Here is a 144179-nt window from a genome sequence, read left to right as displayed (position 1 = left end):
AGCTATTCGTTCTCTCCTAGACAATCTCCGGTATAAGGCAATCGATATTCGACAAAGGGAGAGAGAAAGAGAGAACAAGAGACAGACAGACAGAGAGAGAAAGAGAAAGAGAGAAGTCTCTCTCGACGTCGACGACCGACGACGATTCTCGCGACGATTCCGTCCGATTTTTCCGAAGGCTCGTTGGCGCGCGAGCGAGCGAGCGAGCGAGCGAGCGAGCGCCACCCCGCTTAAGAGTTCTCGAGCCGCCCACGTGTTTCTCCAATTCCCCCTCGTCGCTCTCGACGCGGGAAAACCGGTACGATACGTAGATAGGTACACCGTGTGTACACACGTGCACGCCTCCTCGAAGGCTCGTAAGTGTCGCGTAAATATTAAAACACTTCAAGTCGAGCGTAACAAATATCGCGCTAGAATTTTAATTTTCAATATTGCCCCGGAATTTCTGATGCACCGGTTGCCTCTTTCTCTCCCCCTCTCTCTCTCTCTCACTCTCGTTCTCTCCGCCCACAAGCTCCACCCATCCGTCCCCCTCCCACCCGCCCGTTCCCCGCTACACATCATATCTCCACGCGCATGTTTATGCATTTTTTTATTTGCATCCGACTCCGCGACTCAGGCATACAATTCCCCGGTCCCGTATGCGATTACTCCCGGTCCCGGAGCACGGAAGTTCTGATTGCGATCAATCAGCTTTTGCTGCTTCAGATCTTCGCCGCGAGGAACAATAAAGCTGACGTTCGCCAAATGCGTCTCTGACCTCCTTTTGTACTTTCGTCATTGTTTACCGCCCGGGAAACACCCGGGAAGTACGTATACACGTATCTCGTCGTGTGTATCGCTCCCGGGACGAGGGAACACGTGATCGTTAGCTGAATCTTATGCCATTTCCTACGTTTATGGATCACAGAGAGAGAATGAGAGAGTAAGAGAGAGAAAGAGAGAGAGAGAGAAAAAGAGTTGATTATCATCGAGCAGGATACCACGACCCGGATCCTATTTTTCCAAATCAACCGTTAATTTTTATTGACTCCCCAGAGGCGGCGCCGCCGTCGGGGGTGTTCCCACGGAACGAAGGGACGATGGAAATTCAATTTGATTCGATTAGCGAGGCACAGGAGGGGTAGAGGGAGGGGTGGGGGAGAACAATTGCGGCCGTGTCACGAATTCTCGAGCGACCCCCGGTCGTCTCGATGATCACGAGCCGAGATTTCGACGATCATTTGATACCCGTCATTCGAACGGGGCCAGAACGCTCGTCGTTCGCGCGACAAACACCGAGAGACCGCTGGCTATTTCACGGGAACGGAGAACCGCGAATAGACCCGGTGAATAATCGAGGATTGGACACCGATAAGATTTTACGATAATATTATTATCGTTCGACGACATCCGTGAGTTTATCAACCTTTATTGAGAATAATCTTACCCCGTGATATCGTTGGGATAACGTTGCACGTGGGAGTAAGAGAAATAAAATATCGGATGAGCAGACAGCGATAATTGTTTCATAGGTGGATAATAATTTGTTTCCTCTTCAAAGTCACTGGATAAAGTACCTTTTTTAGAAACTTGTTACACTTGGTTTTGTTAAAGTATATTTTATATATATATATATATATATATATATATATATATATATATATATTTCGTACAAGGACTACGATATTACCTCGTTAACCGACCGAACGCGCGCCTCGGTAAATGAACCGTAGTCATCCCCACCACTGATCGTCGGATTTCGTTCGATCGCTCTCCGTATCGAACGGTACGATACAAAAGATCGATTCTTGAAAAGAGCCCGCTTGTGAATTGCATAGAAACAGATTTTATTTACCATTCTTTTTAACGAGGTGCATTCGCGCTCGTCATCGATCGCTTAATCGAGTTAAAATCTTCGAACGAAGTTTTCTTCCTGCCCTTCGTTGTCTTCGCGACGATTTTTAAACACTCATCTTTCTCCCGTGTAATCTATTATCGACAGTTTGTATTTCCATACATTCGGAACACTTCCCGTTCGAGTTCGCTTACAGCTTCAACTTTCGCGTTCGAGCTTATCGAGATATATAGAGCGCGCGATATAAAATACTAAAAATATATATATATATATTAATATCGTGGCTTTATTAGAGACGTCGCGATCGAACATCCGACGCATCGTCCGCCACGTTCGTTCATTTATAACCGTCAAGCGATGGGTTTGCAGCGCCGTACACTCCACTTGCATCATCATTTGACGTTACTCTCTTTCATATCTGTATTTTCGTATTTCAAGTTTTTTGTATACACGCCAGGTTCCTCTCAAATTACGAAAAAAAAACAAACAAACAAACAAACAAACCATACACGATGGTATGATACATTTCCATTAGAATAAAAAAAAAGAAAAAAAGAAAAAAATTAATCTTCATATCCACTGAAAGGTACAAGGTACTCGAAAATCCCTTGTACGCTCGAAAAATAGTCGAACATATTTCCCCGAATGGGAACGAAGGCGCGTGAATTTCGTTGAAAAAGTCCCGTTGCGCGACATAATGCGCACAAAGGACGGTTATCGATATTCGACGATTATGTTATCACGAGAACGGCGCTCTCGTTCGGAAAGCAACGTCTACACCGACAATGTACCAAAGATTCTCCGATACTTTGACGCGCGAAACGGATTTATCGATTCAAAAATAATTTTAATTCCGTTAACCCCGCGTCGCGTCGCGTCGCGTCTCGTTTCGTCTCGTCTCGTTTCGTCTCGTCTCGTTTCGTCTCGTCTCGTCGCGCCATCCGTTAAACGACGAAGTTTCGAGCGACGGCGCGACATTACTTTGACAAAGCCAATTAAAATTGTTTCTACGAAGAACGCGCTGCTCGATATTCGTCTCGCACCGGGAAGTTCCCGCGCGGTGCTCTTCGGTAACGTTCAATTTTATCAAATTACAGGTTACTTTGAGCGTAAAGACGGGCGGTCGCTAGTTACTGTTTAACTTCTATTTAAACACGACGAACGGGTCCACCACCGTGGACTTCCGTCTACTAACACCCCACACCCCCACCCCCATACACTCACCCCTCATTACCGAGCCGCGTAGGTATCCTTTTAATAATCCAACGTGTGTGTAGTTCGCCAACGATATCCCCGCCCTACCTGGCCGTAGTTAAGGCAAATATCAGATCGGTCGGGAATAAGGCCACTAAATATTTCGCGCGACGCTTATTTGCCGGAAACAAATGCTTTCCGGCTGAATAATTGGACCGACCCAGTTCAAAAGGGTTACTCATTACAGTAAAGATGTTATCTCGTTTGCACGCGGCCAAGTAAATATAATACGCGGGTTCATCTCCTTCGGCCTTGTAAAGGCTTATCTTTTGCGCGAAAGTTTCACGACCGGCGTACAGGGTGTCCCAAGAGACTGGAGCGAAATTTGTACGGTGTAAGTGAATCGTCTCGGGTCGGTGAAAAATTAAATTTCGTTGGATTCGATGCGAGATGGATCCTCGACGTTGACCATTGTCGTTATCGTCGTCGACGATACTAGAACGAGAATACTTTCGGTGACGGTGGGGTGAAAATTTCACGCGCCAACGAGAAAGGTACGAGTGTAAACGAGCGGACGCAGTTACGGGTGAAATTACGCATAGATTTGTTTGACGAGTTTCGAAAGGGAATTAACGACCGAGAAAATTCGAGACTCGACAATCCAGTTCCGCATACGGTCCACGTGGTTGTTTTCACCGATTTTTGCGATGCGCGGATCGCAGCGAAGGAGAGAAGTTTTCCAAGTGTCCTCGGTGGAGCAACGAGTTCGAAAAGTTCCAAGATTTCAGGCCAGTCGTACCGACTACTAAAAACTTTGAATACGAACCTCGAGTCGAGGCTGGAGCTACGCGCTGCCATGATATAAACAGTCTGTTCTTTTATCCGCGCGTGCAAAATAATGTCGATCGTAATAAATATCGATACCTTCTCGCTTATGATGGATCGAGGTAACGGAAGGTAGCACGCTGCTGCGATGCAAGCAGTCAGCTGCGCTGCTAATAAGCGTAATCTATCGTAATGGTGCGGAGCGACGAGAGACGAGGAGAACGAGATTAATTGAAATGAAATTTTGTAAAAATCAATAATAACACCGAAGTCTACACTATTCTTACAGATCCCACGAACGAGTCGTTGCAACTGAAAAGAAAGTTACCGCGAGTTACCATCGTGTACTGTTCGGAGCTGAGAAAATTACCTCTGAAAGAAATTACCTATCGTATTAAACGAAACGTTCTGATCAGCCTTCGAACACCTGCGACTGATCGAAAACTGTTCGATACTGTCTACGATTCCCTCACACGCGTCACTAAATTCTCCTCCCTCCGAGAGTCATCTTTTCAACTTGTAACAGTACATCAGAATTCTCCCTCTCTAAAAGATACCGCGCATCCACTCGAACCAACGTCTACTTCCGAGTGGTCAGAGATCAATTAAATTCTCATACCTGTTTCCACGTTAGTTACAAAATCGAAAATAATTCCTCTGACGCGCATCACTGAAAAATCGTGACAAAGTTTGCAGAACCGTGCGCTCCCGCGAACTTTTTACACCGACCCGATCTCGGAGCACGAATCCGGCCCCGACGTTTCTGGCAAGCCTGTATACTTACACGTATATTTTGTTTAATAACGTTTTCATAACCTTTTCAAAACCCAGCTCGGGCGAAGCCCCGGCATCCGCCCCAATTCCCGTGACTCGCGCGCGCGCCGAGCCCATATAAATAGACCGTCTTTCTAACGAGTGTACACGGGACGTTATCTCGCGAACAGGACGAGCAAAGTATCAATTGCGTTTAATTAAACTTCATTTTTCGGACGAACGAGAAACGGTGCTTCCTCTCTCGTCGGTCCTCCTGTTTGCACAGACCAGGACCAAAAAGGTCGTCTTCTCTCTCGACGATGACCGAACGACGACGACGACCAGAAGGGATTAATTGACCCGGCCACGGAAACCGCGACGAGCCTCCCTGTTCCCTGTTTCCGGAAATCGAACGAACCACGCGCCGTATTAATCGTCGTTTCTTTTTTCACGCGGCACGATCAGTTTCCATCAATCGGTCCCGGGGATTAAATGGAACGTCGATCGCAAATCACATCCGAGAGCGCGGCGCGACGCTGCCCGCGATGCATTACGCATTTCCGTTTCGACGAGTCCACGATGGACAGTGCCACCTACCATCTGGAAAGGGCCCTCCCACTCAGCGTAGCCGGGAAAGTAAGTGGGTGGAGTATCGTGCGGTGGAGTGGGAGAAGTAACGGGTGTTCTTACTGTATTGCAGTTACGTATACCGTTGTATCTTATATCCTGTGTACGGATACGATAGGTGCATCAGAAGTAGCTAACCAGAAAAGTAAACCGAATACAATGTATAAGTGGGGAAGTAACGGGTGTTTTATTCTATTGTAGATAGGTATACCGTCATACTTTACATCTGGTCTAGTAATATGATAATTACAGGTAGCCAAAAAATAAGGCGAATATTATATGTAAAGAGTAGGGGAGTACCTTGCAGTGAAGTGGGAGAAGTAACGGGTGTTCGTATTGTATTGCAGTTACGTATACCGTTATATCTTATATCCTGTGTACGGATACAATAGGTGCATCAGAAGTAGGTAACCAGAAAGTAAACCGAATTCCATGTGTAAGTGGGGAAGCATTGTGCGGTGGAGTGGGAGAAGTAACGGGTGTTTCTATTCTATTATAGATACGTATACCGTCATACTTTACATTCGGTATAGTGGTATGATAATTACAGGTAGCCAGAAAAATAAAGCGAATATTATATATAAAGAGTAGGGGAGCACCGTGCAGAGGAATGGAAGAAGTAACGGGTGTACCTATTGTATCGATGTACCAGGTATAAAGTATAATGGTATACATATCTACAATAGAATAGAAACACCCGTTACTTCTACAACGGTATACCTATCCGCAATAGAGTAGAAACACCCGTTACTTCTCCCACTCCTTACACATGTCACTGATCACGAACAACGATTACCGGTGCCGGTATTAAATCTCCATTGTCCGATGCCACCACACTGTCGATAGTTCTGCATTACGCTCGACGCTCGTGTGTATTCGCACGTCGGCTCGGTACAATTTGTAGAGCATAAATTTACTTTGATCCGTGGGGGCCGACACGTACCCCCACTCCTCGGTATCGTCGAACGGCCCCTCTCTTGTGAGTCGAGAGAGCTTTCTCTCTCCCCCCACCCCTTCACAGTTTCGCTACGGGCCGATAGCGCAATACGACCAATCACGAGAGGGACGGAGCAATTCGTTCGGCAAATTAGGTTAAATCTGAATCTTGGTGGTCTCGTTTCAGCCGCGGGCACTCGCCCATCGATTATCCACGCGCGCACACAAGCTTCCCTACGGGAAGCATCGAAAGAAAAGGGACAAAGGGAGGAACGGGAATGAATGGGAGCGGCGCGTGTCCGGCTGAAACGAAAAAGGAAAGACGGATGGCGGGATATGAAAAATTATTAGGCGTGTGCATGAGTGACGTAATGATTTTCTTATGAGCCTGAAAAATCGTTTCGTTGTACCGCGCGGGCTTCGATCTGACCCCGAATTTTTCTGTTTACTTCGTAACACGATTATCTAGTTATTTTTTTGTACTTGGGAACGCGAAATATATATACGAATATACAACAGAGTGTACATACGTGTAAAATTCACGATAGGTGAGGAACGGTGGAATTATTATTGAAATTCAATCTCCAAGTACCGAGACTTTTTTAATGAATTACGACCATCGAACCGGCGAACCTGAGAACGAGCTCCTGGGTGCTTGTGGCGAAGACAAGCACCGATTAAACATTATTTTTATTTAACAAAATTCTCCTAACCATTTTTTTGTAACAACTGCGATTTTGGAGTAGCTTTTGGAGTAGAATCGAAAAATTTGAACGAATATGAGAGTTCCGTTCGTTCTATTCTTAATGGAGAAATTTTTCAAAATACAAACACTTCGACCGATCGTTGTATCGACAATTCTCAAGTCAATTTTCAATTCTGTTTTCTAAGAACATTTTCAAACGACTTTCTACGAAGCTGCTGTTTAAATTTCTGTAACGTTTCACCGTATAAATTTCCGTCAATGTACGCTCGCCAGTGTCTCGCACGACATCCTTCGGAGTTTCTCTTTACAAATTCTATTAACTCTCCGCTGATCAATCTCGTAAAAGCCTGCTCGGTAATAGATTCCGTTTCCACGTACGTTCGTTGTAAACTAAAGTCACTGCACGTTGCGAACCCGGGGCAATTGGATTCGTAACAAAGTGTTTTTTAATCCCCCGTACCGCATTTTTTTAATTCTCAACATTTTCACCGGGAAGGAAGCGTTTCCGTGGTTTACAGTGCGTGAAAATCCGACGGCGCAATATCGGAGAGAAAACGTAGAGAGTGTGGCATATGTTCCGCAGCACGGATCTTTAGTTTCGGTTTGAAAGACACTTGCGTCGTCCTGATGGAGAATGACGCCTCTTCAGCTCACAAGTGCGCGTCTCTTTTCAATTAAAGCTTGCTGCAAACGATCTGTTGTCTGCAGTGAAGCTCCGTCGTAATCGTCTGGCGAGAATTGAGTAATTCGAAGTGGTTTATTCTCGTGTCCCATCAGAGTTAACGACACCGTTTTCAAACGGACTTCTGTGTTGAAATTAACGCTTCGTTTGGAACCAGCCATTGTGTTTTTCTTTGAACATTAAAGTACACGATCCGTGCTTACGCCCGCGGTCACAAGTCCGGAAAAAGAACGATTTTCTTTCTTTCTTTCTTTTTCTTTTTTTTTTTTTTTCGAGAAGAGCAATTTCAAATGCTCGAAGAACTCGTTATTTTCTTCGTCGGTGGGGGTACACGTTGCTCAAATATCGTCTCTAATTTGTCTTCCATTCACTCGAGATTCGTCACGGTAATCGAGAACGATGTTTTAAAATTGACAACCGATCCTTCGATGGTTTCTCTCGGTTCTGTCCGAGAAATTCAGATCGTCCTCCACTTTCGTCTCACAGCGAGAAGTTAAAATTATCTCCCTTGATCTTAAACCGACATTGATGTCTTTTGAAGCTCGACAGATTTCCATAAACTCCGTTTATACCTTTCGTTTATGACTCTCGTGCTCCCGTTAAACGCAAGAAGGCGTTGTAAGATGCACCACCGCGGGTTTCCCACGGAGGGATTCGCGCCAAGTAAATTGCGTCTATTGATTCCACGGAGGATTTCAAGTCTATTTATTCGCAAAATGTTGTTTACGCGGAGCACGGTTGCACGCGTACAATTAAGTTTTCTCCAAGTTCCGCCCGACGATCCCGAGCGATACCAGATCCTTTTACTCGGAAGTCACGGAAGATAGGTTTATATTCCGGACACAGAGTTCCGGGATGAACTTCGAAAATGTACAATTTTGAAGCACATACAGAGTATACGTTGTCCTGGATTTTTGACGTACGCGAAGTCGTAAACTGCCATCCTCGGACGACGTATCGAACGACACCGGTGATCTACTTTGGAGTTTTTCATTCGCAAATTTCCGAAATCCCCGTAACTCTTGCGTCCAAATGATGAAAATTGTACCGTCGAGCCAAAAACGGAAGTTGGAAACGCCCCTCCCTTCCTCCCTCCTCACTACCGATCGTTCAGGAAGAACCGAATCGCGACACCGGTATAACGCGATCGGTTCGGTCTAGAAATTCCTCGTAGAAAGATAACAGTGCGAAATCCATTCCGATAGAAAAATTCCAAAGTCTAACTTTGTTAACCACCGTCTCCGGAATTACGTCTTAACGTATATAATTTACGATTAAACCGCGAACAGTCTCGTGACTCGTATTCCCGTAAAACTTCCGGCTCTGTTGTATTAAGTTGGAACAGGGGTAGTGCATTCGTGCCGCATCGGTGATGCGCTAGAATATCGAATAAATTTACGACTCGTCACTCTAACGACACGCTCAACACCAATCACCGATGGTTTCAATCAACCAACAGTCAGTTTCATCGTAGCTGTCAGATTTAATAGATCTGGCACGCACGCCACCAGCTGCCTTTGTAACGTTCCGTTTCTCTCTTTTCCCGTATTAACCGTGTATCCAGCACTCGAGCCACTTCACCGTGGAAATTGTTAACAGAGTTCAATTTTCATTTATTCATCGCCCCGGACCGGAACGTCTTCAATTCGCGGACATTTCGAACACAGATAGTCCGACACGGTCCTCTTAAATTTTTCATACTCGAGATCGTTTTAATCGCATTATTGCGGATCGTTGAAGTCCTCCACGGACCCTCCGCAAGACCGCGAGGAACACCGCGTTCCAATTTAAAAGAGAACGAAGTTAACCTCTGAAATCTACCTTTAAGATCAATCGGTAAAAGAATTTCCTTTCAACGTCTCGCCGGGTTTTACGAAATCGAATTTGAAACGATTCGTTTTTCGAAACAGAATATTTACGATCGCGATACGTGTACGTCACCACGGTTCTTGAATCAACGGAACCGTGGCACTTGTTTAAACGAAACTTCGTTTCCCTGTCGCGTTAGGGTATCAAAGTGTGCACGCGAGGCTAACTTTCAAACAGTTGAAAACCCGTCGTCCGTGGCCGACTCGTAACCTCAAAAAACCGTAGTAAGCACGATTTCGAGTAATTTTTCATTTCAACTAAAGAAGAAAATGCCGCCGAGACTAAGATTCATTGGATCGGAAAGTTCTCCCTGGTGCAGCTTATTTACAAGACCTAGCCCCCTTTCGACTACCATTTGTTTCGATCGCTTCGACATCATTTAACGGATACGCGCTTCAAAACGCCCCGAAAGATTAATAAAAGCATTCGCCGAGAAATCGTCACAATTTTTCACCGAGAGATCTTTCGATCGACTGCTCGACGAATCTTCGGAAACTTATAGAGAGACCTAGGTAGATTGTATCCAAGATCGAGTAATTGAATTATTCCTGAAGAAATATCTATCGCGATATACGGAGCACTCTGTACGGTTCATCCGAAGCCTCGTATATAACGGTAACCTGCTCGATGAAGTTCAACTCCGCCAATCAACTCGAGACCGTTGTTTTCCCCGGGACGGAATCGTTGACCCGTTTCACCTCAACAGTCTAAATACATACTTTCATTACCGACGATCAATCTTCTTACCCATCCTCCGTCTCCCACTGTTCGCTCGATACCTCTTCGCGGGGTGCTAATGATAAAAGTAAAAAGCAACCGCAATGGGTGGAGGGGTGAGTGGTGGGAACTGAAAACGTTGTCAACGCTCCCGGGAAAAAGGACCATCGTCTTGGTACGTGGGTTCCAAAGCAGGGGAGACGTGGCCCGGTGACTCCGTCCGAGCCAAAAGAAAAGAAACGGGTGCACGTACTCGGGGAGAAGAAGTGGCGTTCCCCATTTATCGGGACGATTTACTGTCCACCCATCCCCACCACGACCGACACGGCATCCCCCACCCCGACTACGAACCGTCCGCCACTGTCCGTGAATTCGAACGGTTATATCACCGGAATTTCATTTCTGTCCGACCGCGGAACATTACCGTCCGTTCGTTCTGTCGCACGAGTTGTGAGAGATTTTCCTCCCGGCTCACCGCCGCCCTCATAATTCCCCCCCGTCCCCTCGTTTTCATGGACCACCGCGAAATTCCCCGGGAACGACGTACTCAATAGCCCGCCCAAAAGACCACCCGTATATTTGTCGGAAATACCGGAACCCGCGCGAGAAAACCACGGGACCCTGTTTTCGCGACGTAATCCCGGCATCGTTGTACACGGTACAAGAAACAACCGCAGAGCCCAACCGGAAGTTTACCCACGTTCCCCGGTATCGCGCGGAGCTGGATTTCCACGGCGGAGGAAAATGGAAAATTTCACGAATAACGAGCAACGTTCCCCGGTTTCGAGTTTTACCGTAACGTTTATTAGCAGAACCGGAACGAAATCAACTGGTTGCTCAAGGACACTTCTCCAGTCGGGAATCACGCCCGGTAGAATTGCTACTTTCGTATTCCGTCAGCTCGATTCTTCGTTCGAGAGACAGGGAGCGTGTGCTCGAATGGTTGAGCGAACGGGGCAGAGATGGCGCGTTGTGGAAACGTATCGAGTGGTGGGGGTAAACTCGCGGTGGCCTTGAGCGGCCGATTGATTCGGCTTGGAGATTACGCGCTGATAAATCTCGCGAGATTCGAATACACGGGGAATGTTGCGGTGAAATCGCGTTCGGTAATTGTATTTTAACCGATCTGGGACACAACTGTTCTTTCAAGGTAATTTTTCGATCGTTTTATCGTAACCAATTGGGAACGAGTACCGTTCGCAATTCTGTGTCCCCATTGTGCTAGCTTTTCTCCTCGGAGTAAAACGAAAATTATCCACGTAGAAAGGAACGATTCTTAGTTTCGTTACGATCGTAGTCGAGCATCTGTTAACATTTAGCGTCAGGACGAAATTAATTGGTTACTCGAGAACACTTCTCTCGCTGGGAATCACGGCTGACAGAATTGCTACTTTCGTATTCCGTCAGCTCGGTTCTCCGTTCGAGAGACAGGGAGCGTGTGCTTCGAAAGTTGTGCGAGGAGTATAGAGATGGCGCGACCGGGTAGTCGAGCGATGTGGTGGGGTTAGGCTCGCGGTGGCCTTGAGCGATCGGTTAATTTGGTTCGGACGTACGCTGATGAATCTCGCGAGATTCAAACCCTTCAACGCGCGCTGTGAAAAATTGTATTTTAACCGTTGAAAGATCACGATGCGCGTATACTTGTGAAATGTTTCAACGCGCGAAACGCGATCGTTCTCGTGGTACAATTTTTCCACCGTTTCGTTGCATCCAATGCGAAACAAGCGATATTCGCAATTCCGTAAGTCTTTCTTTTGCGTTAACCTTTCTCCTTTGAGTGAAACGAAAATGGTCCAAACGGAAAGAAATTGTTCTGTAGCGGGTTCGTCGTTTCGATTCGGTAAAAGTCGAGCATCCGTTAGCGTTGATCATCGAAACGAAATCAACCGGTCGTTCAAAGATACTTCTCCCGCTGGGAATCACGCCTGGCAGACTTTCTACTTTCACACTCTGTCAACTTGCTTCTTTGTCCGGGAGACGCGGGACATGTGCTCGAATGGTTGAACGAAGGGACGAGAGATGGCGCGACGGTGTAGATAAACGACCGGGATACGAACACTGGCCTTGAACGGCCAGTTGATTTTGATCGCACGGATCTTGTAAAATTAGAACGTTTAGCATACGCTGCCGTGCGAAAATTTCGTGCTCGCGTTTCGCGATCGTATCTTAAACGTTGAAATGCCACGACTTGTATTTGTTAAAATTTCTTTACGAGCCCCAACGGCATAATTTTTTTTCTTTTTCTTTTTGCACCGTTTTGCGTCGCACTCGTTACAAAACACGCGACACGTTCCACGCCGATTTTAACGAAAGTTCGCGTACTTTTCGAGACGAGGAAATTAATGCTGTTACAGCAGCTATGGAAACTCGAATTCGAGGACCGAAAACACCTTTCAAAGTTTCGCCCTTCTGCTGCTATTTTGGAAACTCTTGAAGTCTCTTAATTTTGCTTGCGCCGCAAACACGCGAGGTTTCATCAAAATCAGAGCGAGACACTTCGTGAATATTCCCCGCGAGTGGGAAGTTTCGACGCAGGTAATTTCATCCTGGTATCGCGTCAGACCGAAAGTCCCTCTGTACTTTCGATAATATTTCGTAATGTTACAAGATAAAATTATCACTTCTCGTTCGTTCGTATGAAAGGAGTAATCTTTGTAAAATTGAACTTTTAACGGTGACGCGTCTCGTTTCATTCTCATTGTTAAGAATTCTTTTGCTTCGACGTTCGAAATGATTTCTCAAGTCGTGGTAACCGTGATAATTTTATCGCGACTTTATAGTTTATTAATCTCGTCGAACAACTCCGTGCTGATAATTTTACGAAGAGCTTTCGGAAAGTTTTCAGAACTTACAAGAACCGTTCCACTGTTAAGATCGGAAATCCAATACGAACCACATCTGCGCCATATACAAGTTCGAAATGTTTCTCTTCGCTTACAACTAGCATTGTAGTTTCCTTCAAAACGACAAGCGCGGATGCGTTTTATCTACCATGCGAAGTACCCGAACGTAGAGAACGCCATAAAATCTTACCTTTTCCCTCGATCCGTCATTTTCTTTTCACAGGAAGGTGACACGACATCGGGCTCTATTCAACGTTTCCAGGAGGCTTCTGGCCGGAGACAAAGTATCGTCCAGCTCGTATAATTGTTCGACGAAAAGGTGACAGAACGAGTCTCTAAAATGAAAAGCACAGCAAGTGGTTAATTCAAGTTTCCAACAAGTTTCCACGAAGAAGATATTATATAAGGAAATAATAGTGGGAGCAACGAAAGCATCGACTTGGAAAACCACCCGCCACTTCTCCTGCCAAAGGAAACTTCACTTTTCTTAACGGATGGCTCTATATATAATTAATTAATATAATTTCCATCTAGGTGTGTTTCCAGAGTCAGATACGATAATAAAGTAATTTGCTTTCTGCTTCGTTGAATTTGGTTCTTTGGCTAATTTTCTATTATACGTTGCCTTTCCACTTATTCCCCCCTTTTTACCAGCGTCTACTTTTCTATCCACGTGTAATGAAAGAGTATCACTGTTATTTCTTGTATTTGTTAATTCGTTGACTTGAATAACGACGATGCAACTGAGAACGTTGTTTGACAACTATGAATTCGTAAAGTTTTTCGACTACTTCGCTACAAGTGTCCGGGACAATAGACGTAAAGTAGACAATAGGGATTCTTTTTCCCCTAGGAAGGTCGTTTCTTTCGTTAACTACACCATAGTTGTAAGAATGTGTATTAATGAACGAAAATAGTCATTTCTTGCATCGACTTTGCTCTCGACTTATGTATTATAATAACGTAGAAATCAGGTGTATTTGTTTTCGGTTTTCAAAGCAATCTTTGCAGTAGTAACATTTTTTTTTGTTAATTCAACGTTTTGCCTACTGTGCCCATTTTGGGAACAAAAATTACGAGTTTATAGAAACATTAAAAAAAAAAGAAACTTAATGTATAAAAGTGAAAATGTATAGAAGTAAATTTACCTCGATGAAGAATAGAATAAAATAATATAGAATAAGGTACAGAGAAGGGACCAAAGTGGAAACCAAACCTTATCCGTTGCAAGAGAAAGCAAAAATTTACATATTTTAAATATATAATACATATAGTAGAGAGGGTTACCGGACGAGTGGTACCAGTGAAAGTGTGCAAATTGTAAGTTCGGTGCTACACGTTCGGTAACATCCGGTATATTTTATTATTCTATTAAGTTATTCGGAAAGTCATTTAGTTTTCTTTGGAAACCATGAAACACGATTTTTTTAAAGCGTATAAGCACTTTATTAAATCATATATTCTCCATTTTGGAATGAAATGACTTTTCGAACAACCGGATATTTACACTTTCAAACATACGCTACGTTTCGACCACCGTTGTACTTACATATCAATGTATTCATATGTATATTAACGAACGAAAATAGTAATTTCTTGCATCGACTTTGCTCTCGACTTATGTATTATAATAACGTAGAAATCAATAAAAAAAAAAAAATGCAAAGAAAAGGAATACAAAGTTACCATCGGTACACGTTTAGCAAGGAATGCGGTCGCCGTGCGCTCGAAGAGGTTACAGGTTGGCCGTAGCGTTGCATTAATAAAAAAAGTTGTTACCACTCGAGAGATCGCTGACGAGAACAAACAGAAAAATACTACACCCGATTCCAACACCGCAGCGATAATAACGGTGGAACCGCAACGATTGATACACGTGTAAAGTAATTACTCGCCAAGTCCCAGAATTTCGTTCATACATATGTACGTGTACCTGGAACATTGTGCACGGATCATTACGGTATACGTACAGGTGGCGTGATATTGTATCGTGACAAAATTAAATTCCTGGCTCTATTTGCTGTCTGAAATTGCAGGTGGGCTGGCTACTTTCGATCCCCAGCCGTCGCCGCGTATCGCTTCAAACAGGCGACGTATTGCCTAGCGTACCGGCTTATCATAGTGACTAATTAATTCGGGAGATCGGCCGCCAATCGCAGCCTGTCAATGGGCTCGGCGTTAATTAACGATCAACCCGTAATGGACGCGAAAGCGTAGGCGAATCGCGTGACGCTCACGTTTGTGGACCTTGTGTAAAACCGGCTTTACCAAATATTTTCGAGAAATATTATTACGTTAACACGACGATAACCGGTCGCTTTGTTCCGGCCGAGTTCTTCGTTAACAGGTCCGCTCCAATTATCACGTGTATGCGCACGACGTCCGTATATACCCCACCATCGCCCCCTCCCCTCTCACCACCGTTTTCACGAGAGAGGTCAACGTCGAACGCACGTAACAGTAATAACATTGCAGTCTATGACGATCTGGATTACAGCGGCAATATAGTGCGCAGGAACCAGTTCACGGGGAAACTCGACGTGGTTGTAACGCGTGCTACGTATACGAGTACCACTTCGGCCTGGATCGTAAAGGATAACGCGACTTCGAGGAACCGGTTTCAATTTCTCCTATGTTTTCTTTCACTAACGTCAACGAAAATTGTCACGAACCGTTCCACGGTACGCGGAATCGAGCTTACACCGCGGATACTTCGTCATTTCCGAGATTACGTTCCACGCGTTTCCGCCCCGGCATTTTTCATCCGCGATGCGAACATTTCTATTCCATTTCGGCGTTTCTCGTTTCGCGTCGCGAATGCGTTGCGTCGACGATGAATTCAGATTCGCGAAAATAATAGAAAAGAAAAAAAAAAAAAAAAGAAAAAAAGACAAACAAAAACTGGCGTATAAACAGTTGTCCAATCCGACCTTGTTTCTGAGTTATAACCATTTTTACTGTTTCGAGAGTTCGGGATAAAACGTACCGGGTTTGGCAACCGAAGGACGGAAACGTTTTGTTTTTGAATTGTTGCTCGCGTAGCACCGATTACAAGATTCCGTTTCACGTGCATATTACGCGGATACCGATAACGGTTAGCTGTTCGAATAACATTGAAACTTTTAATAATTCTCGTTTTAAATTGATAACGGATCGTTAAGTTAATTCTATTTAATATCTCGTATCCGATTTAAATTATAATGAATATAGAAACAAGCTCGGTTTCAATCATATATTATGTTTAAACGGTTACGCGCTAATAATTTAAATCCTACGAGGATAATGCGATACGATATATTCGTGTATACCTAACCGAGACCTAACTCCGAATGAAAAATACCAACTCTTTCGATGTAAGAACTGACGGAGAGTAGAATTATAAATAGGGACAAACGTTGCCAGAAAAGACAATATTCTCAAGTGGCTCTCGATGTTGAAATTAATTAGTCGAATGTTCAGAAACCGGTTCGTTCGGTACGAGTGTAAAAATTAATATACACATTTCTGTACGATTTGTCGGTATTTTTCTAAAATGAAATTTCTAATTTCAAGCAGCACCTTTGACCATGGAATAGAAACAATTAACACGATACGAACACAAGAACCGAGAAACAAGGTTTTCTAGGGCAAACGTGAATTTTAAAAATAACTTTCATATGCTAAATTCGCTCTTAAAGTTATGCGCACAATTTAAGAAGCACTCTGTGTACTTACATGGTCCGGGAAAATTAAAATTCTAATTAGAACTCAAATTTTATTCCAGCTTCTCAATATCGACGTCATCGTAATCCTACGTGAATATCCGGTAGTAGAATTTGCGGGCTGGTTTCTCCAAAATTAGGGTGATGCTGCCAAATGCAGCGAAGGTTTGCCGAGCGTATGCAAAATTTAGGAAACCGCTCAAAAATCTCCATTAGCTCCGATTGCATTCCAGCTATATCCACAATCCTCCGCGAACGTCTTCAAGGGAGAACACGCCACTTTACTTTAGAAATTACAATTAGCGTTAAGATTACACCGACTCGAGATTCACTGGAACTTAGTAACCGAACGAATTACAGATCCATGGAAAATAGAACTTGGTAAACTTTACGAAATTCTGTAACATCGAATTTAGATACCATCGTGATAACAAACATGAACGTTTACACACGTATTTGTAAACGTATTCCGATGGTGAACTTTGTTACAATTTGATCTCGTTGGAAGAATGTTTATACAACGAACAATTTACACTTGCGCGGTAGCCTGAAATGTTTGTAGCCGGGTAATTTTATGCGTGCCGCTCTTTGGCCTAAAGTTTTTAATTTTTAATTTCCTGAGAACGTATACGCGTTTGTATATGTGTGTGTGTATGTGTGTTTGCCTGCGAGGGAATGAAAAAGTGTATGCACGAGGTTAGGTTTTAATGAAAGCATTTTAGCTGAACCCCGCCACTTAGGTATTTACGTATTTCTTGTTTTATTTCGTATTCATGTATTTGTACCTATGCATTCGCGTAATAAAGACGTTGAATAAAAAAATAAAATATGGCACGAAAGGTAGTCGAGCGTACGATGAAAAGAGAAACGTCTTCATTTGAATACCATTGAATAATTTTTCACATTTTCAAATTCTTCCAAGACCGAGAAAGTACGATACGTTTTTTTTTTTTCTTTGTTTCATTTGATAAACGGAATGGAGGGTATGTCGTTATTATTTGGCCTATCTTCGCCAACGTATTGCACCACTTCCGGTATTACAATACACTCGTGGTTATATAAATGCATTCGTGACGCGTTTAAATCGCACGTTAAAGGAGAATGGTCGAAGTAGCCATTTTGAACAAAGGTAGAAACCTCGCATACTTGTCTAGCTATTTTCAAACACGTTAAAAAATTACTGTTTCGAACCGTAAAATAATATTATAAAATATAAAATAATATAAAATAATATTAATGGTAATTCACTCGGAGAAAATAATCTGTTTCGTACACCGGCAAGTGGAAAAATCTAAAGAAGCACGACCAATGGAGTGATTTTCTACCAATTTAATGTTTTATCGTCTCCGCGGCTGCGCTACTTTCAAAGTTTGTAATTCGAAAGGAAACTCATTGTTATTGCAGAGGGAAGGAAAGAACAATCTCGAATTAAGGAGAATGTGGTACTACGCGTAAGTAGAATGTGGACAGAGTCGTGGCTGACTATAACGTCTGACCCAATACGCTCCGCACGGAAGGTCTTTATTTCTCCACAGAATACGAACTCATATTGTTACGATCGGTGAACCACGCTCGTGAAAAATTAACTAAATTGTTCGGAAACACCCTGTGCACCGCCAAACCCGTAACCGAGATATAAATGTAAATACGAGACATCTCGTGTCCACGACACGTGTTATTTGTCCACTTGACCCGAAATTCGAGCTCCTTTTATTTTCAAGAATCTCGTAAATTGGATGCTTTCCGCTGTACGTACCGTTAACACGTTTGCATACGGAACGTCCACGAGAATCCACGAATTCGAATTAATTATATTTACCACGGGACGGTATAATAAAGTAGACGTTTCGCGGATGCGTCATTGCAGTCATGGAGAATGTGGGCTAGCTAGGAGATCGGACCTCCTTCAGCCGTCCAAGAGTTTTCTTTCGCCATTTTTTTTACCCCCTATCCGCAACCAGAAATGGGAGACGACGTGTTCCAGTTACGTGACTCGTCCTGTACAGTCATCGGTGTAAGTAGATGGCGACCGTTTTCGAAAATTAGGGCAATGCATACCGTTGACGGCCCGGATTGCTCAATTGGTAGAACAATCGACCGGCAAACGAATGATTCGGGTTCTAATCCAGGCCCGGTAGCAAATCCGTATCGACCAATCCGCAGCGCTCCCTAGATGTATTTAAATATTCACCGAAGCTTCCCCGACATCCCGCATTTGCATTCGAACAACGTCGCCGCTATATCTTTGTTCGTTGTTATTATCCTCTAACACTTTAAGCCTTGACCTGCAGATTCGTGCACGCCTGTGTCTGACGTGGACACGCAAGATACCGTTGATCGTCAATGCTGTGATTACTCCATATCTCAAAGCGGACCAAGCGTTAAACGGTACGCTTCTCCCTCGAGCGGTGTACTTTGTATCTCCGTTATTCGAACTAATGGGGATGAACCCGACTATTCGGACAACGGAATACTTTTTCAAGTTTGCTCTTCAACGTTTCGAGAAACGTAACAAAAATATCGATATAAGAATAATGGTGATAAGCTTGACCAAATTTTTCGGTGACGATACAGACGCAAAGATCCGACGAGAAACGATCGAGTGTTTCGACTCGGGTGGGGTCCTCTTCCAAAATTAAACGAAAAATATTCAACGGAGGTTCTTCTTCGCCAGCTACACCTGTAAATGCACATTAATGGATAAACAATTCCGATGATCGATTTTTGTAAAAGGAAAAAAATGTTTAATGGATTCGATGTTCGAGCGAACGATAAACCGTAACTTTAATCCGGCAAATATCATCCGAGTGGAACGCGTGCATTATTTACGCGTATTCTCAGCGTAATTGACAACACGAACGCAGAGAGACTTGTAATGCAATTTGAAGATTGTTTCGTCTTATTTCGGCATGCAGAATCGTTTTTCAATGTTTCGAGCACCTGTTGCCGAACACTCTGCACGCGACTCGTTCTTCAACCGCTCGAAAATAACCAGACGAACGAGGAAGCATCTGTAAGGATCAAACGAGACGAGAATTTTAGGTATAAGGTAGATACTTATTATTTACTGTCAGGTATGCTGTACATAATATTTCTTTTGCCTTACAAATATTATATAAAATTACAGTCGATCACGGAGAGTAACCACGCACACCGTCTTGCGAACGCACTGATATCCACGCAGACAAGCGCGCACACACGCGCACGGCACGCATACACACGCGAAAAATCTCGCTCGCTCACACCAGTAAACGTTATTACAGAATTCGCGGATGAAATCGGTAAACCTTCTTCTAACTCGAACACACAGATACGTAGACATTACAGTTAGCGATGCTCGTTACAGTGAACGCGCGTGTTTTCCACGTTCTCCTCCCCTCCCTCGATCTCTTTCTTTCTCTCGGTCGTCGGTTCGGTTCACGGTTAACTCCTCCTCGTCTATCGAATTTTCTTCAATTCGATCGGGGACCGGCAAGGCGAACAAATTTCTCGTTTCCTTCTAATTTAAACTTTCCCGACAAAATAAAGAAGGCGATAAACCGATTAGAAGCAGCCGTGCCGAGACTCGCGTCCAATCACGCGTAACGCACGACAGATTGTAGTACAGGTCAATTAAGTTCTATCGGTTACAGTCGATTGGACACGTCTACGCCCGCCCGCCGAAACAAATTGAAAGTAAACGAAAAATTTGAACTGTTACGAGACCGTGTATATCGATACGACAGGAATCATTTTTGTAAACTTTGAACGTATCTATTACATCAGAATATATACTTTTGTAACATTGTATCTAGTCATTGTCATGTTTCTTTGAGAACTTGTTCAAGTATTGCTATTGCGTGTTGTGAAAATATTTTTGAAATCAATAAAATTGCGAATTTGTAACGTGTACGGAGTTCCGTCGTCGACTGTAACCACTTCCGTCTGTACGATGATGGATCGACAAAAAATACGTAGTTTTGTATTTAACTTTAATTCGTATTAACCGTTTAGGTGATAGTTACGGTTTCGGGAATTAGGTGTAACAGATTAATAAAAGCAACTGTACGCTTCTTCGGTCTTTCGATTAGTAATTGGAGCGTCCACCTCGTTACATCGATCGATTTCAAGATGGCGGAACGAAACTCGAAAGGGAAAGTCACGGAGAATTATCTGTTCGCGTTGTTAACAAATTTGATGAAATATACAGGAATACGGAAATACGGAGCGATAAAAGAAGTCATTCGTCGCTTTCGCGAGATGACTACTCGACAACCAGGTTACGTAGTGCGGTGAAATAAACGCGTAAATAAAATCTACGATAGCCGATAAATGTAAGAGGTGTAACTACAATTTAGCGCATACCGCATGATCGTCGATAACCTACTTCCCGAGCAATAAATTTTACAACGTGTTCAATGATGTTTGGATCACCCTGTACATTGCCGGGACAAGATTAGAGAGAAAAATCGGAGTGTAAGAACGAGGATTAATGGTCCCGGGCCCTTTGACGCGGAAGAAATTTCTTTTCCGCTTCTTAAGTTCGTCGATGCTACGATTGGAACGCCCCGGCGCGGAAATCCCCGTATTTGCGTTTGTTAACCATCACCGCACCCGTCGCCGTTGGTTCACTGAACGCTTACGAGCGCCCGAAAGGGTTAACTTATTTTCTCATTCCGAGCGTCGCTTAACAGCCTCGCGTCAACTCCGTAAAAAAGACAAGCACGCCGCGTCGTTGCTCATGGACCGCCGTTCCATCATCTCGTAATTCCAGCGAGGGAAAAAAATTCGAAAAAAAGAAGGAGAAAAGGAAAGAAAAAAGAAAAACCGTGAACCGAGAAAGAGAGAGGGAGAACGAAACGCATTTGCGTCGTTCAAGCACGACGTTGTCCCACTATCTGGACGTCGCACACAGCAGCGTACACGCGCAACGGAAGACCGTATATCTGAAGCGAGTACTCCCGACGCGCCTCGAATTCTCGTCCGCGTTTATTGCCCGTACCGTCGCTTTACGAGCAGGAGAAATACGTCGGGGTGAAATAGGAAACAAGGTGTCCGTGCGTTACGCGTCACCGTCGTGTTCGCGATCGTTCGTCGTTGCCCGTGTCCTCCCCGCGGTTAAACGGGCGGGCGGGCGTTCGCTCGCCCGTACGGGCTCGGTTTCGATTCGGGCTCGGCACGGCACGGATCGGCGGCTCGTTTCACGGTGCTCTCGCTCGTTGGATCCACGCCGCGATTAGGGCGCGCGAACACGCGCGGTCGAGCGTGAACAGGAGGGGGAAACAAACAGGAGCCAACTCCGTGCGGTCGAGTCGCGAGAAGAGTCGAGATTATCCGGCGGTGACCGAAACGAGGAGAAAAACGAACGTAGAGGGAGGTACGAGGAGCAAAAAGTCGCAGGACCGAAAGTCCCGGGGTTCCGCTCGGTTTGCAATTACGTGCACGCGCGACCAGAGGGAACGTCTGCTCTTAATACGCGCCCGAAGAAGATTTCCATCGAATTCGCCGAAACAGCGCCGCATACCATCCCAGCGTGTGCTGGGATACGGAGTTCCACGTGCTCGGAACGACTATTACCGGGCGGAAGTTTTCAGTTCGAAGTTAAACTGCACTGTCTGTTTCGAGTTACGCGGCGAGCAACCCGGCGTAGCCTAGAAGGAAGAAACACACGCCGTCGTTACGTTACGATGCGACGTATCCCCGGCCCGCGATCTAACGGCGTCGTAACAATAAGACGCACGATCGCGCGATTCGTTCGTTCGGTGCAACCGTTGCCTCGCGAGGCGACGCTTACGATTCTTTCGCGGAACTTCCGGGAACCTCGGACCACCGATACACCCTCTGACAAACGTCGTCCCGTTTCCGTGAACCCCGATCGACGTTTGCTCCCGACGACAACGCGCACGCACTGTACAAACTCTTGTATATACTCTCGGCACAGCAGAGGAGACACGCACGCAGTGTACACACTCGGCCACAGAGACGGCCACGCGCAAACAGCTAGAGACGAACACGCTCGCGACGTGTAAAATCAGCGCCGGAAGTTACAAGCCGAGTGTACAAGGTATATCGAGAAGCAAGGGTTTCCCGTAACGAGAAAATTGCCTCGTCGCGTGGAGAAATTGGAAAAGTCCTTTCGTCGTTTCGCGATCCCACGATCTTCGGGTTTTCCGAGTGCACGAGCAATCGGATGTGTTCACGCGTGTTTCCCTCGTGTGTAGGTGCGTGTGGGTGTGCAACTTGCGCGATCAGCTGTGCGAGATGTAAATTATCGCGTGCTCTGGGAGTCACAGCGGTGAACCACGATTGCCGAAACGTCTCGAAAAACGTAAGCCTCGTATCGCGAAACGACGAAGGACTTCACGAGCTCTCCTCGCAACGAGAAATTTGCATGTTACGAGTTCGCCGGAAATACCCTGTACGACTGCGAGGAATCACGGAGACAGCTCGGGCTCGTACAAGTGGACGCGAAAGGGAGACCTCGATAGAGGAAAGAAAACAGCGAGCGTGGCCAGGAGGATCGTGAAATCGTTGAGAAAATCGGAGTCCCGCGGGAATTGTCGAGAAGTCGAAGAGAACGGAGGGCGAACGGTGGAAAAACTCGAAGTCGAGAGGAAGCTACGTCCCCCTACCCCTCCCGACCCCGCAGACGGAAGGCTCCCCCGTTCTTCTCGTCCCTTCGCGTGCCTTGTATGTTTTTATGTAGATGTACGCGTTATATACACCTCTCTCGCTGCAGGGACGGCGCTTTTTGTTCGGCCCTCGACGCATTTTCCGACAAGCACGTGATCTCGCTCGCGCCACGCGAATACACGCTACTCTCGGCTCGCGCTGTCTCGATCGAACGACGAAGGAACCAGTCACCCGTTCGAGATCCTTTATGTATGCGCGATTTCTGCACTATTTACGTGTGTACGTGTGTACGTACATGTATATGTATAAGGTGTCGCGTAGTTCGAGATACGATCGAAAGGAGGTTCTCGGTTCGGACGTAAATTGGAAAAGTGGAATAAAATTTATCGTACGAACCTTCCGTTTTGGGACTATCGGGTCCGAAACTGTACGAAATACATACTAGGCGCGATAAAGTCTCGTGACGGGCACCTATCGTGGCCGTACACGATGTAATTAGGTGTCACAAATTTTACAGTCGCGTAGGGAAATAACCCTAATAAACACGGATCCTCGAGATACGATCGCTTTCAGTTACACAGCGAGTAATACGCGCGTGGCCGATAATAGCGGCCATCTTGGAACATCCACTACGGAGGAGAGTTTAACTAAAAGTGACTGTATCTCGGAGAGAGATGATTCAGAAATTCGTGTTTCGTAAAACTTGTTTCTTAGTTCGAGACCCGGAATACGACTGCAAATTTTATGACGTCCATTCGGACTCGTTCTGTAAAGCACTCGAGAAACTTTGTTGTATACTAATATTTTAGAAAGATGTAGTCTTTGGTAGATTCATACAGTTTGCGCGCGACGATATAGTTACATCGCCCGTATAAAACTCGAATAAATGATTTTCATCGTGCGATAATGCGTACAAAAAATGTGCGACGAAGAACACTTATAAAAATTAAAATAATACACATAATAATAGGAGCGCGGCGAGCCCCGAATAAAAGCAATTAAATATACCGAGCTACATTTTATTGAACACCAACCTTAATCTTTACGTAATTCGTGTATAGGCAAAGTGTACCTTTGAAGTCGATCGTCTCGAAAACGAAGATTCGTACGGGCTTTATATGTCAGCGCTCTCGATTTCATTTCCTCGGAGAAACCAGCACCGTTCGGCTGGCGCAGCGTATTTTCGGACACCCTGTGCATTTATATCGTCCGTAACACGTCCCAACTCTCGCCACGACGCATCGCAATGCCATTTCTCAGACTCGTTCTGTATTACCCATACGCACACGCTCACATTTTGTTCGAAGAAAAATAACAGCTATGTATGTATATATAGATATATAGATATATAGATGCATATATATATATTTATATATGTATGTATAAATACAACGAACCGGAGAGTCCATGCTCGTCGTATCGACCGTCGAAAGTGCGCATTAGGCAAACTTTTCCTTCGTAGGGAGGCTACGAAACACGTTCCACGTTTTTATACTCTCCAAACGAGGCAACGATCTCCTCGGAGGAACGAATATCTCTGGACGATCGAACGGACGGTGGAGTCTCTTTCTCTCTCTCCCTCTCTCTCTCTCTCTCTGTCTCTCTTCGAACGCAGAAAGTAAGCAATCGAAACGGAGGTTAAGAACCCCGGTCACGATCGTGCTTAGATTTTACGCCACAAGACACAAACGGAAAGAGGCGTTCGACGTCGCGACGATCGTTCGAACGATCGGACGATAATTCCGTTACCTCGTTTCTCCTTCGATCGATACCGGTAGTGGCACCTGCACACACCTCGAGCCACGGAATTTCAAGGACCCTGCGTCGACCTTTCTCGACGTTGCGTCGCCGCGTACGCAGAAACGAGAGACGTCGCGCGCACGATGGAACGAAAGGAGCTGCGCGCGCACCGCGCGTATCGCCGGGGAGAAAGGGAGATCGGTAATCGGACCAATGGGAACGCGGACAAGTGTCGCGCGAATTTCGTTTTGGCGCCGTGCCTCACGAGAGCGTTGCGATCGCTTTCGTAACCAATCTTTCTTTCTCGGAGAACGATATCGCCGAGCGAAATCGGCGCGGCGATGAACAATGTAGGCTTCCTTGAGGACAGCGAGCGACGCTGTTGTATCTATAACTGTAATAAGCGTATTTCAAGAATTCGGCCAAAGTGGAACATTTTTTCCGTCGCTCCTCCGTGCGCGACGTTCCCCTTCGGGTGTTCGCGCTCCATTCGGGATTCCCCGTGTCTCGAGGGTGAGCGAGGCCGACGAACGCGCGCATACGATCGGTTCGGGCGGGAAACATTTCCGCGATACGTCGTGTACCAAGAAATCGCGATGAGAAAAATATAGAATGGAATTGCGAAGATCATCGTCGTCGTTGCCACGCGACGAACGCTACTAAATTGGGACATTCTCAAGGGGGACGATATTGTCATGAAGAGTTTTCCCTTTATTTTTTTTTTTTTGTTTGTTTCTTTTTTTCTTTTTCTTATTTTCGCGCTACTAGTTTCTCTACGTATCTCGTCGCCTATTTACACGTACCGTGTCCAAACGGCGTATCGGGAGAACGCCGAGAATCTCAAACGACTCGCCGACGATCTCTTTGCCCCCGGCTCGATAATACAATTCGATTCCGTTGATTCCTGGGTTCTGTGCTCGTCTCGTCGCGCGATATCGATCGTGAATCGAAGAGCGAGCGAATAACGTCGACGATGCGTCGATCTTCGGAGAAGCGTTGTACACGTTCGCGAATCGTTTCGTTCTTTTTTTTTTTTTCTTTTTTTCTTTTCGCGTAATCGCGGGCCCTCGAAATGTTGGGTGAAGTATTCCCTTTGTCTACGGGACGAAAGGTCGTCGAAGAAACACATTCTTTTTACTTTTCGTTTTGCTTTCTCCCCTTCACGATCGAGATGGACGCGTGTACAAGTTTTCGTTACCTTTGTGCGCTCGATATCCGCGCGCGAAGCACCTTGCACGATAGAAGCGTAATGCGTTTGCGTAAAACGATAATTTACAGATTAACGATTAGCGTCTTATTCGTTACACGGGAAGGTAAAACTATCATCACCTCCCACAACCGCGCCATGGGCGAGTCTCTAAACGATTATCAAGATCTAACCGACCGTGGCTGCCTCGCTCTAATAAATTTTTTTTTTTTTTTTCTCGAGAAAAAACAGAAACGTGGTGCGTCACGGGCGACGTGAAAGTGTCGTAGATTCAATAACCGATATCTCGATGAATAACCGAGAACAAACCAGTCGTAACGAAAATCAACCTTTTTAGTCAACCTTTATCGTCCGACGGAACGCCAGACGAAACAACAAACGGACTCGGCCGAAACCTTTGCAAGACACTTTGTACACTGAAAATCAACAGTCAACACTTTCAGTTATAAAGAACGTTTAACGTTAATCAATGATGTCACTTCGCGCGCATGCTTGAACATCGAAAGTTTGGGTACACCCGCCCATTTCGCGGATCGCTTCGTAATTTTGAACCATAGTCAGACAAGTCACAGCCATATATGGTGTGGAAAATTAGAGTAGACTACGAATCCCTCGCGTTTATAGAAACAACTTTTCTAGCGTTCAATACAGCCGTGGTAAGTATTTGTATGTACACTTCCGTGATATTGTATTGCACGTGTATCGATGTTTACCTGTACCTGAGTTTAATAAATGATTACTTTCTCAAAATACCACCGATTTTAATTGACAATTGATTCATTACCGGCTGGAGTATCGAAAATCGTATTTCGTATAATATTGCAAATTTACAAGGCCCGTATAGATTTGCTACAGTGGCAAAAGTAGCTATGAAAATTGTGGTTCGGTGATCGTACTACGTTCTTCGTACCGTGTTTAAATAGCAGATTGATTTTATTCGTTAATTCGATCCGTTACAATTAAAAATTGAATATTGTTTCGATTCGTTGATATTTCTGAAGGAACGTTAAAAATATTTGATTATCGTTCGAATAAAAATAGAATAATTTTCAATTGAACGAAAATATTAATCGAAATATTAAACGACCAAGTGAATTACAAACGAAGTGCTCGTCTCTCTTATTAACACACGTATAAAAATTAACGAATTTCTGTCCGATCGATAAACGTACCCAAACTTTCAAAACGAGAACGTATGCGCGCGTATACTTTCTGGCATCGAGACTCTCGAGAAATCAAGAGTACAGTGTTATGTATAGTGAACGAAGAACCTTCCCGACATCGTTCGAACGATCGCACGCGATGACGTGGTTTCGATTCCGACAAAATGGAGTAACAATTCAACGTTTAAAAAACACCACTACGATCCGGGCCGGCGTAGTTTCGAACAGAACGTCACAACTACCTACACACTATCCTAATCTCTGTAAAAATCGATCAACCGTAAAATGAAGAATCTCAACCCGCTTCGCGCATCGAAGGCTGTCCCGTATGACCGAAGTCGACGAGCTTAAAAAGAAAACGACACACGAAACACGAGAACGGACATTTAAAACAGTCGTTAATCGATCATTCTAAAACGAACGTAACACGAGAGCACAGAGTATCCTATTTTGATCGAACCGCGCGAGCAACGTCGAAATTCGCGGCAACATCGAAACGTATTTCGAACGAGGGTCGAGGGATATCGTCGACAACGTTATATCGGCTAGTCTAAACAAAAAAAAAAAAAAAAATGCGAAATTGAAACTTTGACGGATCATGGTATTCGGAAGAGCGAACAAAAAATATTCTATTAAGGATTCGCGAATCAATACCAGCGGCGGAGGTGAAACGAGACTTGTCAGAATTTGATTTTCAACTGAATTTTATCAAGTGAATTTTTACAGGGAATGTTGAAATTTAAAAAGCACCATTGTTTCAACCGGAGTCAGTCTTTTTTTTTTTAAAAAAAGCTTCTGGAATGAGAAAAACATTGAACTGTATCAGGTAGTACCGTTCGAGATCGTTTTGCAGATCGATAAATACGTTGGAAGGATTCATTTTTTATATCGACTTTAAGAGTCCGTTCGATGTACAGAGCGGTTCGTGAAACGAGAAACAATTTCGTAGGTGAATTCGATGCACGAAAAAAGCGAATGAAAAGTTCGCGCAACCTTGTTTGCTCTGCGTAAACTCATTTCCGAATTACGGTCGTTTTAACGTCGCGATTGTTGCGCACCTGTCGTTAGACAAAGGTTAGAAAATTTCAATACGAGCTGCTCGAAACAAGAGATCCGATCGAAATGTTCCAAATATTAAAAACGACCACTATACGGGAACAGGCGTTCGTGCAAATTATTTCCGATCATTCTTCGCGTTCGATTCGCTTCCAAAATCGTGTCCACGTTTTACAAAACCGTGTGTAATGTTTTCTATCGGGGTACATAAATATACGTGTTACGAAAAAAGTGTAGTTGATTGAAAAACAAAAAATCTTCGACGGACTAAAACTCTATCAACTTCGAAAGCCCTCGACTTTCGTTCGAATGTTTTCTACCACCGTTCGCAATTCCGGCGTTATTTCCGCGAACGATTGAAAATGGGACACCCTGTACGTAGACTTCGCGAGTCGATAGGAGAAGAATAGAACGCTTTGGAAGAACGTGCCGCGCGCCTTTTTCCGAATTTTCCCGACTTAAAGCTAAGTTACTTGGGTAAAAGTCACGCGCGACCCAGTCACGTAATTCAACGCGAAAGGAATTCGATTCGATCGTTCGAATTGTTCGATTACGCGCTGGTAAAAGAAATTTGTACAGCTTGGGGTGGAAAGGGGGTTGGGGGGGGGTAAGGGACGGAGGGAGCGTGGCGCGAAGATTCCCCCCCTTTTTCCGCTTCGCGGAGAGATCTCCGCCCTTCGCGGTCCGTCGCGTTCGATGAAACTCGAAGTTCCCGTGCACCGCGACGGGACGAAATCGAGCGACCACACGGTGAAATAAAATAAAAAAATTTTTTTTAAAAAACAGAAGAGAGAAAAATGCGACGGGGGGGGGGAAGAGAAGGAGAGATAGAAAAAATAGGAAAAAGGGAAGGAGAGAAATTTCGGTCGAAACGCGCGCGCTCGCGAGACTTAATTAAGCGCTTTTTCGCCGCGCAAAGGTCATTAACGACGAACGAACGTACATTGAAAATTATCTACCCGGAAGAGGCAACTTCCGGCGGTATTGAAGAAATAAAAGTGTAAAGCTCTTTTAAATTACGCGCTCGCGAGTTACGAAATTGCCGGGGAAATTGAAATAATTTACGGTCGAGTCAAAATTAAAGCAACGCGATTCGAATAAAATAGCACAGGGGGATTTTCGTTCTCGTATTCGACCGCGTCGAGAATTATATTAAACGCAACTGTGGCCGCGAGATAAAAATACGGTTAAAAATCTGCGGAGAGGGACGAGACGGGAGGAAAAAGAGCAGGAGGAGGAGGAGGAAGTGGCGGTGGCGATAGTATATTTTTTTTTTTCTTCCTTTCTTGCGCGCGAAAACGTTCACTTCGCGATTCGCGAGATTTCTGATCCCGATGTTTCGCTCGAATCTCTCCCCGTACTACCTTCGCGATTGTTAAACTGTTCCGTGGGGTTGCTGGCGCGAAAGAAGAAACGAGAACAACCGTACGCTGACCGAGCGTATTAAAAAAAAGGGAAAGGCACGGGTAGGGGACGGGGCGGAAGAATTGGGCGAACGTAAAACAATAGTGGAAACTAAAAAAAAAAAAGGCGCTGGACGACAGGGAAACTAAAACGAAATTGCGATAAATCTCAAGTAAAAAAAAATGAAGAGAGAGAGAGAGAAAATGAGAGAAAAAAAAAGAAAAATCGTCTGCTCAGTCCTGTGCGCACAAAATCTCTGTATATACATAAGTACTCGTATATAAACGTCATCCGTGTACACGCTTCACACGCGTCCGTTCGCGGACGCGTTTTTTTGCTTTTTTTTATATATATATATATATATATATATATATATATATATATATATATATATTTATATGTATATATGTATAAAGGAGTCTCTGCATGAACGGAAGTTAGCCTAAGTATTAAAAAAAAAAAAAGAAAAAAAAAATTGATTCGGGAGAAATTGGCAGGCCCTGTGTGTTTATGTGTGTGTTTTTCGTGTACTGTGTAAGCCCTACGGCGACGACGAACATCGACGGTAGAAATATAATCTTGGTAACGTCTCTCGTAAAGTTAACAATAATAACAAATTTATTACGAGATGCTCATTAATGTATCGTATAATATGTACAAAGCTACTATTTTGGTTTCCTCTTTTCCCCGCTCTTTTCGCGCGTGACACGGATTCCCGGACGTTGAGCCGGCGATTCGATAACCACCCATAGAACCGCACGCGCCCGAGTATCCTATAAAAGGATCAACGAAATATGCCTGACGAACAGAAACAAAATAAAAAAAAAAAGAAAAAAAAAAGAAACAAAATTGAAACTCGACATACAAGTGTGCGGCTTCGTTATCTTACACGGCTGTTCGATTGATCGACACTTGTGTCTATGCGTTTCTGGACTCTGTGATTGTTGGAAAATAATAAAAAAAAAAAATAAAGAGACCGTAGACTCGCGCTCCCGTTATCACCGTTAAGGAAAAGAGTTGTTTCGTGTTGTAGTACGTGTACGTGTCTATCTGTATACTTACGTGTGTTTGTTTCGTATGATTCACGCAACAGTCTATAAAATCTATGAAAGAGTGGAGTCTCGGAACAATCGGGGGAATCGTTTCGCGAAAAACGAACCAATGATAAAAAAAAAAAAAAAGAAAACGAGAAACGGGGAGGAAAGAAGAAAAAGAGAGAGAAAAAAAACAGAAGAAGTAGAGGAAGAAGAACCACGAATAAGACGAGAATTTAAACGCGACTAAAAACTCGTAACCGTAACGGATAAATGTTCCCTCTCTCGTAAAAGATAACCACGATCCCGTACTTACGTAGTGTGTACTTCCGTCCACCCTTCGCGTCGATCGTGGCGGATTAAAGAATGATGAAGCGCGACAGAAACCGAAAACGCGGGTTTATTCTACCGCTGGAATACCATGGCGACGCGTAATAATAAAAGTCTCCGCTTCGTTAGATCGTCTCACCTAAACACCTAGCCTGATTGACAGTCTTCGATAAAGAGGAATGCATTCCGGGAGAAAAATAGATTATAAAATGAATATTTAGTACATTTTCACGTGAAGCTGTATGCTCGCGTAATTTGTCAATCGTTCTTTAGAAACCTCTGAAAGCTTTGCGACAGAGTGAAAAAAAAAATATATATAATATATGTACATACATGTTATATATATATATATATATATATGTGTGTATGTATGTATATATAACATGTATATGTATATGTATGTACGTTTGATCGGATTATCAGCTTAACTTCGCGTGGAACAAATTACTAGACCTACCTAATGTCGTGTTTTACTACTTATTTAAATTACTAGCGGCTTGCCGATGAGACCAGAAGTAAGACTCGTCGATTCGCTGCCGTCAGTCGACGCTTCACAGCGCGTGTCATGTTGCTACACATATCGATCATCCGTCGCGGTAACGTTTTCCCTCTATGGTCATACCATTACCATGTCCTCGTCGCTGATGATCGTAGGAAATGCATTGTCCGCGGAACTTTGCCTCTGAATCGGTTTCTTTCTCACGAGCCCGTCTGCGAACAAACGCGAAAACGAAACACTTTCAGAAATGATCCATCGTTTTCGATCGATCGTTTGTTTTGCGTCAACAACGATTATTCGAGTTGGGATCCCGTGGGCCATCCAGCCCGTACATTTCGTAACTATTCGTTTGCATCTTTGTCGAGTTTGTCGGAACGGTGTTGGGCCTTTTTGTAATCGACAGCGCGCAAAGGAAACAACGAAAACAATTCTGATTTCGATCCTTTATAATTGAAAGAAAACACCGCTGCGTTAAGATGGAGTTCCCGAACGAGCGTTAGAATGTATTTGATCATCATTAAAGCAGAAATAGTGAATCAAGCACATCCAGACCCGAGTGAAATATAGCACGGAAGCGTTCAAAATACTAATTGGAACATTAAACGGCGAAATGAATTACAAATAAAGTACTATTCAAATATAACATACCTCCGTGGAACGTAAATCAAATTTCGAAGCTGTTACTCGTTATATAAAATATTATTTCGCGCGCATTTACTTTGACGTTTAACGTTCACCGTTGATATTTTTCGTAATTCTAATTTGTCCACGAAATTCGTTCTAAAATCAATTACGCGGAATATTAGAAGAGTTTCTTCGTGACACGGTTGATCAATCATCGACGCGAAATTATGAAAAATTTCTTCTGCTCGTTCCAGATACTTTTGAAGTAAATCGATGTTTTCGTATACTCGGGACACGGAAACTTAAAACGTTAAAATTCAGACGTTGGTAAATGAACAGCGCAAAAGTTATCGTGTATTTTCCGAACGATGTACGTCATTATATAAACGATCAAACGTTACTTGTTTATTTTCTTTTGTCACTACGGACGGTACTCATTTTAGAATAATAAACGAAGAGAGCGAGGTCTGGTTTAGAAATAACTGTGCACATCTATTGCACGTATTTAGTGACTTCTTTTAAGGTCAAAGACTATTCAAAATCCGTTTAAAATTTCAGGAACCCGCGGGGGCTATGTGACAAAACTGACGCTTTTCCCGACATCTTTCCTAAACACTTACAAAGTTGCTAGAACCCTCTGGGAGACAAACCCACTCGCAAAGATCGTCCAAATATAGTTTAACCCTTTGGGTGCTGCGGACGTTTATGAACGTTCGGTCGGTCGATCCACTGCGTGCGGTGAACGCCGATAGGCGTTCGACGAACACGCGTAACAAACGTGACTACGAGAATTCCGCACACGGTGCGTGCCCAGTTTTCGATTCTCGGCACCGAAAGGATTAAACTGCGTACAATTGCCCGAGTAAAACGTATCCATTTGTAATGGAAAGAATCTGTCGACGACGTTGCAAATCTGGAAAGTTTCATTTCACGAGAATGAGAAATTATTTAAATTGTACTTTAAAGATGAAATAACCGTTAAACGAAATGGTACATTATTTTAAATATTTAAATATTTGCGAAGAAGGCAACGGTTCGAATCAATTCTCAAGATTCACAATTAATTTTCGATTACAAAGGCGAACTGAATCTTCTTCGATGGAAAGCTAGTGGTGCTCGAAGCAATTAGTGAATTACGTTCCCGGGCAAATTAATACGGTAAATAAACGTTAAAATAAAATAAATACTGCGTATTTCAACGCGCATCGATCGATTCGTGTTAATGTACGTGTGTGTGTGTTTTCTGGTAATAAAAGTATTTTCCATTTCAATTTAGGTAATATCGTTACGTATTATCAATATCGGAGAATGTATCGTCATTTATTATCAAATAATTCATCTTCCGGTTATCGCTTAAATAAAAAAATGCGCGTACGATATGGAAGTACATAGAACGATTTTTATCGATACGTTACCGACCGATAAAATTATTTTCATATACCCTCTTATCGTTTTAAATAATAACACTTACGGTGACGCGAAATCAGGACTGAAAGAAACAATGAGACATGGCTCACTGATTAGACAACGTGGAATCTTGATCGTTGATTCTTAATCGTGTGTTACCGATACGATCGTTCGTTCTTAATACTGTTACCGAATCTTTATCGTCGATCGTTTTCGAATGATACAAACGAAATTACAAAAATTGAGATCACCTTCGTAATTTGAAATTAATTCCAAATTTTGATAATCGATGCACCATTGTATTCCTCTTTATTCCTCGCTTCCTACCAGTTACTTATAACGTGCTTATAAACTTTCTTTGAATTTTTTTTAACTTTTTCTCGTACCATCGATAATTTCGGCCATATTTGTCCAAGCAAAATGCCAAACATTGCGATCGCGAGCAGTGTATTTATAACGTTTCTGACTTTTTGGTCCGAGTCGTCGGTAAAATAAATTAATATGCGAAGAGGATATTTGTCACACGATGAAAAAAATATGTTGAATAAAATACATTTAATATTAATATATATTTTCAATTACCGATACTAGATGTCCCCGTGTGTATTTCAATTTTCGAATTATTACCTCGACTCTATTATCGTCGTTTCCTCTGTTAAATAATCTTTAAGCGATCCGTCTGAATCCCACGTGTCTAAAACGTTTCTCTTTACGTCAATTCGATAAGATCTTCTCGTGCTGCGAGATGAAAAATCCGTAATTCGATGAACGTCGACCTGTACCGGGTCAAGAAAGATATAAATAACACCGTTACGATCGCAATATGCATTCATTGTCTCAACCGAGCGAGCATCACTATCGATTTGAATCTGTCGTTCTGTGATCGTATCTAACGATAGGAAAATAATTTACCGGCAGAGGATGGAAGAAGATCGTCGAGAGAGCCATCGTCCAGGTCGGTGGCGGATAGAAGTAGGTCGTCGTCCGAGGATGCTCTCGTTAGGCTTGGTAGGGTCGAAGTAAGCAAGGCCTTCTCCTTTTGGATCTCTTGTATATGATCGACGAGAAGGGCCTCCTCGTCGCCTCGGTCTCGATCACGGTCCACGGTCCCGCCCCTCGCAGCGACGTTCGAGGCCGCAGCGTTCAATTCCTCCGGGCTGAATATCTTCGATGATCGCAGACTGGACAAACGATGAGTCGCCGTGTGACAAGCGGACTCGAGAGTATTTATGTCGGCCAGAGTCGCGCGCACCACCCGAAGTTTCTCCTGCACGATCGTCTCGACGCAACATGTCTGCCTGCCGACGTCCTGCAAGGAATCCTGAGCGGGTAGTGTCCTGTTCGTTCGCAGGATGCACGGCGCGAAGACTATCGCGAGGGCTGACGGGGACATTCGGTTGTCGACCTCGTGGAGCGCCACCCTGGCCAGGTGAACGATCAACCGTTCCATCAGGTCGAAGTTCGGTTTGGGTAGCTTCTTCAGGATCGCGAACAGAGTGCTGATACGATCCCGCGGATCCGTCAGATTGGCCGCGTGAAGAAAATCGTCGTAATACTCGAAGGTCAACAACGGCTCGGGCATGTCCCGAAAGAAACTCTTCAGTACGGCAGCTAGCACGTGCACCTGATAGTTCTCGAAGTCCACCTTCTCCAGATCGCCCTCGTCCATCTTCAGTTTCAATTCCTTCACCTTGGAACTGACCCCGCTCTTTCGATATATACCCTCCGTGTAGAGACCGTGCATCTCTATGGTGGTGATCAACCGATCCACCACCAACGGGACCTTCCCGTCACCGCAGTCCAGTTTGTACAACGGTACCCCGAAAACGTTCCGCGAGTTCGTTTCGTGCATCGAAGCTTCCTTCCCGCATTCCGCCGACGCCTTCATGTAGCATTTCTTGTGACACGTTAGCTTGCAGTCTGAACAAAGGGACAACGGCACGTGAACACGTATGAAAGAACGAGGACGAAATTGCGGGTGTGATTTCTCTCGCCAGTGGACTCAAAGACAACGAGATTAACGCATAGGTGATAATCCTGTGCACACCTTGTTCTCAGTTCCGGTATGAGTCTCGTTTCTAGTTCCCGTGTTTGTATAGACGTATAAATGTCTTTGGTGCGTCATTGGCTGGTCAACGACGACTACTACTACTACTACAGCGGAGAGTATTTGCAACGCCTACGAAGCGATACAAATTAGACTCGCAGAATTATCGTTGCTTGAAGGCACTGTCTTTGAGCCCGCCGACGAGAGAATCGTTCCGTAGATAAATAGGGAATCGGGTAAAGGATACTTACTCTGACAGACGAGTCCACGCTCGATAGGCCACATAAAGAAAGACGAGCATACCTCGCAGACCGTGGGTATGTTTATGATGGTCAACTGGAACATATGATTCCCGTGTCGTGTCGGTTCCTCCTGTTTCCGTTTCTTCTCCTTCTTGCGTTTGCTTTTACTCTGCTTCTCCGGTCCCTCGGTTTTGACTAGCGTCATGAACTCGTTCATGAATCCCCGGAACGCGTTCACGCCCATTGTCACGGGGAAATCCTCCCGGGTGTTCTCCTGTTTGCACACGGTTTCCATTACGTGCAAGAAGTTCGCTATAAGATCGGTGTACTTGATGTTGCCCTCGACGCCCTGCTGTATGGCGACGCTGTATGTGATCACCAGATCGTCTTTGAATTTACGCAGCGCCTGCTTGAACACGCGGTCCACCTCGCTGGGCTTCCTGCCCTCCTCTTGTCCCTCCATTATGTATATCTTCTTCGTAATGAAGTCCTGCATCAGCGCCAGTTCCTTGGCGTCGGATATAATCTTGTCCGTGCTGTCCGAGAACGCCGAGGTCCCGGTCAGACTGAATTTCGATGCGACCACTTGCTTCGAGGCGTCGTAGGGGGTTCGCGGTGGCTTCCGGTTTTTTCGTCTGCCCGGTGTGTTCGCCAGTATACACGGCATCTTAAGTACACCACCGTTTTGTATACACTTCACGTGGTACAATTGTTTGCAGTCGACGCACTTGTAGCCTTGCGTTACGAACGCGTCCATTTTCTCGTGGCAGCAAACGCACACGTCGTCTTTGGCGAACCTCGCCACCTTTCTGAAACGGTGGCCAGCCAAGGTGAAAAGATTGCCCTTCCATTCCAGAAGGTTCATACCGGGCGCGGGTTTCAGATCATTGGGACTCGTGTCGGTTCCCGGCTTGTCCTCGCTCAATCCCGATATTTTCGTCGCCGGATCCGAGTTCCTTCTTCTCAGCTCGAGTGTCGTTATAGCGTTCGATCTCGTACGTTTGCCGAGTTGTTGGGTCTTGGATGCGGATTCGGTTTTGTTCACGGGCCAATCCGTGACCGATCTCGACGGTGTTTCGTGGGGACCGTCTTTCCGAGTCCACACGTTCGTGGACTTGTTCAAGTCGCTCTCTTTGATCGTTCCGAGGAAGAGACTCTTCGTTTCCCCGCCGCCCGTATCCGATACGCTCTCGCCCATGGATCTGCAATGAAATTCTCGGGACGGACGATTTCGTCTCGCGCTCCTGACGGGCACATCGGGTTCGCATTTCTCCTTTGGTCTCAAGTTCTTCTCCTTGGGCGACGATCCTTTCGGCAGAGGGCTCTTCAGAGCGTTCTCGTCGTTCACGGCGTCCAACTTCATAGATGTATCACCCTCCGAGTTTTGCCTTCTCAAGTAGCTGAAATCTTTCATTTCTTTGTGACCGTATCCCTGATCGCGTCTGATAGGCGAAGCTGGAACGCTTTCCATTTGATCGCTGGACACGCTATTGTCGCTTAGTCTACGTTGTTCCCTGCCCGAAGAACTCTCCATGTGTACGAAACGTTCGTTTGAATCCAGTTTCACGTTAAAATTCGATGCTTCGTTCGGTTTATCGTGTTGCGCTTGCTCGAATATATTATCCGCTGTATTCTTGTACTGGGTGACATTCGGGGACCGAGTTAACGTTGTCTTTTGAGGACCAGACATTACGTAACCGCTGTAATTAATGGACGTAAAGTCTGCTCGACGTCGCCAAATGTCGGAATTTGGACTATGGGTTAAGTTTATGTTAGACTGATGATATTTAATGTCTCGTGGGCTCGGGAATGGCGGAGCGGTGTTAAAGATAGGCGGAGCACTTTGTACAGCACTCGGAGTTTCTGTGTCAGTTTCTCCATCGCTGTACCCTGTCGATGAACTGTCTGCTCGTTTACCGATAGACGACAGTAGACTGGATGCGTTTACCAAGTTCGTATTTACCGTGACTCCGGGGGAATGATCGCCACGTTTTGTTCTGATGCTTGGTACAGGTTTGCAGCAGGAATTTTCTTGAGACTCGGAGCTGTTAACGCTAACTTGAGATTCGTAACTCCTTAAACTAGTCAAGCTTTCCAAGCTGCTTTTACGTTCGTTAAATTCTTCGGAAGAGTAGGGTTCTATGTTTTTCAAAATCGTACTGGGTTCGTTCAATATTCTTGTATTCAGTCCAAGTCTGCGCTTAGAATACGTCATGCTAGAGTCAACTGTGTTGTCCCGAAGTACATTATCCGCTCTGCGAATCAATATGTTGCGGTAATTACGTATATAAAAGAAAAAAAAGAAGAATGTAAATTAAATATAAAACGAATATTTATTTACCTCGCTGGCGTAGGACGATTTTGAGATTCTATTTTACGAACCGTGCTGTAATCTAGCAACGTATGATCCTCTGTGAGCGACCTAAATATTAAACAGAAGTATTAGTAACGAATTTGTAACTACTTACGATAAATGTTTGCACAAAAAATATTGCTCACTCTTCGCTATCCCTGAGCCCGGAATATTTCTTGCTGTTATCGTACCCAAGTTCCCTGTGATCTTGAGTTTCTTTATATTCCCCGATTTTACCAGGGAGCAACTTTTTTCGCTTTTTAAGTTCTGCGAAAGACTTCCTTGCATTATTACCTCTAACGTGAGCTTGAAAGGTAATCACACACGATTTGAATTTTTTGTACCAAGTGTACTGTTTATGTGCTCTCCAAGCAGACTGGATATGAACAGCAGCTTCGATTCTAGCGCGTAAAGATTGCGCGAGTCGTTGAGCAATGATCATTCTCCAGAAAGATTGTATTTGCACAACAGCATTTTTCAATCTAAGGAACTTTCTCCTCTCTAGACAAGCACGGAACCATTTCTGTATAGTTGTGATACTTGTGATGATTTGTTGGTGCAATTCTCTATCCAATTTGATTTTTTCTGATTCTCTAAGAAACACTTTAGTTGTCCCAAGTTGATAATTGTCTCTATTAAGATTCAGCGTCAGCAAAAAATCTCGAACGTCTGATTGCGAACTTAACAAACCCTTGGGTAGCAACATTCTGTACAGTTGAATAAATTCTTCGTACGTTAATCTGACATTAAATCCAGCTTGCCTTATTCTAACTGTTTCTAACATTCCTGTGTATCTTAATTGCCGTTGCACAGTTTCCTCGTCAAACTCATTCGGTACCTTGTTGGCATTGCTTTTAATGCATCTGATGAAGAAAGGATTTGCTTGATTTAAAGTATCCATAAGACTGTGCAAACTTTGTTGAAATTGCGCAGATACTGTCATGGGCTGTTTTCTTGCTTTCCCAGGTCCTGTGCCATAACTCTGTGTTCTTCCAGCAAGTGTTTTTACAGTTTGAAGATTTTTCAAACCTTTCTTACCACGTTCTCTCGGTCGAAATGATTTGTTTTTCCTGTAAAAGTGTTAAAATTTAACGTATTAATATCGAGCGACAGCTTAGCGGCTCCTTTTCCTATTTCTTAAATTCATATTAAAAAATACATAAATTGCAATTAAAAATCGCAAAGAAAATAATGTATGCCTTCTTGTAATTACTTACATGTTTTATTACAATTTCTATTGATCGATTCAATGTTTGTCTAGTATTATTATTCGATGCAATAGGAAAACAGGAAAAGGAGAATACACATTTCTTACAATGACATGTATGGCATTGCAAATATATTTAACAAACGTACTATAAAATATAAGTAGCAAACATTTAGCAGAATGTTTTTATGGTTGTGCCAACCATATGATTTAATTATGGTAGCAAATGTCAAAAGCATGTGATAATATGATTAACTGTGTATAGAGATAATCATTAGCAAATTCTAAAATATTCTTAATAGTATGAGAATAATGTAATTTGCTTGTAACTTTAAATAAACAATTAATATAAAGTATTAATATTAATAACAAGCATTTTGCACACTTCATGAACTACTAACATCCGAAGTTAATTTCTTTATTAATAAATAAATGAAAAATTTCATTAAATTTTATTTATTAAATTATTTTTAAAAAATTTTACATTGTGCAAGTAATTGCAGTTAGTTGCTAGTAAAAGAGCACAAATTTATAACACGAAGTGTTAAGTAACATACGATTTGTTCGTATGTCGTGACTTTTTTAAAAAATTTATTCACTGCTGTGAGCAGCATATAATACAAATTAACCCATCACCGCTTGTATACATTAATAAAATATAGGTGCATAATTTCAGATGATTATTAATCTCTACAAATGTAAGTGCGTGTATGTATGTCATGAATGGGCTAATTTGTATAATTTTTATTTAAAAAGTGAGAAAACTACTATTGTGAAATCAACATGCACCAGTTACAGCTAAAATTATGACAGAAAATCATTAAAACTTCACGACTAAAACATTACAAGGGATAATGATTATGAATATTATGATATATCCAAAAGAAATGATCACTATAATGTATTTCTGAAAAACATGAGAAATTCGAAAGTAATAAATATTTGTGGAAAGCGGTGATATTATATGACTTTGCATGGGAAGACCATTAATATCCTACTAAGATGCCATTACCTATGAAAAGAAATCCTTCACCCAGAATCACTATAGAGCACACACTACCTTTATTGTAGAGCAGTGAGTTTTTGTAGCTTAAAGTACAATGTTATTGAATATTATATAGCTGCTGTTTACATACATGACTATTTGATTAGCGCGTTCCATGACGTTTGCTTCGTCTTTTGGAAGCACCCTCTCTAGTGGTGTATGAGTATCTCGTCTGAGTTTATTATTACTATGAGGCTGGTCTTCCCTGCCCCTTATTAAGTAACCCTTCATCATCGTTACATTGGACGGGTGTTGCGTTTGATTAATGTTTCGAAATTGTGGCCACGACAATCGGTTGTTGTTTACATTGTCGTTGTTTTCGAGTTGTATAGAAGATAATGTGGTAGTGGGTATAGTTGATGGTATACAGACACTGCGTTGCTTCTGATAACTTGGTGGACGATTATGTTTGTGCGAACTGAAAAAGTCTCTCATGCTTAGTTTTTTGATAGTTTCTTATGTAACTACGTAGTAATTACATTATTAAAGATGAATACTTAGTTTGGACAACCTTTAATTTTATCAGTGACTGTGGAAAAAAAGATATCTCATGAGTGACTCCTATGGAATAATGTGAATTTCAATGATCGATATGAATTGTACAAATAAAAAGTTATCATTGATTTGTTAATCATGCTCAAGAACAATAGCAAGTAAGGTAGTATATTATTAAATGACAATGTAACTGTAGTAATTAGCGAAAGTTATGAAGATTCCATCTAATCACACTTAATACAAAAGGTGCATACATACAATTCTAAACAATATCTTGAACACACAAGACTTGAAAACATTATATGGATTTACAAGTTCAGGTGGTTTCTTATACTCGCAAATCATTGAAATTAAGATTTTACGTGTTATTAATTTAATTCTGATACGCTATTGAAGATAGACATTGTAAATCCATAAAACAGCTTAGCCTAAAAGAATAATATAACGTTTGCCAAAATGACACATACAGTGGATCCAAAAGACCACTTACGCGATTCGGTTAATAGTTAGATTGACGGTCGACAACGTCACAAGATGGCTACAGGGACAAAAGACATGTGGCCAATGTAAATATAATTAACGTTTGCTTTAATTGTAAACACATAGGAACTTCTCCAGCTCGATGCAAATATTATTAACGCACAACGTAGATTTATACTTTGTAGGGTGAGATAATATGCAGATCAAACATATTCAAAAACAAGCGCAACAACATTGGCATTTGTTTATCACGATCATTATTATTCAACTAACAAATGTTGCTCTATTATGAGTATACAAGCACTTGACTTTTTTTGAGTCACCCTTTTATGAAAGTAAAAATAATATAAGATTAAACAGAAAAATAATGTATACCTTATCAAATTCTCGTTCGGTGTCCTATACCTGTTTTGTACAGATGTTTTTGTACCGTCGGCTGAAATAAAATTTGTGAACAATTATTCGTACAAAATTGAACGTACGTGAGAAAAATTATATTTTATCATAATGTAAAAACTATAATACTCTACCTCGACCATGTCTATGAGCTCGACCTGCTTCTTGAAAAGCAAAATGAGCTCGAAAAAATGCTCGAAGAATCGCCCATCTAAATACTGCAACTGGATCTGCTCCTACTAATTCTCGAACAAAAGCGAGGGAAGAATTTTTCAATACACCAACCACACCGTCTGGTCGCATTAAATCTAGATTCTTTTCTCTCATATTAGAAGCTTGATATTTAACAGCTCCTGCATAATGACGTACAACAAAGGCTGCTTCTCGTCGTTGTGGTGCTTCATAAAATGGATTGTCTTTATGTACTGAATTAAATTTTTGTAGCAGTGTCTCATTCGTTGCGCCCGGAAAACTATTACGGATATTTTGGGTATTTAATGAAACATAATACAGTGATGAACTTGCTTAAACTAGACAAACTTAAATACTAACTTGCACTGATCATCTAGAAGACAGAGAAGGCCATTTGGTTTTCCTTCTATTAAATTTAAGCAGCCTGAATTATCACTGTATCCTATATCTGTCCATCTAATTCCCTGTTTTCTGTACTCTCCTTGTTCATATTGAAAAACATGTTGGTTGAAGTAGTGTTGTAGTTGTTCGTTTGCATAATTTATACATAACTGTTCAAAGCTATTACACGTTTTAAAGTCTTCAAAACCAAAAATATCTAGTACACCTATACTGTTGCCTTGATGATCTCTGAGGGTATCTTTCTTTGAAAGTAAAGCATGATTCACCTAAAGAAGAAAACATTTCATTTTATTTTCATACAATTTTACAATGCATGTTTTAAAGTAAAGGAAATGATATCTTGCCTGAAGCACAATCCAATCAAATAGAGCTCCATACAGACATTTGGCCATGGCGTCTCTTGCCGCAACTGCTTCTGGAAGCCTATAGTTAATGACTAAAGTTTCTCCAGAAGCCCTTGCGCGTTTGGCAGTAAGAGCAGCCAAAAGAGTTTCTTGTTTTACTCTAAGAAGTTCAGATATCAATGCAACTACATCAGGATTTTTGACTCCTACAGCTTCATCGTGATGATGATAAGATTTTCTAGGTTGAAACTCCACATTACCTGAAATAATTAAATATGATTAGTTTACTATAAAAATTATTGAGATAATTTGCTAATCACCGAGTAGAAGAACAGCTGACAGAACTGCAAATAATCGTCTCTGTTTCTCTGGCGTAAATCCAACCATTTCCATAGATTGTTTCAGTCTTGAGAATTCATGTCGTTCGTCAATATTTTCAAGTCCATAACAGCCACTTTTATTTAAATAATTATAACGATCACAATTTTCTAAATGCAGAAGTTGCTTTTCTTGTTCACTTGCCCCAGCCAAGAGATAATAAAATACATGGTAATTTCTTTCATTTCTTCCTTGGGAGACTATTCTGGACTTTTCCAAAAGATACTTTTGTACAACAGCCCTAAAAATTATACAATAGATTCCGTAATTTATCAGAAAATGTGCAAAGTGTTCATTTCTACATCTTGTATGTAAAATTCATACCCATGCACCATTCCATTTTCTTTGTAATTCACTTGTATGAATTTGCCAAAACGACTACTATTGTTGTTGTGTGCAGTTTTTGCATTCCCAAATGCTTCTAACACTGGACCAGCACTGAGTATTGTCTGTTCAACACCACTACCATGTGAACCTTTTTGACTAAGTGCCGTCAAATGATGCAGTAGAAAATTTGTTGATTCTGTTTTACCCGATCCACTCTCACCACTAATAACAATACATTGATTTCTTTTTTCTTTAAGCATACAATGATACGCTGCATCAGCTATGGCAAATATGTGTGGAGGTATATCTGGCCCCAATCTTCTGTTTTGATAGAGTTTTACATATTTTGGATTATAGATAGGGTAAAATTTAAATGGATTCAATGCAATTAATATGCTGCCAACATAGGTATATATGTTTCCAGCTAAAAACCTAGCCCGAAGGTTGTCCAACAGAGTTTGTTCATTAAGGTCTGGAAGCTGACATAGATCTGGATATTCCTTATCACGTGGTTGATATAGGAATCTATTAAAATAGTCTTTTAGGAGTTGTGGATCCATTGGAAATCTACTATCCGCCCATAAATCTGGTTGTTTCTTTCGCAAATAAAACCTAAAACAAAGAAGATCATAAGACATAAATACCATTATTATAATTTCTTTTCGATACCAATACTTTTGTCAATGTAGCAAATTGTCTTCCCCTATTTATTATACTTTTAATCAATATTATCACTTACCTGTAATATTCTTGTTGCGCTGCATTTTTTGGCCATAGTAACATAAGTGCTACAGGGCACTCGGTTGGGCCAAGTCTTCTTTCTTTACATTCTTGTCCAACAGAGTTTCCTACCACTTCCGCTAATTCGTAACCACTTGAAACAGAAGCATCGTTTAACCCAAGTCTTTCAATAATACATTCTACTATTTCAGCCGATGAAGTTTGTTTCGTAGCTTTAATCGAAAGTGCTTCATATTCTGGGCTCCATTCACCCACAAACACTTGCACTACTCCTGAGCAACAGCTATCCATTTTTTTAACCCTATGAAATTAAAAGTACATAAAAAATAAAAGAATTCTGGCAGAATCAATATACATATAGTTATATTTATTATTAATTTGATATATATTTAATATATTATTTTTATAAATTTCTTTACCTTGTTTTTAATAGGGTTAACAAATTTGTCCTCTGTCATCCATACAGAATTTCAAATGTATAGTTTCTCCTTTCTGTTTCTCAATTATATACAGCCACTGATGCAAATGTTTAAAATAACTTTTATACATTTTGTTTTTACCAATTAATGGACTTATTTACAGGTATTGTTTACATTAATTTATTTAATTCAATGTTGTCAAGTGCACTCAAAAAATTATCCAATATTCATAAATTAAAAGATCATATTTATATATGTATATATGTATATATACCACGTCAAGCCTTAGATACGAATTGGTTCAACAAAATAAAAATTTGTGAATATTAATTTTCTTTCATCGCAACACATAGTATATAGAAATAGTAAAGTATTTCCAAATTTTTGTTAAAGCATTCCTTTAAATTCATTATTTAATTTAATGAATAGGACAAAATACCGTGGAGTATTGTGATCGTCGGTTAATATATCTTTTTTATTATAATAAAATAGAGTCATTAAAGTTATTTTCCTCTTCTTTAAATTTATATATTCAGTCAATTTTGTAGATCCATGTTGATTTTGTTCTTCAGTTGTTAGAGTATTTTGAATTTATAAAACAATATGTTTAATTCAGGTATCGTGTACTTAATACTGGAGATCCAGTAAAACCTTTTCAACAACCATTATATTTTATCATGACATTCACTATGTACTTGAAAAGAGTGTAGGTATGCTATTATTGGCAGGCATTAACTCAGTTTCCTCACTGAGACAACAATCCAAAGTTTGCAATGGTTTATAAACATTCTCGTGCTTCTTGAGTATTTTAGTACAGTTATTGCAAAAGATTACAGATGTATTTGCATTTGTACTTATTATAAAACTTTTGTGCGTTAAGGAAGTATCTTATCTGAAAAAGAAAGATGTATGACACATCGCTGTTTTGAGTCAACTATTTGTCATGTTACAGTACAGTAACATAGTTTGTACACTTTCTGTTACGTAAACCTATTTGCCACATATAAATATTAAATTCTTGTTTCAAATACAATACAAGAATATATTTTTTTTTTTCTTCATTGGAAACTTCATTGTTCCTTATGCTAATATTTCAAATGCTCTGAATGTTATTTGCTTTCGCAAAGACTTAACTTTACACTTAAATCGATCAATCTTATAAGCACAAACAAATTATCTGTCAAATGGTGTCAAACCAATCTAACTAGATAACAACTTATATTAAGTAATAATTCTAACCTTAAAATGAAAAACTTCACAATTTACACGTGCCTTTGTTACTTTAAAAACTCTTTCTTTCTTTTTCTGACTTTTCCTCAACTGATATATAGTGATCGAATTTAAAAATATCCCTCGACATCTCTACGTCTTTACCGGTAATTTTCTCTATTAAAAAATCCCAAATCTATCGTTTCAGAAAAATAAGAAATAATGCAAATTGATATTCCGAATAATGTCTTGCGAACTGTAATCGTAACACATCGATCACTCGCTGGATACACAAAGGATTGCGAAAAACGACATACGTTCCCCATATACCGATTGCCTCGGACCTGACGGCTGACATTCGCAGGAAAACCGTCTTCTGACGCCGATTGGCGGGTCATGGACCATACCACCAATCAGCGGCGATCTGCGAGTGTGAACGTCAACAGAGTAAACCGGGCTTAAAGTCATCAGGAATTTCTCGTCCAGGCATGACACTTACTAGTCGTTACGTATCATCGTTGAAGAATGTAATGAAAACATGTAGGCCTATTCGCAGTATACGATTTCTCTATTACCTTCTTCGCTGATAACAAGATGCTCGATGTGACACATTCTTACGGATCACCAAAGCACTCGCATACTTGGACATGCTTCCGCGGGCTTAAAGTTTCACTGTAAACGCACTGCCGTCTGTTCACGATCCCTAATTTTCTTCCCTCCTAATCGTTTGCTTAAAACTTATTTTCTCTTATTCGCGCACTGTTATCGAAACGCAACTATCAAGACAATGGTACGTACAACTGTAGTTCTCGTGCACTCGAAACACACCGTCCCTCTGTTTTGTCGCATCTAGAGAACACACGTACAATACGGGCGGATTGACACTTCAGTAAACAAGAGACACTGTCACCGATACTTCTGCGCCGGCTCTGTAGTTGCCGGTCCTGCTTGAAATCACAACGATATTGGCGGTTAATCGTGTTCCTGAATTGATAATAACGATGACACGGATGATGGGCCCTTGCCCACTTTATCGTCCTTCGTCTCCTCTCGGGATCCTGCGTCCCGATACGTCCACCATTTCGATTTTTCCGATCACGTGGTATGGGAGGTCGATCCGGATTGGCTCGTTCCGTGTAACCACGTGACAAAACGAACTTCCATTGAGAGGAAGATTGCATTCGGCGCTCTCTATTAACAATTTTAAGAAACATTACGTACATAAAGAAAGACGCGCATTTTGATATTCTCGTATAACGTAAGGGGAGATATAGAATAATCCTAATATCAACGAGATATAGAAGAAGCAAGCATTCGATGAAATTTTATATCACGGACGAGATATAAAATAAACGATTCGTCTTGCAAAACTTGATGTCACGCGAATTGAAATACCGACTTCGTAAAATATCAGTGGCCTCGAAGCGGCCTCTACGGTGATTTTAGAAACTACGCTTAATAGAAATCATTGAAGATGGTAAATTAATTGAATTGTGATTGCAAATTAATGTATACGCATTTTTCAAAATTTAACGTTTTTTAGGGACGTGCGAGAACTCGAAATATCAAAATATTAGTTGGGAAGAAGAAAGATACTCGAAAATTTCGAGATCCTTAAATTTATCGAGATTATCGAAAGAATCGAAATTATCGATATAGGAGGGATTCTCGAAAGAATCGGGATTCCCGAAAGAGTCGGGGCTCTTTCTTCTCAAGATACTGCTCAATACCGTATACAATTTTCAAGTACTAAGCACGTAGTCGCACGTTTGTTTATATCAGGTTACACGATTCTTAGAATCCGTGTTTTCAATAACTTCACGAAAGCTGGCAGAAGAAATTGAAAGAATGTTGTCTATCGCGAATTCTTTTTAAGAGAGGTTCTCAATATTTTCAGGTTCTCGCACACCTCTAATGCCTTTTTATGTATTGTAAATTATTAATTAATCCATATAAATGAATTTGGATGTGAAAAATGATTACCGAATGGTTTCGTAAATAAGTGAAAGTCTGACACAGATAAGGTAGATGTCGCTGGCATTGCATTCGCAAACGAGGTCTAAAGTATACCTACAGGCAATGTGTGACACGAATTGGAGGTTCGGAAAAGACACGCATTTAACATTTCCTGTTACAGTTGGTATCGCTTGATTTGCAATACCAATCGAAAAGAATAAGAATATCATTGGAACGACTACTTTGTTCAAGAACGGTGACACCGGAAACTATATTCACAAATCATCTAAGTCGGTAAAGGAGGTAAACTTCAAAAATTGTACTTACTGATTATTTGATAATTTTCTATGATTTTTCAGTTAGATGTATCATCGTAAGAGAAATATTTACGAGTTATGTCATTTCTACTGAATATTCTTTAATGCAAATTTCGTGGGTGATAAGTTCATTAAAATATAGGTGTCTTCTCTACCTATAAACGTTACCCTTCATTTATATTACCGATTGTACCATCTATTCTACTACGAAGTTCCGTGTTTTGTCGCAGTTGGAATGGCAGCACTATTTAAACGTATATCGGTTTTATTCGATACGAAGAATGAATATTTGCAAGCTGTTAAAAAATATTATCCAAGCGTGTTTTAAGAATATTTATAACGTAGAATTGAAATGTTTTCACTGAATCTAGATTCACTAATTCTCTAATCGGTTTAACGTCTCGTCAAGTCAGATATTTTAAGTAGAGAATACTCAATATTAAATTTATGTCTATTTCGTATAAAACTATTATTACTATAATCGTAAAAGCGTATCAAAAATTCTATGAAATGAAGTTACAAGTGAATCAATTTCGTTTCTCTCGAAGTCACGAAGAGATACAGTTAACGTGACAAAAATAGTCGTGCTAGGAAACGTTTATATTATTAAACGTCGGAAATTTAAATTTCCTTTTTTCGTTTCGATACTTTTCGAAATAGAATTTTATTGACTCTCCGGTCGACCAATTTTCGGAAATAAAATATTCCTCTCGTTGCTCGTACTCCATTGCTAAACAATCTCATTCGAAAGTATTTCATCAGAAACGAAATTATTGGTTCGTTCGGAAATTCGTTTCGTTCTCCAAAATGGAGAATATATTATATAATTTCATGAAACGTTTATACACTCTGAAAGAATCGTGTTTCATTTCCACCAAAAAAAAAAAAGAATAAAAAAAACGAAACAACTTTCCTAGCAACCCGATAGATACCTCCAAGCTAAACGATTCAAATGTTTCATAAATAGTGCTCGTTGGTACGAAGTGAGTTCCGCGAATGGAACTAAAGTCCGAGTTTAGTTACCGAGCACGCGCGACAATACGTGTCGTTAAAGAAACGAACGTCTACGGGTAAAATTGTTCGGTATCGTACAAAGGGAAACGATCATTGTTAATTCAGTTGGAAACGATTCGAGCGCCGGAGCTATATTTACAGAAACTATAGTATACGTTGCGCCGTAGCCCAACGAAGACTCGTGGTCTCGAATCGATACGGCGATTCCAAGAAAGAACAGGAACGCCTTGACACGCAGTGTTTTCTCCATTTAAATATTTAACATCGCTCGATCGTTATCGTTCGTTGTCTTTCATTCGACAGATTCGCCACGCTTGAACGATCCAACTTGTCGTGACGACGAACGTTTTCACCGAACGTTTTACCATCCACACGAGCCTCGACCACTAGGTTCGAAAAACAGGGATCTCGCGTAGCGGTTGATGGATGTTTCGTCGTGCCGGAACCCGTAATGGTTACTTCTGGTTTCACCTCGGTGTTTCGTCTCGCAAGGAGAAATGGAAACCACCGATCGAATCACCACACTGCTCGTTTAACCCTTTAATGCGTGTGGTTGCGCAACTGCAACGCGCGCTAGTTTTTCCAGCCGTGTTCAAATTATTTATATTACAGGGCGTGATCCAAACCTCGCGTTGCATTTCTGAAACATCGTTTCCCGCACTTTTACAAACTTTCGCGTATCGTTGCTCGGTCTATCGTTTCAAACATCACGTTTCATACTCGCGAGTTAAATGGTTCTATCGTGTGTTCATTTGTCGCGATTGAATATTAGGGCACAATTGGCAATGAAAGAGCTTTTGTGATACGTCGTCGATTAAAATAATAAATTCACCGAATTTATGTTATAAAATATGTAAAGAAATATTTGTTCGATTATGTTCGAATTGATAGAGATTTGAACATCTGGTGGTTGTGGCGGAGCGAGGGATCTCGAATCTACGTAGACGATAGAAATATTTATCGATAAATGTGGTTCAATCGAAATGAAAACAATGCTTCGTTTTCATTTTCTGGATCGTATACTACCGTTTGCTCTTTATTAATTGCTCGTATATTCGATTCTCAGACATTCGTGACTTGCGCACGCGCAAACTGTACGTGGCGCTAGTCGCGCGACTGGTGTACTTATTTAAATATTCGAATGCCTAGGATGGTGAATTATGTACACGGATACGGATTAGAAACGTTGAATGTAGTGTCTTTGAAAAATAGTCGAAACTTTGGAACGAGATAATATCTCTAATCTTCTAGGCCTTTTAGGATTCTAATCTTTGGAATACATTTATCGACTAATCGTTTAACAAGAAACGTATTCAGGTTCGAATATCGAATTAAGAAAGCACCAAGCAGCCCATAAGTATCTTCTTGCAGCTAGATCTTTCAAAATTGAACACTTTAACAGTTACAAATGTTACGAGTGTATTTTTTAGTGTAACATTCATAAATTCAAATATCCAAATCCATATTCTCGTTCACTCAAATCGATCGAAACCGAAGATATCGACAAAAATTAATTTTCGTTCTTTTTGGAGTAAAGAATTAAAACGAACAGATACGAAGATTATTTCACAGGATGGGTATTACTCAAACTGAAATTTGAATGTTCGTTCGACATAGTTGCTCGATTATCGACAGAAGTTTGCCGTATACAAGGTCTGAATTTTCCTCTTTCAGCTTCGCGGACATAGTTCGCAAGTTCCTGTGCAAGCAGCCGATACATATTTATTTACAGGACGCGTAGCGTCTGAATAGAACGATCGATCTTTCCCCCGAGATACTTTTGATGCTGTTACGGTCGGCTCTTAATGCCTTATAACCGAATCGATACACACGTACACACGTGAAAGGAGTTTCATATCGTTGGAATGTTACTTCCGCGTCTGTACAGCGAATTCTTACAGATAATGTTCGATCTCCTTCCAGGAAACGAAATTATTCCCCGGTTATACGTAACAGCGAGTCAACTGTGTTACGATTCGGTTAAAGAAACGAAATTTTGAACAAAAGAGGTTCGCGTGCGATATATACGTCGCGAATTCGATAACGTTATACTCGTGAAAATTTTAATTCGGCCGGTGGACCGGTTTCGCGTTATCGAATTGGAATATTTATTCGAGAACGTTCCAATTTCAAACGGTGAACCATTATTTAGTTTTCAGACTTCGTAGCAACTATTACGTTTCCAGTTCTTACGTTCTCCGAAATGAAACTTTCGAGTTTCCAAGCTGAATTTTACAGAGGATTTTCACCGGTAAAAATAGTGACCGAAACTGTTTTTCGAGCTGAAGCAAGACACCGAACTATTAATGAAAAATAATTAGGAACTACTGTCATGCGAGGTCGATCTTCCTGGAATTACATTTATATCCGATACACGTCAGATATCTTTTTTCGCTTGTCCTCAATGTTCGATCGTGTCAAATTTCAAGTATCAATGACAAACGATAGGAATAATTGAACAGTTATGGAACCACGTTCGTACGAGACACAGCGTCAAAAGTAGGTCTTTAATTTTTAACGCGTACCGAGAGAAGCGAAAATTCTAAAACTTACAAAGCGTTCAACTTCATCGATGTTTGAACGAAAAGAAGTAACCGTGTTCCGTAGAATCGAGAAAATTATAAAAGCTTTGAAATGTTTAATTAAATTTGTTAAAATTTCACTTAACTCCCGTTTCATCGATCCACGATGGAATACTCTCAACGTTGTATCCCTCGAAAGATGATTACGTTCGGTATGTAAATAATATCGTAGAATTTTTCAAGCTGCATCCGACTGGAAATATTTTATTTAATTTCGCTATTTATTATTTTATACTTACGTATTATCTTGACTGTTTGCTATTTAGGAACTATTCGCGAGACAGAAGAGTTACCTCGTTTTGCATTAATTCCTCTTTCCTACGAGCGGGGAACACGCAATGACTATATCCCGGGCCAGGAGTTTCGATGCTATTTAGAACTCCATGAGAACGAGACGAAAACTTCCATTAGGTCCGTCGCAATGCTGGAGTTTCCCGTGAACTTACATATTGTAGAGCTGGCACGGAACTATCTGTATAATGTATATTCCTGTTAAGCTATGCACGGCTCTTAACAGCTTGTCACTTGACCTAAACATCACCTATCATTTCAAATCCTTGTAGCTGCGCGATGAACAATCGTAACGCGCGCTCGTCGCGTTGTTTTAAACGAATTAATTGCTAGAAAGACCGAAGAAAACGATCACGTTTCATTTTCGGTGAATGTTTCATTTTCATTAAACGTTTTATATGGTGAAAAGAATGTACGAAGTGTAACTGAAATAGGTGACCAAAGAATCGTACTTTGCTCGACCGAACAATGGAAAAAAATTTCGTTTGCTTGTTTTGTTAAAGAAAACATTGAAAACGATTTCCTTCTGCTTTTGAACAACTAAGTGTTCAACGAATTGTCGTGTATATGTACGTACAGAGAGAACGTTAACAAGGACGTTTCGTATCAGATTCTCCTTGTTAACAAGTACAGAATTATATGATGCACAATTAGTTAGCTCGTTAGTCGAATCCTGTTTCGAATCAATTATTTCCGAGGGGATAACGAATTTCCATTTTTCCGTTCTATTACCAACCAATGGTAGTCGGTGTACCGTTTCTAGACTGCATTGAACGCTTTAATAATTTTAATATCGCGAGCAACGTGTCCAATTTGTCGAATGGAATCATTAACGCGTTGTTACGCGTCGTTATAAACAAACGATACAATGATAAATAGAAGCGGGTAATGAGAGCTAATTGGTTATCGATCGATTCCATGAATGCGTAATATTTTCACTATTTAACGACCGGTGAACACACGTAAAATTAAATACACTTCGCGTTGCGTTGCGATCGGAGTTCGTCTCGGTTATGCTCGACCATATTCCGATCGATAAATATTATAAATACGATGAAACGGTGATCGGCGAGAGTTTTGTCGAGAATTTGATCGTTTCGACCGTATTCGCGAATATGCTCGATCGTGTTCCTGAATCGATAAATATTATTTTCGGTAAAATAGTAATTGTCGAGATTTTTGTCGAGAATTTGATCGTTTCAATCGTATTCGCGAATTATCGAACTTCGAACAGCTCTCCGTTAAAGGACGCGACGACTACGTTGGATTTCCATCGAATGCTTCGTAGTCGCTCTTCGAAGCTTTCGTTCGTCGCGTCGTAGCTTCGGGACATTGAAAAAAAAATGGTGGAACACTTAAAAATTACAAACGCGGTACCGTGTTCCGTCTCGTCGTTCCCGATAGCTGGCCACACGGTTGGCTAGGAGCGAACGAGAAAGGCAAACGATTCGCCCAGATGACGCGTTCGCGCGTTCGTAAAATTAACCCGGTGTCGCGCGATCGGCCCTGACACACGCTTTTTTTTTTTTTTTTGCCCCTTCCACCCTCGAATCGTGAAAAAGAGCACGAGAGGTGGGTGGGGAAGGGGGACGTGGACCTCCGTTTCCATGGCCGGGTCGATAGGAATAAATACATTTCCGATATTCCGAGCCGGTCCCGTGCCCGACGTTATTAAGAGCGGCCATTTAATAACTACTCGATGAAAACTTGAGAGGACTTCCTTCCACGGATTGTCGAGATTAATAACCGGCCCGATATATGTATCCGGATTCCCGAAGGAAGCGCGCCGGGGGGACAAGCGTGGACCGAAGAAGAATGGAGGCGGAGAGGAGAGGAGCAAAACGGAGTCAGAGAAGCCACTCAGAAAGTAATTTGCTCGATGCTTGGCCGAACAGGGGAGACTCGTGTAGAAGCCGTCGGGATACGTTCATAGATGAAGAAGGAGGACTGCGTGACGAGAGGGGTAAGAAAGATTCTTAGAGGGAGAGGGACAGGTCGAGGGAAAGAAGCAGAGGGAAATGGAGAGGTTCGGAGAGAGAGAGAAGGGAGAGACAGGGATAGACAGGGATAGTTAGGAAGAGAAATAGGATAGGGAGAGGTTCGGAAAGAGATGCGGAGAGAGTGGAAGAGAGAGAAATGGAGGAAAACGGTGAGGTTCTGAGAGTGGGGAAAGACACAGGGTGAGAGAGCGAGAGAGAAAGAAGTCGAAGGAAAAGGAGCGGTTCGGAAAAAGAGGCGGAGAGACAGGGAGAGCCAGGGAGAGCCAGGGAGAGCCAGGGAGAGCCAGGGAGAGCCAGGGAGAGCCAGGGGGAGCCAGGGAGAGACTGAAAGCGTAGAATCTGTGTGTACGCGAACGGGTAGGTGAAGTCAGCGACCGGTGGCGCGCATCTGCCGAGGAGGAAAATGCAAAATGGCTTTATAGGGCGTTCCAATAAAATACCACTCCCAGGGTGTGCTCCCTTTCGCGCCTGTTCCCGGCAACGTCTTCGTTTCCAAAGTAAATGAGGACGGGGTAGCAGCCTCCGTTGAATGCGCCGCTGTGAAAATATAAACAGGCCGGGATCGCGATAAAAAGGAAAAACAAACCGCCGGTTGGTAGACGCCGGGGCAAGGGGGTAGGCGGCCGCCGACGAGCGGATGCCGACGAGGAGGGCTGAAAAAGCTCGTCTTCCTTCCCTCTTTGCGCGATGATGCCGCGTGTCCCCGTGGCACGACGGCCCGTCGAGTGGAACGCGATGACAAAACGGCGACAGAGGGGTTCTAGTCCGGCACTTCAGACACTTTTCTACTTTTGTATCGGTTCGTGTTTCGTTTTATTGAATCGGGAACGATGCGCTTTAAAAGCCCGTATCCAACCGGCCGAGAATACGCGTTCTCGCGTTGCGGAGGGTGGGGGAGAAGGAAGAGGAGGAGCGGAGAGACGTCGCTTTTGATTCACCCCCTTGGCCCGTGAGCTCGTTACGCTTTTCTTTTCTTTAATAGCCTATTAAAAGTTCGCATCCGGTATCTTTTTCGTTCTTGCCCTTATCGCGTCGTGCGACAATGACACCGTGCATTGTTTCAACCAGGGGTGGCTTTTCTCCGGTTTTTCTTCTCGCTTCGAGAAATCGATTCCTTTCTTCTCCTTACCGACGCAACAGTTTCATAATTTGGTTGCTTGAATTTTGGATCGTGTCGTTTCATACCGCGTAGGATCGATTTTAATTACACATCGATTGCAAGTACCTCTTCTCGCATTTGAATCAACGTACGATTCGGTTCTTTTCGTACCAGATTGAATTTTTCCGGATGCAAATTAATATACTGGTTATATACCAATTACATACTAAATTATACGATCAGAGTCGAAGTATTCTCTATCAGTCAAGTATTTTCTACTTGAAATTAAGTTTCACCCAAATGTTTATGATTAATCTTAATCACGGTACCGATATCTGCGCATTGTTAAAAGTTGAAAAAATGTTCGTCTCGTCGGTCTACGTAAATCCGGAGCGGTATGTAATTCTCGTGGTAAGTGAAAAATTCTCGTGGTTCGGGGTTAATTTCTGAAAAGTTGTTTGATGCAGTCCTTCCATCTGCTGTACGGTTTATTCTAACCGGAATGAAAGAGTTGTGAAAAAAGTAGAAGTAAACGGACAAAACTAAACGACGACCAACAGAAAAGGTAGACGCGAAAGAAGCGAGAATAAGTGAAAAGGAACCCCGAGAGATAAGGATGCTTGAGGAAAATAATACGAGGAGAATTACAATTGCCGAATAAAGGGCCAAAGAAAATGCATTTAAAGTGAGGCTGGAGGGCAACGGCGAAAAAACAAGTGAAAAGAAGCGAAAAAGGAACGAGTGAAATTGTAAGCATACTGCAAGAAGAATTTGTTCGCCGCACCTGTTAATATTTTTACCGCGCGTCATATTGTCACGCGGCAACCCTTTTTCCACTGAATATTAACCGTAAAAGTTACTCGTGAAGTTCACCAGGATTTCGCTTCGGTCTACGGTAGCGCAACGTGCGTTGACATGCCAGCGAACAGAATAATCTCATTACGAAACTGAAACTTCAGGTCTGGAATAATAAGGGGATATAAATGCAAATGAAAATTATGAAAATGAGCGATTAAACAGCCATTTCGGTTACAAAATTACCGAATGGGGTTGAAAGTTACGATCGACTTCTTCAATAATGCTGCACGATGCGGTAAATGCAGAGGAGCTTGCGAACTTTCCACGGATGCTTAATTACGTACACGAGTGTACACACGGTGCATAGAAGTGGAACCTCTCGAACAATGATTTTCTATCATTCTTTTTCGTCCCACGAATCGTTTTCCGCGAAGTTATCGAGATCTTCGATGCAAATTGAACGCAAACGATGTTCTAACGCGAACGCGTACTTTCGTTCTTCGAGCATCGCGGCTGACATTAAAATTTCGTTAACGAAACATCCGAAAGTGTTTTCGGGCTTGCAAAATTTAGGATCGTGTAATCGACTAATTTCGTGTAAAATAGCTTCTCTCGAACCGGCAGCTTTTTTTTGCAAGCTTTTCGTTACGAACGCCCGCAGTTTTATGAATCTTTTTAATCGGGTCGGAATTCATTGAAGGAGATAGATGGCTGCGGACAGAAAATCAATCTCTCCACATTCGGAGACCTCTTTTCGAATACTGTCGACTTTCTACAATAAACGAGAACGACGTGAATTTTTATTTTTATTTAAGTAGTGCACGGTGAAACGTTCCCGTGCAAACCGATCGATTACCAGAAGTACACCATTTAGACAGACAATCGCTCACCGACACAAAATGTGTAATGATAAACGCGTCATTGTTAAACATATCTACGCATTATCGTCGCAATCGTCTTCATCGGATATGTAAAATATGTTTCCCTGAACCATCGATCTTAAAATTACCGATTACACCTACAAATTCGCTATCGCGACTCATCCGTAATTCATCCGTAAAGAAACGATATTCAATTTGTCGCGAAAAGTAACATAACTGTATTTCTTCCGCGATCATATCTACCGCGAGAAAAGAAATTTCAAACAAGAGATGGACTATCGAAATCGAATCTAAGACTATCGAGAAAAGAAACTTTTCAATTCTGAAAGGAAGAAAAATTAAAACTATCGATTTCTCTACCCTTGTAACGATTCCCTTCGCGTAACAAGGTTCCGCGTAAGAAGCTTTCTTTCACGGAAAGATCGATATCGCGATTCACCGATTCGACTAGACGAAACTGACCAACGTTGCTCTTCCCGCGAAACGAGTATCGGATCTTAGAAACGGATCGTGAAACGAAAAAATCGCGGGAACATGGAAGGGTAATTAAAATTACGGTCGATGGTCGTTTGTTATCGTTCGTGATAAATTCTTCGCCGTGTAAACGGAACGCGGAACGAAAAGCTCGGCTCGTGCAGTCTTCCCGCGATTACTGTCACTCACTTTTACCGCGCAATCAGGGACGGTTTTATCGCCCGCGTATCACAGACGTACAACCGCAGAACACCATCGTGGCTGAGAGGTTCTGTCAAGTGTTCGACAAATACGCGACGTGTTTGCCGTCATCTCGCGTTAAAATTTGATTACTCGTCCCCCGTTCCCCCCGTACGTTGTCTGTCGTTTGGCCGGGTTGACGTAAATCTTCCACGGCTCGTCCCTTTGCTCGTAATACGACAACTTATGAAAAGTCTTCGCGTTTACCGCGGCTTTATCCGTAATCTCTTTCGCCGCTATCCAACGGCGGAGTGAAACGCAACGTGACGGTGACACGTGGAGGACGATCGACTCTTCTCGACCCTCGTGGAGTGTCGATTTTTTTTTTTTTTTTATCCCGAAACGTTCGAAACTGATGCAACACGACGGGAGGAGAAACTTCGACGAACCTTCTTCCACGTTGTGGATAAAAATGTCACGTGGAAGGAGCAAGACTTTTGGAACGGGACGAGTAATTTGTGGAGCTTTTCGAGTATCCGAGGGGAGACTTTACGACCAGTTTGGATACTTCTTCTTGGGATTTTAGATTTAGTGGGTAATTCTTTTGGCATCTCCAAGGTCGGACCAGTTCCCTCCGTCTTCACGGTTAAACGTTCCTCGTATTTCCCGTGATTAATATCTTCCATCGAACGGATCCTTTGGGATAATATTGTTCTTCGGTTGCTCGGTACCGAGTCAATATTTACGGTATTATCTACGGTCTGTGTAATAATTTTATGCGAAAGATTGTTTGTAACATTGAGTTTAGTTTCTGTCTCTGTCTACTATGCTTACTCGATGGACCAAGAGGAGCGTAAACGGATTGATATAAATTGACGATAGGTGAGATTCTTTGAAGAATCGTCGAAATATTAGTGAAATATTTCCGGGAAGTATTCGACGAATGTTCCAGTCGATAATGAACAATACGTTGGACAACGCCCAGTTTCATTGAAACGATATGTAGTAATTTTCAGAATGAACGAAGGATACACACTTACGCGACAGTGTGTACACCCTTCAACGTTATAGTAGAAATTCTGTCTCATGCATTATTTAAACCCGAGAAGTTCGTTTCATGCGTGCGGTGCGCTCGGGAGAGGTCGATTCTTCGTGTCTACGTTTTCTTTTGTTTCCAGCCGCGAGCATGTGCAACGACAGTGATATACGCACGCGTGCACCGCTAATGCACCTGTAGATTCTTCATCCAGAGGTGCAAGAACTTGGATTCTCGAAGGAAGAATATTCCGTTGGCGGTTCGATTAAAATACGAAGATCTGGTCACCGATAATCGATCTCTTTTCTACATTTTTGTTAACTTTCGTCGAATCGAACAATGACCAAACGATCGAAAGAACAGGTGAGATCGAAGCTAGGAATCGTACACGCTACGAAAGTTTAAAAGAAAAGAAAGTGCATTCACTCGTCGAAACAGCAGACAATAAAAACTGAAATAATTTTTATTTGTATAACTTCGTTGTTTTTGGCTTCGACGTGTTTGGTAACGTTTCAAGGAAACAATCAGACAAGCAGAGTCGGTTAATGTTGTACAATGGACTCGAGGCGAAAATAATTCACTCGATTCTAAAAATATTCTGTGCACGTACAAAGGTACCGAATATTCGGAGAAACTTTTGGAAACTATGAAGATCCAATAGAAGCGCGAAGTTTGAAAGTGGCAGAATGATACATCGCGAACTTTGTACCTACGTATAATACTGTATACGTATACAATTAAAGTACACGCAAGATTAATTACCGTATTTAATATATCAGCGTAGAACTTTATACTCGATTAAGTTCAAAGGCACAGTTATTAGAAAAGTTTCCGTCTTCGTGCACTTTGTCACAGAGATTCCCAGACGTATAGCTATCGGTAAACATATTTAGAAAGTATTTAGTTTTCAAATTGGAATAGTTTGGGTTGGGAATGAATTTCTTCTCGCAAGTGTACGTACAATCTTACTGCAAAAATTGGTATAGTATCTCGAATTCGCCGAGCATTTTACCGGAGTATTTCACCGAACGAATTACGTATCAATATTGTGGAATAATGTATTAAATTATAAATCATCAGTACTTCGACAATAATTACATAATAATAAATAACGTGACCATGATACAACTCTCTACAACGCTTCATAACTCTTGGCTCAACCCTCTCGGTTCAACGCTCTCGTCTCAACACTCTCGACTCAACACCACAACGCTTTACGACTCGTCAACAGTTTTTTCGTTAAGCCTGCTCCTATTTTCTCTTTCATCACCTTCTTCCAGTCACGATCCCTGGAACCATGTTCTCCTAAGCTACGCTACGTCCTCCCAAACTCACGTTGCGCTAAAATTACGATACTACAATATTAATAGTAATCGTGTAACTCGGAGCAAGCAGTTCCAGCGTGAGTTTAAAGCACACGGTCATTTCGCGACTCACCCTCGTTTCTCGTACCCGGTTGCGTGCGAGAAGTAACTGCGCGACGTGTTCGCATTCGAATTTGCCACACCCAGCCGTGTGGCATTTGTCAAGATTTCTTGCACGTATTTCGTCAGGAATTCAGCTCGCTAATATTCAACGCCGAATACCGGTGGCGCTTTTTATGCAAAGCGTCAAATTCTTCCACGGCGAAGTGGAATCGCGGAAGGGTGGGTGACGCGCACCCCCGAATCCAACCACGTACGAATGTTATATGAAATAAACATCGAGCAACCGTCTTCTCGCGCGTGTACGTCTTTTTCTTTTTTTTCTCACTTTTCTCTTACCATTTTCTTTTCTTTTCTTTTTTTACCATCGAGATTTTAGTTCACGGGGAACTTTGCACGCTCCCCTTCGGCACACGCGCAGTGTTTTATCGTTGTTGCGTAATTTAACGGGGTTAATGGCGAGAGGTGCGATGCGGTTTATAAAAGCAACATTTTCGTAAACAGAATACGAGACGTCTACCCACCACCTCTCGTATTTATACCCGGCCTTTTTACGGCGAAAATTTATATAGGTATAAATTATCCGTGTATCTTTTTAGTTCCCGCGGTTACGCGAATGGAAAGGATACTTCGGGTTTATATGTGGATAAGAAAGAGGAGAGAACAAGGAAGTGCACTTAACGGATAACGGCCAGCGTTCCTATATGTTTTCGCATGGAAATAATTTATTCGTGCATGTGTACGCCGAGAGGCTGTCCGCGTGACCGGTCTCAAGTAGAAAACCTTGACGAGGTATTTTCATTTTAGATCGGACCGCGCGTTGCCGTTAAACGAATAGCAAAATATCAGGAAAATGTTCACGGATAATCCTCCCGGACGATTCTTTCCTATTGTTAGATCAATTGATCGATGTCTCTTCGATGTCACCGGTCAGTTTATCTTCAAAAACTGATTCAATTTCGGTGTATCGATATCGTTGAATACTTCCATCCAAAAGTTGTTTCGACTTTGAAACAAACACTACCGTAAATCACGTCGAAATCCATAACTGTTCTTTCGAAAAATTGAAAAACAGAATGTGCTCGATACGAATTTCCTTCTCGTTTTATTTTTCTTTTAGAAATATCGTTCGACTTGCGCAAATTCATTTCAACGAATGAACGTACATCAGCGATGGATGTACGGGTCAGAAGTTTACATAATTAATTCACATCGGGACAAAAGTTGCCACGATTGACTACGCAGAGGCGTATGAAACGAGCTAACAGGTACTTTGCGGGTCACTGTTACAATTATTGTCGAAATACATTGTAATCCTACAAAACAATTCAATTTCCACGCTTCTTGTCCGGAACTAGTAAAACATTGTCCACTTATTACCCACATAACGCGGTGAATTAAAATCGATAAACGACACTAGTACCTCTATATGGAATTAATAAACACGCGATGTCAAATACTGGAAACGTTACAAATGCTGATTATACACAATTTGGCAACAATCACCGAGCCCTTCCTATTACGGGGTTATTGTTTGCGAATTTCCATTAAAATTTACGCGTTTTGAACTATCCGTAATTTTGGCGCGTAAAATCGAAAACTGCTGCACGATTCTTCTTTTCGTTGCAAATAGATCCGCAAACTATCCATTAGAATTTATTTATGTGCACGGAGTGTGTTACGCATTGGCGCGAAATTTGAACCAGCCGTAGACGATCGACAAGAGTTCAAAGCTCGTCGAATGCTCGACAAAGTCGACAAACAGTGGCGATTCGATTCGAGACGAGATTCTATTCGATTCTCGAACGATCCGCTCGTTGGTTCGTTTTATTGGAGACGCGTCGCGTTGCGTCGTGATCTTCAAAATCCAAAATGTAAATTTCAACTTGTAGACGATAAACGAGATTGGATGCAGAGAGACGCGCGCACTTTCGTTTCACCGGTTCGTAGACTGCACAATCGAATTCTCGTTTCGTGTGCACGATCGAATCGCGGTAACGTCTCCGCTAATGAACGTCTGCCACCCACCATGGGGGATGAGTTTAATACGTGTTGGTGGTTTTAATTGTCCCTGCAGTGCAAACACAGGTGTCTCGGGTTTTGTTACGATGGTTCAATGACACTCCGACACGATTGCGTCCCCTGAATTTTTTTAAACAGTTTTTCTAACAATTTTTCTAAGGTTTTTCGGTTTCTTCTCGAGAGAACGAAACTTGGATCGAGTTTGTTCAATCGTGTAATAGACAAGGATCCTTCGTACGAAGGAATTTATAAAAACGTCGAGGCAAAAGTTTGTTCCTTTTTTCCATACTTTGGGTAACAATTTCGTTCGAAACGTTTATTTATCGAGTTCGATGAAACGATTATTTGTAGATGAAACGGATGTCGTTCAGACGCAATGGAAATCACCGCGACATAAATTAGTCATCTTATGGAACGAAATATTAACTATTACCCTACGACTGGTGGCGTATGGGTAAATGCTAGCGTCGAAAGCTAATATTAGAAATTGAGCGAGAAATGTGTGTCACCGCGAATAAATGTAAATTCGAAATGGTATGAATAGAATTATATCACGAATGGAAACGTAAATACCTAATTAAATGATGTTTAAAGCACGCGTAGGATCTGCGAGGCGATCAATATGGTCACAACATGTATTAACTCGGGTATACATTTCAGCGATAGGATCAGCGTGATTTCCGTTTGCATTTCATATTCTGGATTCGAAAAGAGGTTTCGTTCGAAATACACGCGTCGCTGGATGAATTTTTCACCGTTTGGAATTAAAGCATCGCGTGGAATATTATTGGGTTGTCCGGTAAGTCATTTCGTTTCCCAAAATGGGGAATATATAATTTAATAAAATGTTTGAGCACTCTAAAAAAAATCGTGTTTCATTCTCGTATAGAAAAAAACGAAATGACTTTTCGAACAACCCAATATTTTTCAATCAAACAGAACCGAGCCCATTAACGATTGAACGTGTCGATCGAAGATCGACAAGATTATCCTTCTAGATTAAATATTAGATTCGATGTGAATCCCTATTATGCGTTACGTTTTTATCGATGAGACGATACGATCAAATTTTATTGGTGTCAGATGAAAGTATTCGATTTCGTGTTTACAATTGGTGAATTACGAAGATTGGAGTAATCAGTTTCTTTCATTGTCTATTTATGATAAAAATTTCTCTATATTTTGCGTCAACAGTGTCCTCAAAAATATACATTTCCAAACGTTTCAAAGATCGCGTCAAAGATCGTAAAAGAAGGAAGATTTTTCTCCTTTCGTTGAACACGAACAATACGATCGATTTCTAAACATTGCGTTCAATTCCCTCGTCGCTTTCCCCAATTTTCCAATAATATCTATTATCGATTCTTGTACGAGCTCGTGAAAAATTCTACGCTTTGCTCGAGCCGACAAATTTATAAATTTGTCGCGTCAACTTCGCGAATTCGCTCCGATCGGTTCGTTCGTCTCGTAAAAATTGTTCAAGCGATTTGTCGATTCGTTATTGGTTCGTGGATCGAGATTCGTGGTGTCGTGAATGCACTCGGTTCGTTCTTTTCGATAGCCGGCGTGTGTGAAAGATAGAAAGATAGAAAAGTGAGAAAAGATCGAACGGAATCGTTTTAATCTGTGGGCAGAAGCAAGGGTAACTGCCACCCTATCTGTCCCTTGTATCGGTCTCTGTTACAGCCGCGACTATAACTCGAAGCTCACGGTGAAACTCGCGATCGATAGTTCTTTGTTCCTGAGGAGAGATCCCGGAGGATTCTCGGTCCAGCGGGACTCGGTTTCTTTGTTGTTCGTGGTGCTTCGCAATATCGTAGAAAAATAAAGTATCGACATCTTTCTTGATATAATCTCCCGTGCTTTTGAAAGGAGAAGAGTTTTCCACTTCTATTCCCATCAGTGTACACTTACTGACTTCTCGGAAACTTAAAACGAATCCAACCCGACCCGGAACAGGAGCGTCTAGAACACGTTTGAACTCGTTTGAACGTATTCGCATCCATTGAACGTATACTTACGAAGGTCCTCTCCTTTCTGCATTTCAATGAATCTCGTTTCAACGTTACAAAGGAGCGTCGATTGAGCTTTAATTTGCGAAATACCTAACAGCGTGTAAAGCGCGTCTACGTTGAACCCGCCTTCGTTTTTTCCCCCGTCGCAAGATGTACAGCGAATCGAAAGCACGGGAAGACTGGGTTCAATAACATCGTTGTCCGGGCAAATGGATCCAAAAGGGACTTTAACGCCGGCCCTCTGGTGCATCCGACATTGATCGTTTTATGCGAAACCTGTGGTTAGTCTGTCCGCATTTTTACCAAAATTTCACCTGTTTCGAAAACGCATCTCGTTTCGAAAACCTTCTTACCTGTTTATATTCCGAATATCGATCTATCGATATTATGGTTAGGCGAACTAGAGATGGAAGTGTACAACGACAAACTGAGTATCTACGTTAAAAATATTAGTAAAAAAAAACACTTCTTAAGAACGCGATCCTATTATTATCTCAAAACGGACATTACATTCCAAACGACCCTCGTTTCGATTATTTCTCAAAACTCCCATCGATCTTTCCTCGAAGTACACAGTCACGATTCGAAACTGTTCAAAATTCTTTGAAACGTTCGCCAAAATCCATCAAATCCGAGTACTCCGTATCACTCTGAAGTTTCTGGAAAATATTGAAACGTTGTCGGTCTTGTCGACTTTCCGTTCACTGTTTCGCCCCTGTTCCGTGGCAACATCGAAACCACGTATTCGTCGAACGCAAACCGGCACGTTTCGCCGGTACTCTCGGCCCGGAGGACGAACGACGCGAACGCGGGAATATCGTGGACGGGGGATCCCTGTCACCGTCCAGATTGTCAGAACGATTCGAAAGGTGTTCTCGAATCCAACCAGGAACAATGCTTAAGTGGCTGTTATCGCGTTCGAACACAAGCTGCCGGCGTTCCTGACCCATTCCCGGTAAGGTCCTGCGGGATGCAATAATACCATTCCCCGCGCGAGCACGTACCACGGATACCCTCGGCAAATGGTACCGGTAGCAGCAGCAGCAACGGTGCAACGAGAATTACATTGTGCATTATCGTAAACGCCTCGCGTCGCGTCGCGTTGCGTCGACCCCTCTCTCTCTCTCTCGCGACGTCTCCTCCCTGATAATTGTCACGTTGGACGAAGGGCGGGTTCAAAGGGATCGGTGATCGCGCCACGGGACAATGGGTTTTGTTTCCCGATTGATTTTTGCGATTGGCCGCAATCGTTGACCCGTGTTTCGCGGTCGGTTTTCATACCCGGCGGTAACAACGTTTGACGCGTTTCTACGTTTCCAGGCCGCGTAGACGAACCGGGACGTTTTAAAATTGAAATTCGTTCGTTTTATCCCCGCCAGGTACACGTTGCTCGCGCGCCCGCGCAGAGTGCATCCAGCGATTCGATTATACGCGTACGTTTCAAAGCTTTCGCGATACGCGTTCGCCGTAGCGCGTCACGCGCGAAACGATCTCTTTACGGGATTGGGATTAATTGTTCCTTTCTCGCGTTACGTATCGTATCATTTTTCTTTTTTTTTCACCTTACTTGGATACGGGGACATTTGAGAGAACTGTAGGGAAATCGAAGAGACGAATTTTTCAATCGACGAACGAAAGAAGGTGGACATCGAGGAGCGATAATTCGTAGAGATTCGACGATGTTGATGAGATTCTCTCACGTGATGAGAGATGTTGTAAGAAGAGATTGGATATCGAGGTTTTGGGATCTGGTGATACGTTTCGAACGGATGAAACAAGAAGGATCGATAACGGGTACACTAAAGCTATTCGCAGTATTAAATTCATTAGATGCACGTACAGATTTTCAGTTTACTTTGGAAGAGTTACCCACTTTTTAGAAATAAACGCGCTGCTCCCTTCTGCACCGTGCCGAACACTTCACACTCGATTTTTTACCTAGAATAATTTTATTACCCGACAATAACAAAAAAAATGTATTATCTACAAATTTTCAAACTCGGTTACTAAGTATTATCTAATGATAACAAACGTATTATTTGCACACTTTCAAACTACATTTCCTCGTGAACGAAGCTTCGAATGGAGAACGTTATTCTTTCTTTTCGGCTTATTCTCGCACGTAATATTATCACCTGTCCGATGGTACCAACCGTTTGGTAACACTCTGTATAGTTATATTCGTCATATTTGCAATTTCTGTCGAAGAAGAATATTGGTTCTAATGAACGCTGGTAAGAAGTTGATATGAAAGAAAGCTGATATTTTCGAGCAGAAAATATAGTGCAGAACTTTACAAACGAATACGATATCGTTATACTTCTTTCAAGAGGCAACAGATTTCTTCGTAAGGTTTTGGTATAATTCTTGAATAAAAATTCGGTAACACCCTGTATAGTTATATTTGTCGTATGCAGGTAAGAAGTTGATATGAAAGAAAGCTGATATTTAGCAGAACTTTTTTCTTTGCAGAACTTTACAAACGAATACGATATCGTTATACTTCTTTCAAGGAGCAACAGATTTCTTCGTAAGGTTTTGGTATGATTCTTGAATAAGAATATATTCAGCCACGTACGATTCGGTTGCAGTATCGGTGGGTCGAGGAGCCAGGTCGGTAATCTCGCGTACGAATCGCCAGAATCACCTGTTTGCAAGGGAACTTCCTAATAGCTTTGGCTCGGAATTTCCTCGGAAGCTCCAAGGGAAGTGTAAAATGAGTTTCGAGGTCGTTAACATGAGGAACCGCGGGGGATTGGCAAAAGTGTCGTTCCTTCTCACCGAGAGGACAACAGGGATATTACGTTCAGCCATTTAACAACGACGCTTTCTTTCAACGGAGCTTCGTGGACAACAAAGCCCCGCAGGAGCGAACTGACCCTTTTATTCACGCTTCGCGATTTATTAATATTTGCCGGGCGGAAGTAATGCCGGAAATATATAACGCTTTATAAAGCGGCACGGAAGTACCGTTCGCAACGATAACCGTGATCTTCGTTCGTCCCAGACATTTACACGATCGATCCACGGGATGTAAATTGAAAAGAAGCAATGTCCAGATCGCGGACAAGAATTTCAATCCAATTTCCCGACATTCGAATATTTCATCGATGTTCCTTCGATTTTCTTTGTTTCGTTCTTACGCTCGGATAATAATTCTGTCTACTCTCGAAGTATTCGTGGAACCCGGAATCGATCATTGTAGATTCTTAAACGAAACGTACGATTGTCATCGTATCGTTGTTGCAATAATTGTACGTATCTTAATGAAAATTTTGTCGTTAAACTCGATCTCCAATGGGAACTTTTACCTGGTAGTATCCGCGCGAAGTTGAAACGGTTTCTAGTTTAATCGGAATAACGATAAAGACTCCCGTTCGTGGGAGCACGAGTGGAACATATCGATAAGTATTGCGCAGAGGTTACAGATTTGAAATAAAACGTAATTATTTGTCTAGGGTCCGTTTAAATTGCAAATTCACTTGCCAGACGTTGGCAAAAGTTTTGCTTATTTTAATACCGATTTAAACGTTACGGAATTCCGTGTGTTCGATTTAATTCCATAACAAGTTGTACAACGTAATATCGAGCGGTGTAATTGCGAATAAAACTGGTACAATAATGATTCTGCGGGGATCGTATACGCGATACAGCGATAATGACTGAAATTTCAATAGCGGCCCCACATAGTCGGCATTAGGAACGCTACCGGTATCATCTAGGGATACTCGAATACCGGGAATATTAAATTTTACCGCTCACGGGCTTGTATCAGAAGCCAGCGGCCGGAAGTCGCTCCGGACCAACTTTCGTGCACCGTGGAAACTGATAAAGTGATTTAATTCGATTCCCTTCGTGAATTTCTTTTTTTCAAAAATACCATCCCGCGACGCGAGAATGAAAAGTTTTCACGCTCGTTTACAAACAGAAAACGGGAATAAAAGTTCCGCCGCGATCGAACGATCCTTTTATACGTTTTTTTTTTTTTTTTTTCTATGCACTATCGACATTCAGCACTTCAATAGCACGTTACAGAGGCGTACGTTAAAATTCATTCGTTGCACGAGTTACAAGTACCTACTTACTATACTAGGTTTCTGGATAAATTTTATCGTTCGATAAGAAAACTTATTAAACAACCCAGTAAGCGTGTTGGAAGAATTGTTGGAAAATTCGAGACGGTTTAGATCGATATTCGTAATTTTAATACGACGAACGAATCGTACCTCGATTATTCGCACGTTTGAACAGTGTTGTGGTTGTTGAGCTTTAATCACTAATGCGGTCATACACTCCGGTAATACGTTCGATTTACATAATATAATACACGAATTCGAGACCATTTATGAAACTGCTACCGGTATGGTAAACACACACCACCGATACTATTACATTTTGACTTTTCATTTTGGGAATAGGTAGAGGTAATAGTAACTTTCCAAGAAATCTAAAAACACCTTCGCTGTTTTCTTATCCGAGATACGAGCAATTAAAACGCAGGAGTCCCAGTTTTGGGCCACGCCATTTAAATCCCAGGCGGTTCAACCAACAGCTGCACACATACGTAGATGTACAGTTGGCGGTATTGTTTCGACTGCACCGTGGACGAAAAGTATGTTTGCACCGATTTTAATAATTCTTCAGCTAGCGAAACTACACCTTCCTACTTTTACGACTCGAAACAGAGTAAGTTTCAACTACGGTAGAAAAGAATCTTTTGTTTCGCGTAACGTGGTGCTAAATAAATTATACCAGACGATCTACGGTTGTGATATCTATTTAATTTAATATTATAACAACTTGACATAAAGCTTTTAAATATACGCCGTAATCAAGCGTCGATATTAAAATTTTCTATTCGCTTCGAATATTTCTCTGCACATTTACTTATCAATCCCTCTAAGAATTCTTCTATTCTATAACGAAGTGAAAAATTTTCTTTACCTTCAGATTACTTTCCAAATTTATTACAACAATACCGTGAAACCCTCACCGAATTGTTCGATTCACTAAACGTGCCTCGCTTTTGTAATATATAATATTCAGTTTGGTATTCGCATTCTTTCTGCGATTTTATAATCCCATTCGCGTGATTATTCACCGAGCTTGCAAATCGTCAAGCAGGAAAAAGAAGACACAAGCGCGGGAAAGTTTTTCGTCGGTGAAAACCAACGCGAAACAAAACGGGATTTCGATTGCAACGCGGTTGTTCTTATTTTCCGCTGGTCCCATCGATCATCAATAATTCATCGCTTGTAATCAAATTCCCATTGGGAGTCGCAGCTTTTTCGTTTGGTCCGCGTGTGGGTACACACGAATTCGCGAAGCGAGAAGAAATCGACCGGAAGCGGGACCGGTGACGCGAGACAAGCACCGTTAAGAATTCCTCGTGGGTGCTGTAATGCCGTGACCGGATATCCCGACTTCCGGTTACCCTTTGTGACCGACCACCATCGACGAATCGGCGGTCCGAACGCGTGAAAGACTCGCCTCTTTGTCGCGGAGCTTTTCTACCTCTTCACGATGGAGAAACGACTTTTGGTGCGAAGTCAACGTTTCCACGAACGGTCACGGAAAACATTTTTTTCACCTTGAAAATCTCCTTGACGTGCGCTGGAAACCGGCCGACTACGGAAAATAATATTAAGCGACCGAACGTGTTCTCAGCCGTGAAGCTGAAAGATAGAAGCTTGGATACACGTTTATCGTAAAAAAACGTTCTCTTGCTTTTTCTCGAGAAAGAGATCTTTGGGATCGATGATCCTTTGTAGGAAAAAAAAAACACGTCGAGATATATGGTAGAGTGAACGACGAAAGTATTTGAATTCACTAGTTTGTCGATTTGTGAAAGAAACTCGTCCCTGTTTTCCACGAGGGATTGTTAAATCGTGAACGTAGAATTTGAATCGTTTACGAATGTTACGGTGTGACGAATATTGTGCAAAGTATCCGAATATACAGTAGAAATGTTCTTCACGGAAGGACGATCACTTTGTTTTAAAAATATATCGCGAGATACTTAGGGATGATTTTGGCAAAGGTTGCAGAGTTCAGTTGTAATTTTCAAGCAACGCGAATTCTTATCTTTAGTATTAATTTTTGTTGCTTCGAGTACTTTTTGCGATGGTTTGTCAAATCTTCCGAAATTCTTCGTGCACTCCCTCGAAGTGATTTTAAAACTCGAACCGAGAACCATGGTCGTTCGAGCGATACACCGATCGTTCGAGCAATCGAGTTACTCACATTTCTATAATTACGGATATTGTCGACCGTGTTGTGTTCACCTAGCACGGTGAATTACTTTTCCGTAACATTTTACAACGAAAGCCACGTTTCAGACCGTTCACGGAAATTCAATCGATAGCGAAGCTGGAAAGCAATATCAACTATGGTGGCAATAACGACAAACGTTTCATTAAACCGAGCACAGTGCTCCGAACGTTGTAGCGTTAAATTTATTAACACGGTGCGCGCAGATCTATGGTACACGTCGTCTATTTGGAATTCTCATATTGCAGACCGACATTAAACAAGTACCGACATCGTGGATAAAAATCCTAATAATAGAGCGGATACGCGAAACCTACTAACCAACGATACGATTTGCGACAAACACTTTATTGGCTAAATAACAAAGCAAACTTTCCATCGGGACGAGTACTTTTTCAACAGAATCGAACTCGAATTACAAGAAGAAATAACTCTGGATAAACTACCAAACGTTAAAAACTTGACCACCCAATTTGATGAAAAATGAAGCTTTGAAGATTAAAACGGAAATGATCGAGTCGATTCTTTTTTTTAAGCTAACAACAGGTGGTCATTCTAAATTATCCCTAGCGCGATAGTTTCGTATCGATTGTACCAACGTGTAACGATAGACAAACGAAACAATTCATTAATGGCGTGAAACCGGAAACAGATTTTCCCAAGTAATCGTACAGACGGTTAAAGTATCGCGAGACCGAATCTCTTGAAACGAACAGTCGATTTATCCGGTGCGACTACGAACGATTCCTTTGATACGCAACTCTCTTTTCGCGGTAAGCTTCTCGTCTCCGGACGTCTTCAGAGACGCTTTACAAAATGGTAATCCGTAACAGGCATCAATGCTTCCATTTGCGATATCCCTGCACAAACCGCGGAATGGCAAACCGCGCGATCCAAGATTATTCCAGTCGACGCTATGGGGTGAGCAACGCGACTTCGTGACTCGAAACTTCATCCTCGATAACTACCGCCGCGAACTTCGATGGAATTTTACCAACGTTGGATTAAATTTTCCTTTCATCCGTGAAAGGTTATGGTTAATCTAGAATTACTTAATCGTTGAATTATCGATTAGTTTTTAGCGAACGAGAATTTTATTACGAGCGGACGAAAGATCGTCGTGCTATTAAATTAAACGTAATCGTTGTTTTTTGCTTTTTTTTCTTACGATATTTCCCTCGTTAGTAAGAAGGTGTAATATTTTTCGGTAGTAAGAGCAATGTTACTTTATCGGAACAGGTGGAAAATAATTGTTGCAGAAACCTCTGGTTGCTTGAAAATTAACGCAATATTGAAAGAGGATCAAACATTTTTACGGTAATCTATGCAAAAGGATCTTTCGAAACGTTCATTTTTTATCAAAACACTTCTCCTTTGATTCTTATATTTTCAGAAATATTTATGTAACAACTGGTAGTCACCAAGTCGATGCAATGTTTGTAATAGATGTTTCAAAGTAGCGTGTAACGAAGTACAATTTGTAAGACTCGTTACGTTGAATTCCACTTAATTTATTCTGCGATAAAAATGTTAACGGCCCAACACGAGATGAAAGTTTTTATGAATTCAAGTTTCGGTTAATTACATTTCGTGGAGACTTATGACCAGGCCACGAAATGATAAAACGAAAAACGAACCGAAGCGCAGTGATTCGTTTACTCGGTGATATTTTGCTACGAATATTTTAATATTGTGTCATCAAAGGAATATTTTTCAAACGAATAAGAAATACCCAAAGAAGAATTCCGCGGAATGTGATAATTTGAATAACTTACTCAAAGTAAAAGGAACGCGAAAGTTACAGCAGTTCGTTTAATTACACGTCTCGAAATTAATTACACATTCCGGGCAAATTATTTCAGATGCTTTACACCACGATAAAACACTTTTTGTTGTTCCCTGCGCCTTGATGATCCGATGATACGCAACACCACGGCTTCCGCAAACTTCGAGGGAGAAGAACTCGAACTCTGCAACGTCTCAGACACCTTTAAGGAGACTTCCACTTCGTCGGTGACTTCCGAAGTACAGCCTCTCCTGTTGTAATTAGAAGTGCCAAACATGGTAGACGCGTCTCTTGCATAATCACTTTGTCAGCTGGCTGGTAAGCTGAGATTTTAAAACAGGGGAATTAGAAGCACCGAAATCTCAAACTTAGATATTCATGGTTTAATATAAATTATTCGATATGTATTTTACACATTTTTCTACCACGGTAGAAATAATCTAAAGAGAACATCTTTTACGATTATTTCTCCTGTATTTCATCAAAAGTGGCAGTACCCTCTTTCGATTATTATTTGTAATACTTGCAAACGTTTTGTTTTCACAAATAAAAATATCGAAGAATCACTTGGAAGAGTGATTAAGTTTTTTACAATTTAACACACTTTTAGCGATAAACTTCGTCCGTAGATTAAAATGGCTCATCGTTATATAAATTTCCATTCTTAATTTACACTTTTCGAAAACCTCGAATAATTGCTTTCAGTTTAAGCATCTGCAATACGATTGTTGAGAAAAATTTCGAACCCTGAAGTTAGAAAATTAATATTAATATTTCAGGTAAGAGAAAACGAAAGCGACGAGGAAATGTTGTTAAGTTTCAGGGGACAATGCGGGTTTCGTCGGTTAAATTGAACGACCCGGAGAAAGGCATGCGTGTACAGTTGTTAGCTCGCTAACGAGCTCTGATTAAAGTAAGGCCATCGCAGTCAAGATACCCGGTTTCTGCTCATTCTTCTGAAAATATCTTGTTGGAATAGCGCATGTATCTTCCGCTAACGAAGAAACATTTTTCGTGATGTTGCAGCGGCCAATCCGATTACAAGGAATAAAGGAATATGATACTTTACGGGCAAATTAGAAATAAGAGTATAACGAAGCATCGTTAAACTCGGCCAGTCGTTTCTCGAAACGGAACACCACCGCGACGTGAAAATATTCTAATCGTAAAACTTTATCGCCAACATTACGTTTACGAAATATTTATTCGTATTATTTGTTACGAATTTATCTTCCTCTTGAGGTAAGGAACCGTTGTTTATCTTATCGTTTGAAAAATTTACGTTATCTCCTCTGGGCTATTTGAGACTCAAGTGTCTGCAGTAACTTTTATACATGCATGGAAAGTTTCGGCCGAGAGAAATCAACTTATTCTACTTGTAACCCGATAACGAGATGAGAGTTAAAAATAGTCTCGAAGTTTGTAATTTCGATGTTTGCCAATGAAGAAAAAAAAACTGGTTCGCGTAATTTCGAACGATCACATGGTATCCGATCTTTTCTGAAAGAAGTTGCTTTTTATCCTACGTGTACACTAAATTGTAGATTCATCGGTGAGGCTTATGCGGTATTTAAGTAGTACATTTATTTGGTAACGTACGCGTGTAAGTCGAGAAAGATTATCTTTCCCAAATGTAACGCCGAAATTGTTCTTATCAGTGAATATGAATGATTGGATAAATTCAAGCGCACTAAAGTTAGATTAGATTGGCGTATGACTGGAATTTAGAATGACATACGAATTAGATCAATCAAAGTTTAGAATAGCTTTCGCGTTCGTCTGAGTTCAGTCGTCCTTGTCAAGTACTGTTTGCACAGGGTTTAGACAGTCTAGGATCATCTCTACAACTTCTTCTCTCAGTAGTCTGGGACTATTTGTACATGGTCCTCGTTAGTCCAGAATTCTGGATAGATGTCTACCTTTCTGGTAGACTCGTCAGTCTGGTCTCTCTTTACATGATTCTCGTTAATCTGGATCTCTCTGTACACGGTTCTCGTCAGTCTGGTCTCTCTGTGCATAGTTCTCGTTAGTCTGGGACTCTCTGTGCACGGTTCTCATCAATATGGGACTCTCTCTATATAATTTTCATTAGTCTGGGACCGTTGGTACACTAATCCAGAGGTCCAAGACCATCTGTATAGAGTTCCACTCCTAATCTGTTTCCTGGTATCGCGACCCATTTGGTCTTGAACTAAATCGTAGAGTCCCAACTGATCCAGAACCACCTGTATCGGGGTGGCACGAGTCCAACGATTCCCTGTTTCGCGTCTCACGAGTTTCAGGTCGAGTGTTTCGCACGCGCCACAAATTCGGGTTACTCGTTCCACGATATTCGTGTCGTCTTCTACGGGAAGCCCAGCAACCGGATTGTCCACGTTGAGTCCACCGAATCCGAGTACAGGCCAGTTTGGAAAAATTTGGTCGTTTCGTTTCTCAGCTCTCCGTGTACGTTCCGTTCCGGCAATTGTATTCGTGGGACGTAACCGTAAAGCTGCGAGCATACGCTATCCGTTCCCGGATAGACGGGTAAGCTCGCGCGAGGTCAAAACGGGGGATGCTCGTCCGTTGTGATTCACAGTCGGGGATGTGACTTCGAGCTGGTGATATTTTCCGCCCGGAGCACGGCCTCTTTGTACTCGCGGCACAACTCGGCGAAATATTCGGTTATCCGGACGGTGGATCCGGCGCGTGAAAAATCGATCGACGACGAGACCGCGAGATGAGAGTGTAGCTGTTTTCAGGTCAGATGAAGGGAAAGGGAGCGCGCGATACGGAAGGGATGAAGCGTTTCGTCCCGGGGCCTGCACAGGGATGCTCGTACATCCCCTTCCTGGTAGATTCGGTAAGTCGTGCCAAGGATACCTTATACACCGGGACATTAGACGGTAGTCGGTAAAGGATCGGTATTGTGGCGGCACCTCCCATACTCGCCACCAGAGGGCAACCCCTACCGCTTATCGTTTCCTGCAAGTTCTCGGTACCAGCTCCGATCGGTATATATACGATCTCGCAATGTCCCGGTGTATAAGTCAGAAGTCTACTAGGATGCCTTAGTGATGAGTCCTACTAGCAGGCCTGGGAAACACTCTCCCTTCCTTTTCCAATTCTCGCTCCCCCTTTCCTTCATCACACACCTTTAGAAGAAGCCAGCTCTCGCCAATATACTTATTGAACAGTACTACATTGAATACTACTGTGCAACAACAGTACTACATCGGACAATACTGTAGAACAACAGTATTATATTGAACAGTACTGTGGAACGACAGTATTACATTGAACAGTACTGTGGAACAACAGTACTATATTGAACAGTACTGTGGAACAACAGTACTACATTGAACAGTACGGTGGAACAACAGTACTACATTGAACAGTATTGTAGCACAACAGTACTATATTGAACAGACGAAACTTATCGAACAACCTATTAACTTAGCGGGAAACGGTTCGGCGGTCGAGTTTTCCCTCTAGCGGCGAGCGGTTGGTAGAGGGCCCGCCACAAAAGACGACGACAGGTGAAAGTCGTCGCACGAGTGGGGCGTGTGTGTCCCCCAGTTTTCTCGTCGACGCAAATTACCGCCGTTCGAGCATTAACATTCCCGGCGCGGTACATTCAATCAGAACACAACGAACACTCGTTGTCAGGGATACGTAATAACACCTATTACAGTCTACACGTGCTTCCTTTGTTTAGCGTGCCTCGTGAGCGCGAGCCAGCGAATGCCGATGCGAATATCGCGAGCGCGCGGTGTTTCAACGCGGGGGGCGGCGGTGGCACAGGGACGGTCGGGGGATGGCGGCGGGTTCGCGACACAATAAACCATTCCACGGAAGGCAAAACACAAGCCACGGCGCCGCTATAACCGAAGCCCAACGTGCTGCTTCATTATGCGGTGCGACGTGGCAAAGTGCCAAGGCCTTTGATAAAGGGGGTGGCTACGTCCTACCAGATTCTCGCTCCATTCCGCCGCCTCCGCATTTCCGCCCTTTTGTCGTAACACGGGGCTGCTGTCCACCCTCTGACGCACATCCTTGACTCGCACACCCCTCCGTGGAGTTGAGTTCGGACAAAGAACGAAAAACTGCGGGTGGAAACACGTTCCTGATGTGTGCCGCCTCGTTCTTTCCCGCTCGACGAGCTTTCAGATTGGCCCGGCGCGACCGCTCGCAGCTTCCTCGGACCGCGTGGACTACTTTAAGCTGATCTTCACCCCTATCGTACTTGCTCGTGGGTAAGGAAATCGAGCCAAAGGTGTAAGGACTATCGGCGAGTCTTGTCCACGTTCGTACGGTTCGATTGTATTCTCTGGAAATTATCAGAAAGAAAGTTTCTACGCAACACGTCTCTGAAAAGATAATTCAGCGTTTGGGGCAACGGTGAGGGCTGTGAGCTGTCTTGCTGTCGATTACGGCACGTGTTAACGGAACAATAAATCGTAGATGAAGGGATTTTAATATCTTCTTGGAAATTGAAAGGCAAATCACCGGACTGAGTAACCATTCGCCAAGAACCGCGATATCGGATTCACGATACGAACGCGACCACTCCGTTGTTCTCAAGATGTAGAATTACACAGAGTGATTCCGGAATACATGACCATACTTGAGAGGGAGTGCTATCTATGCACTGTGAGTCTACATTCGTATACGCGATACGCCTTGTACACTACGATAATACGAATCTGATGTTTCTCGACCTTTGGTCGAAGCTGTTTAAATTTAATTTAAACGTGCCAATTACTACTATCCTCTTAGTTGTAGATAATTATTTTACAACTGCTTTTGTAGATAATTATTCTTATTATGTAAGTTACTTGTGTGTTATGGTAAAGGCAGTTCTTTCTCGCGCGAAAGTAGTAATTTTCTTGTTGAAACTAATATCAGACCGTTGCTTTCTTACGATACATATTCCAAATATAGCGGCCCGTAATGTATTCGCAATAAATGCCGAATAAAAATGTGGATAATTAACGGAGAACGACGCAGACAAGAAAATACGCAGGACGGAGGTTACTCGGTGTAAAAAATTTATGGTTGGTAAATGGAAAGAGGAGGAGAACCGAAACTTAACGGGGTAATGTAAGGAACGAAAGAGTAAGGTGCCAATGAATTGTTCTTTATCGTAAATCACTCGAGAGCGACAATACACTTTTATGATAAGTCAGTGGATCGCTTGTACCATAAAACACTCGATAATTTTAATTAAAATAAATTATTTCGCGCATCATCGATCGACCGAAAAGTAGATACGAATGTCTGCGAGGACATACGAATAATCGCAAAAATGTTTCCATGGAGAAGTACAAGAGGGCATTCGAGTAGATTTTAAGAGAGAAGCTCGATCTTGTCGTTTCATTATCTTTAGATTGATTTCGAGGTGCATCGATAAATTCTTTTCCGTGAGAAAGTCACGGTTTACGAATTCTTCAGCAAGTAGCACTTCCGTGGAAAACGCGACGCTGAAAAAGGTTGCACCGAATATTTGCAACCTTGGAATATTTTAATAGACGCTTTCGTTGCAATCGCAACGCGATTTTAAAGAGGTGGTATTAAAATTTACAGCGTCTTTCGTTCCGTTCATATTTTCTTTTTCTTTTTTTTCTCGTCGCAGAAGATAATTATTTTCACTCGTATTGCACGGTGAAACGAACGAGGATCGGTATTTTTGAACTCGGTGGATTCGGTTGATAGAATTTTCGATTAAACAAACCCGGCTGTTCGTATATACATACGCTATGTATAAATGTAACGACGACGCATTAGATACGTTTAGCCGACGATACGAACGTAGGTGGCACGATAAGGGCAATTTTGACTGCAGCCCATGCGCACGATAATTGGCAAATAAAGCCCAGCTTAAAGCTATCTTCCAGTCCGATCGTTTGTCCAAGTAGCACGTTAATACGTTCAATTCTCGTAACTTCGAACCTCGTTATCGTTTCGCAGCACACGTGAAATTACCAGCTTTTTACCAAGCATTGTTTGACAACTGGCACGAGACAATGAAATGTAGAATACACCGTGGATGTTCGTTAAATCACGCGATACAGGGAAATTCGAATCTATCCAAATATCGGAAGATATCGAACAAAAGGAAAAAAAAAATGACTCGAAAAATAATTTCCAAGATACACGAGTATGTGCCTTTCAAAAGTCGTCGATAATTTTCAAAATATTTCACCGTTAAATTTCCCGTACGATTTTGCGTATGAGAATTTCGATCGAACGAGCGAGATGTTTCTTTTTTCCAAAAAAAGTAAGCATTGCACATAAAAAAAAAAATAAGCATTACGAGTTATTACATTTCTCAAAAAATACAAACACCGGCCGGAATTATTTTTTCCACCGGATACGGTGATTATTCGCGAAACGATGTTTCGTATTTTCCGTCAAGGTACGATCCCACGCCTTTCGAACGAATTTCGCACGCTCGGTGCCGACAACACGTGTGACGATCACGTGTCACTTACATACGTAACGTAACGTACGCGTCACTGTCGCTCGCACGATAGAATTATCTTTGCTCGGATCCACGCGTTACGAGCACTCGGTCGTGTAATGTTTTCCATCTATCCGGTGAGGATACCCTCTGATCCACTTTATTCGCAAACTGTCGTAAACCCGCGCCTTCTGGTGCGCTACAGCGAACGTACGCAATATGTCTCGTATCGGGATATCGAGAAACGAAACACGAAATGGAAAACGCGACGCGGTCTCCTCGACGAAAACAAAGTTTTTCACGTGCCCCGTGCGTATATATTTCTATCCCGTTTATACCTATAATCTCGAAGCCGAATGTTTCGCGGAGATTACCTGTCACGATATTTGTACCTCGGTGGGGAGATTTCCTCGCGGGGCTCAAGAGGGCGAGAATACCTCCGACGCGCCGTTCAACACACTTTAAACGCGCGCGTACGTCTTATCCCTCTCAGTCAATCCCCTTTGTTTCCTTATTGCAATCGTTCGCTTTGACTTTAATATTCCGCGAACAAAGCCGAAAGCGCGATAGAAACCGCGTGGCGAAAAAATTCCATTATCTCGTATCTGACAAGTTTGGAATAGATTCGCGAAGGTCGGCGTTGTTTGCTCCAAATGAAGCTGCAAGTTTGAACAAACAATCGTTACGGTACTTGGAAGATGCGCGATAATTTCAAAGTGTCCGAAAGTTTACAATGAGAGAATCGCCCCGACGATAAGCGGTATCGTTCGATTTTTACAACGAAAGGGAACTTTTTCATCGATTCGATGTTCACGTTATTGTTTAATCCGTGAACTGGAACGATAAAGCGTGCACGGCTTTACGTGTATTTGAAAACGCAGATAGTTGTTGATGCGTTCGTATCGGGGAGGAGGGGTGGGATATGTTGTATGCGTTTCGAATATATGGAAATCATGTAAATTAATAATTTAGTTTGCGATCAGATATTATCGTAACGTGAAGTATGTTACGATAACACATGTATTTTTAATTAACGATTATCTACAGATTTGATAACACGTAAAAGTAGCAATATATAAACGACGCGTATGACCGCAATAGTGCCTACTAATTTCTAAGCGGACATGTTTGCGACTCTTTCGCTGAGATTTTGTGTTCTCTTTGCCCTCGCAGTGTAAGTGATCTTATCTCAACGATACAACAAATAGACTCAGAGAGTTAGGTTTTTGGTTACAATTTAGAGTAGTCTGGGATTAAATATTATTTCGATATATGTATAATTGCTATTCAAAGAGCAGATAGAGTCCCCTATCGTACCGATCTACCAGTACACCTAACATTTCTACAAAATTGATTTTAAGTCGAACCGTTGCTCGTTCAATTTCTACATTTCTCTAACCTTGTCCTTTCTAGCGCCTCAAATGGTGAACCTGTGTCGAGGGACGAGCCTTATCTATGGTTCCCACGGAACTTTGAACTGGGAGCTGCGACAGCTGCATTCCAAGTAGAGGGAGCATGGAACGTGAGCGGTAGGTAGCTCGTACCCGAATCTCCCAATTTCGAATTTTTCTAATGCTCCTCCTTGTATTTCGAAAACACAGACAAAGGAGAAAGTATTTGGGACCGTTTCAGCCATCTGGGAAACAATCGTGTCTTCGAGAACAGTACGGCTGATGTTGCCGCAGACTCTTACCATAAATACAAGGAGGATGTTCAGATCTTGAAGTTACTCGGGGTAAATAGCCATTGATTCATGAGAATCTTTTCACGCAAAACTATCGTAATTGTAATTCGCGTATACACTTTATGTACGGTGTATATTTGTTTCGCTTGTGCTAACACGAAGACGCTAGTTGCGTTAGGAAAGTAACATATATACCGACGTGTTGACAGATTGATTACAGTACTGTTAAATTCTACGATTTAGTATTACGCGTAAAGAAATTACTCGTGCTACGTATTAATTATCGTAAACGTAACGTAAATTATTACCAAACCGATCGGTATATTTGCAAGGTACACGTTTGACGCGGTCTTTGATAAAATTTCGCAGGTTTGTTCGCGAAATTGATTCAAGTTCAAGGAACAAAGTTTACATTCGAAATTTCTTCAATTTTTACTCAATATGAATATTTTCTATTCGAAGAAATTGAATTACAAATTCGTGTCCGTACATTATCTACGATAAATGTTTAATCGTAGTCGGTACTCGCGCGAGCGAAGTACTTCACGTTTGTTGACAATACCATAGATTCACGGTGAACGCCGATACATCGGTGTTTATAAAGTGCCGCGATGACACGGAGAATGGAAATTTTCTCACCTCTCGCGTTTCATGAATTTATGTTAAACGATTTGGAAAGTCAATTTACGCGACGCTGCATCAAACGTCGCTCGAAAATTGTCTCATTGCTCATCAGAATTGGTAGGAGAGTTTCCCGAAACGTATTGCGCGGGAAAGTATCGCTGGTTAAAAATATCGCTATTGGTGATGCAAGTTTCGGGCACACGCGTTGCATTTCCCGGTACAACTTGGGACAATGTGCGATATTTAATATTTAACGTAATTCTGCGTAGTTGGAACACGTGCTTAGATAAATAGACACGCTCGATAACGTTCCACCAGCGCTTGAAAATCGACAATCGTTTAGCAAACTTTATCGGACTGCATTCTAAATAAAATCTACGAGACAAATTTACAAATATTAAATTTACGTAATCGAATTATTTCTCTCTCGGTCGTCAACAATTCAAACATATATTTAGAACGATAGAAACGCGCATATCTAGACAAGAAACTTAACAGTCCCCAATGTCGTGATTCTATCGATTCAAAAATGAAACGACTGCAAATTCTGCAACGCAATAGGATTCTTGGTCGTTGATGACATAATGTATACTCAGAATGATAGAAACGCAAAGATTCGCTCTATTCGGACTGCAAAGTCAACGGTTTCTAATTATTCTATCGGTCTAGAATTCGAAAAAGTACAAAATTGTATTCTGAGAAGTAACGAAATTCTCTCGTTATTCTCTCTCATCGACTATTTAACCGTACACTTAAAACGATATACACACGTAGCTCTCTTTGGACAACAAAGAGTTTCTAATTGTCGAGATACCCTAGAATTAAAGTCTGAAGAAAATCGATTCAACAATGCCTATTCAACGAAATAATGAAATTCTTTCGTTCTCGATCGTCGACAGTTCTCATCGTACAGATTCTCCGTGAGCTGGCCGCGGATATTGCCGACAGGATTCCCGAACAAGATCAGCGCGGACGGTCTCCAGTATTACCACAATCTAATCGACGAGCTAGTGGCCAATGGTATCGAACCGCTCATTACATTGTATCACTGGGATCACCCCCAGATCCTGGAAGAAGCTGGCGGTTGGTTGAATTCGGAAATGGTGAACTGGTTCGGCGATTACGCTAGAGTCGTGTTCCAAGAGTTCGGTCACAAGGTGAAGAAATTCATCCCCATAAACGAGCCCACCTCTATATGCGTGAGCGGTTACGCAACCGGGGTCAGTGCACCCGGGAAAAGGCTACCCGGTTTCGGGGAGTACATCTGCATCCACAACACGATAAAAGCTCACGCCAGGGCGTACAGGATATACGAGGAGGAGTTCAAACCGACGCAGAACGGTCAGGTCGGATTTATGTTCAGCACGACTGCCTTCATGCCTAAATATGCGTCCGACACGATGTCATCCGAGATCGCTTTCGAGTTCAACGCCGGTTGGACCCTGCATCCGTTCTACGGCGAGAACGGTGATTATCCAGAACTCATGAAGACCATAGTGGCAGCCGTTAGCAAACAACAGGGTTACGCGAGATCTCGTTTGCCGGAGTTCGAGCCCGAATGGATCAACTACATACGGTATCGTGGAATTCTATTCGATTTCTAACATTCGTGAGAAACTCACGAGACACGAATTCGTATTCGTTGTTTATCGGGAGTATGTTACCACGAGCGTTGTTTTCTTCGAATTAGGGGTGCCTCGGACTTCTTGGCGGTGAATCACTATACCTCGAGACTCGTTTCACCCGGTACCGAAGGCACGGCACCGTCCCATGATAACGATATGCAATTGAAACAAGAAACAGATCCGAAATGGAAATCTTCAGCGTCCGCGTGGTTGAAGGTAAATAATAACACGTTTGTGGTTTTGTGTCTGGCATAAATCGAAGGAAGTAAGGGCACATGGTTTCGAAAGTATTTGGAAAATAGAGAATTGTCCACAGAGAATTGTTTGTCAACGATTATCTACAGATTTGATAACACGTGAATGGTACCGGTGTACAAGTGACGCGTATCGCCGCAACAGTATCTGCTAATTTCTAAGTGGAAAGTTTCAACGTCACTGTGAATAGATTAAAAAGATATGTTCCATGTATAGATATTAGAATGTGGTTGATGCTTCTGTCGCACCGATAATTCTCAGACAAATTGTGACAACTTGCTAGAATTTCTCGAAACTCTACACGCCCGAGATTCTCTTCACCGTGCTTTCAGGCTTCACAAGTTGGAACGAATTAATTACGTTTCACGATCATACTCTCCTATCTAAGATAATCGAGTTCTTATTGCCCTCGGTAGGTTGCACCGGAAGGTTTGCGATTCATACTTCGTCAATTGAAACAACATTACGGAAATCAACCTATATACATCACCGAGAACGGTTTCTCCGATTATGGAGGGCTCATCGACTTGGATAGAATCAGCTACTATCACGATTATCTGAAACAGTTGCTTCTGTCCATCCATGTCGATGATGTTGACGTACGAGGATACTACTTATGGTCGCTTATCGATAATTTCGAGTGGAGTCGAGGATACAGGTAATTCCTTCGTCGGTTGTTATGATTTTTAAATATCGCGCAACGCGTCGCGAACTTAATTGTTCCGTAAATGGAACATTGAGGTTAGTTCGGATAGGTGTTCGTTGATAAGCGTGGGTGCGCGTTTATTAATAGTTTAATTTAAATTTCCAGGGAACGTTTCGGTATCGTGGCTGTCGACTTCGAGAGTCCAGCGAGAACACGTACCTTGAAGGACTCTGCGTTTTGGTGGAAGGCAGTTACTTACACTAGAAAAGTTTTACCGGCAACATTGTACACTCATTAAGACGATAAGAAAGCCACAACTGTCTGCGTGCCATCGCTCACAATTTTTCACCGATCATTGCAAACGTTTCAATATATTGTGCAGTTTTGCGGGATCAAACGATCACGAACAAACCGATTTAGTTCGTAAGAGATAGAAATATTTAATAAAAATTGATCGCGGACACGATGTGCTCGACCGTTTAAAAAGAAATCCTTATCGTTGAATTACGCGACAGAGAAGAGATTCGTTTCGTCGTATACACGCGCATACATTCACACGCAGACAGGTGTACATTTCAAGTCGCAATTCTCGCTCGTTTTTATTGTTCCAATCAAATCGTACGTCTCGAGATACATTGATTCGTAGTTCGAAAACTGCCAGCTTGTACATTTTGTATACAATATAAAACACAACAGTACGAGAATATAAAATCTTCGAATCCGTTTATCAATTTTTTCTTTTTTCTTTACCACACCATAACCGAAACAATATTGGTAATTACGGTTTCTCGTAATTGTATTGTTCACCGATAAAGTGTTCCAAATAAATACACTGCTCCTCGACAAGTTACTCGATGGAAAGAATCGTGAAGAATATTAAAATCGGGAAGTTTAATTGTATTCGCAAATACAGTATTCCTCGGTAAGCTACTCGATAGTTCAGTATTATAAAGAATATTAATTAAAATCGAAGAGTTTGAACGTAATTGCACCGACTATCGACTCGTTTCTTCGCTATTCCGTTACTTTCCAACCGTTCGTAGATTCATCGTTTGCCTATACGGAGATGTCGTAATGGAAAGAAGAAAGGGATAGTTTCATTTACCGATTTTTCAATTTCTCAACGATAATTTGAATTCTTAACACGGTGATCCGTTCCCGCGAAACGTGTATTTGCGTTATATCGAAACGATTCCAACGTGGTCCGAGATCGAAGCGAACGGGAGTATATATCGTGAAAGAAGGAAGTGGGCTTCGTCCGCAGCTCGGATTGTGTAGCGAGTTCACCGGTACGTTGGTATTGTAACCAATCAGCGAGGCTCAATTTACCGAACTTCCCTTGCATTGACCCGAAACCCGGCGGTGCAAGGAGTGAAAACTTTTTCATCGCGTTAGCCGCAAGAAAGAGCTGAATTACCTCTGACAATGAACGCAGTCGGAAGTTTCGCTGTTGCGGCAACATTGCTTAATCATATTTCAATTAAGGGGTCGAGAACTACGCGCAAGTGTACGAGATTTAACCGTGTTCTCCAGCTACATCGAAACGAGCAATATCAGAATTCGAGATAAAAATTCTCGAACGTACGTACACTGGTGATCTTCGTAGTGCTCGCGGAGCTGATTAGCCCGCGAGTAAAAGGTATTACACGTTTGCCACTACATCGAAGCATGTACTAACCGTATCGATTGAATAATAACGCAACAAGCGACGGCGGGTCGATAAATTTCCAGTTTAGACGCGCGGCCCAATTAAAATTTCAATTTCGAAGTTCGAACGGGTACAAGATTCGAGCAGGGACCGCGACCCGAAAATTCTGCTTTTAAACAATTCACACAGATCCCGAAATACCGATCTCGATTGTTTAACGCTTTTAAGGCGTTCTCGATCGAACACAAACGCGAGGAGAGCTACACCGACGAAGATATGTCGGTTAATTGCACGAATTTCGCACGGAGATAAAAATAACGTTGATTTAACAAACGTGTCTATCACGTGAGACGAGAAGTTCCGTTTCGTGGGCAGTGTATTACGTTATTCAGTGACGAATATAGAATTTTTCTTAACGCACGACCGTAAAATTGGCCACAAAGAAACGTAGATCGTAAATGGAGTCGAAATTTTCAGTAATTTTAACAGTGCCTTTCTGGATCGTTCTTCTTTTTCTTTTCAAATCGATCAGCTGTTACGATACGATAGAACGTAAATACACGACGAAACAAATTTCTAATCTATCGAAGAGTCAAAGATTGGGAATGATTCGATCGAGAGTACGCGATTTATGTGTCGAGAATACCATCACGTTTCGATGTTATCTCGACGTTATCGGAAGGAACAGGGGAAAAGTTTTTCGCACCTGGTGCCGAGAACACGTGTTCCGATCACGTGTCACTTAGATCCGCACGGTGCATTCAAATCACTGTCGTTCGAACGATGGAATTATCTTTACTCGGATCCTTGCGTGACGAGGGCCTGGCGTGTAATGTTTTCTATCGTATCCAGGGAGTGGTATACTCCATCCGATCCACTTTCTTCCAAAACTGTCGTAAACTCGAGCCACCTGGATACGTTGCGTGAAACGTGCACAAACGTGTCTCGTACGTATCAGAATATCGAGAAACAAAAATTGGAGAACGGGTGGGGTGTCCCAGGGCGAAAACAAAATTTTTCGTGCCTCTTCGCGTGTATTTTTCTATCCCGCTTATATATAACCACGGAGTCGAATATCGCGCGGAGATTACCTGTCACGATACGTGTTTCCCGATGGCGAGATTTCCTCTCGCAGTTCGGCGGGCCGAGTACACCCGAACCGTGACGTGGAACACACCTTAAACTTATTCGTTTGTTTCGTTCCTCGTTGTCGATTCCTTTGATTTTCTCGTTACGACGGTTCGCTTCGAGTTTAATACCCTGAAACTAAGTCGAGTGCGATACGAACGCGATGTAAAAAGTTTCATTATCTCGTATCATCCCGAGCGAGAAAAAGTTTGCGAAGGTTAGTTGCGACGATAAATCGGGAATAAACATGATTTCGCTCTTCGAACGAAAAGAATTGCGTACAAGGATGACCCGCGAGTGTTACAAAATAATTCAATAAGAGGACAAGATTCGTACAAGAGCGATAGGGAACAACGTGCGGGCTAATCTGTCGATTAGTCGCTCATTGGTCGATCGTTCTATCGACGAACGACAAGTTTCAAGAATCACGGTACGCGCGTCCGACGAATAAATTTCTATTCAATTGGATACGATCGAATCGCGGAAGTTAACGGACACACGGGTATAAATAAATTGTTTGCGATTAAATATCGTGATGCAATAAAAAGAAAAAGAAAAAGAAAAAGAAGAAAAAAAAAAGAAACAGAAACATGTGAACTGTACTATCGACTCATTTGATAACCTATGAAACTTAAATATATAAGTGACTCGAATCATCCGTTTATAGTGTCTATTCAACATGCTCGACACACTGTCTTCGAGATGGGGTATTCTACTCTTCCTCGTCATGTGAGTATTTCTCGATTTATCGATCAAATATTAAGTACCTGCACTTTGGTTGACCATCTCGTAATGTTACCTTCGGAGAACGTTTTACGAAACAGGTTCGACAATTTAGTTTTCAAAGTACGATCGTTTCGTTACACTATTTTACATTCTCGAGTAGGACAGTGTTCGGTACAGTGATTTAGTTAGTCGAGTAATCGCGAAATGCGATTCGCGTGTGAAAAAAGGAGAGAGAAGAGGGAATTTCTTCGGTGACGTTCGACCGTCGTGTATCGATTTTGAGCAGCGAGAATTTCCCGTACGAATTTCAACTTTTTCGAAACTTGTTCCTTTTAGTATCGCAAATGGCGAATTCGTGGCGGAGAACGAGAAATATCTAAGGTTTCCGCCAAATTTTCTCCTGGGAGCTGCGACAGCCGCATATCAAATAGAGGGAGCCTGGAACGTGAGCGGTAAGTGCCTAAAATTCAAATTTCCAGCTCTCGAAGTGCAAACTTTTCTAACGTCTCCTCTCGTATCGTAACAATGCAGATAAAGCGGAAAGTGTGTGGGACCGATTCTGCCATTCCAGGAACGGTCTTGTCTACAACAACGAGACGGGCGACGTCGCTGCGAATTCTTATTACATGTACAAGGAAGACGTGGCCGTATTAAAGAAACTCGGGGTAAATACGATATTATTTTCGTACACAGAAATTACGATACACCGGTGACGTGTGCGCGCGCGCGTGTGTACGCTTGACCTCGATTCAGGTTTACGTTCGTGAGAACCGAAACGATTCCCTCCTCCCGAGTGTTCGAGGTATCGAGAATTGTCGTTGCAAAAAATATTAAAGCGTTTATCTGTCTTCTGTACGAGCAACGGTTACGATTATTGGAACCCGGGTTCGAAAAAAGAAGAAATTTTCGCCATCGTGGCGTTACACTAATTTCCGTTAAATAACGTGGAAATTGAAGTTACACGGTGTCACGTCGAACGTTACCACCGTACAATTTTCCCTCTGTTTATCAGAATCGGTGGAGTTTCCTGTAACGTATCGAGTGGTGAGTTTCGAGCAACCGCGTTACAGTTTCCAGCACCGTGACTATTGATACGTGACATAATTCTGCGCGATTCAAGCATGTGCTTAGAACAATAGAAACAAACCGTTCCGCACCGTTTAGACAACGAAGTCAACGGTTTCCAATTGTCGCGGTACCCGTGGAAATTATTTCTCTTTCTATGGTGAACAGCTCGAACGTACATTTGGAACGATAGGAACACGCGTGCCTATTTTATTTAGATAACAGAGTCAACGGTTTCTAATTGTCGCGACTCTATCGGGCTAGAATTCGTACAGAATCGTTTCAATAACGGAACGGTGGTTAATTTTTCAACGTAATTAATTATTTCCCTTCTCGTATACACAGGTAACGATAGAGACACACACACAGATCCGCTCTATTCGTGTAACAAAGTCAACGGTTTCTAATTGTCCCGGTTCTCGAGTCTAGAATTCCAATATAATCGCCTTAACAATGAAACGGTCGTATATTTTGAGAAATAATAAAATTCTTTCGTTCTTGCTCATTAACAACGTAACCATACACTTGGAACGATAGTCGGTTCTCTTCTGGGGCGAACGAAGTCGATACTTTCGAATTATCCCGATTCTACCGGTTCAGAATCCCAATAAAATCGTTTCGACAACCTAACGGTTGCAAGTTCTTCGAGGTAATGAAATTCTTTCGTTCTCGATGGTGAACAGTTCACATCGTACAGATTCTCCGTGAGCTGGTCGCGGATATTGCCGACAGGACACGCGGACAGGGTCAGCGTGGACGGCGTCAAGTATTATCACAATCTAATCGACGAGCTCCTGGCGAACGATATCGAGCCGCTCCTGACGATTTATCACTGGGATCATCCGCAAGTTATAGAAGACGCAGGTGGCTGGTTGAATCCGGAAATGGTCGACTGGTTCGGCAATTTCACCAGGGTCGTGTACAGGGAGTTCGGTGGGAAGGTGAAGAGATTCATCCCGATAAACGAGCCTGGCTCGTTCTGCAAAAACGGTTACTCCTACGGGAAACACGCGCCTGGTAAAAGGCTCCACGGTTTCGGGGAGTACGCTTGCGTCCACAATGCACTGAAAGCGCACGCGAGAGCCTACAGGATATACGAGGCGGAGTTCAAGGCGACTCAGAAAGGAGAAGTCGGTTTGATGGTCGAGTCGCACGCCTATATGCCCAAAACACCGGACGACGCGACTGCGACCGAGATCGCGTTCGAATTCAACCCTGGCTGGACCATGCATCCGGTATACTCAGCGACCGGTGACTATCCGAAACGCATGAAGGACATGGTGGCGGCCAAGAGCCGGGAACAGGGTTACGCCAAGTCTCGTCTGCCGGAGTTCGAGCCCGAATGGATCGAGTACATACGGTACGGTGTAATCGCGTTCCCGCGATACGAGTATCTACAGGGTGATGCGAAAACGCGCGCGCGTATTTCGAGGGACGAATCTACGCACTCTAACGAGTGAACAACGTTCCACGAACCTGGGTCCGATGAATTATTCGCGCTAAGAGGAGTGAAAAATGTTCCATGAACGTATGCCCTACATATTATTCATGAGCGAAAAATTGACCGCTCTGATACGAGCTAGAAAGTCACAGGGAAAAGGGAAATCGTTTTATACAGAAATATTTAACCAATAGGGATAATCTGACCTCTGGAGGAAATTGAGAATAGAAGATATAGTCGTTTTGAGAATAGATGAAAATTACTCGACGATGTCCCGCGTATTTCTTTGTAACATGGTACAAGGTATCCATAACTCGAGAACTAGAGTGTACAGGGTATACGTTCGTAGTACTTTTTTTATTTACCGATTTCCGAATCACCTTGTATTCGTATCGGTTTGCCGGTTCGACGTTGTATTAAATCGAACGTTGTCATTTCCGTAATAGGGGAGCCTCGGACTTCCTGTCGGTGAATCACTACACCTCGAAGTTGGTGAAGTCTGGGCAAAGAGGAGAAATTCCGTCTCACGACAACGATCAGGGTACATTACTGGTTGTGGACGATTCTTGGAAATCGTCTGCCTCCAAGTGGTTGAGAGTAAGTATCGCCTGTTTCTCATTCTATTGTTAAACGAGGTGTGATTACAGAGATTGTTTTACGTTTTCTCGTAACCGAAACTAGCACCGTCGATTTCGAACGAATCGGTTTTTTAATAGATCTTTGGGGACCGTTGGAGTTTCCTAGAGAAATATCGTTACGTGGAGAATCGTTGAGAAAGTTCTCGAAACGTTCCTTCGTATCTGAACGTATACACCGATTAAAGTGGATCAACGTATCGCGATCGTAGATCGATGCAAAGATAATTGTCGTACGGTGGGACTGTACGCGAACCATAATTTCTTATTGCGTTCGGCAGGTCGTGCCCAATGGATTCCGATACATTCTGCGTCAATTGTCGTCGAAATATGGAAATCCACCGATGTACATCACCGAGAACGGTTTCTCCGATTTTGGATCCCTGGACGACGTCGATAGAATCGATTACTATCGCGATTACCTGCAAGAGATGCTTCTGGCCATGTACATCGACGGTGTGAACGTGCGAGGATACTACTTATGGTCGCTTCTCGATAACTTCGAGTGGGAACGGGGATACAGGTAAGATTTCACACACGAGTTTTCCAACGTGTTTCACGTTCGACGATCGAGATCGTTCTGATTGTTACTATCGAAAGAACAGATTGTCTATTGTCTTTCAATCTTTCCTTTCAGCGAACATTTCGGCATCGTGTCCGTCGACTTCAACCATCCGAACAGAACGCGAACCTTGAAAAAGTCCTCCGTGTGGTGGCAAAAGGTTACAAAGAATAGAAAACTTACACCGAAAGTGATAAACCGAGACTGATCATTGACTACGCGAGAAGATTCTCGTAGGAGACTCGTATCTCGAGAGAAGAAGAAAAAAAGAATTCGTAAAACGTAGCAATTTGTACATAGATAATCGTTCGTCATTTTAACGCATAATATTTTATTACTCGCCGTTTTCGACCATTTCAATAAATAATCGTCGTCGGGGAATGTCTCGTCGACCAGTCAATTAACGCGTTTCGCGATAATTCGGAACCCCTCGTGCCGAATTTCACTCTCTCGTTTCATCGGTGACGCACTTCTTCTTTTTCTTTTTCTTCTTTTCTTTTTTTGTCCGCGTTAATGCTCTCGGTTGTAACGTTTCCGATTCTCCTCCTCGAAAACGTTGAAACCGTCCGACGATTTTACGAGAGAGAAGTTCATTCGCCGGGCGTTCATCCGTTCCACGTTTTAACCCCATCTGTATTGGAAGATCGAATTGGCCGAGGGTGAGATAAGGCGTTAGGTACGAAGGGATAGAGATAAGGGGCGGGGTTGGAGTTGTAAATGCCCGAGTGCCTATCTCGTTTGTACAGCTTCCTATGCAGCAAGGCAGACAGCAAAAAAGAAAAGGGAAGGAAAATAACAGATCGCGCTTTGGCGAGTAGAATCTCCTGTAATTATCTGGAGGCATTGTGCGTGTAGCTTCGGGGGACGCGCTCGAAAACGTACGAAACAATCGAATACAGATACGCGGCGGTGCACGTACGAGAGGGATCAATGGCCTCTACTCGAACGACACGATGATTTATAGAGGAGATACGTTTGATTCATTATCGCGTACCCGCGGCGAACGTGTGTCGGTAGCGTAACCGAGAAATATTACGTCTCGTACGAATTAAAAATAGTTGAGCTGAATTTTCATACGTTTCGAGTTACGGTGAACAATTATTGAAATCCCGAGCTGGTTCACCGTTCGTGCAATTACCGGGTTGTTCGCCTTCGTGGACGAAATAATAATAATGATATTTCTATCTTTCCTCGTTCGGATATTATATTACGCTTTTAATCTCGTTTATCATCGATATGGATCGTAAACAACGTTTTTAGAGATACGTATAGGTAATTCACGGAGGTTCTAAAAATTTCGTAGACTCCCAAACTGTTTTACTATTCGTGTAATTTGTGACTCGTATCGTTCGTCTTCGTGGACGAATAATAATAATGAATTTTATATCTTTCTTCGTTCAGATATTATATTTCGCTTTTAATCTCGTTTATCGTCGATGTAGATCGTAAACAATGTTTTTAGAGATATGTATAGGGAATCGACGGAGGTCCTAAAAATTTTCGTAGACTCTCGAGTTCTCTGCCCGTTCGGTACCATAGGCTTCGGTTCGAATCGTATCGAAGCACCAACGTCGAATAAATGTTAACGACGGTGTTCGCTTCCGTAGGCCATTGAGATAAAAATTTTGTTGTTCTTTTCGCGTTGTACTCGGATGCCACGCTCGTATCGCGTAACCGTAACAAAATGTACAACCCCCCTCTCACAGGGGATCCCACGCTTATTTATATTCACGCGGTCTCTCTCAGTCATCGATTTTTCCGAATGGACCCTTTGCCTTAATACCGAATATTGCTGCGCTTAGGACAGAGCTTGCTAGATAAACCTCACGGACGAGTGTACCATAATCGGATCAAGTTCAATTGGCCGTTCAAAGCCACCTCGCTGACTGTGAATCACGCCAGACACGAGTCCTTCCGTGCACTGTCAGCTCGCTCTGTGTTGGAAACCTAGAGAACGGTTGCTCGCGCGAATGCTCGAAAACTAACAGATTAACCAAACGGTACAGCGATGGCGATCTCTCGAAGCTCCTGAGCGAGTAATTGATACTGTCCCGATTATAGCACTTCCAGGACAAAACGTTTTCTTCCTTTCTTCGCAAACTATTCTTTTCTAGCTAGATACTATCGAGGTACCATTGAATACCGCGCAGATGTAAACTCTAGTAGCGATACTAGTCGTTCCTAACACGATTTTGTTAATCCAAATTCGATCCAGGTAACCTAGACTCGCAATAGACCAACATTGTGTTTCGCAAACTATTCTTTTCTATCGAAGATACTATCGAAGCACTATTGAATACCGCACAGATGTAAACTCTAGTACCGATACTAGTCGTCCCTAACACGATTTTGTTAATCCAAATTCGATCCAGGTAACCTAGACTCGCAATAGACCAACATTGTGTTTCGCAAACTATTCTTTGCTATCGAAGATACTATCGAAGCACTATTGAATACCGCACATATGTAAACCGATACTAGTCGTCCCAAATACGATTTTGTTAATCGAAATTCGATCCAGATAATCTAGATTCGCAACATCGGGTTTCACGGTCTACGATTTTCGAATCGTACATTTTGCGAATAATGCTTCTATCTTTCACCGGCACGACACATCGGTCGGTTAGGGTCTCGTGTACGCTACCGCGCACACGTAAACGCGGTTACACGCGCGAATCCCGTCCACCGGGCTCGGATATACAAATACCGTGGCTATAGTTATTATACTTTTCTACACGCAACTTTCTCGTCCCTTCTCAGATACTCCGCGCAGAAAAATCAATGTTTGCGGACTTTTAACACCGGATTTGCACAGAGAGCTGCGTCCACATACCTAATTGGTCGCAACATGGCGCGGAGCGTTCCCCGGAATAAAATCGGACCGGGCCTAAAGGCGGCCCGGGTATCCTCAAGAATCCTTGTTCCCTAGAGTAAATATTACGTATGTATAATATATGCAAGGTAGCTCGGAAATCCGTGCTTTGGAATCCCATGCGAGGGATTAGCTATCCGTCGTTCGGAGAGCTGAGTAAATTCGGGGGACACCGGCCCGTAGAAGTGGCGTTATATCCGGTTAATTTTATTACCGGAGTGGGAGGAGTTACGGGCGGTGGACGGAGGGTGGGGGGTGGAAAGAACGAGTAAACGCTTCAAATGACACCGAGGCCGAGGTGGTGGGGGAGGAGGAACGTGGACATGGACGGACGGACGAAAATAAAGAGGAATTACGGGGAAAGAAAGCACGTCGCAACGAACTTGTAGGCGCGGGGATGACGAGAGATTGTCGCATTAAATATTTCACGTACACGCTCGTCGTTAATCTCTTTTGTAGCGTTCGGAGCCCGGATTTTTCCTCGTCTCCTGATATCGCATAACCGTCCACTCGACGGAATGTTTTCCCTTTGAAAATAAAATTACGCGTCGCCGTCGTCCTCCTCGTCGTTACTTTCCTCGTCGCGTGGTCGTTGTCGTCGTCGTTCCGATCCTGGCCAACACGACGAAACGTAGGGTGTCTAATTCGCGCGTACACGCGAGACTGTGTCGATTCCAATCTGGACTTCCGTGTTTAATGGTATTCTATACGCGGTTCTGTATCTACTTGTTATCGAAACAACTGCAACCTCGAGAAGCGTACCATCGTGCGAGATAAGCTCCGATACCGATAAAACATCGCAAATCCACGTGTAGATCTGAAACAACGCTACGCGAGCTTCACGATCGGTTGGTAAATGTTACTGTTAGACGGTTCGTTCATGCACCCACGAAGTTCCTGACCGCGTTACTCGCGGTCGAAGAGTCTCGTTTCCGGGATCCGACCAGCTCGGTTTAAATCGCAACCGCGAACCGTTCGGAGCAACGAATTCTCGAAGACCGAACCTTACAGGATCTATACGGATCGTTTACCCTTGTCTTGCCACGTTTGGGTCTTCTTTGACCCAGAGAGATATTTTTTTTTTACATGGTTCAATTACACCATCGGTGCAACTTTACTTGCTCGAAATATTCGTGCAGCTAAGGGGAAATTATGGGTCCGTTTGGACCCAACTGTCGTCGTTCCTCACTGGTATTGGGTCGAAGGGACGAATGGAGAAACAATTTAGAGGATTTTTTTCTCTTTTCACAGACTTTTGGTCAATGATGTTGAAGCACACATCTTCTATAGTGGGATGGAAAAAAGTATCGACTCGATTCGGAAAGCTCTGCGAGTGTCTCTGTTCTCTACTGTCGAGTACTCGAAGAGTACGCAAACGTAACGAAAAGTTCGCTAGTAATCGGTATTCCATGTATTTGAAATGATTAGATACCAGCTGTATTTGAGTCCCGTGGCTAGCGTTCGATTATTATGCATGGATTATTCGCAGCATGGTCCTATCTCTAGTCATCGATCAACAGAATGGGAGAAGAGATCCCCCTATTGACTGTAGCTCGGTACCGTCCAACATAAATTTTGGAGCTTACAGACCTTCCTCCACTCTGTCTTCGTTACTATGATATAGCAACCCTGGCCGATGCCATGTTACATGTTCGCTCCATATAAACACAATGCGACGCGGTGGACATCGAGGCGTGCAGAGGTCTCGGGCACAGCTTTACCATAGTCGAGAAAAAAAAAAAAACAAACAAACGGAGCGTCGAAAGTGTATGGAAGGAACAGAGCGATTGATTTTGTTTACAACTAACGAAATGCTTCTCGATTCGACCCTTGCTCCATCTGTAACAGGGCGAATCATTGCTCGAAACTTCCTCGAAATATTTAATCTAGCAAATTTTTTTTATCAAGAACCAGTCGAATAGAATCAGCTCTGCGACAGACTAAGTATATTGCGCAATCCTTACATCGGTTGACAGTCATAAATTAAAAGATTCGGTTCGACTATCCCGAAACATTGTCCTTTTCAATACTTTGTGTCCTTTTCTTCGATCCTCTTACTCTTATTTCCTCACAGTTCTTTAGACACACCTTTCTCTCACGACTCCACCCCACAGTTTCTATATTTTCCTAAACAATCAATTCTCTATCGACAACTTTCAATTTTCTTCCCCATTGGTTTCGACAACCTCCACCAATTAGAAGTTACAAAAGTTGATCAGAGATCGCCTCCGGAGTTCCTTCCCGATTCTGTTTCTTCGCAGACCTTTGGATCTAATTCACCAACACAAGTCACCCTAGTTCTCTTAAATTTTTCCTATTGCGTTAAGCTTCGATGAACCATTTATTAATCACACTCACGGAAGATCAATTCAAAACGTGTCAATTATCAAATTGAACAAGACTACGATCAAATATATTCGAATTCGACGCGAAACAAACACAATCTGTACATATCCGGCAGGGAGCATCCAGTACGGAATGAAAATTCTTCATGGTGTCGTACGCGCGTCGAAACTCGCGGTTCCTCGGAAATACCGAATTTATCGTTCCCTGTGACGTTCAAAGAGAGAAGTCTCTCACGGTAAGAATCGTTCTCCGCACTTTATCTCGCGAGTAATAATCGACGATTCGATAAACGCGAAGAGACAGCGTTCGCGCGGAAAGGTGGTCCTTTGTGTCGGCATAAAACGTTTCGCGAAGTGTGCAGCGGAAACCGAAGCACGACGGAGGACAGAGAGTAAGAGCGGAAAATCCTCGAGACGTCGGACGGTGTAATTGTAAAAGTTCGCCGCGACGACGACGACGACGACGACGACGCACGAAACAATAACTGCCGGCAAATCATATGAAACAATGGCGCGGTAGATTGTATCTTCGCTCCCTCGTACCTTCTTCTTCTTCCTCCTCCTCTTCTTCTTTTCGCTCGGCTTTTGTGTCCCCGGGTTACTCGAGCCGGTTTCGACGCGTTCCTGACAAACAGTTTCTTTGCCGCTATCGTTCTATAACATCGTGATTCTTCGAGGCGTTTGCCTTTGCGGATCGAAAGGAGTTTGAAAACCGTCGGGAACGAGAGAACAGCCAGCGGGTGAAACGTCGCGTTATCAAGCCGAGAAACAAAGAAGCGTCCTGTACCGTCGGACCCGCGAACAGAAAGAAACCACTCCGAGAAAAGAAAATCCTCCTCCTGCTCCACCTCCTGCTCCTACTCCTCTATCGTTTTCTGATAATCTTCTCGGTACGTCGCGATGAAAAGGTTTTGATTCCGTCCGATTGCGACCCGACCCGATACCCGGAGAACCGAGACAACTCGAACGAAATGTTCAAGCGTACGACGATGCCGGGAATTAAACGTTACGCGATCTTGGAGAGGTTCTCGTGGATGTGTCCAGCCGGCGATGTAGTATGGAGGGATGATATACGGGACACTGTTTCTGAAATTTGCAATAATTGCAAACGGGGGAAAAATAAACGAGAGAGAGATTATCGAAAGACCGAACGGAGTGCGCGATCGAAAGTCGAGGGTTCATTTTCGTCGTCTAATTTAGATACCTATTATTCGGTTATTCGTTAATTTTACTTTGTATACTATTCTTTTTAATATACCATTGTACGTATCTGCAGGAAGTTTACGTTGCGATATATCTTCGATATCAGAGGTGTAATCTCGACAAATCTAAATTTCAGTCGAAGACTTCGACCGATCGAAAGATCGAAACTAAGTTTCCTTTCCACGTGCTCCTAATTGTAGCAGCTTGATCGTTTTTAATTATTCGAGCCTGTAGGGAACCAAGGAACGTGTACATGGATAAGAATGGAGTCGAAACGACGAAGAGACCCACAGAGAAAGAAACCTCCAAGTCTGATAATACCGCGAGAGAGTACGGTCAAATTTGAACAAGCCTTCGCGTTAAGGGTCTCCTCTGAATCGAATGGTTCGCGCGAAGTAGATCGCGTAAATACACAGAAGGTCTTGAAGGCAAATACTTTGTAAACAAGAGGACGGAGGTGAAAAATCCTCCGGTGTATTTCTGGCGACGTAGTACCGGAACAGAGGCGTCGAATTTGCGAACAGAACACCGAGACGCGAATTTTGGAGCCGCTGGACGAAAGACGAAAGTCGAGGAGTGTCGTGCAATGTGTCGGTGCAGTGGAACACGAGTACCTGCCAACGATTTGCGTAATGAAAGTACGGAACAGGTCGATGGAGAACGACGAGACGAGTACAGAGAACGTAAACGGGAAAATGCAGAAAAAAATGGTAACACCGCGGTCAAGACATCGCGAAAGATTCGATGTATCGAGTTTTTTGAACGAAGCTTGTGTATCGAGGAACGTGGGGAATCGAATTAAACGTTGAAGAGGACAAATTTCCGAACGAACGATCAATTGCGGAGAAACAGTGACTACTAAGGTAGAACGTCAAAAATAATATAGAAATTAAGAATTTTTTCCATACGAGAATCGTTGGACGACACAGTGGTGCAAGACGAAACCTTGTCGAACAGGCTTCGTGGAAAACGTTGAATCGTTTACAGACGATAGGAGATTGCTACCAATCGTTCAATTTTAGTAATAAATTAAGTTGGAATTCGTCGACAAATGCAATCGAGGGAAATTACCCTGCTGTGCAGCTCGACGAAAGCTTCCAAGGAATGATACGAACCGAATTGCTTTGCACGTATGTGATTTTCGTTCCAGCTTGTTCTTGCACATTTTGAAAAAAGAAGAGAAAGGAGCTTCTGACGATGTGTGTAAAATTGCGCTGAAATCTCGTTTATTTCGTGGAAAATACGGTCGCGAGATTCGAAAGTGATAAATTCGAAAGGAGTTTCTTCGATGTTGTGAAATGAAACATTTTCTACGTCACCGATAATTGAATAATAATTTCAGAGATTTCGAAACTCGTTGCTCTCGACTGTGCACGATGTAAACGATCTGTCAGACATGATTGATACACGCGAAAGTTGTCCAAATTTCTCGACCGTATAATTTCGCGCCCACGAAGGACAAGGAAAAATATTTAAATCGTTTCTTCCGTAGACTTGGTACGTTTCCCTCTCGTTTTCCATCTTTCTTACTCTTAATTCCAAGTAAACGAACGTGACGACGGATATAATATCAAAGACATGAAAATACATCGTCGATGTTATCGTTATTAACAATTCGAAGACGCTGCGATACAATCGATACACGTTAAAATAATTTACTGTTATTAGCTGAGTTGTACTATATTTGGTAATTTAAATTACTTTTGGACGTTACGTTTCATCGTCAAACGGTTAATTGGTTTTCTTCTTCTGACTCGTACACAACAACCGTTGACTCGCACCGACAAGCATCGCGATTCTTACAATTAGACCAAGCGCGATCAATAACCCTGTACACGTTACGATCGTGAAAAATATCACAATGTCTAGGTCGTTCCTTTGGTACCAAGGTTGCCAAACTATACTCGAGTGAAGATGAGGAGCGCCCTTGTGACGTACCACGAACTCTGTCCACCAAACGAGGTGCTTCGCTAAATCGTGTGGTCTGTCCTTGGTGAGGTCTCTGATTTCAAGCATTCTCTCCTTGTACCTGGAAAATTCGCGACAAAATCGCCGTGAAGTGAAACTTTGCATCGTCGTACCCTCGTACGAAGTTATCAATATTCGTTAAAAGTCACGAGCCGCGTTGTCAGTTCCTTTCCACGATAACGATAAATACGTATGCATCGTATCAATAATAGACTATTGGTCACGTTTCCGTATCATTTGAGATGCTAATTACAGCGCATATCGTTCGCGTAATGCTTACCGTATACGAAGTACCTGCTCGAAAATATCGAGGTGAAAATATTTTCATAAATTATCACGTAGTTAGAATCGAAAACGTCTATTCGTAATAGCAGACTTTGCCCTTTGTACAGTCGAGAAATGAATCGAAGAAACCGAGCTTCGAAAATCGTCGATCGATTTCTCACCGAGAAATCGTGTCTACTCACCGTTTATCGGTTATAAGCTCTCGAATCGCTCGGGCCAAGCTATCCCTCGTTAACGTCACGATCTCCAAACACTTTCCAACACCGAGAGCTTCCATCCTGTTCGCTTGATAATCCTGATCCCCTAATACCGGCAACCCCAACAGAGGTACCGCGAAATGGACAGCTTCCTGGCTGCTCTGGGAGCCTCCTTGGTATATGAACAGCTTGACGTTCGGGTGTGCTGCACGCGAATGAAAATCAGTCGAAAATCTCTGATTATAAATCCACATCTTCTTCGGTACAATATTCTAGGATAGGTATACCTAGGACGGATTGCTGGGGAAACCATTTCGAGACGAGAACATTGTCCGGTTTTCCCGGTAATTCGGCTTCGGCCTTCCACAAGATTTTATAAGGCAACTTGGCGAACACGTCCATGAAAACTCGTATAGTTTCGCTCGGTAATGACGAAATCTTGATATTGGTGCCCAGGTTGAAGTAAATCACGCCATTTGTAGCGGAGTCCAGGGTACGTTTCAATTCCTGCGTGTGAAAGTATCAGCGTTATTGCACGGTTATGCAGCTCGATCGAATGGAATTTTCTCGCGAACGAAGAAACGTACCGTAGGCAGCGGAGCCAAGTTTTTGGAAATGTGAAACGAATTGAACGAAATCAAGTTCGGAAGTTTCAGCATGGCGGGTGTCAGGACTTCGTCCTGGTTCACGAATAAAAGGCTCGCGTTCTTCAAGATGTTGCTCAGAGGCGGTACAGGGAACTCGAAGTACTTTTTCGCGATGTTCTGTTGATGGACCTCGAGGTCATTGTAGGAAAAGTACACGTTGCTCCACACATTGACGAAGTTTCGCAGTCGTTTCCAGAATGACAGATTCGGCCCTGTGTCGAATCCGCTTTGCCAGGTGCCCTCGTGAGAAGGAAGGACAAGCCCACCTAATACGTGCTCCTCGAAGACAGGTATTTTCACCGAGCATATCCCTGTGACAAAGCGAAACGAATCGGAGGAATCTATCAATGATTTTTTCGCAGTTGTAGATCTATCGGACGCGAGGTTCGGGACGAAAGGATTTCTTTTCTTCGTTACACATTAGAGATCGTTGTATCGTTTCTACCGTGAAATGTAATGGGCACTCGCGTAAAAGTTACCGCCAAACCGTCGATAAATTTTACGCGAAATATAAAGATAAAAATAACTTACTACCGTCCATTATTTACTTCGAACCGATTAATGTTTTATTCGTAAGTTTTACTTTTTATCGTGTACTACGAGTCGTTTGTACGTTTCTGCTTCACAATCGTCGATACTTTGATCTTGGCAAATGGGAGTAATCAAAATTTCTCTCAGTACCCATAATATGTACACGAAATAGATGGTACAGTACGGATTAGAGTCGTTTTTACGAGCATTGGCGAAAACGGTGTTTAGAAGAGTATTGGACACACGTTTCCGTAACTACGAAAGAAGATCGCGATTAAAATAAACGATAAGAAGTACCTATTAGAGGAACGTTAAATCTATGGACGAGCCCTAATATAGCTGATACGGAAATCATCTCCAGCATAATCACGTCGAATCTCTCGTTACTGTCCGGAGCGTACAACTGTTTCACCCGTGGATTGCCGAGTACTGTCTCAGCGATTGTCCCGATCAGGAATGTTTCCTTATTTCTTATGAACGTTAACCAGGACATCCCCTCGAATCGTTGACGGACGAAATCGATGTCTTCTTTCATGTGGTAAGATGCTCCGACATCGATCTGCGTTATATTCGTCACGTTCAAAACGGGCAATGGAGTCGCGGTGATCAACACGATTTCGTGTCCATGTTTCTGTAATTCCAACCATAATCGCGTAAATGCTATCTGGTGGCTATAAGACGGCACCGGGAGTACCACCAGTATCCTTGCACATTCGAGATTTTTAACGATGCACAGGACGCATACAATTGCCGATATAGTCGCGAACTTCATCGCATCGTATCGAAATGAACCATTAATAGAAAGGATTACGAAACTACTGAAAGAGATATTGCGATGATGCGTCTTAACTTGGACGAACTATCGGAAGAATTACTTATACAGCCTTGAAACGTTATCGAAAAGATTTCTGTCTTCTTTTAATGAGATATTTGCTTATTTTCAATGCAAAGTATGATATGTATCGGTCGCGTTTCTATCGGGTTGCATCAAGTCTGTAACGTATGAACGATGGTCAAAGATTTTTAAACACCGAGGGAATTGAACGCCCAATGGATGAAATTTGTTAACAACGTGACGTCGAGTATAGATAAAAATCAATCGCGATTTAAACGTTGACCCGGTTCGCGGACCCTTCGGGAGCTTTCATTTCGCGACAATTAGAATAAACAGAAATGTAACGAAATTGGTGTAACGTGTACACGAACAAACGATGGGATCTTTTCTCGAGTTTAATTGTACAAGGAACTCGAGGATGACTTGTATTGAAAATTAACTATAGCAATTGGAGTGGAAGAAGTGTTATTGGAATGTCAAATTGGTATTTAATGTCTCATTTCCGGATGCCTTCGGCTACACGATATTTACGTCAACAAACAAGTTACCGCACGATGAATTAATTGAAAGTTAAATGCACGGTTAAAAATAATAATATGTATATACATATATATTTCTTGAAAAATGTTGCACGCTGGCGTCGGTGACAATAGACCGATATTAATGCCGGACAATTGAACAACATTGTGCTATATTCGGTGTGCTGTCTGGTAGCTCGAGGAAGTAATGCATGACGTAGGGAGAAAGTAAAGATGTAACGGCGAGATTGACAATGATTCAGCATTAGTGAGTCAGCACAGTAGAGTTCATGTTGCAGTGATTAATAGGTTTGGTACAATCTAGAATGACGAGAACTGCAAAGGTACGGATGCAAATTGAATGTTTCGCGGAAAGGTAATTACGGAATGACAGTGTAGAATGTACGAAGGCATCGATACTCAAACAGCGACACTTATACGTTCCCGTGAATGTTTATTCGCGTTTAAATTCTGGGAGATTTTATTTATCGATTTCTAGGAAAATTATACACAGAAAAATTGTACGTTTTCTAATACGAGGCATCGTTTCCTTGTATCCGGAAAAATCGTATAGTTGTCGCGATGTGAAACGTTCCGTTATTAAATTTTACATCTAAAAATTGAAAATTTATTTACCAGTAGCTTTAAAATTTCTAATGGACACCGGTAAGTGAAACATCGATCCCACTCGACGATAACAATGCAATTTGCACGTATTAATAGAAGCTCATTTAGCGAATACGTGTATTATTTAAAATGGTAATTACAGTATGTATCGATTACGTAGGTAACACTTATCAAATTGTGCATAGCTGTTCGGGCAAATGGAACGTGTGTTGTAATTTTAGAAATTCAGACTGTAGGAAAGCTGAAGAGATTGGAAGATAACATCCTCGTAAAAATAAAAAACGAATCTTTAAGTTTGGACAATCTATCTTCTCCGAAATTTTATTTCCAACACACTTTTTACTCGACAAATACTTTATTTTTATCGGTTACAATATTCCGAATTGCACGCTCCAAGTCATCCCTCGTTGAAGTCACGAGTTCTAAATATTGTACCAATACCGAGGATTTTCATTCTGTTCGTTTAATAATCTTCATCCCCTAACACTGGGAACCTCGGCACAGGTACCGCAAAAAAGAACATCTTCCTGGCTGCTTTGCAAGCCTTCTGCTACAAAAATTGCTCGATTTTTGAATATACTGTGCAATAATGAAAATCAACTGACAATCACGCATTATAGATTCGTATCTTTCGATGAAACATTTCATAAAAACTATACCTAGGACCAATTGCCGGGGAAATCATCTCGTGGTAAAAACATTGTTCGGTTCTCCTGGAAAATCGTTTTTAATCTTCCATAAGACTCTGTATTGCAATTTGACGAATATCAATGCAAAAATGGTAGCAATACTATCGTAACTTTACACTATCAATAGGTTATCGAGGGTATTATGCATACCACGGACGTTATCTCTGATTTGCTATGTGAAAAATTGTAATTCGTCACTGTAGCTACGCTATCACGGTTCTATAATTGTTACACACGTAATAATGTTCTATTTTAGAACCTTATGAAAAAATATACTATTAATTTTGGAATCTAAGATCTCTTAACTAGATTTTTAATTAATGAAATTATTCGCCGAAGTACGACCACTTTTATACCGAACAATGTTATTTTTCGTGTCGCGAAGGAACAACGAATGCTATTTGTGGAAATCTGACGTTAATTGACTCCGATATTAAAATAGGGACGAAAGATTATTATCAATTTTATTGGTATCGCGAGAGAGTTATTGTCGAATGTAGATGTTAGTCCTCTTGGAAAATATTCTATTCTAAAAAATGATAATCAACATCGTATTCTTCTGTGATCTGTTTATTTCTCTACACTCTTCATTTTATGTGGTCTAGCATCTTTCACACTTGATAGCTCAATGTAGCGACAACTTTTGATATGTAAATTAATATAAATTAGAAATTAGAAATGGTAGCACTCTAGTCGAAAAACGATTAACTCGTTTTCTGCTTTTGAACTGGGTAGTATCGTTCGTAGGTATGTAGGACAAATTTAATAATTATAACGATCGCAATCAGAAACACTATATAGGCTACCACCGTTAGAAATATTATAAGGTCCATGTCGTGGCGTTGGTACCAAGGTAGTCTAACCAAGCTGGAATGAAATTGTGGAGCGCCTTTGTGACGAATCACAAATTCTATCCACCAACTAATGTATTCCGCGAAGTTGTAGGGCGTATCCTTTGCAAGACTCCTTAATTTCAGCATGTTCTCTTTGTACCTGCGGAAAATTGCCACGACGATTAATTATTAGTGTTCGACACGAAGGAATGAAGAGTTTAGTTTCGAACGTCGGTCTCGAAATGTATAATAAAAACAATCCGAACAACGATTGAACACGATACATAGTATGAAAAATTCATTTCTTCGACTTCCCTTTTAATAACGTGCACTTACTTCTTATCGTTTATCATTTTATGAATGTTACTTTCCAACTCGTCTCTCGTCAAGGTCCTTACATCTAAAACTTCCGCGACGCCAAGGGTTTTCATTCTGTTTCTTTGATGATCCTGATCCCCTAGAATTGGTAACCCTAAAACTGGTATTGCGTAATGTACAGCCTCCTCGGTACTTTGCACACCTTCTTGGTACATGAATAGCTTGATGTTCGGGTGAGCTGCTCGACAAATATATAAATGTTGTCGAAATACCGTATGTTCCTTTCGTTTTATTTACCATTCACTTCTGTTTCAGTCATTCGCTAAGATCAGTCGTCAAGATGCCAATGACTTCGAAACGTTTCTTAGCTCTATACTCGAGTCATCGAGCCCTTTGATCTTAGTCGACGCGTGAAAACAATACTCGTGGAATTCGATCTCGCGAAGGAGTCTGTCTTTCCAAATTAGTGCAGTCAGTTTGTTTCTTGTCAGTCTTAGAAAGTACACCTTGCAACAATCGAGGATCGATAGTTAACATACGAAATCCAACACACTTCTCTCTTACACTCTCTATGATCTCGATACTGTATCGTTCTCCGAAATATGGTCGACCTTACAGGGACACTTGGAGGGACAGGTAGGCGGTCCAGGAAATTTGACAAAAGCTAGCGTACGCGGTAAAAAAAATCATCCATGTTTTTCATCGATCGATATTCGTATTCCAGAGATTGAAAATCGCTCTGAAAATTATGAACGCAACACCATGGTAGTCACCGGTGACCAGCGCTCCAAAGCTCCGAGTTACGTTCCTCTAAATCGTTTACAAGGCATGATCCTCAATACTTGTAAACTGTTAACTAACCCTACTGACGTTAGCGATACTATGAAATAACACGTACACCGACAAACGATCGAATCTTTCCATTTTTTACGCTACGCTTTGAACAAATATCAAGGACGCTCTTAAACATGGAAAACTGACGCGACGGTCAACGTGTTAAAACACTCGTTCAGTCGCATCGAGAAACGAGAGGGAGCGAGACGCGGTCAAAGTGGCGAGGATAACTACGCGACAGTTTCGAGGAGAGAAACTGCGACAGTTGGAACAACTACGGTAGTAGTTTCGTTTTGTTCGTTCGTTGGAACCGATACAATCGTCGTGGAATTATGCATGAGTCGAGTCGCGCAATTTAAATAAATCATTGTCGATGCGACCCGCAGATGTCTTCGTTCGAATACCGAGCTGGCTCACGAGTCCCGTCTCGGTCGCACACACTCGCGAAAAAGTGCAACCGTACCGAGGATAGTTTGCTGAGGTATCCAGGACACGGTGAAGACATTGTCCGGTTTCTCCGGCAATTCCTTTTCGAACTTCCACAAGACTTTGTACGGCAACTTGGCGAACACATCGAGAAAAATCTGTCTAGTTTCACGCGGCAGCATCGAGCTCCGTGCGTTGCTGCCGAGGTTGAAATAGATGAAGCCATTTTTTGCGTCGTCCACGAAACGCTTCAATTTCTACGAAGAAAAGTTTCAGTGTAATTATACGGGCGTACAGCTCGCGTTGCGTGACTTTATACACAGGGAACGAGGGTGTTGTACCTTTGGCAGTGGAGGAAGGTCGTTGTAAATATGCAACGAGGAGAACGTGATCAGATTCGGTAATTTCGGTCGAGCGAACGAGAGTACATCGTTCTGATTGATCAACATGATGCTGACGTTCTCGAACACTTCGGGTAGGAACGGTATATTTTTCCCCAAGTATTTCTCCGCCAGTGAGTGATGATTAACGGCCATGTCATTGTAGTAAAGGTGCACGTTGTGCCACGTGATCACGAAATTTCGCAATCTTTGCCAGAACGGCAGATTCGATCCTGTGTACGACTCTATTTCCCACGTAGATTCGTGCGAAGGTAGCACAAGTCCACCCATCATGTACTCGTAAAATGTGGGTAATCCGAAGGAGGCTAACCCTACGGTCAGACGCTGGTTTCAGAACGTTGTCGAACAACTGATTTTCGTTTTCGTTTCACAGGTGACGCGCAACGTTTAAGTATTTCAAAGAGGAAGTAGCCGAATGTCGAAGTTAGAGATTTTCTACGATTGAATAAATACCACGTGTGATCGCCAATAACTCTAGGGAAGAACGATGTAAATGGTACATTTTTATTCCTGTTGAAAAATTGTACTCCTTCCGTGATAGCGGCCTAAATAAAAGTGAAAGTTGCAACGTTACGGTAAGACGGTGAATGAAATATTGTCAAACTGTTCGATGGATGAACAGTGGGCTTTTAAACAGGAGGTTGAAACGTCGATTTAGGAACTACTCTTGTACAGTACTGGGCAGACTGTTACAACTCTAACGCAACATCGATCGATACACGAAACGATAAAATATTTCTTTTTATAATTACTTTTGATCAATAGTTACGTTATCGATCGACATCGATCTCAATTATTGAGATTTCTCGCCTTGTCCTTCTTTAATCGTAATATTCGACGCATCGATTGGCAATAATTGGAAGAGGAATTATCTCGATAATTGTCTACGCTGGTAACATAAACCGTACTTTAATTTCGCGTAAAAATGAATATTAAAGAATATCTATCAAAGGTGCGTTAAATCTGTGACCGAGCATGGTAAGGGAAGGTGAGTAAATCAACTTTGTCATAATCACGTCGAACGTTACGTTACTATTGGGCGCGTACAACTCCATTACCGCTGGATTTTTGTACACCTTTTCTGTAATCTGTACGCTCAGGTCCAGTCCCTCATTATGCATAAAGTTTAGCCATGTCGTTCCTTCGAATCGGTTACGAACGAAATTGAGCTCTTTTATACACTCGTAACTGTTTTCGAGAATGATCTGGGTGATATTCGACACATTCAAGGCGGGCAAGTAATCCGTGGTGACGTACACAATCTCGTGGCCGCGTTTAATCAATTCCAACCATAATCGCATGTACGCGATTTGGTGACTGTACGAGGACGTCGCTATAATTGCCAGTACTTTGGCGCACTCGTAATGTTTGAATACACAGATAAAACATAAGAACGAGAGAGCAATCACGATAGTGAACTTCATGCTCACGCAATGAAACGAACCGTTACTATGACCGATTACGAGAGCACTACCATAGCTTTACATCGTCAACGAGCCACGATGAGAGTTATCGACAATCCTCGAATGATAGACGTTATCGTCGATTTAAATATGTGTATTATAATGAACGGATCACTTTATCGGACGCGTTCTTCTTACCGATATATTCATTTGTTCCACGATTTCGGAATGGTACGTTGTAGCGATTAATATCGAAAAATTGAAATACTATATTATAATACAATCGAGGTACAGGGTTTATCGTTTCTGAGCAACGTTTGCGGAGTAACGCATATTTTGTTCAATTTTCTCGTATTATCGGTAAAAAGTTACCGTTTCTAGAGAAGCAAGTTCTTTCGAGTACGATAATAAGGACATTTATCATACTGTTCGTAAAACGAAGCGAAACATGTCGAATCTGCAACAGTGAGTGTCTCACGAGATGGATCTAATACGAATAATTAAAATATACGATAACAGATGGTCTGCGATCGATCGCCACGATTACAGGTCTATCGATATGTACATTTTTTTACGATAACATTGTTAAACGAATACAAGGAAAAAGGGGTACGAGTATCGGAATAACCAATAGAATAACTTATACGAAGGGTTTCTATCAATTGTTTCGTTTCGGTCGACATCGTTCCCTTTTTTTACTTATTTTATCCCGTGCGATTGATTCTCTGCCTCGGAATAATTATTTACGCGTCGGTGGCTGCTGTGGATCGCAAAGAATTGGTGTGCATCGTTCATGATGCTTGCACACAGGGGATGCCAGTATCGAAAATCAAATGTTAATTAGCAACAGAGTTGCGATACAAACACCTGGAAACGTTGATTTTCAACGCGCGATCTTGCCGGCGGTACAAGCAGTCCAATTACACTGACCGACAAATTGAAACTTTCCTTCCGCCTTTCAATAACCAATGAATGATCCATCTACAGCCACATTTTCCAAACGAAAATCCGAAAGTCGAATTGCTGCATCACTCCTACAGTTTTCGAAAAACACGAGTTTTTGTAAACACCTAAGATTTTCGACAACCATGAGATATTACGCGAAAAGTAAGAACGTTAGAAAGTTCTAATTGGTCTTCAAATATAAAAGAAAATTTCTCGATTGTAGTGGTATATAATTAATTAATTATTTTTGATTCTAAATAGTCGTAAATTAACGACAAAGATTAAGGTTGAACATTTTCGAACGTTTGCATTGAAAATTGATTTCGTACGGTTATGTTAACCAGAATAATGTAACAATATTAAATTTACGTTAATTCGTACATGGAAAAGAAGTTAGTTCGTCGAAATAAATTTCGCTGTACAGTACGCACGCGAGAAGATTGCATCCGAAGCATTCATCTATTCGTTCAGGGGCAATCTTGCTCAAAGAAGTCTTCGTTCAAAAGAACATTCCAAGAACATTTGGAAGTCTTCGAACATTTCCAAGAATTTCGTGCGAAAAAGTAGCAATAACGTAGTAGCAATCGAAACAAAAATTACTTTCGACGAAGGTTTTGAATTTCCCTCGAAATGGAACGAAGCGAAATCGTGTTCGCGAACTTTGACCGAGTCCGAGTCGCAATGTCGGTCAGATCGGCGAATACAACGATGAATTCCACGAGTATTTTTTTCCTTCTCGCGAAAAGACTGAAATACAATTTACGGGACCTAAGCGCGCAAAAGTATCACGGGATTCGATCGATCGAAACGAAAAGTGCCTCTTCGACGAAGGTTTCGAATTTTCCCTCGAAATGGAACGAAGCGAAATCGTGTTCGCGAACTTTGACCGAGTCCGAGTCGCAGCGTCGTTCCGATCGAGGAATACAAAGTCGATGCCGGCGGTAAAGAAGTTCTCGAATACTTCTCGGCTATCATCCGATGACGAGAAGGAGGTCGCGATAGGCGTAGTACAGGCTGCGCCACAAAGCCACGAAGTTCCACGCTCCGGAATGGCAGCTTCGATTCCGTGTTCGCTTCCAATTCCCACGTGTACTCGTGCAGCACGAAACCACTGAGAGCGTGCTCGTTCAACGAAAGAATCTCCAACGAGCCGAGCCCTTTGGCCATACGAGGCACACGTGAGCGAACGAATTCGTTACAATGGGTTTTTAGCTACGAAGTCGCTCCTGATGCCAATGACGACGACTCGAACCGATCTATCACTCGAATCGGATACTTTACTTTCGATTTTCCTTTCGCTCGGTTTTATCGCGTACTCAGCAATTCGAAAAATCAGGATCCCTACGTTATCGTGTACACAGGGTGCTCGAACTGTTCACTGCACGTTCACGTACGCGTTGAATTGAAAAAATGATACCAGAACGTGTACGCATCGTATTTTGTTGCCCATTGAGACACTCCTCCATGTAGGTGAAACTTGTTTCGCGAAAACCTTGGACGTGTCTTGCATATTTATACATTTTTCATGTATACACGGTTACGATGTGTCATAGTTTATCCAATGACATATTGTTGCGTTATTGCTCGTCAAATGCAACAATGTGTCGTGTAAGAATTAAGTAAACATAGTTTGCGCAGTATCGTGTACATATCGTATTTTGTCGCCTGTTGAGACACACTTCCGTGTGGGTATAATTTGTTTCATAGAAAACGTGGGTTTGGCTCGCGTATCTATGCATTTGTTATGTATGCGCAGTTACGATGTGTCATCCTTTATCCAATAACACATTGCTGCATTATCGTTCGTCCATTGCAACAATGTGTCGTGTAAGGTGAAAGGAACGTGATTTGCGCAGCACCTTGTCCGATGATTTATCATAGTATATAATTTTACACCCTGCGTATTCGTGTCGCAGTAAAATTTCGGAGTACGTGTGGTTATTTTAAACAAAATTTCCATTCGTGTCGTTCAATTCGTGATTTGCATACAAGAGATATTCTTTTTTAAAAACGAAAGAACGACAATTGGATTGAATAATGATTTTGACATTAAAACGCCACCAGATAATTTTATTCGTTCTTTTCCGAAAGAATTCGGGACGGACACTCTTTGCGCAAACTCGACAAAGAATTGTCGAGAAAAACGCGTGGCGACAAATCTTCGAACACGTCCATAATTCTTATTACAAAACCTAAGTTTTTCTAACGATATCGACTCTAGAAGAACACACGTAATTTCTCAGCTGGAAAGATGTCAATTCTTCGTAACCGAATTACGATATTCCGTGCAAAGAGCAGAGATACGAAAGCAACCCGACGTTCCAGCGATTTTCACCGAAGATTTATTCGGAAATATTCGTATACAAAGGAACCCGTGTCACGTGTTTTCGTAATATTAAACACCTCGACGGGTCACTAATATTCCACCTGACGAGTGAAAAATCACCGACACGTCGAAGAACGAATATTAAGGACGCGTCGTATCCACGAGCGAAGGAGTACACGTCAGATACGTGGAATATCTCGTGCAACACACCGCGTTTCAATTCGATGTCGCTGTTACGTGTCGTAGATCATCTCGATGTCCGCGTTGTCGAACACCTGGTGTGCCTAAAATTCTCACCCAGATTCGACAAAATTCTCCACCGGGAAAGTTAACCGGGATCGAGTTCTCGAATCGGAGACCGATCGAACACGATCCGTTCGAGAACGATTGTAAGATGCATCGACGTCGAACCGTGCGAAGTTCCTTAGGTTCGGGTCGGGTAGGATGAGGTTGACGGTGACGAGTCCAACTTCGTGACCGCGTTTGTGCAGTTCGAGCCATAACGGTCGATACGGAATTTGGTGATTGTACGAAGGTGTTGGAACGATCCCGAGAATCCCTGGCGCAGTGCAGTTGCTTCACGACAAAGAGGACGCGCGAGAGTATGGTCGCGACGATGAACTTCATGACGCCGTGTGCGGATGAATCGATCCTAGGCCCGACAATGGAACTACAGGGTGATCCTCGCGACAGTGGACACGCAAAGAGTACCGCCAATCTGGCGACAGTCCCGTGTGATTATTGTTCTTTAGTTCACGGATGTTACAGACGCAGCAGTCTTTGCTGGAGTTGTTCAGTCGATGACACGACTTTCTTTCTGCATAGGGTGATTTAGAGACACATGATCGTACCTCAGGTGGGTGAATCTACCCACCTCAGGTGGGTGAGCGTAACATGTTCTTCGAACGTATTCTACACATTATAGACACGTGGGACACGTGTGGGACTCTTGTCGTTTCTATTGGGATATGTCACCTGGCAGGTGACAGTTCGTTCAAGTTTTACAGCCTTATCGCTTTTACGAGAGTCGAAAGAAAAAGGCCCAGATAATCACAACGTGCACAGACGAGCGGTTCAGTTTGTTGGGTGCAACGTAACGCAACAAATAGTACTGCAGTCAATGGTTCTTTCCACAATTTCGAAAACGTAAAACATCTACAAAGATTCGTGTTCAATACAATTTCTAGAAATCCTTTTAACGAATCAGTGTGCAAAATCGTAATATCTTAAAATATAATACCTTGATTTTCGAGTTGAGGTATTTAAAATGTTAAAAGAGAACCGATGTTTCTCGAGTCGTATTATCAGAATTTACTCTTAAGAGGAACGTGGTACCGTGTTATAGAGCAGACCTGGTCAACACCTTCCCCACTGTGGCTACTCCCATAACTTACCGGTATTCCCTCTGTTGCAATGTGCTACATTTGTACACGTAACCGATAGACTTTCTTACGAACGAACTGAGGCGAGTAGATGGAGAGGGAATAGTATAGTGGTAGGAGAAGAGCTCACGAGCCACGCGTAATGTTATAGAGGAACGTGGAGAACAATGAACAATTTCGATCAAGCGAGATAAAGTAAAGTAAATGAATGTACGAGCGTCTCGTGTCGCTGGAACGTCTCTGTCTTGAAACTCGCTTATACCAAGTATATTTATTTATTTTCAGTTACAAAATTAATTTCGAATGACGTCTCCTGTTGCCACGCGGTTAACTAATTTTCATTTTTTGATTTTCCGGTAGAACCTGCCACTTTACGTGGTAATGAACGATAAATTTGATCGACAGACTGAGCGCACTCGAAACCACCATAAACGTTACAATCGTCAAGAATACTACAACATCCATGTCGCAACGTTGGTACCATGGTTGTTTGGCCAAGTTGGAACGAAAATGCGGTGCACCTTTGTGACGAATCACGTATTCCGTCCACCAAGCAAGATACTCGACCGAGTCGTAGGGTTTGTCGTTGACAGCGTTCTTGAGTTCGATCATTCGTTCCTTATACCTGAAACAATCGCGTGAAAAATGATCGTTGCCAAGATCCCTAATGTTCGGAACAACACGGAATACCTAGACAGCGAATAAATATTGTTCTCGTCTATCGAAGTCATCGAAGAATAATTCTTTGGCATTACACATTGATTCTGTCGATACGAAGCTTTATGATAAGAACAGTGAGCGTCACGTTTGAAAACACAACGAGATGTTATCATCCATGTTTGGGACACGAGTAGGTCAAACTTCACAGGAAGCGAACACTTATCTGCGTTCGCTATCTTATCTTTTATTACGTTAAAATTGGAAACAGAACGAAATATGCGCGAACAAATACTTGTGAAAGATAAAAACACATCCACACCGATTGATAGTTATTAATCGTATTTGCGTACCGTCATCAGAAATATTACTTGCGTTCTGTGCGCACTTACTCTTTGTTAGTTGCTATCTCGCGAATAGCACCTTCCAGCTGATCTCTCGTGACGGTCGTGAGCTCTAAACGTTTCCCGACACCAAGAGTGTCCATTCTGCCCGTTTGATAGTCCTGATCGGCTATTACCGGAAATCCTAAAACCGGTACAGCAAAATGGACCGTTTCCTCGGTGCTCTGCAGACCACCTTGGTATATGAACAGCTTGATGTTCGGGTGTGCTGCGCACAGAGACCACGGTTAATCGTTGAATGTCAATACTCGGTTCCCGACTCAGACACTCGAGGAAAAGGAAACTCTACCCAGGATGCTTCGTTGGGGGAACCATGACCCGGTGAAGACGTTGTCCGGTTTCCCTGCCAATTCCTTCTCGAACTTCCACACGACTTTGTAGGGCAACTTGGCGAACACGTCGACGAAAACCCGTAGAGTTTCTCTCGGTAGATTCGAGCTCATCGAATTGGTACCGAGACTGAAGTAGATGAATCCTTCCGTGGAGTTGTCCACGAAACGCTTTAAATTCTACTTTCACGGTACAGTGTAGAGTAAATGATTCGTTGTCTCCTTACGCGCGAAATAATATCAAGTTGTTCGGAAAGTAATTTCGTTCTCCAAAATGGAGAATATATAATTTAATCAAATGTTTATACACTCTTAAAAATCCTGTTTCATTATCACCAAAAAGAACGAAATGATTTTCCGAGTATCCTAATAGTTCGGTCTCGTTCACGCGGAACAATACATACCTGGGGCAACGCTTCTAGATTCTCAGAGACGTGGGACGATGTGAACGTGATCATGTTCGCCAGTTTCGGTCGAGCGGGTGCCAGTACATCCGCCTGATTCACGAAAATGAGACTGATATTCTTCTGTATGTCGAGCAGCGACGGTAAAGGGGTTCCGAAGTACTTCTCGGCGATCTTCTGCTGAGTGGGTACAGTGTCGCGGTAAGTGACGTAGAGGTTGCTCCACAAGGTCACGAAATTGTGCAGCCTCTTCCAGAATGGCAGGTTCGGTCCAGTGTTCGCTTCCATTTCCCAAGTGTACTCGTGCGAAGGGAGAACGAGCCCGCCGAGAGCGTGCTCGTTAAACGTAGTGAGTCCCAGCGAGGTGAACCCTACGGTCATGTGAAGCACGGAGCACACGTGACCGAACAAAGTCGTTACAGTTGTTTTTAGTTGGGAAGTTTGGCGGCGACAGTGCCGATTACGACTCGGAGTTCAGTTTACCGCGAACGATCTCTCGATAGTTCTACCACCGCGATCGATTGGTCTACGATAATAACTTTTCTCGAAGGTAACTTTGTACTTCAGCGAGGTCCAGAAAAAATCGACCTCGTATACCGTGTACCGTAGACGAGAACGAATATAGAAACGAATAATTTAAACGAATTTCCACGAGTTTTCGCACGTGAGATTTTAATCGATTTGTAATTATCTACCGAGAAAGAACGTTACTTTTGTAAAAGGGGAGTGTCACGGCGTACCTATGATGGGTGTGTTGAATCTGTGAGCGAAGACGTTCAAAGCGATCATGTGCAGTGTCTCGATCATCAATAGGTCGAACTTGGCGTCGCTGTCGGGTGCGTATAGCTTCTTCATGTCCGTGTTATTGAACACCTGTTCCACGAAATCGTTAGCTATTCCGGATATATAGTTCTCCATGAAACTCGTCCAGGTTACACGATTGAATCGATTCTCGAACGGGTTGAATTTTTTTATGATATTGTAAGATAGCCCGATATCGATCTGACGGAAGTTCGTCAGATTCAAATTGGGTATGGGGTTCGTGGTGACGAGTACTATCTCGTGGCCGCGTTTGTGCAGCTCGAGCCATAACGGTCGGTACGGAATTTGATGACTGTACGAGGGCGTCGGGACGATCACGAGTATTCTAGCGCATTGCAGGTGTTTCACTACACAGAGAACGCACACGATCGAGAGTATGGCCGCGACGGTGAATTTCATGATCGTTGAGCGCGGACGAACTGTTACTACGGCCGGTTGAGAATCTACTGAACGTTAAGGATAATGCCGTAAGTTTATCTAGAATGACCGATACGATTCTGTGCAATCAGCGACAAGTTAATCGGTGGTAGTTATTGCCGAGTCATTATCAGATATGTTCCAGCTAGTCGATATTTCGGTTCCACTGAACGTCGATAGAGCTCGCAAATTTTATGGGAAAATTTTACGGTTTTAATAAACATCGATTAGTAAAAAAAAAAAGAAGCGATATGTATTCTCCGATATAAGTACAAAATTAAGCATCTTACGTTTCTAGACCGTGTCGACGGAGAATGATACGATTATCTTGAACGTTCCATTGAGATTAATTCGCGAATTAGCTAACTTTTCGTTTGTCGTGCGTCTGCAACTGTAACTTTTTGCGGAGACGCACGGTAAATTTGACAATGAAACGCAAAGTAATCAAAATCGTTATTAATGTCACGATCGTGAGGAACACAACGATGTCCATGTCGAAACGTTGGTACCACGGTTGTCTAGCCAAGCTGGAACGAAGATGAGGGGCACCTTTGTGACGAATCACGTATTCCGTCCACCAAATTAGGTTGTCCTCTAAATTGTAGGGGTTATCGTTGACGGTATTCTTGAGTTCGATCATAGTTTGTTTATACCTGACAAAGAACAGGGTGCAGTTACAATCGGTATTTCATTATCAATGACTCGACTACCCTGATCGATCAAATTTTGAACGTCTGCCTTTTTATCAACGGACCTTATCGCGAAACGCACAATGGAATTTACTACTATCGTAAAAGGTTATCGAAAACAATAGAAATTTCGTACATAAACGTTCGTCGCGGTAAGTTTCGTTCCGAAGTATCTAACAGTTGTAAATATTTACTTTTTGTTATCTATGATCTCTCGTATGGCACTATCCAACCCGTCCCTCGTTACGGATGTGATATCTAAACACTTCCCGACACCAAGAGCTTCCATTCTGTGCGCTTGATAAGCCTGATCCCCCATCACTGGAAACCCTAAAACTGGTACCGCGAAATGCACAGCCTCCTCGGAGCTTTGCAGTCCTCCTTGGTACATGAACAGCTTGATGTTCGGATGTGCTGCGTAACAACATACATGTACTCGCATACTCGGTTACACGGATCAAGAATTTCGGTCCTAAACACGGACATTCGAGAAAAATGAATCTCTACCCAGGATGCTCTGTTGGGAGTACCACGACCCGGTGTAGACGTTGTTTAATTTCTCCGGCAATTGTTTCTCGAACTTCCACACAATTTTGTAAGGCAATTTGGCGAACACATCGAAGAACACTTGTAGAGTCTCTCTCGGTAGATTCGAGCTGTTCAAATTACTACCGAGGCTGAAGTAGATGAATCCTTTGGATGCACCGTCCACGAAATGCTTCAAATCCTATTCTCGCAAAACCGAGTATAGTAATCAACGCGTAGAGAATACCCTTCAGGTACGATACTTTGTTTTCGATCGTAGCCATAGTTCGATCCACGACGAGTCGACCGAGAATCTTATCAACAGTTTACAGAACGTTTCGTCTATCGAGATGGCTACGTTTTTGAAACCGTTCATGGACATTCTGACGAAATGTAGGTCAATTGCTTCGTAGCCACAGCTACAGTAAACAGGGTCACTACTGTGAAACAATTCGAAAGTGTAACCGAATGCAGTGAATTTTCACACTTGGAAAGCGAATTTGGAGATGTAGCGAACCGCTGAACAAATATACAGTAATGGTTTTCTTAATACTCCTGCTATAATCTCGTGTTTGTGTATAGAGACAAAGTGTCCGATGTCAACGTTGCGTCATCGTATATGATAACTACTACAGAAAAAATTGCTGTATTTGTAACATCTGTGGACTAAAAACGAGACTCACTCAGGATCATCACTGAGTTGTTTAAGTGGTAGTACTGTAGTTGAGTTCACTGACGTCAAAAGATGACGTGAGGAAAGAACCTATAGAGGACACGTTGTCCTAGCTGAAATAGTTCTTATCTATTGGGTTGTTCGGTGAGTCACTTCGTTTTCCAAAATGGAGAATACGTAATTTAATAAAATGTTTATACACTCTAAAAGAATCGTATTTCATTTTCACCAAAAAAAAAAACGAAATGACTTTTCGAACAACCTGATACTACCAATCACGTTGTCTGACAATGAGGAGGGAAGTTGTGCCATAGTGGAGGTAGGGTTTATATGGAGTCAACAGTGTCTCTCTTATCTCTGTCCCGTACAGCTGATCGTCTTCAACGAACGCTGGCATAGAAAAACGGAATCGTACATCGTACCTGAAGGTTTCACGATGCAACTGGTGTACAGTGAAACATACCTGGGGCAGTGGTTGTGGGTTAGGTGAAACATGCAACGAAGTGAATGTGATTACGTTGGCGAGTTTCGGCCGTGCTGGCATCATGGCATCGGCCTGATTGACAAACACGAGGCTAATATTCTTCTGCATTTCGAGCAATGGCGGTAAAGGCATATCGAAGTACCTCTCGGCTAACTTCTGCTGATCGGACACCACGTTGCGATAGGTGACGTATACGTTGCGCCACATGGTCACGAAGTTTTTCACCCTCTTCCAAAATGGCAGATCCGATCCCGTGTTGGTTTCCATTTCCCAGTTCGATTCGTGCGAAGGCAACACGAGTCCACCGAAACAATGCTCGTTGAACGTGGATATACCTAACGAGATGACCCCTACGATCAAAAACCATTGAAGATGAAAACCTCTGAACCGTTGCAATGACTTGGTTCGTTTTTCATTATCCTCGACCACGAATAGATCTAGACGAATAGAAAGGTTCTGCGTTTCGTTGACGTTATCTTATTTCGACGATAATCTAAACGATATCTTCGTCTTCTGTTACTTTAAATTTAAATCACAGTTTCGCTTTACAGGAAATAGCCTTAGGGAAACAACGAATCGAACAACTTTTTCATCGTAGAATCTCGTTCGGAGGAGTCTGATCGTTGACGTCTAAATAACAAGACGTACTCAGTTTCGATTCGGAAATCTTCGAGCGATCGGTGAAATCTTTTGCGACGATCGATAAACCAGGAGCGTACCTATTAAGGGAGCGTTGAATCTATGAGCGAAAGCGCATAGAGCGGGCATGTGGAGCATCTCGATCAAGACCACGTCGAATGTCGCGTTGCTGTCGGGGGCGTACAGTTTCCGCATCTCCGTGTTGTTGAGCACGCGTTCCACGACACTGTAACTGAACTTGTACAAAGTGTCCTCCATGAATTGCAGCCAGGGAACCTGGTCGAATCGGTTGCGTAACATGTCTATCATTTTGAAGTCCAGGTACAACCCACTGACGTCGATTTGAACGAAATTCGTCAGATTCAGGTTGGGGATGGGAATCGGGGTAACGTACACTACGTCGTGGCCACGTTTGTTCAGCTCGAGACATAACGGTCTGAATGGAATCTGATGGCTGTACGAAGGTGTCGGGACAATCGCGAGTATCCTGGCGCACTGCAGTTCCTTCACGATACAGAGGATAGACACTGTCAATAGTATGGTCACGAGCTTCATAGTGACTGCTGCGAGAGCCGACCACGATAGCACTGAACGTTCAATCACGCAGTTGCGCAGACGATCGTTACCATTTTTCACAATCTGTGTTACAACTAATCTTTGGAGATTATTGCCGAGTCATTGTGTCATCCGAGCGATACCGTTGCCTCAAGCAGCCACCGAGCTTTATTTAGAGAAGACGCGATACGAAAGATGGTGAGTATTTCGGAAGCGTTCGAGTTTTCCCGCGTCACGCGTCACGTTGTTTTCGCGCGCAATACGCTTCCTCGGGCAGTTCTTTGCTCTCGTAGATCGTTTCCTCGGATCAATGTTTACGATCGCTTCCACGAATCTTTGGCACTCAACGATGGAGATTAGATAAGGGTATACATCCGTTTTTAGAGCATCTTGGTGATGTTATATTTCATAATGAAGATTGCGACTGTACACGTTACGATGTTCGTTTCTCGATGGAGTTCGATAGGCTGGAGAATTGGGTCATTCGTTTATTGTAAAAAGAAACTATCGTTCGGTTAATCGGGTCCGAGATCGGATTGCACGAATGCGTGGGGGTCTCTCTCTCTTTTTTTTTTTTTTGTATGTATTTATTTACAGACAAGACTGTGTACACTACCGTTTCTTTGTAAACGATCAAACGTATCCTTTCGAATATCAGTCAAAGGAAAAATTTCGGTACGGAATAAAACACGTTTCAAAATTGTTTTCGTTCAATTGTTAACACAGTTGAGTGTTCATAAATATACACGATACGATGAAAGAAAGTTTCACGATGGAATTTTGTAAAAGGTGACTCTACGAGGAAACCGTTTACACTGTTCGCAGACGACTTATTGTTATCGATGTGATTAATTTCACCATTTATTTGGAGAATATTTTTATAAATATCTGACCTTGTCGTTACATTCCTTTGGTTAACTGGATCATTGTTATCCCTTCTTCCAAGTCACTAGTTCGTTTGAATTCTAAACAACTCAATTTTAATTCTAGCAACTGTCGTTCTAATTCTCTGGTTCTCGTTCATCCATTTCGCTCTCGATTTTTCGCATCTCGATTGAAGAAATATTTTCGTTTATAAATATTGGTTTCTATAGAACACGACGATCTTTAATCCGTGATTAATTACACAAATAATTTCATTTCACGGTATAGAATACTTTTCGTTCTTCGTTCTATTAAAGTTCGTTTCGAAGTGCATCGGTACAACATCGTTGTATTGTTAACTAATTTTCTTTGTATAATTTACGGGTAGTGTCTGCCATCTTTTGCAGAAAGAAATGGTAAATTTGATAATTAAACGCAACAAATACGAAACTACTATAAACGTTACAATCGTCAAGAACACTACAATGTCCATGTCGCCACGTTGGTACCACGGTTGTCCAGCCAAGCTGGAACGAAGATGGGGGGCACCTTTGTGACGAATCACATATTCCGTCCACCACACAAGATTGTTTTCTAAGTCGTAGGGATTATCGTTAACCTTATTTTTGAGCTCGATCATTTTCTCCTTATACCTAAAAAAGAAAAAACAGAAAAAATGCGATAAAGTTAAAATTAGATAAAGTTGTCTCCGAATTTCTTCTCTTTTTTTCTTATGTGTCATTTTGTACCGTATATTTCGGTATTATCAGAGTTTCATTTGCATCAATACGGTGGCGTAACGTCGATAATGGAAATATTGTTCAGAAGTGTGATATTCCGCTCTCATATTCCGTTTAATTCTATTTGTTCTATTTATCTTGAGGAGGATTTTCGGGATTTTGATAGCCATCGCTTCGTTATCTGATAAATATTTTCATCTACGACTAATACTACACAATCCCCTACCTATCTCCATAGTCGCTACAAATCCATTTATGGTAGTACACGAAGTGAATGTATTCTACTTTTATTCGAACCGACTTAATTTTCTAGAACACCAAAACTTTCTTTTTAGCTGCAGTAACGCAAGTTTAAGGGGTGAAATTACCCTCCGAAGTTTCAGCCATCTGATGCTATCTTCGAAACTATTGGATTTACAAGGGAGTCTTCTAAAGAAGTTATAAAAGAAAGTAAAAATATCACTCGCAAAAACACTGTCGTTCCAGTTATGTATACAACATTAATTATCGCTTATCGTCTAAAGAAGATTTCTATAATTACTCGTTTTATGCGTTCAATTACCATGCGTGTAAAATAACGATGCAACACAAAGATACTTACAGTTAGTTATACATTCAAAATAAAAGTAATTAACTGTATCGTTTCTCAAAAAAAATTGCAAAACATAGATTAGAACTTTCTTGTGAATTCTTTTTCGTCGATGTCATTCTCTGTCAAAAACCGTAAGAAATTTGTTTGCGTCTCCAATATTTTTCAAGCTAACACGAGAAGAGTGGGGATGAAATCGTGAAGGTTAGTTAAACTCGAATTTGAAACTTGAATTACCGCCGCTAAAGAAGATACGTACCTCTTGTTAATGAGTACGAAAGAAAATTGATGTTCTTGTAAAATATAGTTTATAAAATTCCAGATGTAACTTTAACAAATTGGAAGAAGTGCTCTCGTTCCAAGTTTCTACTCTGTGCAATTTAATTGCTCCAAAGATTACCTCGTTGAAGGACGGTTCGTTAATGTTGGGTGCTCTCTTCTAATCTTTATATCCTCGGGATAAGTAGAGCACGCGGAAATGGACGAAAATCTGAATTGTTGAATTTAAATACTCACTTTTTGTTACTTATGACCTCTCGAATGCTAGAATCCAACTCGTTCCTCGTCAAGGTCGTCAGGTCCAGAACCTTTGCGACACCGAGTGCTCCCATTCTACGCGCTTGGTATGCCTGATCTCCCAATACCGGAAATCCTATTAGTGGGACCGTGAAATGTATAGCCTCCTCGCTGCTTTGCAGGCCTCCTTGGTACATAAATAGCTTGATATTTGGGTGTGCTGTGAAAATAAAAGCTCCCGTAATCGCGAGAATCTCGTAGCACCCGTTTAGGAATCTGGTGATCGTGAAAAAGCGAGACTGTACCGAGAATGCTCTGTTGGGAGAACCATGGCCCGGAAAAAACGTTGTCTGGTTTATCCGGCAAATCCTTCTCAAACTTCCATACGACTTTGTAAGGCAACTTGGCCAACACGTCGATGAACATCTGACGAATCTCTGTCGGCAAACTCGAGCCCATTACGTTAGAACCGAGACTGAAGTAAATGAATCCTTCAGTAGCGTTGTCCACGAAACGCTTCAAATCCTGTTCTCGTAAGATTAAGTAGGTATAGTTATGACCATGTGCAGAGTGAACCTGTTCAGAACGACACACGGACATCTCCCTCTCTCTTATCGGTTAAGAGAGTCGTTTATTATCGTTCGATATTAATTTTTCGTAAAGATACGTTACGAGCGATAGAACTGTCGTAACGTAAATACAACGGATAATAAACTTAAAGAAAGACTGATAGTATCTATTTCATAGACGATCTCCGGTACGCGTCACCTAATAATTTCTAGCATGCGTAAAAGTAAGCGTACACGTGACTCGGGTCAGTAAATCACTTCACAAAGCTCGCGGAAGTCACTTAAAGGGAACGTCGATTTAACTACTGGTTGCAGGTTAATCTTCCTTCGTATAATTGTAAATACAGATCGTACGATTGTAAAGATAGGCGATACAATTGTAGAGATAAGTTATACAATTGTAAAGATAAACATTGCAAAGATAAGAGTGCGTCTAAGAAGCAAGAAAAAAAAACAATAAGCATACCCAGATACGCAGGTACACGGACCAGTCATTGCGCCGTTGCAAGTGACTGCTTGCGAACGGTGCAGAGTGCGTCACTTGTATCAGAAAATTACTGCTTGGAGAATGTACGTGTCTCGGTTGCTACGGGTGTCTTCGCAATCGCGTAGATGTACGTCAGTCGTTCTGAACAGTTTCGTAAGAGGAATCCATGCGTGATGAAGCATACCTGGGGCAGTGGAGGAGGATTTGACGAAACGTGGAACGAAGTGAACGTTATCATGTTCGCGAGTTTCGGTCGGGCCGGTACGATCGCATCCGCCTGATTGGCGAACAGGAGGCTTATATTCTTCTGTATTTCGAGCAATGGGGGTAAAGGTGTACCGAAGTTCTTCTCCGCTAACTCCTGTTGATTCGGTATAATGTCGCGATAGATCAAGTATATCAAGCGCCACAAGGACACGAAATTCTTCAACCGTTTCCAGAATGAAAGGTTCGGTCCCGTGCTCGCTTCCATTTCCCAGGTGGACTCGTGAGAAGGCAGCACGAATCCACCGAAAACGTGCTCGTTATACGCAAGCATGGCCAGTGAGGTAAGCCCTACGATCGTACGAATCACGATTTAAATAAATAATTAATCGTTGTCGTAGTTATTCCTAGCTCCGCGGGTACTTGGTGATTACACTCGCAACGATTCGATTGTAAAGTAATATTTAAAATTTGATTTTGTTCCCTCGAATTCCTTCCGCATTGGAATCGTGCGTGTATTCGTAGATCGAAATTAATTGGACGTTTCTTAAGTGAACACTGAAACATCGTCGCTGAAGAGTGATAGGATTGTTAGTACATTTCGCGTGAGCCCGGGTAAAATTATGCAAGCTTTAGCAAATCGAGAGCAATATTATCTTGTTTGGTTTCTTCTTGTCTAAGAGAAGTATACGATTACAAATTAGGATATTTTAGATAACGTATACGTAAGTACAGTGGCTCGCGAAAGTATTCGAACGCTCGCTACTGAAACATCGAGCAATAAAAATGTATAAGTCGGGTTTCGAAGGTAATGTTACAAATTATTTTAAGACACGCGAAGGATGTAACACAAACTCTGAAGCAAATCGGACAGTACTCGTAAAATTTGTAAAACGTTTAACGCGAATACGTGTGTATCTTTCTTTCGTCGATATACCCGGTATCTGTGTCAATTGCAATCCATACAATTGTTTCGCGTTCACGTGGTTAATTTTCTCGTAGCGTTCACCGCGATACGATCCTGTCCGATATTAGCCAAGAATTTCAATTCTATTGCGTCGTTATCGTTTCATCGTCGCAACAATTCACGTGACGTTTCACAATTCCGATACGCGCGACGGGTCCACGTTTTCTCGAATAAGAACGTCCAAATAATATTCGATACGGGGAACAGGGTGCACGGAAACGAATGGAGTCGTCGAACTTTCGGTCCCGTAGAATTTCATTTAGGAAAGTTCGAGCACCCAAGCCAAGACAATATCCGTTCTGACAAGTCGTACTAATTGCCAGTCTAGAAACTTCGAGTAGAACTTTTTATCGGAAGGAACGAGTGGTCGATAGAGAGACGAACAATACCTATTAACGGCGCGTCGAATCTGTGGGCGAAGGCGTATATAGCTGGTGTGAGGAGCACTTCGGTCATGACCACGTCGAATTTTTCGTCACTGTTCGCCGCGTAAAGTTTTCGTACCTCCGCATTCTCAAGTATCACCCGCGAGAAAGTGTTGCTCAGCGATATTAAATTCTGTTCCATAAAATCCAGACAGGAAACATCGTCGAACAGGTTGCGGACGTGGTCCAGCCGCCTCAGTGCCGGGTAAGATTCCTCGACCAAGATCTGAGTGAAATTCGTCAAATTCAAATCCGGGATAGCATTCGTGGTAATGAGCACTATCTCGTGGCCACGTTTGTGCAGCTGGAGCCACAACGGACGGAACGGAATTTGATGACTGTACGAAGGCGTCGGGACGATCGCGAGGATCCTTGCGCACTGTGTTTCTCTCACAACGACGAAGAGGATGCACACCGTCGAGAGTACGGTCGCGACACGGAGCTTCATCGTGCCGTGTCACGGACGAATTACTCCGGTAATCGGTTATGAAACTACTGAACGTTTATACGAGATTTCATCATGAATTTATACAGACGAGCGATCCCTTTATTCATTATCAGTGTTGCTTTAATCTGCAGAAGTTATTGCAGAGTCACGACGTATGTCGTAAACGATATCATTAACTTGAGAGGCGGTTGCGTTTACTTATACAACCGTGATGTTTTGACTACCGATCTCTATTCGCGACACGCCCGACGCGACGAATAGGAAAGAATTGTTTACTTTTCGATATTCCAGGTCGTTTGATTGTATCCCTTCGTTTAGAATAGCGCCTAGACTCCATTGGACGATGTTTTGCAGAATAAGGGAGATCAAGGTCAGAGAAGTGTAGTCAGATTCAAACTAACGACAATGCATTACGTTTTGGCCAAGTCATCTTGTATTTGGGCGTTGTGTTGTCTTAACGACACTTACACCACGACACTTAGATCTTTGAACAGTCGTAACTCTGTGGAAAACAATCGTACGATAATAAGAAAGTAAGACACTTTAATTGAGAAATTTTTAATTAATATTTAGACGTTATTGTTACATATTTACAAGTGTCCGGTTGAAAATAGAATAACAAGATGAACCAAAATTGTACATCCCCTTTTCAGAGGGTCTTTGTAACGAGGAAGCTTCAATCTTAAAATTTATGGTAATTTTAGACGTGTAATAAATTTGTTCAATTGGAAGTGGTTTGAAATTTTTCAATTTTCTTTTTTTTTTAAACCATCTTCACTTTTTCAGTGAAGAATTCATTATTCGTTAATAATAGTCAAATCTTTTTTTCGTCGATGTATCCTCCTTGTGCTATATAATTCTCGTTTTCACTAATTTTGACATTGGTTTGTTCATATCTTTTTTTATTCAATACTGTTCCATTCGTCTTGTAGAATACTCCACGTCTGTGACGGATAAACATTTTTTCAACGGTTACAACACGTTTCTCGTTTAAAACATCTAAAACGATCAAAATTTTTTTCTATTCTCAGCTAATATCGAACATACGAGTACGACCACAAATACACGCAAAAGAAAGGTAAAATAATTTCAATAACTTACATTACACGATAAAAATTTATTGAAATTGGTAAGTAACCCATGACTTTTGAGTTAGGTTGTACGTAAACGTTTTATCGAATTACTGTCGTATGAATCCCAACGAAACGTTGATTTCGTGAAATCTGAGTGTTATGATTCTACATTATCGGTATGTATTATAACACAATCCCCGCGACTTGCGACATCAACGCGTGGTCATTACGCCCAAAATCGACGATCTTTTCCACTCGAGCGAGAATTTTGATAATATCGAAGTACAATGCAATCTTTACGTCATAATTCTGTCAGCGTCGGACTTATCACACAAACGTGGAATGTTAGTTGACAAACTTTCCTCGTTTTTACGAAACGGACTCTATAAATAGATTCTCGTCCGTTATCGTTCGCAACGAGTTCGTCGATCTTCAGTTTTCAATCAGAATGATCGATCGTCGGGGAAAATTGTTCGATTTGGAAGGATGGGTTGCTCTCGAAACGTGAGAATTCTAAACAAACTTTTATTTCACAAATTTCGACCAGAAGGCACCTTCCTACGTCTGCTCGATATAATTCCACTTATTTACATTTAGCACCGCAAACGAGTATTTGTCAATTTGTAGCCGTAGAACCTATACATTGCGCAACTGTGGAACGAAACAAGGAGTTGGTCACGACGATAAGTCGTCTTACGTATAATTTATTGAGGATCGTTTCCGTGAAATATTGGATCGTCCGTACGGTGCAAAAATTTCCCGTTCGTTCGTTCAACATCGTCAATAAACGAAGTTAGAAATCTCGAAGAAGCGCAATCGGAAGACTTTGCTTTTCGTTGGTGTTTTCTCGAAGAGTTCAAAGCCAAAGTTTTAACAGTGAGAACCTCGAGAAACTGTATTACAAAACACGATGATAATAAATGATTGCAAACGTCCTGCCGCACTTTTTTTTTAACACCAACATCGCCATTTCGCGTTACATCTTACGGACTCGTGGGAGGGAACAATTTAAACAACGTTTGATCATCGTTTTCCCAACACAACTGAACAACTCCAACGATTTTATCTTACCCCACACGCTGCACGCGTTCCGATAGAAATTCAATGGTAATTGTCGCAAAACTCGTGACAAAAAAAAGACTAGAAACATCGATTTCGATTCGATTTTATCCGCGTTACCATCGATTTGACAATTAAGGAGCGCGCGTGCAAATACCATCGTCCACATTTTAAAATACAATATATCGAAGAAAACAAGAAACAAAGAAAACTATCGATAATACATTCATAGCCGTTACTCGCAAACATTATCATAAAACTTGTAACGCGTCTTATCTTCGTTAACTGGATGATAATACGATTGTAAAATTTATCACTACGTACAAGGTAATATTGGAAGTTTCGTTTCTCGTCCAATTAAAATTAATGAAGAGCCGCGTGTCGCGTCGTCGCGCGTTTAACTGACTTTCTGCTTCTTAAATCCTGGATACGCCTCACCCTGATCGAGGAACAACGCGATCATTTTCGTAATTATTCTGAATGCGACGAAGACCACTATACACGCCACGATTGTCAAGAATACAATGATGTCCCAGTCGTAACGTCGATACCAAGGTTGCCAGGCCAAACTTGAACGTAAATGCGGTGCACCATCGTGACGAATCACGTATTCCGTCCACCAGGCAAGATTCTTCACCGAGTCGTAGGGATAGTCGTTAACTCTATTCTTGAGTTTGATTATATTCTTTTTGTAACTGAAAAAAAAACACGATAAAATTTTAATCAATCGTCCTACCATCCATCGATGTTCAACCTTCGGTTGACCGAGCTTGGGTCTGACTTGAACCACGTTTGCAAAAGCCTCGTCGATCTTCTCGACTCGCGATGAATAATTCAAATCAGGAATTGTTTATTTCGGAACCGTCAACACGATTGACAGAATGACAAAATGGAAAAAGAAGAGTCAAGTCTGTACTGACCCGAGCATGGTCGACAACAACCGCTAGAAGTGTCAGTTGACAGAGGATTTATGGTTGATTGTTCATTCGTCGCAACTATTCTTCTACACTTACTCTTCATTGTTTATGAGCTCATGAATGGCACTCTCCAACTCGTCCCTCTTCACGTTCGTGATTTCTAGAACCCGTGCTACACCCAGGGCTTTCATTCTGTTTACTTGGTAGTCCTGATCCGCCAATACCGGCAACCCTAGAAGAGGTACCGTGAAATGGATAGCTTCCTCGGAACTTTGCAGGCCACCTTGGTATATGAACAGCTTGATATTCGGATGTGCTGTGAAAATGAAAAACTCGATCGATCGAGAGGAAGATCTATCGCTATCGTCAGTAAAAATCGAGTTAAAAAATGAAAACAACCGTACCGAGGATGCTCTGTTGAGATAGCCAAGGTGAGATGAAGACATTGTCCGGTTTCTTCGCCAGTTCCGTCTCGAACTTCCATACGATTCTGTACGGCAATTTGGTGAACACATCGATGAAAACTTGTAAAATGTCTTCGGGTAAATCCGAGCTCATCGCGTTGCTACCGAGACTGAAGTAAATGAACCCATTGGAGGCGGTGTCCAAGAAACGCTTTAAGTCCTGAAACAACGATGAAACCGAGAATAAGAATCTGTGTACACGCAGGGTGTGTCTCTGCAATAGAGGTACGATAGAAGGGAGGGTGATTACTCGTGTAAAAATGTAACAAAAGTATCGAATAAAGTTTTTGCGCGCGAGGCTTCGTTTTCGAGAAAAACGACTTTGGAAATCTCTCAGGTACACGTATGTACTGTCTGTCCGTGAGAAGAAAGCTGACGAGTGTTTGCATCTCTTCACTGGTTCGCAATAGATCCTCCCATCGCACGTTATTGGCCGAGGATGGTAACGAAGACCATCCTCGGCCAATAGCTTGCGATGGGAGGGGAGTTGGACCGTGAACTAGAATGGGGGCGTGAACCTTCGTTTGCCTTCTTCTCGTAAACGAACAGTACACGAACCAACTGGAAGTATAAACTTGAAACATCTCTCTTTCCACTCGTGTTTATATTTATAAACACGCGCAATATCATCCCTACTGCTTACGTACTAAGACTACCAGTCTCTTTTCTATCCAAACTACTTTAAAATACGTGTATCCACGATTCTTCGCTCAAAACTATGGCAGCGTGTTTATCGCGAGTCGCGTGCGCGGAAAACTCTATCTTCCGTTCCTAGAAACGCGTAATTGCGTTTTTTTTTTCTTCTCCCGTCCGTTTGAAATATCGACTCAAGCGATGTTCGACGAATACGCGACAACACGAACGACAAAGTATTAGAAGCGATGACAAATAAAAAAAACTACATGTAACGCGCTACAAGGATTGCGTAATTATTATACTTCGAGATGCACAACAGTGCGCGACGTATCGCACATATGCTTCGTCGACGAAATTCGTTTCGCTCTTTTCCTTGTTTACGGAAGATCGTTCGAATCGAACGCAAAATAAAAGAGACTCCACCGATTCGAGACACTGTCCGCGTTTACGAATACAAGCACGAGTCGAAAGGGTGGTCCATCGACACGAGACTTGGCACACGTGTGTCTGACAGGTCGTCGTAGATTTTCAATGTCGTTTCTCCAGAAAAGGGATTCTCGCGGGCAAAAACTATGATTTCGACTTTCCATTTCGTCGTGTATCGACTTCACCGACGGTTGTACCGCGATCGCGTAGACAATCCGTGATGGATTCCGGAATTGAACGCGAACGCAACGAAACGAACCTGTGGCAGAGGTTTCGGGTTCTCGTCGATGTGGGACGAAGAGAACGTGATCATGTTCGCGAGTTTCGGCCGTGCCGGCGCAATGGAGTCGGCCTGATTGACAAACATGAGACTTGTGTTCTTCAATATGTCGAGCACTGACGGCAGATCCGGCCCGAAGTACTTTTCGGCTAACTCCTGTTGTTGGGTCAGTAGTGTGGTGTACGTGTAGTGCAGGCTGTGCCACAACGTCACGAAATTCTTCACTCTCCTCCAAAATGACACATCCGGTCCCGTGTTCGCTTCCATTTCCCAGGTGTACTCGTGCGAAGGCAGCACGATACCACCCAAGATGTGCTCGTTCAGTGCAACAAGTCCCAACGAACTCAATCCTACGGTTACACGTTAAGTTACACCATGGGAAGACGAACAAATTATACTCGTACGTTCAAGAGTGAGTTCAGTCCTGTGTACCGCGCGTGATAAATTCATTGATTAAAGAAAAACGTGGTTTTTCTAATTTTTTTGTTTTTGCGCTTTTTTTTTCGCAAGTGTGAAATACTTTTCCAGAAAAGTTTGCAATACGATGCCTCGTTTCTGTGCAATCGTTAACGTAGTATTTTGTAAGTAATTACGGTTAAATCGATTTTATGAATAATACCATGGATGTATAGAAATACAAATGATAATTTTCGTCACAGTTCTTCGATTATTTCCCAACGTTCGTTATTTTTGGAACGTCTCAGATTAAGTAAATTCCAACAGCTGTTCGTCTCGTTCCTGAAACGATAAAGTTTGTCGTCAGGAAATCGGCATTTTCAGATTAGTACACGACAACGATAAGAGTCGTTACAGTCTAGACACGAAAATGGCACTGTTACATTGTTGCGACATTAAATTTGCTGTTGCAACGACTATCGTACTGCGTCACGATGGCTAAATCCATGACTTCGCTGTCACGTGAAAACGAAAAACTTGATGTCCGTGGTTAAAGGTTAAACTATAGTATTCTGGGCGATAAGAAATCAAATGTGGAGAGAAGTGTTTGGAATTGTGTAGAGGAGAATGCATGTTTGTTTCTCAGGACAGCTCGTGACTCTTTCCGAAGCGAGGAATAAAGTTATACTACTCGTTATTAATCCTTCTTGTTTTTTATCCGTTTCTTATCCGTCTATCCCTACGATATCAATAGTATTTTATACAGATTATATGTAATAATCTGAAAATGTCGATTTTCTGACAACTTTATCATTTCAAGAACGAGACGAACAGATACGTAATTGGATTAATGTTTACTTTTATCTAAACATTCGTGTAGCGTGTTTTATTCTAAACACTCGCAATACGAACGCTCGAAAACATTGAAAAACACAAGCGACCGGTATTATCATCTGTATTACGAATTCTAAAGGTGCAATCTGATGCAAGTTCACGAAATAGCCAACCATGGACCATTATTCCGCGAGAAAGATAGATCCCGCGTAGAAAGAACGCTAGTCACCGCGATACGAAAGGATTGCTTTGTGCACTATCACGACCGTATCTACTGCGATTTCTATAATCCAATTTGAGAAGAAAGAATGCACTGTACATCGAAAAAACGCGATAGGAAAATGTCACGCGAAAATAATGGGATTTCGCAAGTTCTTCGATTTTATCGAGGGAAAGTATGGATAAGAGGACTTATCTCGTGGAAAAAATACCATTGCGTGCTTAGTAGTAGCTAGAAAAATACTTCTAACCAACGTAGTGGGAAAAATATGTACCTATTGTATCGTAGTTAGGTATACCATTATACTTTCGTGTATCGGTTACAATGGTTATACATCTCTACTTCTCTCGTTCTGACTATACTGTTTTTCCCCACTCCTCCCACACGGGATGCAACTTATTTTCCCGGCTACGTTGCTCCTAACGTATAAACGAGCACGGAGCAAATAATGAGGAATTTCCTCCACGCGCTTCTTCGTACCAACATTCTTGAACAAACATCGACTGCGAAAGTGGCCGTAAACCGGTTTCCTGTTGTAATTATGGCCCAGTTGCGAGATGGAGTTTATTCTTTCGCAAACCACCGAGACGCGTTGCTTCCAATACGGTGCCGGTCGCATTAATAAAAACAACGTCGTCGGATTTGTTTTGGATTCGCGTTCAATTGTCCCCGCGTTCTCGAGAATTTCAGATATCGAGGAATCATCGAACGAACAGTGTCGAGACGGTATGCACGCGACACTATACTTAGAAATAATGTATACCGCGCGATAAATTTCGACGCGCGACGAACCGTAAAACACGTGCGATAGTAACGAACGTGACCGTGTCGGAAAAAATGATTTCAAAATATATACCGCGCGAGAGATTTCAACAGACGACGAATCGTAAAACGCGCGCGATCGTAACGAACGTGAACGCTTCTGAAAAAATGATCGAAAAATTGTTCATCGACGAATGTGATACGAATAAGTATCCGTGAGGAAAATTCGATAGGAAATTCAAACAGTCGTTTCGACAATTCTTTCGAATTCTTCGGTTCACCGTCGGCTCTGCGTGTTGTAAAACGTGTTTCCATTACATTATAATTTCAATAAACGATTACAACGTGGGATTACATAAATATTTTCCAATGTTTCGCGGTTCGCCTCATTCCCACCTCGAGGGACACCGAGGTTCGGCGCGAGCCTCGATAATAGTAATAACTCGGACACGGTGTCCTCCGCTTCGATGGTGAAACGTTTCGGTAAAACAATACCTATGAACGGTGCTTTGAATCGATGGGCTATGGCGCATATACCGGGCATGTAGAGCACCTCGGACAGTACCACGTCGAATTTCACACCACTGTCCGGTGCGTACAGTTTCTTCAGTTCCGTGTTGTTGAACACCTGTTCGACAAAGTTATTCGCGATGGGCAGCATATCCCTCAGCAGGAAATTAATCCACGATATGCCTTCGAATCGGTAGCGTATGAAGTCGATTCGTCTGATGACCTTGTAGGACCCCCCCACGTCGATCTGAACGAAATTGGTCAGATTTAAATTGGGAATTGGATCTGCGGTGACGAGGACGACATCGTGGCCCCGTTTGTTCAGCTCGATCCATAGCGGTCGGTACGGGATCTGATGACTGTACGAGGCTGTCGGCACCATCGCGAGGATTCTAGCCGACTGCAGCTGATCGACTACGCAGAGAATGCACGCGACCGAGAACACGAGAGCGACAGTGAACTTCATGGTGGTTCGTCCGCGCGGTTGGTCTGTCGTACGAGCCGGCCACGGTACTACTGAACACTAGATCACGGTCCTATCGTGAATTTATGTAAGACGAGTGTATACCGATCGTATACTATCGCTGCCATTGTAATCTACGAACGTCATTTGCTGAATCACGGTGTTTATCCCTTGCAACTACCGTAGCCAATCTGTCATTCATTCAGCCTTTGTTTGCACACACGAGCGAGTCGTGACTGCTCGGATCAAGCGAAACGCATGACACCGGTGCAATGAAAAAGGTTCACGAGTTCTCGTCAGTCGAAACAGAACCCACCGTCCGGTGGATTTTATCGCGAAATGCACCCATTGGACTTTCTCCGTTAGTTCACCGGTAACGAGGAGACACGATGTCTTCGCTTCCCCGAGTCGCCGCTCCGACACGCTCGCACGTACTTTACGAAGAGAAAAATTTGTATCGAAGTTAAACGAAGTCGGTTGTACCCGAACTGGGTACAGTGTACTCGACACTACACCGTGAGCGTGAGATTTGGATACACCGTGATTGGTTGGACGATTTGCAAGGTTAATTGCTTCACCTTTTTCATCCGAAATTTACTTCTGAAGTGTACGCTGTAAACGAACGTTTCGAACGAGAATTGTTCGATTTAAAGGGGAGCTGCAATGATTGCTTACCTGTTAGTTTGATTTTTCAATACAATCGATAAACGTAATAGGTATCGGTGACAATTCAAGAATATTTATACTACCGCAGATCGCTGGTGCGATATCAGTTCGCGTAGTATTCAATAATCGGAGATTTGTTTTTATTCGAAACTTCTTTTCCTGGTATGTTCGGTTCTTGATGGCTGGGATGAATTATAGTTTTAGTATTTTACGCGTGGGAAACGTTCGGTCGTTCTAACGTAAGAAGTTCTGGGAAGAAAGATACACGTTTCCAATAATAAATAATCATTAGTATAATTGAAAGGTTCAATTATTATATATTGCTCCGATGAATCTATAACTCTGGTGCATATTGATGTGGATCATTGAACAGTGTTGCGCAACATTATTAAAGTTTACGAACGTATATCGTCGATTGCACGACAGCACGTCCGTAATCTGTGATGTAATGCTATAATAACACGAAGACTATTTCTACTCAGTTTGTGCTCCGAGCAAGAAGTAATTTACATTTATTTCGATTCTCGTCTACCGGATGGTAGTTGAGAAAATGAAATTAGAAAATTATAGAGCACGATTTTCCGAAATGAACAAGCAATTGTCCCGGATTTAGCGTAACAAGGAATAGTGTAAATGTCGGACAATGTGCACGGTGTAAGAAATTCGAGGAACAACTAAAAAAAAAAATTAAAAAAATAAAAGTAGGGATCCGATAGAAACGTGTCAGCGTTAAGACAAATATATAATATTATATATGAATTGAATATGATATTATTATAATGAAACGAAATTGTGAAATGCGCGCACTCGTCGATTCTTAAAGACCGTATCTTGAATTATAATCTCGAAACGGTTCAATTTTATTTGCATTCGATTCGCCCCGCGAATATTTACAAATTTCTATTCGTACATTTCGCGATTGTGCAACGAAAAAAGTATATATATATCTTTGGTCGTAACGTTAACACGCGTTACGGATAATTTATCGGAAAACGTTCACGGAGAATATTGAATTGTGTTCGCACTCTGGAAAACATTACGATCAATTGTGCAATTTCAGCAATAAAGCGAAGTTGAAAACACTTAAGGAAGCGCACTCGAGGCACAATGTGACAAAAGCACGACAGGAAAGAAAGTAGAACGTAATAGCTGATAGCGAGTTACGCCAATTATTTTTACCACTTGAAACGTTCCACTTTGTTTTTTAGCTTTTCTCGGAGAAGACTTGGCAATCTAAACTTGGCATCTAACGGTACTTGGCAATCTAAATCCGAATAACATGGTACGCTTAAACAACTGATGACCATGCCCGAGCGAACTCGGTCATTACAGTCGGCTAAACAATGAAACGAAACTTGCCTAAAATGGTGACTAAAATAATAACCGATAAAACGAGAGAAGTTGTGTAAATTTTACAGTGGACATTTTGAAATGTGTTTGTGTAATTGTTTCTAGATATTAAAAATTTTAACGAATAAAAGTTCGTTTTTCTAAACGTACTATAAAAAAAAAAAAAAAGAATACTCGACGAGGAAGTGGAAGCGGTTAAAGAAATAAATACAGAAAGGAGTTTTTATACAACGCAATTACCAACAGAACCTTCCCCGAGAATGTTTATTTCAATTCACGTTAAATAATTTCTACTTCTACGAAGCTTTTTATTTTGACATTATTCCCTACTCTCGTTTGCGAAGTTTCTAATTTTCTGCGGGGATAATTACTTTTCCGTTAAAATACGTATTGTGTCCTGTAAGTCGGAATGAACTCGTAGGCATCTTTCGCGACGCAAGTGAACGAGAAATTCTATTTCCAGAAACCCAACTGTTCATTGGCACAGTCGTTACAACAAAACGATCTAGAAAAACTGACTTTGACACGACCGTTTTCAAACACCGAGGACCATAATTACGAAACCTTTGGTGTGAAACACACGCGCACAAAAATGTCTCGTCGTCCGAGGAGAACAAATAATAAAACGCAATCTCGTTCGATTTCTCGTATTGATTTGGTCGTCTCTCTTGCGACTTGTACATTTTTTGATAATTTCTATCTTTCAATTGTCATAAATCGTTACTACGAATCTCTTAACGCTTTTCTGACGCTAAATTACGTAATTGATTCAATTCGTTCCTATGAAACATTTCAGGTTCGATTTATAGGTAAAATACAATTAACTTACACTATTTAACTTACATTACTAACTTACTCTATCGTTACACATTTAATAAACTTTCTGTTTGTAATTTTTGGCTGGTCTGTACGCTCGGAGAGATTGGAACTCCTTTCCCATAGGTTTGACGAGTGACTCGTATAACACAAAGATCGTAATACATGCTACGGTTGTAAAGAACACCACAATGTCCAGGTCGTAAGTGCGTTGGTACCACGGTATATCGGCCAAGTTGGACCGAAAATGCGGTGCACCTTTGTGACGAATCACGTATTCGGCCCACCACACAAGATTATCCACTAAATCGTGGGGATTGTCGTTAACGATTTCCTTTAGCTTGATCATCTTCCTCTTGTACCTGGAAGAACCGCGATAAGAATGGTAATCAATAAACGGATTTTATCATCGATACGCGAAACGATAAAAGTAAATCTTCATCGCTCGTTAGTATCTCGTTTTTATTTTACTATCCCTAGATTAAAATCCTCGACGAATAATGACTTTAACGCGTAACCAAGCAGTTAACCCGTCACGCGAAAGATACATACATGAATCTATGACAAAGCGTTTCAAATACGACGAAAGATGGCATTACTTGTTGTAACGCATCGAGACGGAATGTGAAAAATATTCACGAATAAAATTAAGATTTCCCGTACATAATTGCTCCGTCAGAAGAAAGCCCGCGCAATAGGTAGAGTAGTCGGTGATCGAACGAAACCTGAACTACGAGTTTACCGGTCGAAATGAATTTTAACGAAATGAATTTTAGTGGGTTTTGTTAAATGTTTCTCCACACTCGTGTAGACGCTTACTCTTTGTTGGTCGTGAGTTGCCAAATGGTACTTTCCAATTCGTCTCTGTTCAGAGTCGTGAGTTCCAAAACCTCTCCCACACCAAGGACTTTCATTCTATTTACTTGGTAGTCCTGATCCGCCAGCACCGGTAAGCCTAAGAGAGGTACTCCGAAATGTATAGCCTCCTCGCTGCTTTGCAGACCTCCTTGGTATATGAACAGCTTGATATTCGGGTGTGCTGTGAAAATAAAAGTTCCTGTAATCGCGAGAATCAGGAGCGAGGATTTCCGTACGTCGGAAAGCGAGACTGTACCAAGAATGCTCTGTTGGGTGAACCATGGCCCGATGAAAACGTTGTCTGTCTTATTCAGGTAATTCTTCTCGAACTTCCATACGACTTTGTAAGGCAACTTGGCGAACACATCGAGGAAAACCTGAATAGTTTCGATCGGCATATCCGAACTCATCGCGTTGCTACCAAGACTGAAGTAGATGAATCCTTCCGTGGCGTTGTCCAGGAAATATTTTAAATCCTGGAACAACGAAACTGAGAATAAGAATCTGCATACGTGTGTACGGTGTGCGTATCTGCAATCGTGGTGCAACAGAATGGAGGACGTTTCCTCGTGGAAAACGTGAAACGAAAGTATCGGGTGAACTGTTTGCGAAGCTTCGTTTTTACAGGGCACTACAGGGTGATTCTGTATCCAGTGGAGTCGAAGACCTAAACGGCTCAGGTATGATCACTCTGTTTACCGAAAAGGAGACTCACACGGGATTAGGAAGCGTTTAAACAGTCTTTCGAATCCACCAACGAGAGAATCACCCTGTATGTTGTAACCGTACAACGTGCGTTATTTCGGTCTAGGTGCAATGGATGCAGTCACGAGCATGAACTCGTAAACGGTGGAAAAGTATGAATATTGAACGTAACAAAAAATTAATTAGTCACTAATATTGCTTGCACAAGGAAAACAGATTATTTATATGTTTTAAGAACTGTAAAAGTGCTTCGTTATTCTCGTATCGTTAAGAAGATACGATGATAACACGGTATCCCCGTGGAAAAAAAATATCTATTGTGTGACTAGTTAATATCTGTAGATAGAATTTACTGATCGAGAAATCGAGCAACGTGTCGTCTTATCGGCTATTCGTTTCAGGGTCCGAACTTACGCGTTAAAATGAATAAAAGAATCTCCACGAAATGTGTGTCCTACATAATTTAATTTTCGAGTTACGAATCATTTCGAAAAGTGTTCAAAGTTCTGCAAATAATTCCAAATGCGTTTCGTATCCTTTTGTAATTCAACTTCGAAAGATCGATTTATTTCTTTCGAATCTTCGATCGTCCATAACTCGAAAACTAAGGTATACAGGACACACGTTCACAGGATATTTGTCACTGATCATAGGGCGTTCGTTCGTCCCCTGAATTATGGACACGCATTTCTGTATCTCTCTGTAGATAAATGACAACACTTGCAATAATACACAGAATACTCGACGTAAATTACTTGTGGCAGAGGTGTCGGATTTTCCAAGATGTGTGACGAAGTGAACGTGATCATGTTCGCGAGCTTCGGCCGGGCGGGCACGATGGCATCGGCCTGATTGACGAACAGGAGGCTCATGTTCTTCAGAATGTCGTTTATCGATGGCAACGGGCTTCCTAAATACGATTCGGCTATTTTCTGTTGACGAGGTATAAAGTCGTAATAAATGTGGTACATGTAGCGCCACAAGGAAACGAAATTTGTCACTCTCTCCTTGAATGACAGGTGCGGTCCCGTGCACGCTTCCATTTCCCAAGTGGACTCGTGCGAAGGCATCACAAGCCCACCGAGGATGTGCTCGTTATACGCAGTTATGCTCAGCGAGCTGAGCCCTGTGGTCGTGCGAAGCACGCACGAATGGAACAAAATTATTATAATCGTTTCGAGTACGAAAGTCGCACGCCACGATCGTGCAACAATTTCGATCGCGGAGTATGCTTTTTACAACGTTACTCATTTTCGATGCCTCCGGTGATGCAATCGAAAACGATTTCCGTAAACGAAAATACAAGCGCGGTGCGTCCGGAACAGCTTTGTCTTGTAACGATACGAAGGAACAAAATTTTCGAACAAAAATTCCGCACTTCTCCTTCGAACCGAGAAACTGAATTATTCGTTGAAATCTACCCGCCACGGTGCTCTATAACGACGAGTTCACGAACGAGGAAACCTGTTCTTAGCGACACACTTGTTCTTCGATTGACGCAGAACCGTGAAATGTCTTATTTTCCCGCGTAATAACCGAACGTACGTTAATAACACTCCGACTAAGGCTCGACTGGCGTGTGTCGCGACACGCGACGTTTCTGTAGCATATGCCGGAGCGCGTCCCATGCTCGTGCAGTCAGCTGCGTCGAAACACACGGTTCCCGAATTCGACGTAGAAAAACGTGACGCGTGACACACCGTGTTCAAAACGTCCCCAGAGTTTCGATGATTTGTCGCGTATTCCATGGAAACGAAAAAAAAAGAAAAAGAAAAAAAAAACAATCATAAATTTTCCCATCTTTTCGATTCCTGTGCACGGCGGTGCAACGGTCCCGGAGTGGTGCACGATATTTCGACAACTAAAAAAAATCGTTACGGTGCACGATCGAGGAATACCTATAAACGGGGCATCGAATCGATGAGCGAGGGCGTATAAGCTCGGCGTAAGGAGTATCTCCATCAGGATCAGGTCGAATTTCTCGTTGCTGTCCGGAGCGTACAGTTTCTTAATGTACGTGTGATTCAGCACGATGTGGGCGAAATCGTCACACACGGTTAACAATGCCTCCTGAAGAAACTGGATCCATCGAATCCCATTGAATCGGTTGCTTATGTGATTGAACTTCTTTGCATTTGAGTAGGACGCCCCGATATTGATCTGCGTGAAATTCGTCAGGCTCAAATTGGGAATTGGATTCGGGGTGACGAGGACGATTTCGTGGCCACGTTTGTTCAGTTGCAACCATAACGATCGATACGGAATTTGGTGACTGTACGAAGGCGTCGGGATGATCGCTAGGATCCTTGCGCACTGTAATTCTCGCGCGACGAGAAGAACGTACACAACGGAGAGTATGGTCGCGACGGTGATGTTCATGACACGGTTAAACTGTTACTGTAGCCGGTTATGAGATTACTAAACATCAAGCCACGACGTAGGTTGCGCGAACATAAGTAAGGAGTTCAAAGATTATACACTATCTATCGGTGTTTCTACCAATCGGGGACGTTACCGCTGACTCATCATTCGTAATGCGAATTCTAGCGAAATTTTCCTCTACAGGCAACAAATTGTGCTATAGAGCTACGAACAATACGTAAGATAGTTGAGACTCGATGATACATTTGATAATCGATTCACGTCGGATAAGGATAAGGTTGAAGGAGGCTTCGATAATGAATATATCCCTGTATCGATTGTTATTGCGTAACGATCGAGTATATTGGTAACGATCGTATCTGGGAATCGTAACAGATCAATATCTGGGAATACGAGACTGATTTTATCAAAAAGTCTCGAATATTTACGGTTTCGTTTTATTTAGAAAGGCTCGTGATTATTAGGTCATACATTTCCAGTCGAATTGTATACTTCACGATTGAACAACGAAAAAGGAGTACGTGTCGTTAATTGCGACCCTAAGAAACGAGTCACGGATTATTTATCGGGAAACATTCACGGAGATTATCGAATTGTTCGTAGTTTGGAAACCTTTACAATCAATCGTTCAACTTGCGCAATAAATGAAGTCGAAACAGTCGAGGTAACGTAACGGAGGGACATTGCTTTCGGGAAACGTCCTTAGAAGAAGTCAAAGGCAAAATTCGCGACAGTTTAACGAAAATGCGCCAAGCGACACACTTGAATGGAATAACTGATTACGAGCTGCCCGAAAATCTTTTTACTAGACGGATCGTTTCATTCGGTCTTACTCGTATACGGTCTCTTGGAGCACAAAGTTAAACAACATTGCGTAATGTAGATAAAAGTACAATGTCACGAACGTAACACGATTAAAGAAACAAACGAGAACACGAGACGAGTTTAATCTTCTCCGAAGTATTTTTGCTCGTGTTTTTATTTCCCTGGTGTTCGTGTCGTGCAGCGTTGTTTATTGTAATTATCGATGCACGTGCACATAAAGAGCAGCATTTAGGTCATCGAATTTAACAGCTCCCATATAAACCGACAAAAGTATTAATTATACTTATACTCGTTCGTTCTCCAACGCCGCTTAACTATTCTTTAACTCTACTTGTCGTCGTCGTGTTTTTCCCTCCCGTTTTACCACTCCCTCATAATTTTATCAATAGACCGTGTACGTCCGCAGTTTCATAATTCATCAGAATATCGACGGTTCGTGGTTTCGACCGAATTTACGATGACTATGGATTTTAACCAAATTTACGACGGCTACGAATTTTAACAAAATTTATGATAACTACGGATTAACTTCGTTTTATCTTATACTTTAGATTTTAATGGAAAATGTGGAATCTCGCTGCGTCGGTGAACCGAGTGGTTTAATTATTCTTTCGGAAGTACCACATTCGTTTACTATTGTATATTCGCTAGATCAAATTGGTTTTACAATATCTTGAAAAGATTCTGTTCGTTGGATCGTCCGATTTCATTACTCGTTTTCTCAAACTCGTTTGAAAGGGCATAAAAGACCCAAACCTTCGAATTAATTGATATTCGTTGTATATTTTGATACAAATAACTGTGTGTAACAATAGTTGATACCGGTAGAGCGAATCTCAAAGAACATCAACGAGAGAAGTGTATAACGGAAACGATTATCTCGGCTTTGATCATACAACGAATTTTTGCACTTGTTATGCAACATTATAACATATACCTGGAAATTCGTAACTCGAGAAATTTTCTCCAGGATATTGTTGCGTGGGTACCAGAATACCAAGAGTGTTACTCGTTTTGTTAATAAAGAAATTATTACTATTATTCTTATTATTGGAACAAAGTTCAATAATAAGCGCATGGCTAGTGTGCAACTGACGAGAAGTCTTACGAGTCTAACTGGTCAGTTGCAACCGAGGCACCGACTTTCCAATCGTAGCGTACTATCGGCTACAACAATTTATACTGAATCAAAGGTGAAAATAGTTGACGAAGAAAATAAATGCGACGTACTGAGACCGAGTGACATACCGCGAAGCGATGTTTCATCTAACATGACTTTCTGTAAGCCGTATTTACTCTGATCCGTCAACAGTGCAAAAAGAGTTACGGTGGATCGTACGTCTTCCTCGGTACTCCGTGGACCACGTCGATGTACGAGCAATCTCATTTTCGAGTGTATCGCGCAACAAGATTCGAGTTAATCGCGAAAGATCGATAACAGCGGTGTCCATCGAGGAAGTTCCAGAAAAAGTGCAACTATAGCGGGGATACTTTATCGAGATAGCCTCGGTCGGATAATAACGTTACCCAGCTTCTCCGTCAGTTCTTTCTCGAACTTCTAGGCGACTTCGAGAGACAACCTGGAGAACATATCGAAGAAAACCTGCAGAGTTTCCGTCGGCACATCAGAGCTCATCGCGTTGTTACCGAGACTGAAATAAACGAATCCTTCCGGACGAAACGTCTCGTGCACGAAATGTTTCGAATCCTACTTTCGAACGACCGAAAATAACGATCCGTTTCAGCTACAGGTAGCGATAGATTCGATCCGTTCATGACGAAACATACCCGCGTCAGAGGTTTTGGGTTATCGGCGATGTTAATTGACCACGTGGCTGGGTTGTGTCATTTTCTAGATGGTCGATCTAGCAATTTTAACCGGAACTGTTCGCTCGATCTGTCTGGGAACGATGTACGATTCGCTGACATCGATCAGTGTGAACTTCATCGCATTCAAGTTGGAATGGGATTCGTGACGATGAGCACGATCTCGTGGTCGCGTTCGATCTGTCATCGTCGGTGGGGGATTCGATGACTGGATTGTATAACGCTGATAAGTTGGAAGCTGGAAGGAATGCGAGCAATTATTACCGCAACTGATCACATCTGCTACAATGGGTGATCAAATTGTTACGAATACATTGAATCTATTTATTTGACATTACGTGACAGGTATGAATGTTAGAAAGTTTAAATTAGTTTTATCAAATGGAGGAGAGTTTTTCGAATACAGTGGTATATAATTTATTAGCTATTAATTGAATTTTTACGCTTTTAAGTAAAGAATGCAACTTCTACGCGTATCGTGTAAATTATAAGAATTAAGCAAATGTTAAATTAATGTATCTAATAGACAATTATTACTTTGCATGCTTTAAAATATTAAGAAACATGTCTTTACTAGGTATCTCGATTAGAATTAATTTCTATATACAAATAAATTATTTGTAAAGGATAAATAAGACGAATATTGTAACATTAACGTTCGGAACGTGCGTATATATTAATAACAATCGCGCAGATGAAGAAACATTCCCTGAAACCGTTCGCCTTCGCAGATTTCGCAATATCTCGATGTTTATTTATCATAATCATTAACAAATGTCATAGGACCATAGTTTAAACAATTATTGACAATATCCTAGCATGAATAATGGCTTAAAAGCCTTGAATTTGTTGAAATATTCGATTAGATCGAACACAAACAATCGAAGTAACGGTAAGTAACCTTCGCGGAGGTATAAGTACGCTCGTCGGTTGCCGAAAGTTTCATTTCAGCGGGAGCGTCCGACGTGGATGGATCTCTCTGTCTGGTGCATTTGAACTCTGCTGACCTTGTGGTGACCAGTACTGGCCAGAGAATTCCGTTTGACCCCTTGGTAACCGGTACTGACCGCTGATAGGCAGTGGTCAGCACTGGCGACCATTCTCTAATTCTTTTCTTCTCTTTTTTCTCCTTAAATTTTTTGTTTGTTTCATTTATTTCATTTGTTCCAATATCTATTGTATTTATTCTCCGATTTTAATTTATACTTGTTTTCCATTTTTATTTTTTGTTACTGCCTCCTTTATTTTCTCTGTTACTGCATGAATGTATTTAACCATTAACGCAGATATATTGTACTTTTTGAACATGTCTTGGCTTGTTTAATATTTATTATAAATGTAATTTACCTACCTTAGCTAAGTGTATCAGAAAACGAAGAACGAAAAATGAAAAACGAAGAACGAAAAACGAAGAACGAAAAACGAAGAACGAAAAACGAAGAACAAAAAACGAAGAGGATCCTTTTATCGCAGCCGCCGTGGGATCTTTAGCTTTAAGCTTAGACTAAGTTAGTTTTAAGGCCACCATGTACGAGTATCTGTGCTCTGCCAAGCAATTATCCAATCTTTAGCTTATTTTTGCTCGCTTCCTCGTTCCTCAGCCCGGCCACCTCTGCTTGTTGCATAAGCAAGTGACCGGCCGTGTAAGTAGTCCGAACGGTCTATCGCCGTCTCTTCCGCTGTGTCCGCTTCCAGAGGGGGCATGTTGCGAGCACAGGAGCAGGCATTTTTGCCGGTCCCTGCGAAAGCCTCCAAAATAAGACCCTCTCGTCGTAAAGATGGAGAAACGGGGCACTCCTCTAGGGGAGTGGTAGGCGTCGTTCGTTTTCTCTGGAATCGGAACCACGGAGGGGAAACGGGATAGACCTAGTAGGACCAACTGCACGGTTCGTGTCGCGTCTTTCCCAATTTTGCCTCATTTTTCCATAATGTAATTGCTCGGCAGAACTAAACGAGGAGATCGAAGGAACATTGTTTCCTTCTATCTCTGGAGTTTAGTAATTTCGTTTGTAATGCGTATCGAGGGAGATCGATGGAACTTTGATTCCA

General features: G+C 42.2%; 9 protein-coding genes and 1 long non-coding RNA gene across 11 annotated transcripts; 3 read left to right on the top strand and 7 right to left on the bottom strand.

Annotated features, from left to right (window-relative positions):
- Positions 1–30296: 30296 nt before the first annotated feature.
- On the bottom strand, positions 30297–44989 carry LOC143152819 (unconventional myosin-IXa). The gene is made up of 13 exons (XM_076323357.1): positions 44835–44989; positions 44414–44716; positions 43672–44286; positions 43290–43588; positions 42970–43229; positions 42584–42891; positions 42166–42503; positions 42011–42071; positions 38555–39478; positions 38397–38477; positions 36065–38310; positions 34679–35686; positions 30297–31947 (listed from the first exon to the last, which is right to left on the bottom strand). Exons 2-13 carry the CDS (start codon positions 44704–44706, stop codon positions 31853–31855), a joined length of 6528 nt encoding a protein of 2175 aa, XP_076179472.1. The 5' UTR covers positions 44707–44716; positions 44835–44989; the 3' UTR covers positions 30297–31852.
- A 27284-nt stretch (positions 44990–72273) lies between these two features.
- On the bottom strand, positions 72274–86921 carry LOC143152579 (uncharacterized). Its single transcript, XM_076322877.1, has 3 exons — positions 86844–86921; positions 86204–86378; positions 72274–72511 (listed from the first exon to the last, which is right to left on the bottom strand). Exons 1-3 carry the CDS (start codon positions 86919–86921, stop codon positions 72393–72395), a joined length of 372 nt encoding a protein of 123 aa, XP_076178992.1. The 3' UTR covers positions 72274–72392.
- LOC143152962 (myrosinase 1-like) lies at positions 79662–84189 on the top strand. The gene is made up of 7 exons (XM_076323631.1): positions 79662–79804; positions 80044–80159; positions 80232–80365; positions 81838–82514; positions 82629–82779; positions 83235–83476; positions 83630–84189. The coding sequence occupies exons 1-7, from the start codon at positions 79755–79757 to the stop codon at positions 83760–83762; spliced, it is 1503 nt and encodes a 500-aa protein (XP_076179746.1). The 5' UTR covers positions 79662–79754; the 3' UTR covers positions 83763–84189.
- LOC143152524 (myrosinase 1) lies at positions 86813–93975 on the top strand. Its single transcript, XM_076322777.1, has 7 exons — positions 86813–86969; positions 87303–87418; positions 87498–87631; positions 88715–89391; positions 89919–90069; positions 90389–90630; positions 90745–93975. The coding sequence occupies exons 1-7, from the start codon at positions 86920–86922 to the stop codon at positions 90875–90877; spliced, it is 1503 nt and encodes a 500-aa protein (XP_076178892.1). The 5' UTR covers positions 86813–86919; the 3' UTR covers positions 90878–93975.
- A 4322-nt stretch (positions 93976–98297) lies between these two features.
- On the bottom strand, positions 98298–101541 carry LOC143152523 (UDP-glucosyltransferase 2-like). The gene is made up of 5 exons (XM_076322776.1): positions 101015–101541; positions 100127–100497; positions 99827–100046; positions 99525–99744; positions 98298–99118 (listed from the first exon to the last, which is right to left on the bottom strand). Exons 1-5 carry the CDS (start codon positions 101487–101489, stop codon positions 98821–98823), a joined length of 1584 nt encoding a protein of 527 aa, XP_076178891.1. The 5' UTR covers positions 101490–101541; the 3' UTR covers positions 98298–98820.
- Positions 101542–103921: 2380 nt separating this feature from the next.
- LOC143152525 (UDP-glycosyltransferase UGT5-like) lies at positions 103922–110013 on the bottom strand. 2 transcript variants are annotated; one of them, XM_076322778.1, is made up of 5 exons: positions 109365–110013; positions 106139–106509; positions 105835–106054; positions 104556–104775; positions 103922–104379 (listed from the first exon to the last, which is right to left on the bottom strand). In XM_076322778.1, exons 1-5 carry the CDS (start codon positions 109711–109713, stop codon positions 104091–104093), a joined length of 1449 nt encoding a protein of 482 aa, XP_076178893.1. In that variant the 5' UTR covers positions 109714–110013; the 3' UTR covers positions 103922–104090. The 2 variants fall into 2 exon arrangements, with proteins under 2 accessions (XP_076178893.1, XP_076178894.1); XM_076322779.1 differs by lacking the exon at positions 109365–110013 and adding an exon at positions 106652–106721.
- Positions 110014–112493: 2480 nt separating this feature from the next.
- Positions 112494–118868, bottom strand: LOC143152578 (uncharacterized). The gene is made up of 11 exons (XM_076322876.1): positions 118378–118868; positions 117638–118008; positions 116484–116703; positions 116171–116390; positions 115655–115940; positions 115358–115367; positions 114789–115316; positions 114049–114419; positions 113605–113824; positions 113304–113523; positions 112494–112879 (listed from the first exon to the last, which is right to left on the bottom strand). The coding sequence occupies exons 1-11, from the start codon at positions 118850–118852 to the stop codon at positions 112582–112584; spliced, it is 3219 nt and encodes a 1072-aa protein (XP_076178991.1). The 5' UTR covers positions 118853–118868; the 3' UTR covers positions 112494–112581.
- Positions 118869–119235: 367 nt separating this feature from the next.
- On the bottom strand, positions 119236–124683 carry LOC143152522 (UDP-glucosyltransferase 2-like). Its single transcript, XM_076322775.1, has 5 exons — positions 124178–124683; positions 122802–123172; positions 121867–122086; positions 121562–121781; positions 119236–120369 (listed from the first exon to the last, which is right to left on the bottom strand). The coding sequence occupies exons 1-5, from the start codon at positions 124659–124661 to the stop codon at positions 120072–120074; spliced, it is 1593 nt and encodes a 530-aa protein (XP_076178890.1). The 5' UTR covers positions 124662–124683; the 3' UTR covers positions 119236–120071.
- Positions 124684–126239: 1556 nt separating this feature from the next.
- On the bottom strand, positions 126240–139510 carry LOC143152577 (uncharacterized). The gene is made up of 17 exons (XM_076322875.1): positions 138995–139510; positions 137852–138222; positions 136648–136867; positions 136353–136572; positions 135598–135895; positions 135478–135497; positions 135237–135413; positions 134547–134738; positions 133709–133818; positions 133400–133549; positions 133018–133279; positions 132844–132892; positions 132224–132761; positions 129496–129866; positions 128115–128334; positions 127807–128026; positions 126240–127488 (listed from the first exon to the last, which is right to left on the bottom strand). Exons 1-17 carry the CDS (start codon positions 139473–139475, stop codon positions 127191–127193), a joined length of 4197 nt encoding a protein of 1398 aa, XP_076178990.1. The 5' UTR covers positions 139476–139510; the 3' UTR covers positions 126240–127190.
- A 1142-nt stretch (positions 139511–140652) lies between these two features.
- Positions 140653–142368, top strand: LOC143152526 (uncharacterized). The gene is made up of 2 exons (XR_012993588.1): positions 140653–142054; positions 142160–142368. It is a non-coding gene; the product is annotated as an uncharacterized LOC143152526 (long non-coding RNA).
- The last annotated feature ends 1811 nt before the right edge of the window (positions 142369–144179 follow it).

The sequence above is a fragment of the Ptiloglossa arizonensis genome, chromosome 11 (genome assembly GCF_051014685.1).
Source record: "Ptiloglossa arizonensis isolate GNS036 chromosome 11, iyPtiAriz1_principal, whole genome shotgun sequence".
NCBI classification, from domain to species: domain Eukaryota; kingdom Metazoa; phylum Arthropoda; class Insecta; order Hymenoptera; family Colletidae; genus Ptiloglossa; species Ptiloglossa arizonensis.
The sequence above is the reverse complement of the archived record's forward strand: the minus strand, read 5'-3'. Positions and strand labels throughout refer to the sequence as shown.

Bases quoted from the DNA above. Each gene is read 5' to 3' on its own strand.
- LOC143152819 (XM_076323357.1), bottom strand. From the start codon at position 44,706: ATGGATAGCTGTTGCTCAGGAGTAGTGCAAGTGTTTGTGGGTGAATGG. The intron at 43,589-43,671 runs GTATGAATTTTA...TATAATTTTTAG, and splicing joins GAAAATGGAATGGTGCATGG to GGCTGTTGTACAAAAGTATC. The intron at 42,072-42,165 runs GTAGAGTATTAT...ATTTTATTTCAG, and splicing joins AGCTCATAGACATGGTCGAG to CCGACGGTACAAAAACATCT.
- LOC143152962 (XM_076323631.1), top strand. From the start codon at position 79,755: ATGTTTGCGACTCTTTCGCTGAGATTTTGTGTTCTCTTTGCCCTCGCA. The intron at 79,805-80,043 runs GTAAGTGATCTT...TGTCCTTTCTAG, and splicing joins GTTCTCTTTGCCCTCGCAGT to CGCCTCAAATGGTGAACCTG. The intron at 83,477-83,629 runs GTAATTCCTTCG...TTAAATTTCCAG, and splicing joins GAGTGGAGTCGAGGATACAG to GGAACGTTTCGGTATCGTGG.
- LOC143152524 (XM_076322777.1), top strand. From the start codon at position 86,920: ATGCTCGACACACTGTCTTCGAGATGGGGTATTCTACTCTTCCTCGTC. The intron at 89,392-89,918 runs GTACGGTGTAAT...TTTCCGTAATAG, and splicing joins GAATGGATCGAGTACATACG to GGGAGCCTCGGACTTCCTGT. The intron at 90,070-90,388 runs GTAAGTATCGCC...TGCGTTCGGCAG, and splicing joins CTGCCTCCAAGTGGTTGAGA to GTCGTGCCCAATGGATTCCG.
- LOC143152579 (XM_076322877.1), bottom strand. From the start codon at position 86,921: ATGTTGAATAGACACTATAAACGGATGATTCGAGTCACTTATATATTT. The intron at 86,379-86,843 runs GTACAGTTCACA...CACTCGACTTAG, and splicing joins GGTTATCAAATGAGTCGATA to TTTCAGGGTATTAAACTCGA. The intron at 72,512-86,203 runs GTAATCTCCGCG...TTAAAATCTCAG, and splicing joins GGAAACACGTATCGTGACAG to CTTACCAGCCAGCTGACAAA.
- LOC143152523 (XM_076322776.1), bottom strand. From the start codon at position 101,489: ATGAAGTTCGCGACTATATCGGCAATTGTATGCGTCCTGTGCATCGTT. The intron at 100,047-100,126 runs GTACGTTTCTTC...TTTCACACGCAG, and splicing joins ACTTGGCTCCGCTGCCTACG to GAATTGAAACGTACCCTGGA. The intron at 99,119-99,524 runs GTGAGTAGACAC...CGAATTTTCCAG, and splicing joins GAGCTTATAACCGATAAACG to GTACAAGGAGAGAATGCTTG.
- LOC143152525 (XM_076322778.1), bottom strand. From the start codon at position 109,713: ATGGCCAAAGGGCTCGGCTCGTTGGAGATTCTTTCGTTGAACGAGCAC. The intron at 106,510-109,364 runs GCACTTTTCGTT...GTCTGACCGTAG, and splicing joins TCGAAACCTTCGTCGAAGAG to GGTTAGCCTCCTTCGGATTA. The intron at 106,055-106,138 runs GTACAACACCCT...TTTTCTTCGTAG, and splicing joins ACCTTCCTCCACTGCCAAAG to AAATTGAAGCGTTTCGTGGA.
- LOC143152578 (XM_076322876.1), bottom strand. From the start codon at position 118,852: ATGAAGCTCGTGACCATACTATTGACAGTGTCTATCCTCTGTATCGTG. The intron at 116,704-117,637 runs GTATGTTTCACT...TTGCGAGAATAG, and splicing joins ACCCACAACCACTGCCCCAG to GATTTGAAGCATTTCGTGGA. The intron at 113,825-114,048 runs GTATGTATTGTT...CCGTGAAAGTAG, and splicing joins ATCTAGAAGCGTTGCCCCAG to AATTTAAAGCGTTTCGTGGA.
- LOC143152522 (XM_076322775.1), bottom strand. From the start codon at position 124,661: ATGAAGCTCCGTGTCGCGACCGTACTCTCGACGGTGTGCATCCTCTTC. The intron at 123,173-124,177 runs GTATTGTTCGTC...GTACGATCGTAG, and splicing joins ATTCGACGCGCCGTTAATAG to GGCTTACCTCACTGGCCATG. The intron at 121,782-121,866 runs GTACAGTCTCGC...TTATTTTCACAG, and splicing joins CTCCCAACAGAGCATTCTCG to CACACCCAAATATCAAGCTA.
- LOC143152577 (XM_076322875.1), bottom strand. From the start codon at position 139,475: ATGAACATCACCGTCGCGACCATACTCTCCGTTGTGTACGTTCTTCTC. The intron at 136,868-137,851 runs GTAATTTACGTC...TCGTTGTTCCAG, and splicing joins ATCCGACACCTCTGCCACAA to GATTTAAAATATTTCCTGGA. The intron at 133,280-133,399 runs GTATTGAAAAAT...CGGATGAAAAAG, and splicing joins ACCTATTACGTTTATCGATT to GTGAAGCAATTAACCTTGCA.